Source organism: Zingiber officinale, chromosome 9A, assembly GCF_018446385.1.
Source record: "Zingiber officinale cultivar Zhangliang chromosome 9A, Zo_v1.1, whole genome shotgun sequence".
In the NCBI taxonomy this organism is placed as follows: Eukaryota; Viridiplantae; Streptophyta; class Magnoliopsida; order Zingiberales; family Zingiberaceae; genus Zingiber; species Zingiber officinale.
Window position 1 is genome coordinate 118,412,661 of NC_056002.1, and position 144,179 is coordinate 118,556,839.

Consider the following 144,179-nt stretch of genomic DNA (forward strand, 5'->3'; position numbering starts at 1 on the left):
ATGGAAGCGCGAATGAGCCATATCTCTTATGGAAGAGTTGGATCATATTTGGTTTAATCATGAATTAGTCATGAACCAACTTGGTTTAGTTGTGAACCAAATCAAGGGGTTAATGGGCTAATTTTTGGTTAAGAGATAATGGGTTAGATTTGGGCTTTCTAATCCAACTCATTAATAAGGGCTATATAAATTGATATGGTTAAGAGAAAATATATACATGAGATCATTAATTGGCTTATAAGGTTTTTGGAAAACCTTAACCCAATTTCTCTTCTCCTCTCCCTCTCCCTCTCCCCTCTCTCTTTGCCGCTGCCAACAAGGGGATGCCCTTCCCCTTGTTGCCGTGACCACCACAAGGAAGAAATATTTTCCTTATGTACTTTTCTTCCTCTTCCTCTTGATCCCTCTTCTTCGCTCGTGGCTAGTAACTTCCGAAGGAGAGGCTTGCACTCAAGGAGTTGTCTTAAGGAGCTCAGCGTGGATATGAATAGAGGCGAGTTTTGACAATGTCGCTACGGTTGATGTCCTTCTCATTACAGGTTATCCGTAAGGTATACATAGCGTAAATTTACTTTAGGTAAAAAAAAAATTATGTGATCATGTTTGGCATGTTGTATCCTTGTATGCGTGTGGTGCGTCTGATGTAATAATTTAAAAATTATAATTATTTTATTTTCCACTACACATGTTTACGAAACGTGTTTTAGCACACACCACATCGGGTATATCCCAACGCAACGATCATGTCAATATCCCCTCGAGGCACATTATTACGGTTTTCCTCCTGTCACGTTGGGAGATTATCCTATTGCACTCGGGCGGGGGCCTAGGTCCAGTTTTCTTGCTGTCGAGGTGTTCTTTGACGCTATATATATATATATATATATATATATATATATATATATATATATATATATATATATATATATATATATATTGTTCACGGACCTTGCAGTACTAACATTAGAAATATTCAAATTAAATAAAACAACTTCAAATGATAATGTATTACAAATTGGTTCAACTTGAAACCAAAATAAATTTGAGTTTGAAGATCATAATAGTAAATAAAATCTTCAAAAGAATAGAGAGTGCAACTAATTATTGAAATGAACTCAATTGACTATCAAAAAAAATAACTCAACTTCGACTAGAGGACTCAACATCCTACTATAAGTAGAAAAGTAGACTAATAAAAGAAGCCCTTGGGTGTGCATTGACAAGTATAAGGAGGCTCATCCATCAAGTTCTTCCGTCTCCTCATTACCTGCACCATATGGATCTAGTGTGTCTAAAGACATAACAAGTTCAACCTTTATATAAATAGCATCTATTCACATTTAAGAGAAATATTTTGATAAATTACCATGTTAACTATCAATGGAGTATAACCTCTAACTTTAGTTTCATAAACCTCCAAACTACCCTAAATTAACATTTAATTTTTAACCTTCGTTATCTTTTATTTTACTTGTAAGATTTGTAAATTTCAAGAATTTAGATCATCAGGTGGAGCTAATTTAGACCTTAACTTCTGATCGTTTGGCCAAATCGTTTATCCTAGTACTATATTGGTAAGGTTCATCGGACCCTTCTTAAGCCAGATTCACAAACCCCTTTGATTTTTAATAATGTTCACCAGACCCTTCTTAAACCAAATTCCAGAACTCCTCTACTTTGGTAAGGTTCACCAGATCATTTTTAAGCTAGATTCTCAAACCTATACTTTGGTAAGGTTCACCGGACTCTTCTTAAGTCGGATTCCCCTACCGTTACAATGTCATATATGGATCACATTATTAAATAAAATATTATTACTTTTCATGCCTATCAAGCATTGTTACATAAGTTACTAGTTCACTTTGCATATCAAAACGTCATTAGCTTGAATGCATTCACATCTTACTAACAATTATGGTAATAGAGTTCAAGGTACTAATACATGTAGGAAGTAAATAATAGCTTAGGACTGACGTGTTAGGACTCCAACCTTTTCCTACCTTACTCGACCAGCTCTAAACAAAATTCCTAGTTGAACCTCCCTACCCACCAAAACCGCCAAAAACAAAAATCCCCAAACATGACCTTCTCCTTCACCTGAACAGCCATGACAACATGCCCCAAACCGGACCTCCTTACTCACTAAAACAACCCGGTAAAACTCCCCTAATAGAACCTTCTCCCTCACCCAAATAGCCATGAGATCATCTTCTTAGCTGGACCTCCTTACTCACTAAAAAACTCCCTAAAAAGGACCTTCTCCATCACCCAAACAACTATGTGATTCCCTTCCCAACCGGACCTTCCTTACTCACTAAAACAACTAAAAAAAACTCCCCAAACAACAGCAAAATCCTCCCTTCCAACTGAACATCCTCCCTCACCAAAACAGCCTTGAAAGCTCCCAAAATGTACCTTCTTCCTCACCCAACAACACCGAAATCAACCTAGAAATCAGAAGAAAAAAACTATCACATCTTCATCGAAACGAATCCAATATTAAACACATTATCCACATATCCCACAACAATCACAAAGACCTTTTTACTATGGTTCGTATACATCAGAAAACCATGTTAAAAAAATGTACGATATACATCAAAATATCATACTAAAATCCATAGGGTGCATAAATTCAAAATCAATAAAAGAGAACTTGCCTTGGTGTTTTACATATAGGAGATCACCCATGAGACGAAGGAAAAGGTGACCTTAAGCGTTTTGACAAAGTTCTTCCTCTATCTCTTCCAAAGTCACTAGGATTTGGATGGGGGAGTGGGGAGGCCAATGACTTCAAGGGTGAGGGGAGGAGAAAAAATAAAACTTGTATTTAAAAGGATAAGCCGGGTCGGGTTCGTTAACCTATTAATACATTAATTACTTAAACTCTTTAGTATTGAACTATAACATAAATCTTGGTTTGTTTAAGTGAAACAATTTTTTTAAAATGCTACAGTGTTATTCTCTTCAAGGCAGCTCGTCTGGCCTCCGATAGTGATGATAGTTGGGAGACGACGACCAATGGAAGAACGCTTGGTTGGTCGCCCGACGCACCTCCCGATTGTAATGATAATAATTCTGAGTGTTATGTGTCCCGGATTGATGATATGTATAGAATTTTGGTAGAGTCCATCTAGGAGGCTTAGAAAATCTTCTCCGCTCAACCTCCATGTGTTGTACAGCTTGAGACCGCAACTCTTGGTGACGAGGCTGAGGACCTTCTCAGGGCCTTTATGAGGAAGAGGCGGAGGAGGAGCTCGGCGCTCTACAATAGGCGATGGAGCGGGTATAGTGACCTCCTTCTGAGCGGATTAGGCTTCCTCTACATCAATATACTTGGTTGTCTAGCTAAGTAGCTGATTGAAGTTCCTTGGGACTTCCTAATCAGGGAGCGAAAAAACTCATTATTTGCAAGACCTTGAGAAAAGGTGCTCATTAAAATCTCAAGGGTAGCCGAGGGAACATGTATGTCCATCTGATTGAACTTTTTTGATGTAGGCACTGAGTGTCTCCTTAGGCCCTTGCTTGAACGAAAAGAGGTTTAGGGTGATTTTGTGGTAATGTCGACTGTTGGCGAAATGGTGGAGAAAAGCTTTGCGAAAATCCTTAAACAGTAGATGGATTCAGCCGACAGTCATTTGAACTACCTTTATGCTGCATTAGAGAGTGTGGTAAGGAACATTCGATACTTCACACCATCCGTATATTGATAAAGGAGGGTGGTGTTTTCAAATATAAAGAGGTGGTCTTCTGGATCAGTTGACCCTCCATATTCCCCTCTCATCAGGAGGCGATAATGTTTTGGCAGCTTGCCTCCCAATATTTCCTAAGAGAACGACATGCTTACTCTCTCGGGAGAGCCACTGGCCCTCGGTGTCTTTCCCCTTGTGCAAATCTCGCACAAGTGCCTCTCAGTAGACAACAATTGGGGTCTTTCCTCTCAGCCCATCTCCTCGAGAGGAGTGTAGAATATTGCTGGGTGATGTGCTATCGAGGATGGTGGCACAGGTGGTAGGTTAGCTCGTTGGATGGGTGGTTGTACGAACCCAGTCGCTGGTGGGGGGACCGGTTGAAACCTAGTCGGGCCTTCTACTCAAGTCCTTTCAATACGAGGACCCGTCCTAAACATAGCCCAATCATGCGATAAGGTACTAGCGACTGCTTGCTGATGTTGCACTAACTTTTATGCTCGAGTAGCCACCAATAACTCAAAATCTTCTTGAGACAGGGTGACAGTGGTGAATCATCCAACTTCTTCCATCTTTACATTTCAGATTCAAGCAAAGTTCCCATGGATGGTGCCAAATTTGATGTTGTTTGAAACTAGAGGAGATGATGCGTTGTGCAGGTGGTGATGTTGTTGACTGGAAGAAGACTTTGCATGGGAGAAAAAGATGATGAGCTAGAGCAGAAAAAGGGCTCCGAGTGCCTTCCTCCTCTCTGCACACACTCAAACGAGCCAACATAATGTTAGGACAAAACTAGGGAAGGGGTCCCTGACATAGGCTCTCTAATACTCAAGTTAGTAGATGACCCCCACTTTTATATGGTAAAATTGAGTGAGTGTAATAGAGAGAAAATCTTGTGCTTTGGTAAGTAAAATGTGTCAAAACGTACCTCCAGCGGAGAGAACCCTCTTTTTATATCACATCTGATAACCTTGTAATAATGAGGTGACAGGAATATTTGGTGTGAGAAGATGTCAGATAATAGAAGGTGTATAATTTAACATTTATACAGTTATCCTCCAAGGATTTTTCTGTTATATGTATATGAACAGTCTTGTATAACCTCCGTAATAATGATAGAAGTTGTATAATCACCTTCGTAAGAAGGTTCTATTGAATGTATATATTGTAACTGAAGAATATTCTCTTACAAATGGTTATTATTCCCTAATAAGTTGTTGTGATTCTCTAATAATGTTGTCTCTTGAAATTATCTCGGCCGGATCTTTGGCTGACCAGATGTATGTTATACTGCAGATTGATATATGAGCACTTGGGTACCAAGTCCTGTAAGGTCGTTCGGCTCCTAAGACGTTCGATTATATATTACGTGGTGCTGAGGATTTAACATTGAAGTAACAAGGGGTCAAGGCTCCAAGGTCCGACCGACTCTATGACCGACTGAACATATGCTGGGATACTTGCTTCTGAAGAAGGGGGGGCAAGTCCCGGGAGAATCCAGTCGAATCTGTAATGAGAATTACCTGGCTTCTGTTCTTGTATTCATGTAAGAAACATGAATACTGAGATGTATAAATCTGACCTGCATTATGATCGGCCGACTATAAGGAGGACTGGTATATGAAAAGACCCACAGGTTTAACTAGCTATTGAATCGACCATCTATATACTAAGAGTCATAGTATAAGTGGAGAGTTGTTTTGTATGCTCAATCGGATATATGCCTCGTCGGTGTAGTAGTAATCCGATCATCCCTTAAACCTAATAAGCTTACGATGGATTGGATATATAATAGACATCAGTATAAGAGTGAAGCTCTAGGTCTCTCAAGTTCGACCGACTCTTGGTTTGGTTGTTCTCCTATTGAAGACTTTAGTACTGGATGAGGAGCAAAGTTCTATTGAAAGTAACACGTTGACTGTCACCTTCTCTTAACTTTGACCGCTACTTCATTTTGACTTTGACTGCCATGCTATATGTAGGTCTGCTAATAACACCCTGTATCAACGTCATAATATAATCGGCTATTAAAACGATGAGGAAGGGATGGTAGTGGCATGGAGAAAGTTAATTTAATAATGTCGCATGATCTGATATCTTTTGAAACTTATCGATGTACTTTCCTTTGAACGCATGGTATGATGATAAGTGGAAAGACAAATAACCCAGACAGCAATGAGAGGGTTTAATTCTTATGTAGTGCATTCTCGAATACACAATTATAGTTAAAAAGTGAAATTCATCATCCCAGTAATTTTATACGATTGATCAATAATCATCAATCAATAAAAAAAAATTAAGAAGCTACAGTTAACTAATACTTAAAAGGGATTGTTCGTTCGAACATCCTCGAATGCACAATGACCATTAGGCCGGAGACATTCGCTTTTCAAATTTACATAGCTAGCCAATAAAAACTGACGAGAAGGCAGAGAGCCTATCAAGAATTAATCGGATAGTAATATCAGGATCAAAATTAGGGGTGTAAACGAATCAAATAAAGTTGAATATGTAAAAAAAAATTTAAGGCTCGAATTCGGCTAGAAATAGATATATTCGAGTTCGAGCTCGATTCGAAAAATTTAAAATCTTGTATTCGAGTTCCGTTCGAATTAGGGCTCGGGTTTGAATTCGGCTCAAAAATAAATACTCAAAAGACTCGAAATTTATTTATTTAATATATATTTAACTTATATCAATAAATTATTAAGACTCATGAGTGGTTCATGAATTATCGAATAATATAATTTGGATCGAGTTCGATTTGAAAAAAAATTCCATCATTATTAAATTCAGTTTAAATTCGATAAATTTAAATATAAATTAAATATTTTTCAAACCGACATCAAAAACTGACGACCCACTCCGATTCATTTGCAGCCCTAATCAAAACCTTTTAAATAACCAAAGACGAAATGGTCACTGAACCCAGATGCGGTCCGGTGTCGCCTCATTCGCGTATAAGATGATGAGCGTTGGTAGCCGCGCACCCTCTCCCATTTCTCCTCCCCTTCGCTGCGCAGGCAAATTCCTCTTCCGGAGACTCGTTCGCTGCCATCTCAGTCACCGCGGATCCTTTTCCTCTGGCCGATAGTAGAAATCAAGAATTCTTAGGAAGTGGGCGAGATAAGTGTTCTTGCTACCAGGGTTCGTTTCTTTTCATCCTCTTTTTTTTTTTTTTTTTTCTTCCGGATTCCCAGAGCGTTTTAGGGTTTTGCGTCTGTGCTGTTTTTGAACGTCTTGCTCACTTGGGGTTCTGAGACGAACTGTGTTTCCTTTGAAAAATTTGCATCTTCGGCGATTGATTATGGTTGGTGGGTTTTGGCAGGTAAATTGCTGGAGCTTCTGGCCTTCTTTTTTTCTTGCGGGGTTCTTTGATCGGGTGAGTTAGGCTTCCAGTGAGGGCGTTTTTTCTAGGTGAATTTTCTTAGAGAAGACGGAAGAATCTGGTCTCATGAGAATTGTCAGGGGAACTCAGAGATTGGTTTACGGCAAGGGGGAAACCGTGCTGGGACAAGACGAATCAATTGGTTGGGATTTCGCGATCGGTTCTGCTAAGGTCAAAACTCGTGATAAAGGGATCATTTGGGCTGTGGATCTCTAAGTAGGGAAGCGTTTGAAGGAAATCAAGAGCAGCAGACGAGATACTTTATACAGAGAACAATGACTAGAATCTTTGTTCAGCGTGGTTCTTCTTCCTCAAATTCTAATCGATCTCAATCAAATTCGGGATCACACTCTTCCCAGGATTCCTCTAGTTCTAGGGAGGACTCAGAAAAACAGATTGTTGAAGATCGGAATGCAATAGAAGATTCTGGAGATCGCTTAGAGAATGTCGAGGATAAAATCTTGAACTCTGATGGATCTTCTCAAGGAATTAATGTTGAGGGTGGGACTAATATATGTGCTGAAGAAGTCAAGTTTTCAACTAATGATGTCCTGGATTCTGCTGTTTGTAAGGGAGAAACTAGTGAGCATCATTTGGGCCAAGAAGCTGCTGTTCGATCCAGCATAGCTACATTAGTAATTGGTTCATCTCAGATTGCTACAAGTGCTTCCTACCCTCCACCGCCTCCAGCCCCACCATTGAATCCTTTTTCAACTAATCAGAGTTCTAGGAGAATGGGATTAGGATTGTCAAACTCTGTGAGGATTGGTTCTTCAAGAAGGCAATCAGCTTGGCCAGTTGTTGGAACACGTTCACCTTCAAACTCTCATCCTTCTTCCCCCAGGTTATATGGTGAAGGGGACGGTTACAACAGTGCTGATGAGCAAGGCCCTGGCTATGTGGCCTCATATGGTGATCCGGTATGATACCTTCTAATAGTGATTTTTTAATGAAATTTCATTTCACGCTAAAAAAAATCTTATATGTGCCTTTATAACATGTAAATGTAATTGAAGTCTGCATTTGAATAAGGTGCACTTCACTAGTATATGAGAATTCTTGCATTCAATAACTTAAGCACATCATAATAGTAAATAATTACTGGTATAATTTTCTACTTTGCATGTTGTGTTAGGGGAATGTAGTATGGTCACTGAAAAACATTCCACCCATTTGATAATTTATAAATATTTCTGTAGAGAATTAGGCAATTCGCCAACCAAAAATAACTTAGGACTCATTTTTTCTATTTATATACTAAATAATGTTCATTTGTTCCATTCAGTGAATATTTAATAGTAGTGACTGCTTGTTTATATCAACTTTAATTCTTTTTCTTTCACTCTCCCATGTTTGATGTCAAATTCTAAATCGTTTTGCTTGTCAGGAGAGAGAAAGACTGTTTGAACTTGAGATACGACGGACAAAAGGTTTTGAAGTGAAAAAGATGTTGGAGGATGGAAATTGCCTTTTTCGAGCTGTTGCGGACCAAGTTTATGGTGATGTAGAAGCATATGATATGACACGGCAAATGTGTGTTGATTACATGGTATATATTGTGATTATAGCAAAAAAAAACATTTTAGAATAGTAGCAATTCTTATATATATATGTCTACATGATATTTAGTTTGCAATATGATGCAATATGATGGAACAAATTATATACTACAATTGTTACAAAAGATAAAGAATCAAACAAATTTTGTTGCAAATGTCGGCAGTCAAATAGTTAAGGTTGATGATCATGAAATTCCTAGAAATTGTAGTTTAGTTAAGGTTGACGATCATGAAATTCCTAGAAATTGTAGTTTGCATATATTGAGTATATATTATTCAACAATAAGGTTGATAAAAATGAGTAATCAAGATGGAATGGAGCATTTTTTGTTGTGCGTCTTAAGCTCAAAGGAAAGTTTTATAAACTATTGTCAGTGTACTATTCTCCATATTTTATAGAGTTAAGAGTGTTGGACTTTAAAGAAGCAACAAATTTAAAAAGTTGATGTACCTGTGATATGAATGCTAAGATAAATGTGTGGAGATTTAGAAAGAGTAAAACAAAAGTACTAACATCCAAGAGCAATTAGGTCTAACTCTAATATGTTGTAAAATGAGAGCAGATAGGTTGAGAAGGGATGAACATGTTCAAAAGTATTCATTAGACTTTATAGTTGAAAGAGTTGAATCTATTAGACATGAAGATGAAAACAGTGGAGGGAGAGTAAACAAAACAAACATCAAGCAATATAATTAAAAATGCCTTAATTGATTTGAATATTAATAATCATATAGCCTTGCATAGAGTTCAATAGACAGATAAGATTCACTTAGACGGCTCCAACTAATTGGGACCAATATGACTTGATGACAATGCTGGCAATTTGAGTATTAATAGTCATATAGCTTTGCATGGAGTTCTATTGATGGATAAGATTCATGTAGACATCTCCAAATAGTCGGGACCAACATGTCTTGATGACGATGTCATGACTTGATGACGATGATGACACTAGGGTTATCCCCCACCCTTGTATTTTTTCAATTCATCTATATTCTATGTGTTGTATATAATAATTTCTATCAAACTGTTAGCAAACTCTTATTTTGTTATCATTATTATGAATCCACTAAATGCATTATAGTTCATGACCATGAAGTTATTATTTAAGTCATGTGAAAATTTTGGTGCAAACCAAATTATTCCAATATTGTTTCAAGTAGTGCTTTGGCAATATCTTTAACGTTACATCATATTTTCCTACTTTCCCTTGGCAACATGGTGCTTTCTATGCCCTGGTGATTCTCTATCTAGTTGATACTTTACATTAATAGGATTTAATTCACACAATTTGACTTGTTGTGGAAAGATAGATGTTCCATTAAGCAGGATTATGTTTATACTATTTGGTTTGGTGTGGAAGTGTGATAATGGAAGTTCACATTGAGCTTTTTATCAAAACAAGATACTTCATCTATTAGGCAGTCTTTTCTTGTTTGGGCAGCTCGAATTAATTAGGACAATAGAATCTTGGTAGCAGACCTCATTGTTCATGGAATCTTGTGGTTATTTCAATTTATGCTGTGATCCCTGACATTTGATTAGGCTATTGAAATTCTGAATACATGCACCAATGGTTTTAGAAAGTGATTAATGTAGCTGCCTATGCAATTTAGTCTTTTTTGGTTCATCTGTGAGCTAGTTTGGTTCAGACTGAACTAAATTGGCTTAAACTCTAAGCTAATTTATTTGTCACCTTATAACCTGGAGCCTTAGTTTTGTATAAATATATTTCATGTGATATGAAATTGTATAATTGGCACATGTTTCTTTTTAGAACCATAAACTAGATGTGTTTTTAAGATGATTTATTATATATATACTACTATAATTCACTATGTTTTAATATGATTCGCATGCTCGTCCATACTATTATGAACTATGCAATGAGTTTACTTCAAGCATCCTGCATCTACTGTTTGGAACCTTGCATGCACCTCTATGTTGATGATATGGCATGAGTTTACTGAAGTTTCTTTTGTATCTAGGATTATTTTTATTCAGGCTATTGGTAGAATTTCTCTAATATATTTGTTTTTTCAAAAGTGAAGTTAACTTTTGAAAAACTTGCGAGTACAAAATTTCACCCAGGATGAGCATAAAGTTATAGGAAAGCTACCATTACGAATCAAGTCATTAAGAAGTTTTGTGCATGGCAAACTCCTTTAGCTATCCAGTGCTCTTGTAATGCTCACATGAATGACCAAGTTGATCATAACCATGCATTAATCATCCTCATCTTTTTTAATTTTCTTGCATGTTCTGCACTTTTTTTACATCAGTATTGTAGATGTTTTATATCTATTTGTACCTTTCCTGGCACAATTTGATGCCATCATTTTTTTTGTTATAATGCTTCCATTTACTTAGCATTTATTACTTTTATTTGTTTGCATTCTTGCATTTATACCATTCCTTGAGATATCACAAGCATCTTTGCAATTTCTTCATTTTGGAATCCGTAAGTAGCAATTCCACATTTTTATCTGTAATTTTGGTGAAGTCACTGTGCTAGGTTGGGATTTTTCTGCTACTGTCTGAGACATACTCTCACAACCTTGGTCATGATAAAATTTGTAACTTTAAGATGTCTCTTGTGTAAAATGGATTTTGTTATTATTATTTAGTAACTATGCTACTGATCTTTCATATTTTCCATTTTATCAATTTCTTAAACAACTACAAGTTTCAATTTTTAAAACTGAGGCATATATCTACCAGAGCAGTATGTTATACCCAGATATTGCATTTCAAACAGAAACTTTTTATTAAAAATTTGGTTCTTTTAGTTGTGCAAGCCTACACTCCTGAACTTGCCTCTATTTTCTTTTCTCATCAGGAAAAGGAACGGGATCATTTTTCTCAGTTTGTAATTGAAGGCTTCACATCATACTGCAAAAGAAAAAGAAGAGACAAGGTATTTGGTGCACTGTCTCATCATTTTGATCATTGCTTATGTGATTTTCTTTGTCTTTATGCTAGCCATTCAAGCAATGCCAAATCCCTGGCTATTTTGTTACAAGCTTGTATCCAGTATTATGTTTTTGCATGTGGTCCACATTCTGCAATGCAGTCCATGTTTTTCTGTAAAACAATGAACTAGTTTCATGATTTTATACCTTTTGTGCTCCAGCCGTTTGTGGGCTTTAGCTGTTCATCTAGATTTAGAGCTTATAGCATTTCACCAGTCACACCAGAAAAGTAAAGTAGAAGCTATTTCATAAATTAAAAGGATTTTGTGCTAATATTTTGAAAGGGAGCCTTGGCGCAACGGTAAAGTTGTTGCTATGTGACTAAAAGGTCACGGGTTCGAATCCTGGAAACAGTCTCTTGCAAAAAGCAGGGTAAGGCTGCGTACAATGGATCCTTCCTTGGGACCCCGTATGGCGGGAGGTTGCACCGGGCTGCCCTTTTTTTTTTTTTGTGCTAATATTTTGTTGTCTATCCAATTATGTTCATATTCATGAATGTTACTCAATCGTCATGAGAGCCATGTTCAAGAATGATCTTTGGTTATGAAGAAACTTTGAGATCATAGACTTGTATTCATTTACACACTAAGGAAATAGACTTGTATTATTAGGATACTAAATTTGTGTATAGGTATCATTGTATAGAAACACTTCTTAAATATCAACGTTTCTTTTTCCTTGTTGCTATTTTTACCATAGTTATTAGAGCTGGACAATTTGCTAATCATATCTTTACACGTACATGGATCAGATGTTTGTACTATATATATGAAACAGAATTTGTTAGGACAGCATCAATTCCATCTGGGTTAATAAAACTTGTTGTATTACTGGCTTATTTTAGGTCTATGGAAACAACATTGAGATCCAGGCATTTGCAGAAATGTACAACCGCCCTATACATATCTACTCCTATAGCCCTGGTATGATCTGATTTGTTGTTTTTTCCAATTGATAGTGAATTTCTTGTAATTTCCACCTTTTATTTCTATATGCAGAACCTATTAACATCTTTCAAGGGAGTTATGTCACTGATGTTCCTCCTATTCGGTTAAGTTATCATCATGGCAACCATTACAACTCACTTGTTGATCCACGTAGGACGACAGTGGGTGCAGGTCTTGGATTCAGTAGTCTTCGAGGAGTAAGTTACTTTTTTTGCATCATTTGCAGTTTTTCAACAATTTATTCTCTGTAAGTCTGTATCCTCTTGCATTTTTGCAATTATAAAGAGAAGTGGGGAGTACAAGGTCATGCTCTGAGTTATTTTCAGCTTTATCATACTTTTGTTTGCTCCCATCATGCCCCAATAGTCATATTCTAACTAGCTTTGCTCTTATTCTAACTAGCTTTGCTCTTACATTCTTCCCAATTGATCTTCCTTTCTTTTTAGAGAAACATAGACACGGATCAGGTGAAGGCTGCCATTAAAGCACAGCAAGACCAGCAAATTGATAATGTGTGTATAGTTTCTTCTAAATTTGTTTTTCTGGTAGATCCTTTGTTTATCATCTTGTTGAACTTAATTGTAGTTGTATATTTTTCATAAGCTGTTCTGACTTGCAAACTAGAAGTTTGCCTTTTCAAATGATAAGAACCATAATTATTTCTAACCATCATTTTTTTTGCTTAATATCTAAATCTTTTGATGTTGATGTAATGCCATTTCACAGTAGTCCTCACTTGCTCACTAGTTGGTATTAATATAAATATCATGGTTGCTTATGATGTCTTTTTTATTTTTATTTTCTGTTTCAATCAAATTTTTACATGTACCTTAGTAAACACCTTTCAGTTGTAAAGGATTTGATTACATGTGCTTCGAATGCAAAAAAACATCCTAGACAGTTAATTGATGCATATTAAACTTTTCTTGCCAGGTACTTGTGTAGGAATTGACATCCTAGACAGTTAATTGATGCATATTAAACTTTTCTTGCCAGGTACTTGTGTAGGAATTAAATTTGTAGACGTAATTTGAACCCTTAAATTTTTATCAAATATCGGATGAATTTCTAATTTAAACCAGTGTATTCAAGAACTTTGCAACTTCTTAGGCTATAGCAAACAGTTTCTCCCCATATCAAAGAACTTCGATATTTTGATAATCTTGAGCCCCCTTTAATATATTGCAAAAAAATTGATGTACTACATAAATACACTGGAATCTCATTAAATCTCAAATGCCTTCCAAAACTCATCTTTAGGGTAATTACAATGCAGATTATTAAAATTCGTTTAATTTGTCAATTAAATGTCCTAAAGCTGTAATTAATGCATAAATATTGCTTCCTTCCTACTCATGAACCAAACACCGTAAATCTTGATAAAAATCTGTTTACTAAATCCACTAAGTCAACTTTGCAGTTTCAGTATAATGTGGTTAGACTCAGGCTCTTTTACTTTCAGGCACTTGTGGCTGAGGGGCGCTTCTACTCTGATCTGGAACTAACCGAGAAGGAAATTGAGAGGATGGTGATGGAGGCTTCACGAGCTGAGTATTTGGCTAAGAAGGTGAAGCAGTATCCATCCTTTATTGAGTCATCGACATCCAGGGCAGAACCATCATCTTCTGTGGCAAGTATGCCCCTTTCTGTTCCTGCCAACTATGCTGGTTCATTTTTCATCTACTGATGGTGGAAACTCATCTTTGTGCAGAAACAGGGTCGTCACAATCTTTATTAGAGGGCGAGGATGAGGTCTTGTTGCCAGAGATGATGCTGACCAGCAGCATGCAGGCGGTTCTGTCCATGGGTTTCGGCTACATGCAGGCAAGGGAAGCCTATAGCATCTTTGGCGACGATGTGGATTCAATGATCTGCTACCTGCTGGAGATGGGCAACAGTGGCACTTCTCTGGCCGAGGGGAAGAATGGACACAAGGGGAAAGCAGCGGAGTGAGCCGAGTTAAAGCTGGGATTTTGTAGTCGGTGGGAGTCATACGGATACATGATAAGTGTTTTTCCTACAAAGAAACAGAGATATGGGCAAGACAAGTCTCTTATGTTTCATGTGTTTTTCAGTTTTTGTGGTAGTAGCCAGAACCAGTCCAGTAAAATGCTTTAGGGGACTTTAAATGCATCAACTCCGTGAGCGCGTTTGTGAAAATCCTACTAAGTCGTGTATATAGTGCAGTCGCAAGAAGTTATGGATTTTCCAGGCTTACCAAGTCAAAGATAGTAAGTTGTGGTAGTCCGTCATCAGAAATAACTTCGGTTTGGTCAAGTAGTAATACGAAGTCACCACTGTTTAAATGCAATGCCCAGAAAGATTAACAGCAACGAAGCCCGAACTAAGAGCTGGAAGCCAACTCAGGCACCATAGCATCCATCTATGGCCGTCGTATTTGTCATGGTAACTGACTCGTGCCACAACATCCGTTGCCTGGCGTCGTCGTACGGTTCAGTTGTTCACCCATGGGCCGTGGATAAGGTAAGTGGTGGTGATTTGACAATTATACCCAGACATTTCCTTGAATTTGTATAATCGTCCTCGCCAAATCTTTGTAAATTAATATTTAATACTAAACACTAGTCGAAACCATTTGAGCCCTTCTCTCATCATTTTGGCCTCGAGATCACGATCATGGCGGCCTCTAGCATTCGCCTCTCACCTGCGATGACGAAGAAACCCCGATTGCCTTCAGCCCTGACATCTTGTTCGCTCAGATTCAGTACGGTCGATCTTTGCTTTTTGAGGTCGCGGCGTAGCGTCCTCGTCATCAAGGCGCGCGGCCTTCCGGAGCACAACGGCGAGCAGTCGGCGCCCATATTGAACCCGATGCAGTCTCCGGTTTCCCCCAAATCGTAATGCTTTCTCCTTTCTAGCTTTTTGGCGGGCTTTGTTCTCGTGGCGTGTCTAAATTCAGTTGTTTTGTTGAATTTTCCGTTTACTCTTACCAACAGGTACTTGTGTCGTTCTTCCTTTTTTTGATCAGTTTCTATGCCATCATCATATGTTTTCTCGATCATATATTTTCTACGCACGACAATTAGTAAAATATACAAATAGGGTATGCTCCTCAATTGGGTGCTTCTGCATTTTAAATGTTTTCGATTCCGTTAGTTTATGAGTTAAAAGCTGAAATAGAAATTGCCTTATCTTCTGAATGCAAAATCGGTTTGAGATCTTATAGCGGAGCTACAAGATTTCTGTTCTGTTGGCGAAAATTTTAGCAGCATTCGTTAACTCAAGTTTGCTCCATTTGTTAGAGAATAGTTATCATGGAGAAACAAAAATTGTACTAGGAACAAACGGGGAAATCGTGCTAAAAGTAACTTTCAATATTGAAATGCTTAGAAACGTGGTTCTGAATTCCTTACTCCGATCCTTGTTTTGAACTTCATTTTTGTTTAATCCAATCTTGAGGAGTTCAAGTCGAATCAAACTATTGTGGTTATGAATAGATTACGGAAATAATGAATAGGGGATGATTTTATCAGAAACACCCAAAATCTTAATATAAACAGATAACGAACTGAAAACCATAAATTATAAACAAAGCAATAAAAAGAAAACGAAAACAAAAACAAAAACAAAAACAAAAACAAAAACAAAAGTGTTAGAAAATAGTAATCTTGTTGAAGTGCTGACAAACTGATTCTCTTTAGACATAATATTACCTCCCATCAGTGCTTGAAATCCACAAACTTCTCTGAATATCAAAAATCCAATTTTGCTATTTGTTGGTGCACTTCAAGACACAGATGAAGATGAATTTCACAATTGCAAAAGCCTTAAGGAAGGAGGAAAACACTAGGTTTTTGGTGACACTAGTACAATTTAGAGATAAATCAACAACGAAGACCTTAACTCATTTTATAATCATGAAATGGTTTTAATTTGGGTGACACCCATTCAATAAAACTAGTTCTACAGAAGAAATCTACTCAAAATATGATCTTGAAAAAAGATTCAAAGATAAGTTATAACTTTTCCAAATATAAATAATTAAAATTATGTTCCAGAAGTTCCTTGTCGCACAGGTGAGGAACCAACTCCGCTATTTGGCCTAAGCAACATGCCCTGTCCCACCTAGAATTGTAATACATGATACATCTTACCAGGCAACAGGGAGCAAATAATATATGATAATGACATAGATAATCTCTATATTTGAATTTTTCATGTGCCCTAGTTTGGCTAGGTTCTAATTCATTAGAGAGATCAATCATAGTTTCAGTAACAAAAATAACCCTATATGGACATGATTCGGGTGGGTCAAATAAAACTGCATCTGTTGTTGCCAATATTTAAAGTTATGGTCTAGCTGATAACTTTTTTGAGGTTGACATCAACCTCTTATATGGACATGATTTGGGTGGACAACATGGTTAAAACACTCAATAATATTGTAAAATTGTTATTTACAACGTAAGAAAATAACTACAAAAATACAACAACAACAACAACAACCAAGCCTTTTTCCACTAGGTGGGGTCTGCTGTATGAATCCTTTTACGTCATTGAGCTCTTTCTCCTATTATATCATCATCTATATTTAAATAAATTTTATCTTGTTTTATTGTTGGTAACCAAGTCTTTTTTGGTCTTCCTCTTCCTCGTTTGATATGCATGTTTATCATAGTTTCACATCGCCTAACTGGAGCATTTATTGGTCGTCTAAGTACATGTCCGTACCATCTTAAACGTGTCTCTCGGAGTTTTTCCTCAATAGATGCAACTCCGACTTTCTCTCTAATGCTCTCATTTCTTATTTTGTCCATCTTCGTATGTCCACACATCCATTTTAATATCTTCATCTCTGCAACTCTCATCTTCTGCTCACGTGCTCGAGTCATAGCCCAACATTCAGCTCCATATAACCAAGGTTCTAAAATTCGCTAGGCGCTAATCGGGCGGCAAACCAGCGCTTAGCGCCTAGGCCGCCTAGGCGGGGACTAGGCGCCGCTAGGCGGATTCCTCGGTATCCTTTGTTTCATGTGGACTGTGGACAATGTCATATGCAAATCTAAATGTTGTCTTAAACAATTTCATAGCAATGAAGATCTAACTATGTATGCTGAAATAAATACATACTTTTCAATACCAAAAAATGAAAAACTATAAAAGAAAACTAATAGTTTTGTGCAAAGGAAATATACTAGACTCAGTAAATATGAGTAAAAGAAACAGTTAAACAATAGAACATGCAGTAAGTTATCATAATCATATAGTAAACAGTAGAAGTAGAACATTGGAAAATAGAAGCAATAGTTCAATTCAAGATTACAATGCATTGTGAACTAGTAACCACTAAGCAAAATATAATTATTAAATAACATAAATCATGTCTTAACAAAATGAGTTCAAAATTACACAACTAATAATATCTCATAGACTCATATTTATTCTGCTTCTTCTTCTCCATAATTTTCAATAACTTGTTCTTCATCGGACACAAACTCAATATCATTATTGTGATCCTCCTCTTCTTCGGATGCAAAATTATCCTTGTGAACTTCTTTCACTTTAGAGCTTCTTCGAGGTTTGTAGATTTTCATTTACTCCATTTGCTTCATCAACCATTTGCCATATGAACCGAGAACCTAGTTCAACTTCATCATCTTCCCCACCATCCACAATCCAACATTGTGCATTTGAAGCACTTTTGCAAGGGCATCGACATTTCTTTCTTTTTCTCTTTTTTTGTTTGTTCAATAATCTAACATTAAATTGGACAAATATTAAATTGTTCAACCTATTAATATCCAACCTATTTCTTTTCTTTGTATGAATCTAAAAAAAAGTAAATATTATAGTTAGTGACATGAATATAAACTTTAAAAATTAATACTTTACTTTAATTAAAACTTAAAAAATTTAAAGCTTACTCCTTCAAATGTACTCCAATTTCTTTTACACCTAGATGAACTTGTAGTTAATGAAAATATCCTCAATACCACTCTTAGCAAGTTGGGTGTGTGAGTACTCCACCATACACATGGATCAAATGTATCATCATTTTTCTACATGATTTTGTTGTCAATATTTTTCCAAATAACCTAGTCTTGTCTTTGTATTTTACAAATTCATTGTTAATAATTGTATTTTGTAGATCTAATTGATTGGCATGCAAAATTTCCATGCATTCAAAAATCCCCACCGCGACCTCCTCATAACGAGCAATAAAACTATCTGTATAGTAAAAACAGGGATTCAACAAAAAAAAAGCAGTGGTATGCAACGATGTATCAAGTCTATCTTTCATTTTTGACTCAATAATCACTATAATAGATTGATAATAGGATTCCACGTTGTTCAAGACCACCTTAATATCTTCAACTTAAAGAAGCTCCACATATAGAAACCTCATTGATAGCTTTCTATCTCCATCTACTAATTGAAGAACTCTTACTAATGGAGCAAAATTTCAAACAAAGTGTGACACCATTCCAAAAACTCATGCTCATCACAGTAGAATAAGTCTATTTTCCTTTGTTTTTGACCATTTACATTTCTCCCACATATCGTAAACATGACCCTTAAACTAGATTTTTTCAATCAAACTTTGCAATATGAGAAAATTTGATGCAAACCTAGTAAGTCTTGGTCGGACTATGTCTCTCTTCTTCGTGAAACTTCTTATCAATGATAAAGTCTTATGGTGAACATAGATGAAAATGGTAAAATTTTTATATCGTGAAGTTTGCCAATACTTTCAAGCATGAGATTATTGCACATGAACTCCAAAAGATCCAGGTCTCTTTTCTCTCATCAATTTAGCTGCAACCGTATTGTTGGTGGCATTGTCCGTAACAATCCGAACAATATTTCGAGCTCCTACTTGTCAACATACTCAAAAATAAGTTCAATTGTATGCCTTCTGAAGACTCCTTAGACTCTAAAAATGTAGTACCCTCCTTGCAATTAACACAAATTTAAGATGCTTCTTCTTTTTCTATCACTCCATGCATCTGTCATGATCGAGCATCCATTCTTTGCCCATTCTTCTTCATGTTTCTTCAGCAATTGTTTTGTTCTTTCAACTTCGGCTTTCAATAGTGGCTCCCTAAGTTGATATTGAGTTGGAGGCTTGAATCCTGGTCCAAATTGACCCACTGCCTCCATTAGTTGCTTGAAGCTATCATTATCAACAGCATTGAATGAGATTCCATTTTCATAAACCCATCTCCTAACATATTGTTGAACTTGTTGAGTTCTCTCTTTGAAAAGAGCTTCATTTATATTTTTTTGACGAAGCACTTTACTTCCACTGGAGCCTGCATTTTCTGGATTAATTGTCGATGCATATCTATCCATGGGGCCAAGTGGAAGAGGTTTTTTAATTTCATCCATCTCTTCAATTTCAAGACCTTCTTCATCTAGAGAAATAGCCACCTTTGCTCTACAGCTTTGTTCTTCCATTATTTTATTCTTCTTTCTGTTCCTCCCTTCTAAAATAGCCTGTTTGCACTTATTTTTGTCTTCTTGAGATACTTTTCGACAACCAGATACATTTCCAGGTATATTTCCAATGTGCTCCTTTATCCTATACACTCCCCCTGACATTATTTTTCCACATAACTTACATTTAATTTTGTCGAGATTCTTAGGATCAATCAATATTCCAAACTCCCATCCGATGTCATTTGACTTTCTTCTAAGAATCCCGGATTCGGGTTGAGTGACAGATGCTGTCGAAGATGGATTGCTTGCCATTGATAACATATATAATCTGAAAAAATTATATATATTAACAAGTAACAACTAACAAGACATAACATGATAATAAAATTTAATTATACCATACAGGCATACAACACAAAATATTTCAATAACATTAAGTCACTAACAAGTCTGAGAATATTTTTTTATATATCTTAATCTAATTAATAAAATTTATTAGATATTTGTTTAAATAAATTAAATTTTAAATATTTTTTTTTATATTTTTAAATCTGTTTTATTACTTTATTTTATACTTTTATATATAAATTATAAAATAATAATATTTATTATTTATTGGAATTTTTAAAATTTTAATTTTATTTTCATATTTTTAAAACTGATTTATATAAATTAATAATATTTATTAGAATTTTTAAAATTTTAATATAATTTTAATATTTATAAATTCGATTAATATAAATTAATAATATATAAAATTTATAAATATGATTTATATAAATTAATAATATGTATTATATTTTTTAAAATTTTAAATATTTTTTATATTTTAAATCTGATAAATGATAATATTTATTATAATTTTTAAATCTGTTAATATATAAATTAATATTTAATATTATTTATTTAAAAAATTAAATATATTATTTATATATTAAAATCTTATTATATAAATTATAAAATTAATAATGGAATTTTATATATTTAAATTTATTTTATATAAATTAATAACATTTATTAAAAAAATAAATTTTAAATATATTTAATTGGATCCTAATTTTATTGAGCTTTACGAACCAACCCTATTATTGAAATTATCCCCGTTAGGAATTGTTTGAATTTGTTAAATCTAAAAAAAATAAAAAAAAAACGCCGTCTTCTCTCTGTCGCGAGACTCGCGCGACGGCGGACGCCACCGACGAAGTCCGACGTAGAGAGAAGCGTCCGACGAAGTCCGACGTAGCTTCCGGCGACGCTGGAAGCGTCGCGGAACGCTTCCAGCGCCGCTGGAAGCATCACGCGATGCTGCCGGAAGCGTCGTACGCTTCCGGCGGCTGCGGACGCGTCCGACGTCGCCGGAGACGTGCCGCGACGATGAATCAACAGGAATAAAAAAACTTAACATAACGTAAGAAACAAAAAACGTAAAAACTTACCGAGCCCCGGAGCGACGAAGCCTTCAACGCAGGACGACGCAGCGACGATGAGAGAAACGAAGCGACGCTGAGAGACGAAGACGTAAACACGCAAACAGGAAATTTCGAACAAAACATTAAACCTAAATAACAGCGCGGAGGCCCGCCTAGGGCCGCCGAGAGCCGCCTAGGCGGCTGGGCCGCCTAGGTCACCCGCCTGGGGGTTTTCCGGCGCGGCTTGCTGCTGCACAGCGACTAGGCGGCCGCCTAGCCCACATTTTAGAACATTGCATATAACATAGCAGGTCTAACTGCGATTTTATAGAACTTACCTTTAAGTTTAAGAGGTACTTTACGGTCACATAAAACACTCGACGCTCCCCTCCATTTCACCCATCCTGCTTATATTCTATGTAAGACATCTCTCTCAATCCCTCCATCATTTTGTAAAAATGATCCTAAATATTTAAATCTCTCGGTTCCTGACAACTCGTCCTCTCCTATTTTAATAATTATTTCATTACTTCTAATATTACTAAACTTAAATTTCATATATTCTATCTTTAATCTACTAAGCTTAAAACCTTTTTCTTCTAGTGTTTCCCTCCAAGATTCTAGCTTAGCATTTACTCCTTCACGTGTCTCATCTACCAAAATAATATCATCTCAGAAACATACGCACTTACTAAGATTTCTGCCTCGAATGCCACAGATGAGTTCGTCCATAATTAGAATAAAGATAGACTTAGAAATGATCCTCGATGTAACCCTATCTTTATCGAAATGCTTAGTTACTCCGCTTGAAGTCTCTTTGTCATTACATTCTCATACATATCCTTAATTAGTTTAATATACGTTACGCTAACACCTCTCTTTCTAAAATTCTCCATATAATTTCTCTTGGACTCTATTAAAGGCTTTTCTAAGTCAATGAATACCATGTGTAGATTTTTTGCTCCGATATTTTTCAATTAATTGTCTAAGATGTATAGCTTCTATTGTCGACCTTCCAGCATGAACCCAAATTGATTTTCTATCAGTGGTCTCCTTCCTTAATCTTTTTCTATTACTTTTTCCAAAGTTTCATAGTATGACTCATTAGTTTAATAATTTCTATACTTTTTTACGTCTCCCTTATTCTTATATAAGGGAACTAGAGTACTTATCTTCCATTGATCATTTTTTTGTTTTTAATATCATGTTAAATAATTTTGTAAGTCATTCAATACCTTGTTTCCTAAGCACTTCATACCTCATCGAATATCATCCCGTCCAACGGTTTTCCATCACTGATCTCATTTAAAGTTTGTTTTACTTCTGAAGTTTTTACGATAAAATTAAAATTTCTATCATTCGACCTAATTAAATTATCAAGGTAAGTTGGTCACCTAAACCTTCATTAAAAAGTTGATGAAAATATCTCTTCCACCGCTTTTTTATTTCTCTATCGCTTACTAATATCCTATTACATTCATCTTTAATACATTTTATTCGCTAAGATCTCTTGTTTTTCTTTCTCACTTTAGCTATTCTATAAACGTCTCTCCCTTCTTTTGTATCCAATTTTGATATAACCGCTCAAAAGTTTCATTTTTCGCTTCACTCACTACTTTCTTGGCTCTTTCTTGCTATTATATATTTTTTTTAATTTTTCTCGTTCTTACAAATATATAATTCCTTATAAGTCATTCGTTTTTCCTTCACTTTGGACTTTCTCATTCCACCACCAAGATTCTTTACTTAGGTGCATGTCCTTTGACTCACCGAATACACCCTTAGCTACTATTTTCAACTTTGATACCATCTTATCCCACGTCATATTAGAGTCATCATATATTTCACCTAATGCTTGCACTTTTACCTTCTCCTTAAATATATTTGCTCCCATCCTTTAACTTCCACCACTTAATTCTAGGAATCAGATATATTTTCTTCTATCGATACTATGTTTGAGGCGTATATCTAACATTACTAACCTATGTTGGGTAGTTAAGCTTTTTCGAGGGATGACTTTGCATTCTTTACAAATCTTTCTATCCCTTTTCTTAACCATAAGAAAGTCAATTTGCGATTTATTATTCTCACTTTGAATGTGAACAAGTGTTCTCTTTTTTAATATAATTTTTCCTTCCTCATTCCTAGTTCCAAACCCATAACTTCCCTGCACCCTCTCATATTCCTCATTTTTTACTCCGATATGTCCATTTATATCATTTCATATTAAAATCATTTCATTTGGCAGAATATTTTGCAATACTTCATCTAGGTCGTCCTAAAACCTTTATTTGGTAGTTTCATCTAATCCTACTTGTGGTGCATATACACTAATTATGTTCATAGTTTCTTTTGCCACTATTATCTTAAGGGCTATAATTCTATCCCCTTTTCTAACTACTCCTAACAACTTCATCCTTTAACAAACTATCTACAATAATACCCACTTCATTTCTTGCTTTACTCTTTCCAGTGTACCATAACTTAAAACCCGAGTTCTCTATCATCTTTGCCTTCTCACCTATCCATTTTGTCTCTTGTACACATAAAATACTAATTTTTCTCCTAATCATCATATCTACTACCTCTATTGATTTACCAGTGAGAGTTCCTATGTTCCAAATCTTAGATTATTAGTTTTCCTATCATATTTGTTCTTATCTAACCTATGGTGTGAGAACTCTTGCTTATTTAACACTACACCCAAGTTCTCATGGAGATGTAGCGGTCCTTGCTGAGACGTTACAGTTGGACCCTGTAACGCGAACTCTTTCATATTTATCACTACACCCGAGTTCTGGAGATGTAGCGGTCCTTGCCGAGATGTTACAGTCGGACTCTGCAACGCGTTCCTTCCGGGGAACAACCTAGCATTAACACAATAGTTTAATGGATTCATTCATTGAATATTTGTCATAGTTTGACGCTGCCTGGCAACCTAACACAACCCTCCTCCTTTATCCGGGCTTGAGACTGGATAAATGTGAATATTGCCGCCCATCAATACACATGATTTAGAAAATCTCCTCCAAAATTTGATAACCAATTCACTTTGTGCAAGTGCACTCCAAAACAGATGAATACAAGCTTCCTATCGTGAAAGCTTTAAGGGGAAAGCTAGGATTTTTTTTGGTTGTTAGCAGATGATCTTGTTTGAAAGCGAAGAAGATGGTGCGCTGGTTAGGTGGCTCCGATGTTGACCGTGAGAAGACAAAGACCCTGATGAAGCGGATGAACCTGCGTGGCAAAACCAAGAACTGGGAGAAGAAAACATTAGTCACTGGGCCAGGGAGGGGTTCTTGACGCAAGCACTCTGACGCTCAAGTTAGAACAGTAGTCGGGTGAAAATGGAGAATAAGAAGATGAACAGTAGCAGGGATGCTTGCGTACGCGAAAGTGCGGATGCTTATGCGTATTTGGCTAATGGTGAGGGCCCCTTTTTATACCATCTCTCATAACCTCCGCAATAATGAGACGTCAGAGAATGTCTAGTGTCAGCATATGTTGGATAATGAAAGATGTAAGGTAGCCTTCCTCTAGGCAGAGGAAGGTTCCATTTGTCAAAGTAATGGAATATTCTATGGTGAGTAGCCGTAGAAGAAGGTTCCGTTGCGTGTGTCTATTAGATAATGGAATATTCTTTGATGAGTAGCCATTGTTTAGGTAATTACGATTCTTTGACAATGCTGTCTCCTAGAAGGAGTCCGACCGACTTTGGGACCGCTCAGATTTATACTGGGAGCCATGCCTCTGAGAGGTGGGGAGTTGAGTCCCGTGGGTCAGACTGGCTCTGGGGCGCTCGGGTTTATGCTAAGAGCCTTGCTATGAACCCCAAGGTCTGACTGACTCTAGGGCCGCTTGGGTTTATTTTGGGAACCTTGCTTCTGAGAAGTGGGAAACAGAGTCTGTAAGTTCGACCGACTCTGGGGCGACTGGGGTTTAGACTGGGAGTCCTGCTTCTGAGAAGTGGGAAATTGAGCCCGTCAGTCCGATCGACTCTGGGGCCGCTCGAGTTTAAGTTGGAAGCCCTGCCTCTTTGAAGTGGGGAACTAAACCCTAAAGTCTGGCCGGCTCTGGAATCACTCAGGTTTGGTTGGGAGCCCGTAAGTCCAACCGGCTTTGGGGCTACTCGGGTTTAGGTTGGAAGCCCTGCTTTTGAGAAGTGAGGAACTGAGTCCCGTAAGTCCGACCGGTTTTGGGGCCGCTCGGGTTTAGGTTGGAAGCCCAACTTTTGAGAAGTGAGGAACTGTGTCCCATAAGTCCTACCGACTTTGGGACCAATCAGGTTTATGCTGGGAGCCGTGTCCATGAGGAGCGGGGAGCTGAGCCCCATGTAAAGCGGTCCGTTTGACTATGTACACCCTAATGCTGACTGCCATCTCACCTTGACTTTACCGGCCATATCACCTTGACTAACCCCACATTACCTTTGGATCCACTCACAACACGCCGTATCAGCAGAATTTAGATATAAAATGACAATGGATACCTAAAATCCTTTCATAAACACCAAATGACTTCAAATTTCATATTACAGCCATCAATAAAAACAGTTCAGTGGAAAAAAAAAAATAATTCCAAAGCTCTAGATGACTCAAACGGGACAATGAACTTCTATAACCTGGTCTGGTGCCTGTGCTTTTGATCCAATTCCTTTAGTCAGTTCAGGACAGGGATGCTGATTAAGAAAGTGATTAGTCCTTGCTTTCTTCTTTTTTCTCCTAGGCTGCTTTCTGTTGCAGATACTGCTTCCTGTGTTTGGCTGTATAAGCTCTTGTTTTCCTCTTGCTAGAGGTAGGGTTCAAGTTAAAAAGATCAGATTCAAGGCATACAACAGACTAAGACAACACTTAAGACTTGAAAAAGAAAGCTGGTTCCAGTTGCTAAGTAGCTTAAATAGTTGTTTATCCCATTGCAGTGTTGAGAAAGACTCTTTCAAAGAAAAAGACCTTTCCAAATTAAAATCATTGGAAATTGTTTTGCAAAAATAAATCCTTGTTGCACTTGTAACCAACTACTTGGTTGCACACGCTCCTCGTCTAGCTTGGTTTGGTGGGATGGTGCGTGCACACGCCATGTTCATGCTTACATCTCATGTATCGTGTGCAAGAGTGACACACAAGGGGTTGCTTATAAACCTTTTAATGTCTTTTTCACTTGAGGATGTGAGACTAAAGGGAAATAAAGAATATGCACTTAGTTGGGATCTTCAATACCAACAACTGTGACATGAAATATTCTATATTGTTCAGAATGTCATGTTAATTTTTTACGTACTACTTTTAAATGAATGTTTTTTCTATCTATTTTGTTTATGATTTATTTACAAATATAGGGTGAGACGCCATACGGTCTCAGTATTTGTTGGGGATGAAAGTGGAATGATAAATCGTATAGCTGGTGTCTTTGCTAGAAGAGGATACAATATTGAATCACTTGCAGTTGGCTTGAATAAAGATAAGGCTTTGTTCACCATTGTGGTCTCTGGCACTGAGAAAGTCTTGCAACAGGTTGTAGAGCAGCTTCATAAGCTTGCAAATGTTATAAAGGTATTGTTTTCCTTATCTAATTTGTTATTTATAATACCTGCATTTGCTCATTTGTTTTATTTTTATTTTTTAGGTCTTAAAATTAGGCTGTTTTGCTAAATGGAGATTACAAATTACATTTACAATATCTATCCAAATCAGTATTCATTCAGAGGCAAATTGAGAGAACTAAATCTCATGTGGATCAATCTTTGGTCAATATTCTCTTGCTTTATATAGTTCCATACTAATTATGAATGAACAGGCAATAGATGGTTGCTTGGTCAATCATGTACACAAGGTATTCCATATACGTGTTTACTGTAAAGAAAATTCGTGTATCAGTACTAGTTAATATTTCTTCCATACATTTCTATCAGTAGCTTAGGCTTCTTATTTATGTTCTTATCTAAACACTTGAGTTCAACAAACTAATTCTGTCATCATCTACATTTTTTCCTCTGGAGATTACAAATTACATATATAATATCTATCAACATGTGGATCGATCTGTAAAATTCTCTTGCTTTATATAGTTCCATATTAATTATGAATGATCTTTTACTGGCTAGGTGATAGCTGGTTAGTTAATCATGTGCTTGAGGTATTCCGTATAAGTTATTGCTGTAAAAAAAATCATGCGTTGATACTGGTTAACATTTCTTCCATAACATTTTTATCAGTAGCTGTCATGATCTTCTTTTTTTCCCACTATAAGCTACTCAACAAATATTCCATTGTCAATGCTTGTCAACTTTATGACTCTCTTGTGACTACCACCTGCTAGGTGGAAAATTTGTCAAGAGAGCCGCAAATTGAAAGGGAATTGATGCTTATAAAACTCAGTGTTGACCCTCTTAAGCGCCAAGAGGTACATCTTTGTCAAGCTCATTTTTTTTTTTTTTGTATTTGCAATTTTTGGTTTCAAATAATCCTGTCAACTATTTAATGAAGATTGAGTTTGTTATAACTGAAAAACATATTATTTCAGAAGTGCGTTAGTTATTATCTTCTCCAAAATTCTGTTCAAAATTTTCACTTATAGTAAAAACTGCATTGGAAGGCTGAAATACAAAAGCTGCTACCCATTGTTGAGCTATTTTTTTTAATAGTAATATATTTTGGATGTTTTAACCTAATATATTCAAGATATAATATCTTATTTGAAGCTATGTTTTCTATCTACTTTTTCCATCCTCCTCTCTTGCACTCACCATCTCATATTATAGATGGAATTAAACAAGTATGTTTTACATGATTTTTTGTCATAATATTGCTATATAATTAAAGACTACTAATGATTTATCACTTAATTTTGTGTTCTTTCATGCCGCTCTACTGAACTTTTGTTACTAATTTACCCAAGGCTTTAACTAAGAAATCCTTATTCCCTTACATGTTTCCAGATGCATTATCAGGGTTTCCCACTGCTGTTTTCTCATAGTTTCTTCATTACTGATTTCACACAGCTTCACCTGATTTCACACAGCTTCACATATTTTTTCCATTTTAGGCCTAAATTGAAGAGAATAGATGCTGTATGAGTTTGACATGCTAACCAAGTTTTTCTATCAGGTTTCCATCCTAATTAGAACTCTAATAATTGTAGTTATGTGGAATAGATTAAGTCAAATTGAAACTAAATGTAAAAATTCATTTTTATTTAGGCTTTATCAAACAAAATACAATAATGTTTAATAGTCAAAATTATTATCAGATGCTAATGAATACAATTATTACTAATAAAAAATATACATTCATTTTAAACAAAATTACATTCTCAATAATGAAAGTCTCTCAAGCCAATGTTGTTGAATTTGAAAACAAAACATGCTTCAGGTTATAGAAGATTAGAAAAAAGTCTTTTCTTATTGTTTATTCTAACATTATACCTTCAAAAGTTGAATAAATTATAACTTATATAAGTAAAATTAATAATGTATGTCACAATCATATGGTCACTAGTGGATAAAGGTGGCTAGGATAGTGGAGGGACGATAGGGGACTACAATAGCGACTTTAGATTGGTGAGAAGGGACAGTAGGGGTGACTTAAGTGCACGGTTCAAAATTTCGTTTCGTGCTGGGCAGAATGGGCGAAACTTACCGTTCCGTCTGCGCACTGAAACCAACACTAGACTAGCGACAATTTCATCGCGTCATTGCGTGTGTCACACGACAGAAGGAATTGTGCGCTGAAGGAATCGCGCGCGCTTGTTGTCGCATGACAGAAGGAATCACGATAGTCTGGACCATAGTTTGTAGAATCGCGATCCTACGCAGAATCGATTTAGGGTCAGGATCAGATCGGTCAGGATCGGATCGTAGAATCGTATGATCCTACCATAAACCCTCAAAATCTTATCATACATGATTAATAATTAGAAAAAATACCTAAAAAACTCATTTACATATAAATAAATAACTAGTTTTGTATATATATGCAATCATTTACACTCAACACCTTAAATTACATTACTACATGTACAAATTTAAATTAACTTGTAATTCAACTATCATTCTCTTATAGTAATAATATTTATATTTTCATATCATAAAATGAAAAAATATAAAATTTCTATTAATACAATAATAATAACATATTCAATGTCACAAATATTTCCTTGGTTTATAAGATAATTCAATTTACAGGCCAACAAAGCACCTAACGTGTATAACAGAAGCTATTGAATTCTTTGATTCAAATATGAATGTCGGAAATAATCTTCTAAAGACTGGTTGATGCCACACAATACTAGATAATAGACATCCAAAAACTCATTATTTTGGGGAAAAGAAATGACAGAATATTATTGATAAAAAACTAACTCAAAAATAGTTAAACATATGTTTAAATAATTTAAAACCCTAATAAGATGAAAGAAAGATAATAAAAAAAAGATAAAATCTTCTAGACATCTGAAAAGGATTTAAATGATATTTTTTGGGTTTGAAATAGGGTGGTTAAGGATAAACTTTGAAATTTATTAAAGATCTTTGAACGAGCTTTGATTTGATATATTATAGGCCCCGTGATTCAATCCGAGTCAAAAGTTATGACCTCTTAAAGCTTCCATCTATCCTACTCCGATCCTATCGATTTTGTTCCGATCCTACTGATCCTGCTGCGATCCTATTGCAAAACTCGATTCTGCACGATCCTGGATCGATTTTGGGTTTCCGGATCGTAGAATCGTACGATCCTACGATCCGGATCGCGATTTTGCAAACTATGTTGCGGACAACGTGTCTCTATTCCATCGCGATCGAAGGAATCGATTCCTTTTGTCGATTAATCGATCCCTTCAGTCAATTAATAAAAAAAGAGGTTATATAATGTAGGGGAGGGGCAGCGACGAAGGCATCCAACGGGCTATTAGTGGCGAAGACATCCAGCGAGTGATTAGCAGCAAAGGCGATTAGGGCCGAAGGCATCCAGCAACCATCCGGACATCTATGATTTCAATTCGAGCAAAATGCAAGTGGAGGCACCCCGGAAGCATACCGGAGGTGTCGTGGGACGCCTCCGACACATCGGAAGCATTGGGGACCAAGGCGTCCCGGAGGTGCCTCCAACTGTCCAACCACACTTCGCTGATGTCCCGAGGCATCCCGGACGCCTCGACGTAAGTCCTGCAGTTCCTCCGGTGGCGTTGGAGGCATCTCGTGACTCTCCGGTGCCGCCGGAAGAGCGTACCGTGAAGATCGTGAAAACATTAATGTTAAAAATTAAATATTTTGATTTAATTAATTCAAACATTTCCTAACTTAAGTGTGATATCTTTTATAAAAGCTAATTAAATTATCCTAATAAAATATAAATATATTTAACATTTAAAAAAGTTAATAATTTTTATTAATTAATATTCTGAAAATTAATTTTACTGATTTAAATTTTATTTAAAAATTCTAAAAAAAAAATCTAAAAAAAGTTTTAAAAGATTCTAATAAATCAGATTAATATTCTGATATTTTTTAAAATTATTTTACAGTTTTTTTTACAATTTTACTATTTAATTAATATTCTGATTTTTTAAATCATTTTAAATATATATTATTTAAAATAATAATTAATTTAAATAATTAAATAAATAGTTAATTTATATAATTATTATACATAACGTAGTATTTTTTAATTAATTTATATGTTTATTATAGATAATTTTTTTTTTGTCTTAGAATCAATTTAAAATTTAGATCCGTGAATATTAAGATATTTAGGGTGCGTTTGGTTTGCACCGTTTTCATTTTCATTTTCTGGAAAATGCGCGTTTTCTAGAAAACAGAAAACGACTTTTTGTCATTCTCTGTTTTTCTAGAAAACGATAACCAATTTTTTAGAAAACGCGCGCGAAAAACGCAAACCAAACACCATTTTTCAGAAAACGCGCGTTTTCCAGAAAATGCGCGTTTTTCAGAAAATGAAAATGAAAAACGCGCGTACCAAACGCCCCCTTAGTTTTTTACTTTTAGAATTTTTGCTTCCTGAACATATGAAACATATATTTTTATCTTAGAATGTCTCTACTGTTTTGCCTAGGAAATATTATGTCCTTTATTTAAGAAATTTTGATAAAGGTCTGTCAAGTATATGATTCCTAATAAAATACTTATAATCTTGCGTACCTCTGATCATTCTAAATTGAGATAGTTGAATTATTATTATTAGAAGATTGTTGCAAGTTTACCTTATGAAAATGTGTTATAGAAGATTGCTTGTAGGAAGTTGCTCTTTATATACTTAATTTGTAAACTTACAATGATAAAAATATTTTTGATATTATAAAATGATGATCATTATTTGGAAATGTGTATTATTTTTAATTTTTTATAATGCATATGTGATGACACGAAAACAACAATCGCATGATCTAGCTTGGAGATCTACATGTTGATTAGAAAATCGATTTCAGTCCCGTGCTAAGGTTTCGGTCCAGACCGGAACGATACGATTTCGGTATCGTATCGTGCCATGCCGATATGATTTCGATATTTTTTTATTTATATATAATAATTATTAGATAAATATATTTATTGTGTATAATTTAAAAATAAGTTGTATATTGATTTTATATAAATTTTTAATTATTGGACAACTTAATATAGTTAGAAAAAATAATTAAATATAGTTTTCTTTAAAGAAAATTAATCTATCAATAACTTGAATTAAAATTGATGTATCATAAGATATTATCTTATTAATACCAAAAGGAGTAATGTGAATTAGATGGAATGTCACGCCCCTAGTGGAGTTCCTGCCAGACAAAAATCCGGCAGCATCTCCCCTGTACCGGTGACAATCTGAGGCATATATACATACAAAATACATCAACCACATACGGCTGGAATATATACACAACCACGCAGTTATATAATCAACCCACTCGGCTGGAATAAGAATAAACATAACCACGCAGTTATATATATATGAAATAGCCCACACGGCTGAAAGTAAAACCACAGCGGAAATTACAAATAACGATCACAAAACCACAACACAACTAACTGCGAGCCGGCTCGGCTTGACACGACAACCACCACATCAAACCAAATACAAGATACTGCAAAGTCAAACTCCATATAAAAGATACAAATACACGAATAAGTACAAAACCAAAATAAAGCGTATAGAAGCACTAACGGTACGGGAAGCTCGGTGTGACATGGTCCAGGCGACTCCATAAATCCTTTACCTGCTACCTGGTGAAATAACCAGTTTACGGGGTGGTGAGTATAAAGACTCAGCGGGTAATAGACAGATAGTGCATGAGTATAGTAAAGAACTAGAGATACAAAGGTATACAGCCTCATAGGGAAAATAGCAGATACTACCGTAATATCAAGATAAATGTCCATACCTGAAACCATATCCTAGGCTAGTAATAGGAGGTCAGGTGTAGCAAAGACCTGCTACAATATTGCTCATAACTACATGGATAACATGTGAGATATATACTTATTAACAATAAGTAAGCCAGTGTCTAAACACATACCACAGGTATATAACTCAACATAAGTAAGCATATCTAACATATGGATATACTCATGCCACTGGATAAGTAAGCAACAACAATATAAATAATCAACAGCAGAATAAGTATGCAACAATAGCATAAGTAAGCAACAACAGCATAAGTATAATAACAACAAGGTATGCACGGATGGTCACCCCGCCCACCTCTCTGCACCACGACCCCTGTATGGTCGAGAGGCCGGATCAATGACAACTGTACGACACTCCTGCCGCCACTACTCTCGAGTGATCAAGTGGACAGTTTGCATAGTAGCTATCTAGCTACGTAGCAATAGGGTCCCTGCTGCTCGCAACTCCAGCCGCCACTACCCATGAGTGACCGAGTGCGGCACGATAGGACAAGCGACATGCTCCAGCTACCACTACCCATGAGTGGCTGAGCGTGCGGCCTTGACCAACGACCCTTTCAACCACAAGGGAGATCTGGTCGTCGGCATACATGCAATGACATGATGCGTAAAATACAGCAGTCATCATATATATATAAACAGAAACAGGTATGTTACATGAAGCCAGCATGCTCAATAAGAAACATGAATAAATAGCAGTCAAAGCAAGTAAACATGGTATCTGATATCTATATATCTAGTATCTAGTATCTAGTGTCTGGTATCTGCTAAATATCATGGATAGCAACGAGAGACTGTATAGATAAAGAAACGAGTAGCTCAAAGGTTGAGTGGAAGTATCAAACGCAAGAAAAATAAGAGTAGAGTCAAGGTTAAAACAATTTCTATCCAAAGATAGCTCATGCACTAAGATCGATATATACTAAAGAGATAAAGCAAGAAGTACCCGCCTTTATACGTAGATCGAGTCAAACCATCCCATGCCGAGACGCTCGTCTCGACTCAAAGTCCTGCAAATCCATGATATACAGATTTAGCTAATTTCATATAAATTAAATAGCTAAATCAAATCTCCTAATCTATTAAGGGTAATTATAAATCGAATACGATCCTCGATTAACCACCTAACTAGAGTTAAGTCAGCTTAACTCTAATTAATCCACCATCCTCCTTAGATTAGGTTTAATCTCTCTAATTAACCCTAACCATTCCACCACCCAATTAAATTAAGTTTATACATGTATATCTCCAAAACTCACCCAATTTCATACTCATTCAAATGATCACTCATATCTAATTATTTAATCCCTTGATCTAACTACTAGCCATCATGAATCAAACCAAACTCACCCAAATCCGGAAGATCAGTCGGTGATCCACAGCCGAAGATGTGCTTGCTGCCGGAACCAAAGCTGGAGCTACAATAGTTGATCCAGCACTGCACACATTTCAAATCAATTAACATAATCTTAATCACTTCATAACCATCACAACTTATCCTAATTTTACTCCACAGCCACCTGGTGAAAGGCTTCCGTTGCAACAACGTAGATAAAGGAGTTCTCCACTCGGAACCAGTAGCGATCGAGGCAACCTGCGAGTGCAAGGAAGTAACGACGAGGTTGAACTGTTTCGGCGGCGCTGAAACAACATTTCTTGCACTCGTGTGGCCGGAGGTGGGAGAGGATTGTCCTGCCGGCAGTGGCTCGGCTCTCCTCCGGTCATCTAGTACCCTAGTAGAGAAGGTGATGAACCTCCCTGGTATGAAGAAGAGGTAGTGTACCTTTCTGATGCAAGAACTGCTGCTCTTTCCGATTCCACAAGCAAGGGAACGGAATTGCCCTAATACCCTTGTTGATTCTCCTTCTCCCGAAGTCGGTGACGTGATCAAGCGAGGCAGTTGGAAGTGTAGGGCATCGACGTTCTTCGGTCGATTCTCACGGATGTCGGCTGTGGTGGTCGACGACGACACAGAGAAGAGGGGATAGAGAGTTGCGGCGTCGGGTGAGGCGGAATGCAATGTCGCGATGGAGAGGAGGCGACGTCGACGGTCAGGTGAGGGGAAATCGCGAGGGGCACGGGAAAGAAGGGAGATCGGGAGAGGGGTTCGACGGCACAACCCTCATGGCGGCTATGGCAGTGGCACTGGGCCATCGACAAGGCGAAAATGCTCAGGCGGTGATGTCACGGGGCTTGAGCGAAGGGAAAAGGGAAACAGCGACGGAATGAGCATGGGGAAACTTAGGTTAGGATTTTTAAACCTAAGTTTTAATACTTATACATTAATTTAATTAATCAACTCCCAACTAAATGGGTATTTCAAATAGGCATTCCCCTAGCCCCACCGATTCATCCCCTCGAAACGAGTCATATGGACTCCGTTTAAATTCTGAAAAATTCCTAAAAAATTCTTGAAAAATCCAATAAGATTATTTGTCAGATAACCTTATTATTTTGTTATTATTTGGGCATCGTATTTTACATGGAAACATTGATTCTTGCAACATTCTACTTAGGTCAATTCCATACGTCTCCATCGCCCAAATTATATAATCATCTCATGGCATGCAATATTGATATTGATTTCTCCACATGTCCATCAACGCGTCTCGATTCATCACTAGAAGTTGAATTTGAACTGGCCCCACTTAAATCAGAATGGGTACAGGTACAAGCATGGGTTAAGGATAAGCATATGTCCTCGAGTTCTGGTATGATGGATTGCCATATGATGCATTAGAGTTATAATAAGATGGTTGCGAGTATGATAGACTTCAGCCAGAATCAATCTCAGCTAAACTCTCCCGCATATCTTGATAATTATGAGTTTTCTTTTGTTTGCCACTCTTGTATCGACGTTGATATTAAATACTGCTACTTCTAGTTCTATGATCATAATCTTGAGTTGCATGTGCGTATTCTGTCTCACATGTCCATGGCTTCGGTATTAGAGTAGAGGGAACATAATTTTTACCACCAGATGGATCAGCACTGTCATTACTTCCATGAATACTTGCACTGCTATCAACGTCACTATCCTCATTTCGAACTTCTTGTCGGATGACAGTGTCAGAAGGCGATGATGTTTCATCAGTGTCATCATGTTCTTGCTCATCAATTGCATCAAGTGGATTTTTTCTAATTCTCAATTGATTCCTTCCTGTAAAAGCAGGAAGTTTGACTTTTTCTTTCTTTTTAGTAAAAATTGCATGAGTTTTGCCTTTACTTTTTTCCTTTATCTATGGGCATTGGTTGGGTTTGGAGTTAGGATGTTTGAGAATGTCTAGACCGAGATCCAGAAAATCGAAAATCTTGATCAAAAGCTTCATCATCTTCTTCCTCGCAGATATCTCCTTTAGCTTGTATTTTCAATCTGTTGAGTAAGAAATTGAGATGGTCGTAGTGGGTCTCCTGCTTCATCAAATAATGGATTCTCAGTCTCAACATCGCTTCACCAATCCATCATTAGATTATTCTCAGTTTGGACAAATCCAATATTAAATGGGGTTACATTACCATACTCTTGTTCTTCATTCTCTTCTGTTATTGCTCTTAGTTGAAGATACATATTATAATGAATGTAGACCATCTTCTCCAAGCGACGATAAGAAAGACGATTTCGTACTTTTGTATGAATGAGGGAGAAAGTTGACCAATTTCTTTTACAACCACTTGAAGATATTGTAGAGAATTCGTACAGCAATCTTTTTCAAATTTGGAGCTGATCCTCCATATTGTAACCACCACAAGATGAATAAGAACAAAATTAAAATAGTATTTATATTTGTTGACAATAATTAGGAATAATTTTTACTGTATTTTCCTACATCCATTTTATATCTGCATGACACTGCAATAGGAACACTAAAAGATCCATATGCCTCTCGAAATAATAGACTTTTCATTAATGGTCTCAGCAATTGATTCTCTAGTTGTATGTAGTCTTGATATTACATGTCGGAGGGCCACTAATAAATCATTGTTTGTGCCAAGATTATAACGGTATTGATATGCCGGATTCAGATAATAACCTACAATAATTAAACATATATAATTATTAATAACAATATTAAAAATTCTTTATCATTAAAAAATACGTACCAACTAAATGAATATATTTTCCCATTTGATCATTCCATCTAGTAGTGATTATATTAATGTAATGTTGATACTTGGTGGGTGATTGTAGATGTCTCTTAATTTTCTCGTTTGCTTCATGAATTAGGTAGTAAACACTGTCCATTTGTGACTTCTTGTCCATATCGATTTTATATAGAACAACGTATAATGGTTATACTGCTATAAAAATATTTGCGATATAATCCCAAAATCTAACCGATGTAATAATTTTTTGCATCTCTTTATCTTCAATCGTGTTAGAATATCGAGAGACTTCCCAATCTTTAAAAGAGAACATGACCTTCAATCCGACTTTTTTTCGATTCAACGATTTCAATAGGAAAAAGTGAGTGACAAACCTAGTCGTTCCTGGTTGTAGAATCTCTCCATCAATAAATTTCTTCATTAATCCATGAACTTAATATGATTATAGAGAAATTTGGTTAAAGATTGATCTTTTTTCACTACCTTCTTCACTGTATCGAGCTTATCGATACTTGCCATCATCAAATCGATATAGTGTGTTGCACATAGTGTCCAAAATAATATTTGATACTTTTGCTCCAATAACTCTCCAGTCCTTTTAAAGTTGGCACTATTATCTGTAAATCACCTGCACTATATGTTTTTCACCTATCTCTTGAACTACATTATCCATTAAACGATATATATAGGGTGAATCATGATAGTTTGTAGTTTCTTCAATAGATTTATGAAATATCACCTTTTTATTGTAATATAGTAGAAAGTCGATAATGCTCATCCATGTAGGTCCTGTCCAGCCATTACGCATCAATCCTATATAAGCTTCATTGATTCTTACATCATAGGATCCAAGTCTTGATCTCCTCTACTTGTTCATCTAAATATGGATTGACAATTTCATATGCAGTCAGAGGTTGAATACCAGTATCAGATTTTTGGATGTTGGATACCATGCTACGGTAATATGTGTTGTTTGCTGCATTAGGGGGAATATAATTAAAATGAAAAAATTTAGCAATACTTTGACCGATTGATTTTTTCTTCTCGTTTGTATATGCATCATCAATCCTAGTATGTTTGCTAGTTTGGTCCGGGAATGCAATGGATCAATATCAGCAATATCAATTGCACGTCTTCATCTCATAGAAGGAAAACAATGACCAATACCACCTTATGTTGAAGGAATACAAGCACTCGCACTCCTTCCCAATGTTGCTGCAGTTGAGCCACTTCCACGGGCACCAGTTGAGCCACTTCTATGTTGCATATTTTGCTCATATTCATATGAGTTCAAGAGGCATTGAAAGCTGCTAACAAATCTTCGTCATTTAAAACTTCCCCGTGACCTTCAAATTCATCATAGATTGGTTCTTTAGAGCTTTGGCTTATCAACAAGTTCACGTTGTCGTTGTTGTTTATACTTTAATGTTTTTTTATCATCAAGTTCCTCTTTCATTGCATAATGAACTTCTTGAGAAACTTTTGGACAATTAAAAACATTCGGATATTTACTAGCAAGATGTTATTTTAGGCATGTGACCCTACCGCCACGTCCAATCATATCACAATGCAAACATTGCTAATGAAATCGATTTTCTAATCGACGTGCGTGTATCCAAGCTGGATTATAAGATTGTTGTTTTGGTACTATTACTTATGCATTGTAAAAAATTAAGAATAATATATATTTCCAGATAATGATCATCATTTTATAATGTCAAAAATGTCTTTATCATTATAAATTTACAAATTAAATATATAAAGAGCAACTTTCTGTCAGCAATCTTCTAAACACATTTTTATAAACTTGAAACAATCTTCTAATAATAATAATTCAACTATCTCAATTTAGAATGATCAAAGATGCATAAGATTATAAGTGTTTTATTAGAAATCATAAACTTGATAGACCTTTATCAAAATTTCTTAAATAAAGAACATATAATATTTCCTAGGCGGATAGATATTCTAAGATAAAAATATATGTTTCATATGGAAGCAAGAATTCTAAAAGTAAAAAGCTAAATATCTTAATATTCATGAATCTAAATTTTAAATTGATTCCAAGAAAAAAAAATATTATCTATAATAAGTATATAAAATTAATTAAAAAACGCTACGTTATGTATAATAATTATATAAATTAACTATTTATTTATTTAAATTAAATTTTATTTTAAATAATATATATTTAAAATAATAAAAAATATCAGAATATTAATTATATAGTAAAACAGTAAAAAAATAAGATAATAAAAAAAATCAGAAAATTAATCTGATTTGTTAGAATTTTTTAGATTTTTTTATAATTTTTAAATAAAATTTAAATCAATAAAATTAATTTTCAAAATATTAATTAATAAAATTTACTATATTTTTAAATTTTAAATATATTTATAGTATTGGGATAATTTAATTAGCTTTTATAAAAGTCTCTTCGAGATATCACACTTAAGTTAGGAAATGTTTGAATTAATTACATCGAAATATTTAATTTTTAACAGTAATGTCTTCGCGATCTTAACGGTACGCTTGTCTGGCGACGTCGGAGAGTCACAGGACACCTCTGGTGCTATCAGAGAAGTCACAGGACTCCTTTGGTGCCGTTGGAGGTGTCGTACGATTCCTCCGGTGTCACCAAAGGTGTCCTGCAACTCCTCCGGCAGTGCATGCGAGGCGCCCGGGACCGTCTAGTTGTGTCGGAGGCGTCCCATGACTCTTCCGGTAGCGTCGGAGGATTCTTGTGACTCCGGCGCCGCCTACGAGGTGTCCGGGATGCCTTGGGACATCAGCGAAGCATGGTTGGACTGTTGGAGGCCCCTTCCGGATGCCTTGGTTCCCAACGCCTCTAGTGGTGCCAGAGGCGTCCCGCGACGTCTCCGGTACGCTTCCGGGGTGCCTCCACTTGCGTTTTGCTCGAATTGAAATCATACCTATCCAGATGGTCGTTAGATGCCTTTGTCGTTGATCGCTCGTTGGATGCCTTCGCTGCTGAAGGAATTGATTCCTTCGGTCGCGATGGAATTGCGACACGTTGTCCACGCTGTTGTGATTCCTTCGATCACGTGACGATGAGCGCGCGTGATTCCTCTTGTTGCGTGACGCATGGGATGATGTGATGAAATCGTCGCTAGTCTGGTGCCGGTTTTGGTGCGCAGGTTGAATGGTATGTTTCACCCTTTCCGCTCAGCATGGAACGAAATTTTGAACCGTGCCTATGATCTCTTGTCAGGAATATTACTCATAAGTCTTTGGCCAAAGTAAACATGTTAAGAAGATGGTCTTTTTGGACGTGTTTTTCTTTTTGAGTAATTTGAATTTACAGGACAAGGAACTACAACTTGGGCTAGGTGTGACATAGTTAGCCTAGTGGGGACTGACACATAGACCATATCCTAAACTAAGTGAGTATAAAATGTGTGAAAGGAATAGAAGCATTGATAATTGTAGCTGTTGAAGGGTTTAGAATATATTCTGAAGTCAATTGTGATTTTCCAATCACTTGGGGTCTACTAGGTGCCACTCATAATCTATTCATAATTAATGATTAATTATGAATAACCAACATAACCGGGAACCTATTGGCTACACACACTACGAGTATTTCTTGAAGACATAAAAACAATTTAGAGAATATGATTCTTAAAGAGAGAGATTAAGTCTTGTTGGACCAGGCAAAGGGCAAATATGGAAAGTATTTGTCATGCCGAAAGAGGTTGTGGTCACGCCTGTTGTAGGCCAGTCGGGCCTACTCATGCGATATAGGCTTGGATTTTTGGCCACACCTCTTGCAGGCGAGTCGGACCTACACATGTGGTATGGGCTTGTTGCTCAAGCTATAATGAAGAGGTATAAAATACCTCTCCATGAAATAAAAAAAAAAAGAGAGTTTTTTTTTTTCTGAATGCCGCCCAACCCTTGGCCAGTCAACCCTAGTGCCACCGCCCCTTGTTTTCTTCCCTCTCTCGGATTGTCCACAAAGGGAAGATCTCTTGGTGCCACCAGCCTCTCTCTTCGATTGTGCTATCTCCTTCATTCGGCTAGTACCAAACAAAAACGCGACTTGTGGCTTACGAAGTTGTCTTGAAGATATCTCGATGTGGATACTAATAATAGAGGCAAGTCTTGTGAAGTTTGCTAGGTGATTTCTTTTCATGTAAATATCGTCAAAAGGTATTACTTCTAAATAACCTTTTGATCTATGTTTATGTCTTGCACACGTGTGATCTTGTTTATTTGGGATGCGTGAAAACCTTCTTAAAAATCGTCTTGCTTCTACTGCATGTTTTTGTATAAAACACATGTATTTTATCCCGACAACTCCTCATGTGTCATGGAAGGGTGGGCGACACCTACCTTCAACGCTCAAACGGGCAAGGTGATGCCCCCTTCACATGTGACACTTGCTTACTCACAATGCTCCTTCATGAGTGGGCGAGGTGTTGCTCATGAGGGGTATCCTCACCTTTAATATTTTAACAAGTTCAGTCGCTAATCAAATTTTCTTCCAACTAACTCATCCTAACTCTAGCTTTGTTTTTGTCTTTTATTTTTGAAATTATATTGGAAGCTACAAGTTCAATTTGATACTTCAAATTTAAAATTCAAAAATAATAGAAGGGGAGCCTTGGCGCAACGGTAAAGTTGTTGCCATGTGACCAAAAAGGTCACGGGTTCGAATCCTGGAAACAGCCTCTTGCAAAAAACAGGGTAAGACTGCGTACAATGGATCCTTTCCCGGGACCCCACATGGCGGGAGCTTTGTGCACCGGGCTACCCTTTTAATAGAAAACTAGATAAAATGGGAATCAGTAGACCAATGAACCTTTTTTTTTTTTTTTACAGAAAACTACTTTTAAATGGAGATATTAAGTTCGATAAAATTTATCTTTATTTGTTTCACTCAATTCTTCTCTTAATGGTGATTTAGTGACAAAGTTCCCAAGCATATTATGATATTTCACATTTAATTCTTTTATCTCCCTTTGTAAAGGAAAATTTTCTATTTGCCATTAATCATCATAGTTATTACTGGTAATATTCTATGATGGCTATAATGCACTAGTAATATTCTATTAATTAGATCACTATATATATATTGTTTCCTAGTTTTCTGAAACTATAGTCCATAAAACATGAAACAATAGAAACATTCTGTAAATTTGATATCTGCCGAACTTCAAAGTCCTTCTGAGGTCTCTACTACCAAATTAGGGTTCATGATTATTGGATGTCTGATTTTGATTTACTTGGCATCAATTTTGGACTTAATACTGCCACAGTATAAATTATTCCCTTTTGTGCATTTGTTTTTTATAAATATGCAGGTTCTGGGTTTGGTTGATGTTTTTAGAGCAAAAGTAGTTGATATTTCTGAAAGCTCCATCACAATTGAGGTCATCACCTTTTGAACAACTTGTACATAAACTGTAGCATCATTTAAGACGCTTCTGTATCATTTCGTTAGTGTATTAGTCTTAATTACTAAACACTCATGAATATAGGTAACTGGAGATCCTGGGAAAATCGTTGCAGTGCAGAGGAGCTTAACCAAGTTCGGAATCAAAGAAATTGCTCGGACTGGCAAGGTTACAGCCATAGATTTATTTAATTTGGACAATTAACTCTTTTGTTCCTTCTGAGAGATAAATCCCTTAGTTCTAGATTTTGAAGTTTGCTTTTCTGTAGATTGCTTTGAAAAGGGAGAAAATGGGAGACACTGCCCCTTTCTGGAGATTCTCTGCTGCTTCTTACCCAGATCTTGAGAGCATTAACCATATAACTACACTTATTCAGTCTACTAATACACCAATGCAAGGAAATCTGGAACAATCATCAGGAGTGAGTGATATTTTCATATCATTCTCAGCACTGAATGATTTAAATAATCTTATGTTTCATGATATATGATCAACTGTTTCATAAAGAAATTTATATGGAAACTTGTGTTACGGACATTCCTATGGGTGATGCTGAATAGAAAAGCTTTTTTTTGTGAGTACCTTATGGTTGATTTTAAATCTACTTTATGAAGTAGATAATTACCGAAGATGACAGGTCTACAGGTATAATATCTGCATTCAACATATTTTAGTGTTCACAAGTGGTTTTCCTTTTTAGCCTAGTTTAGGAATTCCCTAATTGGAGGATAAAGACTGCTTCAATTCTGGTTCTAAATCCAACTCTGGACCAGGTTGGGATTCAAGTCTAGGTTTAGATTCAAGATACGATTGATGTGGTTTGATTGTGGTGGGTAGCTCAAGAAGAAAATGCTTATCTTCCATTGTTGTTCTCTATTTGAAGATAAATTTCTGTGAAGTATAATATCATCCAACAAACGATACATTAACAGAGATGAGGAATTTTTTGTTGGTTGATGATAACATTTGCACCCCTTGTGTTGAAGAATATCCCACTGATGGTTTTGGGAGCTCTTAGATCCAGTTCCTCTTGAGTTTTGGTTATGAACATAAATGATTAGGTGTATGTGGCATAGATATTTATACTCTAGGTTTAGAAACATTAGGAATTGTGGATGATCTTCATATTTCACTCTGAATCAATTCAAAGGGAACAGATTTTTTTAATTGGTAATGGGAAAGATGCATGGTTGTGTTTGCGACCTCACATACATCACAAACACAAGATTTATTCTCTATTTCTTTAAACAAAAGAGGAACATGATTTCATGAGTTTTAAAGGAGGGAAAGTCCAGCCTATGGTGATAAAGTGAGATCAAATTTTCTTTATTGGAGTGGTGTTGCTTGGATATGAGGATTGGAGACCGAACTATAACAAATCATCCTTGTACAATAATTCTCATGGGACCAAATGTAACATTTAGTCCTGCCGCAGAATCATAGGTTTATTACTTTTCACTAAATTCCTTTAACACGGATGGGCTCTATACTATTTTTTGGTATCACCTGGTATTGGTTCATCTCCAGCCACAACCACTTTAGCAGATTAACCTACTTTGTGAGGTTGACATTGTTTGGATCCACAACCCATAGATTGAGTATCATCTTTTACTTTGGAACAGCTTTGTTGAATTGATTCCTAATCTTCTCTTGTGGTTGGTAGAAACCTGCACGTGTCACTGATTTCCCATGACATAGAATTCTAGAGTCACTGCCATAATCAGTGAATCTTGTTCATCTCATGATATGAATTAGGGTTTCCTTCTTTGGTCTTGGTTCTTATTATGTGAGGGGACTTTGCCTTTTTCCTGTAAGATGTTCTTGATTGATTGGCCGTTTTAAATATATGGCAGCATTGATCTGTTGTAATTCTCCAGATAATGGAGTTGCTAGTGCCCCTTCAGTGCTGCAGATGATGACTTTATTAGGACTTGAGGTGGTTGACATCTTAATGGTGATGAATGCCTCAACAGATGTCAGTGGTGATAAAGGATGGCCGGAGTAGATCCAACAATGAGGACTGATGGAAGTTTCTGCTTCATCTACAATGAAGGAAATGCTTCCCATAGTCGATAATCCTAGGACTTTTGATACCATAAAGAAATTGAGCAAGAAACTTCTATATATTTCTTTTATATCATAAGGCTACTGTATGGCTACACATACATTGCCTATACAAATTTTAGGAGAAAAAAATATCCTTCAATTAGGGAATTCCTATAATGATGGAGAATCAGGGATTCCCATAATTGGATTACTGAATACTAAAAACAAAATAAAAGAATTCCCAAACAGATAACCACAAATTAATCTCTAAACAATCCTTTTTTTTTTATAGTCAAATACTATTTTGGCTTAAAGATGCAAAAACAAATTAAGCAACTTCCCCTTTGTGTAGATAATTGAATGTTTGAATAAGATTCAAATTGCATTTCTTTCTTACAGTGATGCAGGTAATTTCCCTTTTCTGTTCTTATTAGTAAAAGATAGTTCAACTACTAAAATACTATGCTGTTGTTCCTCCAAATGCACATACATAAATGTTAAATGTTAATTAGTATGGCAGCTTAAGTGGAACTTGGGATAATAACTAAAGCATTTAATTACCTGAAGGGAGATGTCTATCCAGTGGATACTTCTGATAGTAGTGAAGTCACTCAAATTCTAGATGCACATTGGGGTGTCCTTGATGATGAAGATGTAAGTTCACTCTCTCTTGCCTTATTATTAACTTTTGGAAAGTTTAGTGCATCCTTGGACCAAGATGTTAGAGATGCATGTATGTGTTTGGTGTCCGAAGTAATAACATATTTCCATTTTTAAAACACTGTTATCTTCAAGAAGTTTGATTTCTATTATTTTTGTTTATCTATTGGTGTTAGCTGATAAAGTCAGTTATATATATATATATATATATAAAGGGCAGCCCGGTACACGAAGCTCCCGCTATGCGGGATCCCGGGGAAGGATCCATTGTACGCAGCCTTAGCCTGCTCTTTGCAAGAGGCTGTTTCCAGTAAGGCTGTTTTTTTTTTAAAGTAAAAAACAACCGAATTTTAAATTTCGAGTAAAATTTGATCTATCTTTGTAACAAATAAGAACCTTTTGGTTTATTGTGTGATTTTGCTGGCAGGTTTATTGCATTTAAAATTTGGAAGTTCTTGAGTTTATTATGTTCATGCATTCATCATTGTTAATTATTTTTTATCTGAAATTTGATATCTACCCATGTGAAGCATACTAAGATGTCCGAATTAAATTACTACAGTCAAGAGGGCTTCGTTCACATACTCTATCCATCCTTGTAAATGATGTTCCTGGAGTCCTAAACATTGTAACAGGGGTGTTTTCTCGAAGGGGCTACAATATTCAGGTTCTTTTTAGCAAAGAGTTTCATTTTCTCCTCTATGTACTGTTGTTAATGTGATGTGCTTATCACTACTCTTGACAGAGTCTTGCTGTTGGTTCAGCTGAAAAAGAAGGTACCTCTCGCATTACTACTGTGGTCCCTGCTACTGATGAGTCTATTGGCAAACTACTACAACAGATCTACAAGCTTATTGATGTTCATGAGGTAAAACAAATTTGAATATTGCTGATAAGTCTTAACGACTTAACCCTCTTTTTGGTCTCTTAAACGGAGAACATTCAGGTTCATGACATCACTCATATTCCTTTTGCTGAAAGAGAGTTGATGCTTATAAAGGTTGCTGTGAACACTGCAGCGCGAAGAGATATCCTAGACATTGCTGAGATTTTTAGAGCCAAAACTGTAGATGTTTCTGATCATACAATCACACTTCAGGTAGCATCAATACTGCTCGTTGGTGTCTGAATCTGCATTATTTGGTTATCATATGAGCTATCTGATTCACAAATATTTAACTAGAATTATTTTTCATTGTGAAAACTATTTCTATCAATATAAGGACAGTTATTCTATGTCTATTTTCTAAACCAAACTAATGAATACTTGTTCGCATTTTCAGTGACCCAAGCACAGTATGACTTTGAATTTTATCATAAGTCATATGTATAGTGTATACTATGGAAAATGATTCTTGGGGAATCTAAATAACACAATACTTTCATCCAAATTCTATAGTTCCATCTTCTAGTCCTTCCTGTCCGTGGTCTCAGTAGTTAGGAATTGATATAACTCTGTTTCTCTGCCAATTCGAATACCTTGCCTTCTGCACAACTATTTTAGTTGGTGAGAAAAAACTATATAAATATTTCTTTAAAATTTACCCTGGAAATGCCTACATAGATAGAGATTGTTACTTGGAAGCACTTTGTGGAATGCAGAAAAGAAAAAAAATATTGCAAATTCTTTTGACACCAACATTTGTTACTTAATGTAGATCAGTGGAGATTTTAACAAGATGGTGGCAGTGCAAAGATTACTGGAGCCATATGGAATCTGTGAGGTATGGTTCCAGCCATTCAGTTATTTCTTTCTTCAAAGTGTAGCATTAAACTTTGATGCAATATTTCTATTTCCATCTAGAAATTTCACAACCTTGCAGTTGAAAGCAGTAAATTTTAATTGACTGGATTCAATTTGTTTGGGCCTGCAATTTTTTGAGTACGCTCGGTTCACAGGAAAAAAAAATTTGCATTCTAAATGCCTATAAGTATTGTTTTATTTGATTGCAAAAATAAACTCAGATAATTTCCATAAAATTTTGATTCCAAATCATCCTTGTTAGTTGCTTCTTTTGAGGAATATTTATTTCTTTTCTATTCCACTCTTAGGAATGTCTATTTTTACTCTATTTAATTCTTCAAGAAATATATATTTGAATGAGTTAGACCATCTAGGCCAATCGGGTTGGTCCAACCAATTAGGCAAATGGGTAGTCATGCAGACATAGCTGTGGAGTATTCTCGAACTGATTTAAAGTAGGAACAATTCTTGCTGTTGAAACACAAATGAAATTATTATTATTATTTTGCTGTTGTGTCTTAATATTTCTTTTGGCATCCTTTTCAGGTAGCTCGAACTGGACGAGTTGCTCTAGTTAGAGAATCCGGAGTAAATTCTAAATATTTACGTGGTTATTCTCTTCCCATATAGCTCTTTTTCATGAAACCAACGTCACCCAAAGCAACCAAAATTTTGCATGATCAATGGCGTCTGTTCTTGCTGAAAGAATTTCTGGCCTGTTAACGGCCTCTCATATGTGCATGTTAAGTCCTTTTTCTTAGGGAAATCATCAAGATAAAGTGGCTGAAATTTTGGCATTTGGAGGTAAAATTAAGTTTTGTTTGTGAGGAATCTATCGTGCTCAATGTATCCCCTTTCTTATTTATTTATTTATTTTTTTTTGTGTTCACTCTTCTAATTCATCAAGATTTGTGTTTGAGTCAAACTAATCGAGCATTTTCTTCAGATTCATCCTTGGCAAAGGGTATAAAGGCATAAGTAAGAAGGTAGAGTGTTTTCTTTAGTTATTTCTAAGTTTTCTCTAGCGAAATATCTTCGCGGAAGAGCATTGCTTAATTGGCTCCAATCCTCTTTTAAACTGAAGATGAATCAGAAACCAATTTAACTAAAATTTAATATATATTTCACTTGAAACTATAATCACATTTATATACTTATCCCAGATACACAACACATAAAAGGTAAATGTTTCGAATGGATTCGTCTATCAAACAATAGGAATTGATTTCAAGTAGTTTACTCAGTTTAACAGTGTAGCGAAAAGCCTATACTTCAGAAATCTCATTTCCTCTACTTCCTATAGTTCATCAGGCTTCTTGTGTCCTTTCACTGTCGTACCTTTAGCGTTCTTCTTCACCCCTTCAGCCCAGCGGAGAAGACTTGTTTGCACATTTTCGTTGAATATGACCTTATTGAATGAGTTCCCCATCTAAATTACAAAAGAAATTTTGATATTGAAAGACTAAATTTTGCAAAAATGAAGCCAAAGCTCACCTGAGTAACAATGGCATAGAGGGGAAGAGTGCTATAGCCGCAGAGGAGCTGGATCAACACACTGGAAGGCAGCAGATGATGAATTAAAAGATGTGGTTTTTATGAACTGAACATGTTTCGGACCCACCTGATCACAATTCGGGGGATTATAAAGCCTATCTTCCCCATGATGCATGAATCGAAGCCCAATGTTATCTGAATGACCAAAAGAATCGTTAATGAGTATCCTAATCGATCGATCAATACTAGTGTTTTTTGCTCGCTAGAGTAGCAATATCAAATGTCTTGGAAGAAACTTGGGACATGGATCGACGCAAACACAAGGAATTAAGAGTTGAGAACTTCTTGCAGAAAGAAAGAAGTTCTATGCATGAGAATGAGCATAAAACTATATAGTCTGATTTTTAAAGAATCTCTACAAAACTGAAGCATATGTAGGAGCAAATTGAACCTCAAGCCTTGATGTATAATTATCGACTCGTATTGCTTACCAATATCCAAAAGAAAACTGAAATCTCGAAGGCATTTTGGAAAAGGATAAAATGAATCAAGGAGATGACAATTTTCGGTCTGTGAAACCAGAAGAGATGGTTCGAAGGAGTAACCACCAAGTCACCTTCTATTGCAGAATGTTTCTCAGCAACCTCAAGGGCCAACTGAGTAATGATATATTCTAATTTGGTGCCAACAGCAAGCAGAAGCTGTAACATGACAAACAAAATCTATATTTCAACAATTAATCAAATTAATGAACGATGAACTGAAGATGCAAACATTGATGAGAATTTCTCTCGAAAAGTATCATGGGGATCTTTTGTGGTTATACTTACAATTAGAGGTATAAATGATATCCAAAAATATGCATTCCAACCTGCACAAAAAAGAAGCAATCTAAGATGGAACGAAGTACATGAGACTAGATAAGAGATGAACTTGCTGAAGAACAGTTTAATCCAACTGACAAAGAATTGAGTAATTATGTGAAAACACACAAGTACATAAGTGTCTTTGTTTTAAACAAGTTCTATACTAATAAAATTCTCCTTTACTTCCCTTCTCTGGTTCTCTCCTCTGCGAGATCACTGCCTACGGTCTTTCTATGACACCCAAAAGAAATATCTAGATCGAGTTCAACTTACCAGCAATATTCAATGCTAAGAATATCACGACGAAAATCCACAAGTTCCAACTGCACAACAAAGAGAGGAAGTAGATTTGGTCAAATATTATTAAGTGATCTTTAAACTTCAGTTTTTAAACAAGCAAGTATGCTTGTTCCATTGGCAAATACCTTATACCGACCACCTTCTTAAAATCAGATTCGAGGACTCGTATCATATATTTGTAGAAGTTGAATTTAGGACTACCCTTACAGTGAGTCTGCGATAAATAGATTCAGATTAAAAGAAGACATGTGTAAAGAAAAGGAAGCTGTTTAAACCTGTAAATACACCTAATAGTTCATTTTCTTACCATGATAAATCCTAGTCTCATAGTAGTATAATCTGTCTTGGTGATCGATCCATAGAATTGCTTAAAAAAAGAATGCTGAAATGAACACATTCATATCAGAAGTTAGAGACCTAGTACATGACAACAAAACCTTCTTCCTAGAAGCAGATAATGCTTCAATTTTTTCCTAGTTCAACAAAAACATGTGTATTCGGAGTTTCTCAAACAAGTACAAAGGATTGTAGTCAATTATATGAATAATGAAATTGAAAAATTTTTCAATCTTGTTTTTAGTCTTTAACAATATTCTTAAAGTGAGGCCTAACTGTTTTCCTTGCTGACCAGTTCTGAGTATCAAAAAGATCTTACATACCAACCAACTTGATATGAATGAATCCCTTCCAAAGCCCTTGAAACGCTTTCTAATAAATTCAAATTGCAGCACATTATTGATCTTTAAGGGAGCTACACAAAACCAAAAAGTGATGTTGGGTCAGCAAATCTTGTTCCCTTTCTTTTCACATATACAGACAAAAAAAATCCTTTTGGAGCTGAAATCCCAAACTCATGAAGTTATGACTCAGTGTTACACTCATACCACTCCCTTGAGAATTCTGAGCCAAATCCTCCCAGTTTCTCCATGTGCGCATCTAAAATATCAAAATGGAGTTGAATTCTTAAAGATAACAAATAAGTATTTGAGAAGAACCATAGCAAAATTTAAAACGGACATCACTCTTTACCTTTGCAAGTCCTAGAACAACAGTGATAGCACTGAGTACTACATGATTGAATGCCAAAACAAAGATAAAAAGATGTAGCTCATGGATTGCCTCAATTGATAGTAATGGAACTTTTCCCTGAATAGAAAAAGAGGTGAAAGAAATAAAGGTACAGGCTTGCATTCAAGGAATAAATTCTATAGAATTAATGTTTCTTTAGACAATTGAAACTACATAGGAGAAGCTATATCGAACGACTAGAGGAATTTGTGCACTAGTATCAAGCAGATTATACCATCTCAGGAATAACAACTGTTGACAGCATCTGAAAGGTAAATATTTACTTCATTCTACCTTAATAAATTCAACATTAGCAGAATTGTATCTAAGAAAGATTCCAGATTATGATTAGAATAAGGATCATAAAACAACTCTGCAAAGCAAGACAGCGTTAGTCATCACCATCTCGTGATTGGTATAAAGCGATTGGGGTTTCATGAAAATTAAAGGAGAATAAACCTGCAATTAAAGTAATAAATTATATATGCAACACAAATGATCTCGACAACTAAAACAAGAGGAGTGGTACATACATTATTTAGATATATGACCAACTAGTAGTGGTATAAGAATTTCCCCACTTAAATCAATTCATTTTAACTTAAACAATCATATTATCTAACTATTTCTACGAATTCCAAGAAAATTATATTATATTGCAGGAATTAAGAGAGATCTTCACCTTCTTCTGACAGTGAGTCGAATCTCCTCCACCGGCCAACAGGCGACGACCATCCCCGACTATTCCACCAGAGGAGGTCACGGAATAGGGGGCAGTCGAAGTTGCAGCATTATGCCTCTTGCATGGACGTAAATGGTGCGTGAGGCTCTCGGAGATGCATATTTGTTCTATCAACCCCTGGAACACCACCAGCAGCAGAGAGATAAACCCCAACAGCATCAACTCTGCGAAGATACTCTTTCCCTCTCGTAACTACGTCAAAGAAGAGTATAAACATCTAGAGGAAGGGAAGGATAATAGAACTGACCTTCTTTGATTTTCTGGAGGGCGTTGAACAAAGGCATTTTGTTCTTCTTCTTGAGGACCTGCAAGATCAAATTTTTATCAGCATGCTCAGAGCAGAATGGGCAAAGTAAAAGTTGCACCTTTCCGAGGTGATGGAGCAGGCGCTCGAAGACTACGGAGATGAAGACAATAACAGTGAAGACTAGAGCAACAATCCATGTGGGAGTGTACTCCAACGTTGGCGCCGACTCGCCGCCACCTCCTGCCATTGCTGCCCCGGCCCGTAGGTGTTCTTGGTGACTGCATATAGAGTGCAGAGGAAGATGATCAATTGGAACGCGATGCAGGAGTGGAAAAGTCTTGGTCGAGAGGGGAAGGTGGACTTCCATGGGAGCTCCAGTCCACTAGGAATAAAATTGCTGTAAAGAGAAACCAAATTAAACCAGAGTGGCGCGACGTGCATACGAAAATGCATGTGATGATATCATGAAACTGACGTTCATTTGATGATCAAAAGTTTTTTTTGCAAGAAGTTAATTGGTCTGAATATAATTGGCGTGTGAATTAGAGTGTAAACCGGATCATGTCAGCCACATAATTTAATGTAGTTCCAACTGGTCGTGCCTAGCCTAGTAGCCTATCAATGAGTTCAATTAGTTGGGTGCATGAATGGATCGTTGCCTTGAAATTGAATTGAGCTAGACGTATCAAATGAGTTGGGTGGAATCAAGTATTATGTCCACCCCAAGTATTATCTATATATTGACCCCAAACATAATTTTGAGAGTGCGTTTGGTTAAAGTTATCATGTATAATCTTAGTTATGTGATTACCAGATAATCACATAACCAAAGTTATGGAGAATAAAACATAACCAAATGTTGTTTGGTTCAACCTAGGTAATGCAACAAAAACTTGTTTGTTTGAAGGTTTTAATGAATACCTTAGTTTAATATTTTACCGTATTACCCTCAATTACAAAATCAACTATACATATTATTATTATTATTATTATTATTATTATTATTATTTATTTTTTAATGTTTTTTTTACTTTTCTTTTTCTAGTATATTTTTTTACTTTTTTATGTGTTTTTTTATTTTTTTAATGTTTTTAATTTTTATATTATTTATATTTATATTTTTTATATTTTTTTACATTTTTTAAATTTTAAGTTTTATTTATTTTTTTTAAAATTTTTTTATTTTTTATTTTTAAATTTTTAAAAAAAATTTAAATTTTTTAAAAATTTTACAATTTTTTAAAATTTAAAAAAAAAAAATTTTAAAAAAAATTTAAAATTTTTTAAATTTATTTTTTTTATTTTTTATTTTTAAAATTTATATTTTTTTAAAAAAATTATTTTTTAAAATTATTTATTTTTAAAAAAATTTTAAACATTTTTTTTTACATTTTAAATTTTTTTTACATTTTTCCATGTTTTTTCTTACCTGAGGGTATTTTTGGTAAAAAAAATTCGTTAACCCCGAAATCAAGAAAAACCTTAGTTTTATGAGGTTTTCCGATTCCGGGTTGCATGACCCTTTTGTTGACGTGTCGGGCATGGACCATTACTCGGGAATCATCGAATACCTAAACCAAACAAGGTTTTTGTTGATAACCTTGGATGGATAACCAAGATTATCAAGAATAACCCTAAACCAAACGCACCCTTAAACACTTTTTAAGATGATTGATGTATCTCTTGACCTTGACCTAGAGTATGATGTTACTTTCAAAAATGGAGACAAGTCTATTTTTCTAAATAATGCTAAACATAATTCTTGTTTTGAATGGAAATTGGGAGGTGGAAGAAAAAAAAATAATAAAACAAATATTTATATTTGTTCTTATTTCACTTTTTCTTATTTATTTGATTGTCACACATTTGACCATTTCTATGTAATGATGCCTAAAAGAATAGATCTTTGGCAAGTGACATACACTTTCTTTTTCTTCGTGTTATTCTTATTTTTTGGAAAAGAATAAAATATAAGATACACATTAGGTTTTATTTGGTTCACAACCCCTAGGTTTCTATGTCAAAGGTTATGTTTTAACGTGAACATTATTACTTTTTCCTTTTTAGACACTTTTCCATAGTAGAGAAACCTCTTGCAAATTATAGGCAAACAAACAATTGATCAAATAATAGACAAGAGTGATAGAACAATCAAACTTTTCTATACAACAACATTCTTCTTAGCACTTCCTGTATCTCAGGACTAAAACTTGTGAGCATAAAGTCGCATGAGAGTTTGGGATGAATTGATGATGATAATGAAGAACCTTGAACGTCTACCTCTATTTATAACATTTTGTTGATCTATTGACGTGACACTTGTCCGATCACCTGGAGGCCTTTGAGCACTTGGACTTCTGATGACTCAACTCTTAATCTAATCCACTTCAACTTCAGATCTGATGACTTGGCAACTTTTGGTCGTCTGGAACACCTCCTTTCACGTGGACTTAGTCAAACATGATCCATTAACCACCTCACTCAGATCTGATCTCGCCTAGTCATTTCGGCTGCTCAAAACTTTGAGTCAATCGAGTTACCTCCAATCGCCCGAGAGAAGTCTGCCATCAACTTCTTACAAGACAAAGTTAAACAAACATATAAAATATATTAAGTCTAGTATATTGTCTACCTGACCTACTGGGTTTCTTACTTAATTTAAGTTCACTTTTTCAAAACTTCTCATAATTACTTAGGGTTCACTCCTCTAAAATTTTCCCTTTGTCAAATATCAAGTCATTCTTAACCTCTTTGAACTTTTTCCTTGATAGAAATTCACTCGCCCTTGACATATCCAGACTTTCTCTTTTGCCTAATCAAGACATTTAACATTTTTACCAAGTATTTGGTCACCCTTGATCTACTTAGATCTTGCCATTTATTTCTAAGCATCTGGTCAACTTTGACATACTTAGATCAACCCTTACAGAGGCGGATCCAAGATTTTAGGTTTGATGGATGGACATACTAAGTGACGAAAATAATTATTATGCATTATATATAACTTTCAATAACAAAAATGTAATAATTAAAAAATAAATAGAATATTCAAAGTTAATATTAGTATATTTCTAAAAGAGGAAAGCTAAAAGTTCCTTAAAAGATATATTCAATTAATTATCAAATATAATTCTCTAACTACAAGGAATTCGATACTCTTTTTAATTTTTGAAGTATTCAATGATAGCTTCTATGCTCACTTTTTTAGAGATTTCTCTCATAATATATACCATTAATGTGTCTGATAGAAAAACATCCTCCATTTTACTTTGAAGTTTTGTTTTCACGATATTCATTATTTCAAAAAATGATCGTTCTATAGTAGCAGTTGAAATCGGAAGAGTAAGCACAAGTACAATCACTCTAAAAATGAGGCTATATGTAACAGACTTGTTAGTCTTCATCAATTATTGACATAACTCTGAAATGGTTAAAGATTTTTATAGTCAGGCCCTTTGACTACATTATACTAGTAATGCTTCAATTGCATCACCAATTACTTTTTTTCATCTCTTGAAAAAGCTAGGGCATAAAACTTTTATAGTAATTTACATATATCCACAAATTTGAAAGACTCCATTGCATTTTGAGGATCTAAGACATTAATAAGAATGAGCAATTATATAGCATCATCACTAAAGCACCCCATTAATTTCTTGCAACTGTGAATTTATCGAATGATAAAAGAGGTCTACTTGATAATGATACTCAATGTTGAAATTGTATTGATGAGAATAGACTCAACCTCATTCATTAATATACAGAGTACTGAAATTAAGAATGCCAATGTTTCAAAGTGCACAAAAATATTCACTTTTACAAGCAAATCACCACCCCCCAACAAAAAAAAAAAATTGCTATCCCTCATATGTTGAAGTAAATTTTTGATAGATAAAACAAGCTCCATTGCATTTTAATATCTTGTCACTTACTTTGTAAATCCCGACAAAGGATATTTGTGATCTCCATAATCTCTTTCATAGGATGCAAGATGAATACAAAATCAAAAGAAGTCATTTCATCATAAATATATGTTACATCTGTTGTTGAGAATGATGCTCATCCTCCATAGCCTTGAGCAATACCGTACACGATGCACTAATCATCTTAATTAGGTCTGTCAATTATCTCAAATGAGAACTTCAACACATATTAGCAGCTCGCTACAAAGTACCTATCTGATTAAGTTCATTCCCCGTCTTGAGTTTATTAATAACAATCAAATGTGCAATGTCATCCACATGAGCATTCTTCAATTCATAATTATGCTTACATGAAACCAACAATATTAACTATAAAGGTTAATCTATCAAAAAAATTGATGAATAGGTGTGACATTTTTTAATGTTGTAACTAAAGTCAATTGTAATCGATGAGCAAAACAATGAACATTATAAGCACTTCTACAATCTTTTATAACCAAATATTGCAATCCATTAAACTAGCCCCTCATATTACTAGCACCATCGTAGCCTTTGTAAATAAAGCAAACAACGAAAACAAAATGCAAAAGACGATGCAAAGAGAAGGAGAAAGAGATGAGAGAAAAAAAAACCAATGGAGACTAGCAAATTGTGTTCCAAAAATTAGGGTTTACAAAGGAAAAGTAGATATAAATAGACAATAACAATAATAATAAAAGACTAATCTACCCTTACATAATAATTTAACATATATTAGCATCCCCCTCAAACTCATGATACACTAATAAAAAATATCGAGAGTTTGTTAATCATAAATTGAAAATGCGTGGTAGAATGCATTTTGGTGAGCAAGTCTCCAATTTGCATGGAAGATGAGATAAATGTCAAGGTGATGGTGTCATTTTGATAGTGATGGAGAGTAATATGACAAACAATCTCGATATGCTTGGTGCACTCATAAAAGATAGAATTGCAAGTAATTTGAATGACACTGGAGTTGCCATAATGCATAAGGATAGGGTTCGAGAGAAAGACACTCATATCAGTAAGTAACCAATACAACCAAACAATTTCAACAGTAGTAGAGTCTATCACATGATATTTTGCTTCAGTAGAAGAACAAAAGACAATACTTTACTTTTTACTCTTCCAAGAGATATGAGAATCTCCTAAGAAAACACAAAATCCTGTGGTATACTTACAATCTATAGAATCACTACTCTAATATGCATCTGAATAGGTGTGCAACTGTAAGGTAGAAATGGAAGGATAAAAAAGATTGAAACTAGGTACCTTAAAGATATTGAAGGATGCAAAGTACAACTCTCCAATGTACTAAAGTGGGAGAAACAACAAACTGATTGATAATGTTGACAACATAAGCAAGTCTAGTCATGGTGAGATTCACTAGACTGACAACTAGAGTGCAATATAAAGAAAGATCTAGCAAGGCAACATCATCAATAGAAGAGTACCAAGCATTAATCTTAAGCGGAGTATTAATAGTGTGAGTGTCAGATAGATGAGCTTGCTCTAGAATGTCACCAATATATTTGGTTTATGAGAGAAGATAGCCACGAGGAGAATAAGCTACTTCAAGTTCCAAAATTTAACGCAAAGGATCTAATTCATTTCAAATTCATGAGCCAAATGCAGTTTCAACTCTTCTATTCAACTTATATCATTCCTTGTAATAACCATATCATCAACATAACGAGAGAGTAACATACGACCTAATGAAGTAACACAAATAAAAAGGGTGGAGTCATGCTAGTTAGGAAGAAATCAATAGATCCAATCACAATGGAGAACTTATCAAAACAAACTCAAGGAGATTGTTTAAGGCTGTAAAGAGCCTTCTTTAGTTTACAAACTTCACTAGCGTTATGAGTGACACTTGGTGGGGGAACCATGTAAACTTCTTGCAGATCTCCATTTAAAAAGTTATTTTTAACATCCATCTGGAAAATAGACCACTAATGAATTGATGCAACTGCAATGAGAATATGGATAGTAACAAGCTTGGAAATTGGTGTAAAAGTTTCCTCATAATCCATACCATATTGTTGGAAAAATCCTTTAGCAACCAAACCATCCTTATACCACTCAAATGTCCATGATGCATATCAGCTCGCAACCGGAAGTTGAGTCCACCACTTGGTCGATGCAGGGTAAGGGATAATAATCCTTCATACATGCCTTGTTTAGATCCATAAAGTCCACACAAACGCACCACTTGTTCTTGAGTTTAGCCACCAGGATTACATTGGCCAACCAGTTCTGGAACTGCACTTCCCGAATGTGCCTGACCTCAAGCAATGTATCGACTTTCGCTCAGATGATCTTGTTTTGCTCGGCTCAAAAGTTTCTCTTTCGCTATTTGATAGGTCGAGCATCTAGGAGGACATGAAGCATGTACTCTATAACACTTGGAGAGATACCAGTGATCTCCTGAGGCATTCAAGCGAACATATCATTGTTATGCGTTAGACACGTGACTAAATCAGTCTTAAACTCTAGGGTCAGATCGGCAGCTATTTGGGTGGTGGCCTCCGATAGACCCTAATGGATCTGCACTTCCACCTTATCTTCATAAATAAGCGTTGGGGGTACTGTTGGGACCAATTATGTAGCTAGAGGGGGGTGAATAGCTCGGCGCGATCTCGTGCTCGTCGTTGCTTGCTTCTTGTGATGAAATGCAGCGGAAAATATAAAGAAACAACCACACAACGATAACTCGTAGATTTACTTGGTATCCACCTCAAGAAGAGGTGACTAGTCCAAGGATCCACACACTCACGCACCCCTCCACTAATAAAACACTCCTTTACGGTAACTACCGAAGGCGGAGAAGCCCTACAATACTCTCAATACAACAAGAAAGCAAGGGAAGACAAATACAAGAAATATCTTACAAGATATACAGTGAAAACCCTAACCCTAACTTCTTCCTCTTGTTGTAGTCACGCCTCTTGACTTGGATGTCTCTCCAAGATCCTTCAAGAACTGGAAGTGAGAGTGGAAAACGCTGTGGAGAAGCTGCTGTGAAGATCGGAGCTGAACCGTGCGAGCGTTGGCGGAGAAAGAGCTCGACAACGGCTTTAATCGACACCAACGGTCGAATCCCAATCGATTAGATTGCTCCCAATTGATTGGGGAGGCTTTGGATCGATCGGTTGATTGATCCAGAGCGCCTCTGTGCTCTTGGGAATCGCCTGGATCGATCGGCTGATTGATCCAGGGCTTATTGCGCAGAATCGCACCTCCCAATCGATCACCCGATCGATTGGGAGCTCTGGATCGATCGGCTGATCGATCCAACGTTGTTCTGTGTGATTTCGAGCCTCTCCCAATTGATCCACCGATCTATTGGGAGGAAGCTTGTCGCGGGGACTCACCCAATCGATCGGCTGATCGATTGGGCATGAGCCAATCGATCGGCTGATCGATCCAGCTCATGATTTCGCCTAAAATCAAGTCCAAAGCCCCCTAAACCAACATTCGGTCATCCATGACTTGTTGGTCCATCATGCCTAGCATCCGGTCACCCTTGACCTGCTAAGACTCCCTTACCAAGTGTCCGGACAATCCCTTTGACCCACTTGGACTTTTCTCCCCATGCCAAGTGTCCCGTCATCCTTGACCCACTTGGACTCATCTCCACCAGGTGTCCGATCAACCTTGATCCACTTAGATTTCCCGTGCCAAGTATCTAGTCAATTCCTTTGACATACTTGGACTTCCTAACACCAGATGTCTGATCAAACTTGATCTATCTGGATTTCCTGTGCCTGGCTTCACTCACCAGGACTTTCACCTAGCTTCACTCACTAGAATTTTCCTTCTGCCTAACTTCACTCACTAGGACTTTCCTTCTGCCTAGCTTCACTCACTAGGACTTTCCTTCTTGTTTGCCTGGTTTCACTCACCAGGACTTTCACCTAGCTTCACTCACTAGGATTTTTCTTCTGCCTGGTTTCACTCACCAGGACTTGTCATTTGTCTGGCTTCACTCACCAGAACTTTCACCTAGCTTCACTCACCAGGATTTTCCAGTCAAGTATCCAGTCAACCTTGACCTACTTGACTCTCCTTCACAATCTCACCACATGAACAATTGCACCTGCAATCTCCATGTCTTGTCTCCATGTATTGTCAAACATCGAATCCCAAACATCAAGACTAGAGCTTGAACCAATTCAAGCTCAGTCAACCAGGTCAACCTTGACCTAGGGAATATTACACCAATAATCTCCCCCTTTTTGATGTTTGTCAATACCACCTGTAAGTTAGGCTAATCCCATAGCCTCAACTCCTTTCATGCCAATATGAGAATGATGGTTTCCTTCATTCTCCTCCTTTTCTAGAGGGCAAACTTCCTCTTAGGTAATGAAGGCCTAACTTAACCCTACATTCTCCCTCTATTGGCACACATCAAAAACTCTCCCACTGAAGAGTTACCCAACGTTGTTGACAACTGCACTCGTTGTTCACAACATAATAATGAAGGCCCCATACCCTTCATTATTCTAAATGCTCATCCTTGAGCATATACCATTTGGTATATTCACACACGATTCAAATGAAGGTCGCATACCCTTCATTGTCATCAAATGCTCACGTGTGAGCAAACACCACATAAATAATGAAGATATCCACTCTTCATTTCATTCAAATGCCCAACCTTGAGCATTTTCGCTAAAGAAGGTTAACCACCTTCCAAAGTGTATGAAAAATAAATTTTCATGTCCTTAAAGAGTAACTCCCCCTAAAGACATGCACGTAACTTTTGTCATTGCACCAACAATGACTTGGATGTAACACCCATGAAATTATAAGATAAGTATATAGGTGTTATTTTCTTTAGAGCATAAAAATAAAAAGAATAAGAGAAAAGGAAAAAAAAATAGAAACCAAAATAGAATAAAAAGAGGTGAGGTCAAGGATTGAACCTTGAACCTCCCACAAGTAATAGAGTTAAATTAGTGGATGGAACCACTAGAGTAATGACTAATAAGTGAATAAAAGAGAATGAAAATGATGGTTAAAGGAGAGAAGATGGTTAAGTAAAAGAACAAGAGAAAACCAAGTTGCTTACCTTCTCTTCCTCTTGGTTAAGAGAAGAAGCAAGCAAAAGATAAATTGTCTACTTCCCTCCCTCTCTCTATTTTCGTGGGATTAAAGGAATGAGGGAAAAGAGGAGTTGGGGGAATGAATGAAGACATGCTTCATTTACAAAGGAATAAATAGGATTGGAAGAAGAAAAGCAAGAGATTTAATTCTTCTTCTTCCTCCTTCCTTCTCCTTCTTCATTCTCCACCGAAACCAAGAGCCCCTCCCTCTCCTTATTCCAAAAGCTAGGCTAAGTTTCCTCTCCAAGAAAACTAATTTACAAGAAGAAGCCTTCAAGATCTACCTCTTCCAAGCAAGAGAAACAAAAGGAGGTGCAAGAAGAAGAAGCTCTCTCCTTCCTTTGCACCTAGGGTACCTTTTTCCTTAAGAAAAATCACAAGCGAAAGGAAGTAAATATCCCCTCACCTGTGGTACAAGTAGTTCATAGGTGCTTTCCTTTATGAAAATAGATTTCTAAAAACTTAAGGTGTGATCCATGGTAAATTCGGCCAACAAGAATAAGACCCTTAGGAAAAATTAAGTCCTAAATATGCTCACCATGATTTTCATGATATGTACTTTTTTTTAAAGAGATTTGTTTAGTATTCTCATACTTGTATGTTGCTTAGAATTAAGATTTCTCTCCTTAAAACTCTCGGCCAAGACAAAATCAAGGACCTAGGAGAACTTAAACCTAAACCAAGCATGCCATGATTCTCCTTATGACAAGATATGAAGTTAACATGATATTTCCCATGCTTGTATGTTGATTTGAAACTGTATTTCATGCTCATGAGGTTTCAGCCATAACAAGTTTAAGGGCCTAGGAAACTTAGAACCTAACCTAATTATGCTCATGATGTTCCTTGTAATAATTGCTATGAAATTGATTTAGGGTTCACATGCTTTTATGACACTTGAAACCTAGTTCCAAGCTTTACAAGTTTTGGCCATAACAAGTTTAAGGGCCTAGGAAACTTAGAACCTAACCTAACTATGCTCATGATGTTCCTTGTAATAATTGCTATGAAATTGGTTTAGGGTTCCCATGCTTTTATGACACTTGAAACCTAGTTCCAAGCTTTATAAGTTTTGGCCATAACAAGTTTAAGGGCCTAGGAAACTTAGAACCTAACCTAACTACGCTCATGATGTTCCTTGTGATAATTGCTATGAAATTGGTTTAGGGTTCCCATGGTTTTATGCCACTTGAAAACCTAGTGCATACTTAACAAGTTTCGGCCACATTAGGTTTAAAGACTTAGGAAGCTTAGAACCCAAACTAAAATTGCTCAAGATGTTCCTTGTGATAAATGTTATGATATTGGTTTAGGGTTCACATGCTTTCATGCTACTTGTAACCTAGAATGGTGCTTACTAGGATTTCGGTCATGACAAGTTTACAAGCTTAGGAAACCTAGAACCTAAACTAACCATGCTCATGATGTTCCTTATGGTATATGATATGATATTAGTTTAGGGTTCACATGCTTGTATGATTGATTGTAACCAAATGTGATGCTTGATAAGTTTCGGCCATGACATGTTTAAAGACTTAGGAAGCTTGGAACCCAAACTAAACATGCTCAAGATGTTCCTTGTGATATATGTTATGATATTTATTTAGGGTCCCCATGCTTTCATGCTACTTGTAACCTAGAAACATGCTTGCTAGGTTTCGGCCATGACAAGAATAAAGGCTTAACTTAGAACCCATGTTAAACATGCTTATGATGTTCCTTATGATATATGATATGATAATGATTTAGGGTTCATATGCTTTTATGGTGCTTGTTAACTTAGTCAACAACTACATGTTTCGGCCACTTTATGATATTTGGGTTAGAGACCCAATTATGAAATTCTATGTGTCTCACATGCAATGCTTCATGATATGATAAGAACATGCTATGCTTCTATGCTCATTTATGTATGCTTATGACCTATGCATGATGATGATCCTTATGATGTGTTATGTGCCCAAATTCATGATGTGCTGTGTGCCCAATTATGCATGCGTTTATGATGTGCTATGTGCCCAATTTCATGATGTGCTGTGTGCCCAATTATGCATGCGATCATGATGTGTTGTGTGCCCAAATTCATGATGTGTTGTGTGCCCAATTATGCATGCTTTATGTTATTCCTAAGAGTTGTTTCCCTATTAGTTGGGACTAAGAGCACTCTTCATGATATGAAAGGAAATATAATATTGATGATATGATAAGAATTATGATATGTATGACATGCTACTTTATTTTTATGGCTTGTACCAAGGGTGGGCTCCATAAGCGCCCCGGGGTCGATGGACTAAGAAACGGGCCTCGTTAGGGATGGGCTCCTAAGTGCCCCTAGGTCGATGGACTAAGAAACGGGCCTAGTATGTATGCCTTGTAGGGTTCAAGACTTGCTACCTTGGACCTACATAGGACGCGCGCATTTATGTATGTGGTACAAGCCGGGACCCTAATCATGTTGAGATTATGTTTAAGTATGTATGTAATAAGTTTTCAAAAGACATGTCACATATATTTTTCATGATACATGTTTTCGAAAGTCATCTCGCATGATACTTATGACTATGTTATGTTATGCTAGGATGTACTTTATGATTATGCCATGATATGCCATGTTACTACGATTATGTTATATTATGCTAGGATGCACTTTATGATTATGTTATGACATGCCATGTTACTACGATTATGTTATGTTATGCTAGGATGCACTTTATGATTATGTTATGACATGCCATGTTACTACGATTATGTTATGTTATGCTAGGATGCACTTTATGATTATGTTATGGCATGCCATGATACTACGATTATGTTATGTTATGCTAGGATGCACTTTATGATTATGTTATGACATGCCATGATATTACGATTATGTTATGTTATGCTAGGATGCACTTTATGATATGCCATGATACTTTACGATTATGTTACGATATGATGTTTCTATACATGATATGATGAGTTGTCTTTATGCTTTATGCCTTATGAATATGCTATGCTTTACGGTTTTTGTGAGTAGGAAGGATCTTACTGAACCTCGTGTGCTCATAGCTTACTTTCCTTGAACCACAGATAAAGGCAAGGAATGGATGTACTAAGGGAGCAGCAGGAGGGGCAAGATGGATATGTGTAGTAGTGGCTCGGCTAAAAGAGAAAGACCTGCTTTTATTTAATAAGAATTATGCCTATGTCGTTATTTCATGACTCCATAACATTTCACCATGCTTATTAGTATTATGGTTTAAATTCATGATAAACATGTCATGTGACCTTATGTGATAGGTAGTTAGTAATGATGATTTGAAAAGTAGAAGAAGAGTTTTCAAAAAAAAAATATATACTATAAACAAGACTTCCGCTGTGTTAAGAAGAAAAAAAAAAGATAAGTAACCCCCGTCAGCTTAAGCAGGAAGGGGCGGGGCATTACATTGGAATCCCTAAACCTTTAGGAAATCCAAATTTAGAAGTTTTGAGGTTCAAAAATTCAATATTGAAACCAAACCTCAACCTAAACCTCTACTTAGTCTTCCTTAACCAATCCATCCTTATTTTCATCACGAAAACTCCCCCTAAATGTATACAAATGTGTTTTGAGGGGTTAGGAGTGGTTACCTAGACTAAAGGTGGTTCAAAATGCTGAAATCAGGCTTTTCCAGCCAAAATCAGCATCCCCAATCGATTGGAGTTGGGTTCCAATCAATTGAACCCTACTGAATCGATCCACTGATCGATTCAGACTGCGTGGATCGATTAGTTGATCGATCCAGCGAGCTTCTGCTCACGAGAAAACTCCTCTCAATCGATCACCCGATCGATTGAGGCACTTCAATCGATCAGGTGATCGATTGAAGCAATGAAAAACTGAAATTCAATTTCAGTGAATTTCATAAACCCCTAGAAAATTCTATAAAATTCTATAAAATTTGAAAAATTATGAAAATTCATGTAGAAATTTCTTAGGGCATATACCATCAAGGAAAAATAGTTTTATAAGAAAATACTTCATATTTTCCAATATTGACACAAACTAGAAAACTTGTAAAAACTTTAGTATTTTCTTCTAGTTTGTGTCTAACTTTTCAATGATGAGTACTATCAAAAGATAGTCTTCACCAATGTTTTCCAAAACATATTTGAAATCATTTTCAAAACCAATTTCCAACCATGTTCTTTGGGCTCAATGCACATAACTTGTACATTAGCTTTCCCAATGATTGGAAAACACATAACTATGTGTTCGATGAACTTAAAACTCACAAAATGCACTAAATCAACATCTTGAGTTTTGTTTATCATCCTAACATCTCACTTGTATTTAATGTGTACTAAACCACATACAAGTCACCTTATAGTTCATAGTAAGATGTAAAGTTAGGTTTTGCCCTAATCTATGGATCATGCATATCTACCTAAGCATTTTGAGGTTATGAACATCCACCAAGGATGTTATTTATTAATAAATGTCATTTATCCTTAAATTGCAAGGAATTAAAATAATGCATGATATGTTATGACATACATCAAAAAGAAATAATTTTCAAAAGAAAATTTCCTATAACTATATGATGTATGTATGACATGACATGATATTTTTGTGTTTTTCATAACAAGACATGAGTGCAAAAATAAATATGATGTCATGGCATATAATGGCAAATAAAGCATGGCAAATTAGCATAAAAGAAATACCTAGATTATCTATCTAAGTATCATTAATCCTTAGCTAAATTAAAATTTAACCCTAGATTGCCCACTATTTCCCAAAAAAATGCAAAAATTCAATTTTGACATTTTTTTATTTTCCTAATTTTGTGCCAATTTAAATTAAGCATATTCCTCAAATTTTGACACAAATTACTTTTTTAAAGAGTAACAAATTAAAATAAGGCTTAGACTTGCCTTTAACTTCCCAATAAAATGCCAACATCCCAACTTGGCATTTCTTTAGACTTGATTTCTTGTGCCAATTAAAATTATATCCAAAAACTCAAATTTTTGGCACATCTTACTCTTTCCAAGAGTAAGCCATTAATCCTTATCATTTTCAAAGGTTAACAATAACCTTGAAAATGCTCTTAGAGTGCCAACTTTATCATGATTGGGTTAACTACCCTTTCAATTAGAGTTGACACTCTTTAACCCATCTAAGGGGTAGAGAAAATGCTCCTAGGAACCCAAAACCTATTGGTGCTCCTTGGATGCTCTAGGTATTCACTAGGGATAACTTCCTAGTGACCTTGTTAGGCTTCTTAGAAACCTTGGTCACATTTTCTAGATCAACTCTAGGGATTTCTTCCCTTGTGACCTTCTTTTTGACTTTCTTGGACTTCTTATAAGTCTTAGTCACATTTGTTGCAAAAATACTCTTAGAGATGACTTCCCTAGTATTTTTGACTTGACCATTTGACCTAGGGTTGGTTCCATAACTATATGGAACCCTATGGTAAGAAATTACATCCTTCTTAGCCTTAGGTTTGTATCCCAAACCTGTATGACCATTGGATGACTTTTGTACTCCTAGACCTAGGTTATGCTCATTTTATCCTTTTAGGATATTTTCCATCCTTTTTAGGGTCTTTTCTAATTTATCAAGTCTTGACCTCAAGACATGATTTTCCACCATTAAGTCCTTAGTTTTTGGCTTTTCATTAAATCCATGAGCATTTTTGTTTCTAGACACATACCTAAAATTCTTTGTTTTCTTGCCTAGATTTTCATCTACCTTCCTAACCCTAGATGTGGTAGTTTTAGCATGAAAAGATACATGTTTCTCCTTAATGCTATCATGCTTCCTATTTCTATGGTAAATAACATTAAAATCATACAAATTAGAACTAGCATACTTTTTACCATTATTCAAAGGAGTAGGCTCAATAAATGATACCTTTCTTTTTACCTTGGAGGCTCCCCCTTGAGTTGTGCTTCCTCCATGAGCCTTGACCGCTTTCTTCCCCTTGAGACATTGACTCCAATAATGTCTCTTTTGATTGCAAGAGAAGCACACAATGTGCTCCTTGCTCTTCTTTGTTCCGAGGGCAGTCTCCTTAGGCTTCACCTTGCCCTTTAGTGCCACTTGGCCCTTCTTCTTGGCCAATTTGGGGCACTTGCTCTTGTAGTGCCCATGTTCCCTACACTCAAAACATATGATATGATTTTTATTTTTATTTGAAACATTTATAACTTCATGTGTAGGGATGACATCTTCTCCTTTTGATCCGGAGGTAGAGGCTTCCACTTGATCCGATAATGATGCTCCTCCAATAGATTCGACTCGACTTGTGGAGATGGAAGCTTCTTCATCCTCTTCTTCTCTTGACCCGGATGTGGAGACTTCTCATTCTTCTTGATCCGGTGTCATCGAAAATTGCTCCCCCTCAATCCTAGAGGTGGAGGCTTCTTCATCTTCATCTTCTATGGAAGTTGAGCATCTCTCAACTTCAGAGTCCTCCTTCTCTTGGTCATGCTCCAATGAGTCACCCTCTTTGGATTTATCTTGATTTGGTACAATGGAGGGTTCTTCATGAAGTTTGGCCAACTTGCTCCACAATTCCTTTGCATCTTCAAATTCTCCAATTTTGTAAAGAATGGTGCTTGGCAATAAATTAACCAATAATTTGGTTACCTTGTTATTCGCCTCACACCTTTGAATTTGTTCTTGGCTCCATTTGCTCTTCTTGAGGATTTTGCCCTTGGAATTTGTTGGAGCTTCAAATCCTTCCATTAGAGCAAACTATTGCTCTATCTCCATCATCAAGAAATTCTCAATCCTTGATTTCCAAAGATCGAAGCTTGTTGAAATAAATGATGGAGGCAAAGTATGAAATAAATAAATGACGTTTGACGAAGCCAAAGTATGCAACTCCTTATGTAGGGAACCATGGTGACTTCAGGTCCAAGGACTGATAGTCATACTAATAGTCACATGAGAAAGTATATGACATTTATATAACAATCCATGATACTTTCTCATAGCGGGTCATTCAGTATACATTCTCCAATGCATACCCATGTGTCAACTTGATATCTAATATCCATGACTTGTGAGATCAAGTCATCGAGTTGACCTACATGCTAGTCTCATCGCATTAACATTGCCTCTGAATGTTAATACTTGACTAGGAATGATTAAGAGTAGTGTTCTCTATATCATCTCACTATCAATTCAACCAATCGATTGATATAGATAAGAACCTTCCACTCAAGGACGCTATTATACTTAGTTATTTGGCATAATGACCATAAGAAATGCCTTTATAAATATAGGAATATGATACATCGAGTTCATACAACAATCATCACATGATCGGCTCTAGGGCTCTCACTAACAATCTCCCATTAGCACTAGTGTCAATCAGTGTAGGCTCTAAGGCTTAATGACCTAGTGTGACCATCATGCTTTCTCTATGCCAAAGCCTTGGTCAAGGGATCAGCGACGTTCACCTTTGTGGGTACTCTGTAAATTTTCACATCTCCTCTATCGATGATCTCTCGAATGAGATGCAAACACTGTAGTATGTGTTTGGTCCGCTGGTGTGAGCGAGGTTCCTTAGCCTGCGCAATTGCTCCATTGTTATCACAATAGAGCTCTATAGGATCGGCTATGCTAGGAACCACCCCAAGCTCAATAATGAACTTGCGGATCTAAACTGCCTCCTTGCTGCTTCTGATGCAGCAATATACTCGGCCTCTGTTGTAGAATCAGCAACTGTGTCCTGCTTCGAACTCTTCCTGCTCACAACACCACCATTCAAGCAAAACACGAACCCAGACTGCGATCTATAATCATCCTGGTCAGTTTGGAAGCTGGCATCACTGTAACCCTTTATAGCTAGCTTGACATCGCCTCCATATATCAAAAAATATTCTTTAGTCCTTTTCAAGTACTTAAGAATATTCTTGACCACTATCTAGTGGCGTTAGGGGTGTCAAAAATGAACCCGACCCGACGACCCAACCCGAATCGACCCGAAAAAAATCAGGTTCGGGTTGGCCATTTTCGGGTTCGGGTCGGGTTCGGGTTGGAGGGTTGAAGAGTAAAAAATTTTCGGGTTGGGTCGGATCGGGTTCGGGTTGACCCGGGTTGACTTAAATATAGGATTTTGTGGGTTTTTTTGGGGTTAAATCAAATTTTATTTTAAAAATTTAGATGTTTTTATGTATATTTGTATGATAATGATGAAGTATTGAGATAAAAGTGAAGAATTATAGGGAAAATAGCCCAAAAAAGTCGTTTTGAATTGGATTTTCGGGTTATATGGGTCGGGTTCGGGTTGATCGGGTTGGTCGGGTTCGGGTTCGGGTTTAGGTGATTTGGGTTGAACTCGGGTTCGGGTCAGGTTCGGGTTGGGTTAAAAAAAAAAACTCGACCCGACCCAACCCGACCCGACCCACCCGAATTGACACCCCTAAGTGGCGTTCACCTGGATCTGACTGGTATCTGCTCGTCATGCTCAAATCATACGAAACATTTGGACGAGTACATAGCATGACGTACATGATAGATCCTATGGCTGAAGCATAAGGGATCTTATCCATGCGGTCTCTCTCCTCTCTGGAAGAGGGACTTTGAGTCTTCGAAAGACTCACACCATGTGACATCGGCAGAAATCCTTTATTGGAATTCTGCATGGCAAACCGTAGTAATACCGTGTCAATATATGTACTTTGACTTAGGCCAAACAATCTCTTAGATCTATCTCTATAGATCTTTATGCCTAGAATACAGGCTGCTTCACCTAAGTCCTTCATTGAGAAACAATTCCCTAACCAAGTCTTTACAGACTGCAGCAAAGGGATGTCATTTTCAATGCGTAGTATGTCATCCATATACAATACAAGGAAGATAACTGTGTTCCCAAAAACCTTCTTACAGACACAGAGTTCATCTTCATTCTTGATGAAACCAAACTATTTGATCGCATCATCGAATCGAAGATTCCAGCTCCGAGAAGCTTGCTTTAGTCCATAAATGGACTTATGCAGCTTGTATAATCTGCCAATATGCAGTGGATCTTCAAAACCCTCATGTTGTGTCATGTACACATCCTCGAGCAAGTTTCCATTCAGAAACGTGGTTTTGATATCCATCTGCCAGATCTCATAATCGTGGTATGCTGCAATAGCAAGAAAGATTCGAATGGACTTAAACATCGCTACTGGAGAAAAAGTTTCATCATAGTCAATACCATGAATTTGCTTGAAACCTTTTGCTACCAAACGACCCTTATAGGTAATAAGTCCATCCATGTCAGTCTTTCTCTTAAAGACCCACTTACACCCAATGGGTTTGACGCCTTCAGGTGGATCAACCAAAGTCCATATTTGGTTGGTGTACATGGATTCCATCTCAGATCTCATGACCTCTAGCCATTTCTCAGAATCTGGTCTCATTACAGCTTCCTGATAAGAGGTAGGCTCATTCTTAATGAGCATAACATCGTCATTGTCAGACAAGAGAAATGAGTATCTCTCAGGCTGACGACGTACCTTGTCAGACCTGCGAAGAGGTAGGTCTACTTGAACTGGTTGTTGTTCCTCAACTCCTTATGCAACAATCTCATTATCCACAATATTTTACGGTTCCAGTTCAACTTCCATCAAAGCTTTAGTGCTATGGTCCATGCCCCTAGGGCGTAGCGCAGACGGTGGGCGCATAGTATCTCTGGCGTAATGGTCAGGGGTCGATTCTCAGGAACTGATGACCTGGGGTTTATCCCGCCATGCGCCTATGTAACGACCCACCTTCTACTGCTAGGCTGTAAGGCGGACAAACTGGGTAAATAAAATTTTACTAAACTATTGTAGTTGCCTCTGTTAACTCGTGAGAGTGAGATTTCATGTCCACTACCTTCAGATAATCATAGCTGAGGAGGTGAAATTGGAGCTTTGGATCGGTCCGTGGAACGATCCATTGACCCCACGCGAACACTGGCTGGATCGGTCGGAGCTGCGGTCATTCTGTTCCCAACTGGATCGGTCGGCAGACCGATCCAGGTATGTCTGGATCGGTCGGCTGACCGATCCAGGCACCTGGAATACCTGGGATCGCTACTGTATCACGCTGGATCGGTCGGCTGATCGATCCAAGAGGATACAGTAGCCAGTGTTCGCGTGGGGGGTCAATGGATCGTTCCACGGACCGATCCAAAGCTCCAATTTTGCCTCCTCAGCCTAGCTATGATTATCTGGAAGGTAGTGGGACATGAAATCTCACTCTCACAGAGTTAACAGAGGCAACTACAATAGTTTAGTAAAATTTTTATTCAGCCCAGTTTTCCGCATTAGTAATTTAGCTGCAGTTAGCAAAGAAACTGTAGCGGTCCGCCTTACAGCCTAGCAGTAGAAGGTGGGTCGTTACAGCCTATGGCCTGTGTACCTGCATGAACCTCCCTCCATATCCGTGGGGCCGGCACTAGGGGGGCCGCTAAGGTAGCGGATCTACCTTTAGTGCTATGGTCCATATCTTGAACTTCTTCAAGATCGAACGTACTCCCACTAGTTTTTCTAGAAACAAAGTCCTTTTCTATAAATAACTCAGTCTTAGCCACAAACACTTTGTGTTGACTGGGAATGTAGAAGTAATATCTCTTCGTTTCCTTGGGATATCCTATAAAATAGCACTTATCGGATTTGGGTCCCAGTTTATCCAAGACTTGACGTTGAACGTAAGCCTCACAACCCCAAATCCTCAGAAAAGATATCTGGGCATCTCTCCTAGTCCATATCCTATATGGTGTCTTTATCACAGCTTTGGATGGAACACGGTTAAGTGTAAAGGCTGCTGTGTCTAGAGCATATCCCCAAAAAGATATAGGAAGATCTGTGTGACTCATCATAGATCGTACCATATCTAATAGGGTACGATTTCTCCTTTCGGATACACCATTCCACTGTGGTGTTCTAGGAGGAGTGAGTTGGGATAGAATCTCACACTCAACTAGATAGTCACGAAACTCATGGCTAAGGTATTCACCACCTCGATCTAATCGAAGTATTTTAATACTCTTACCTAGCAGGTTTTGTACTTCATTCTTGAATTCTTTGAACTTTTCAAAGGATTGTGACTTATGTATCATCAGATACACATAACCATATCTACTGAAGTCATCAGTAAATGTAATGAAGTACCTATAACCACCTCTGGCAGTGACATTGAAAGGACCACATACATCACTATGTATAAGTCCTAACAAGTCAGTTGCTCTTTCACTGTGTCCACTAAAGGGAGTCTTGGTCATCTTGCCCAGTAGGCATGACTCACATGTCTCATATGATTCAAAATCAAATGAATCCAGCAAACCATCTTTTTGGAGCTGGGATAAGCGATTCTCATTTATATGACCTAAGCGACAATGTCAGAGATAGATTCAGTTTATTTCATTTGACTTGAACCTTTTGGTACTTATGTTATAGATGGGGTTCTCTAAGTCTAGAATGTAGAGTCTGTTCATCAGAGGTACACTACAATAGAACATATCGTTTAAATAAACGGAACAACATTTGTTCTTTATTATAAAAGAAAAGCCTTTCTTGTCTAAACAAGAGACTGAAATGATGTTCTTTGTGAGAGCAGGCACATAACAACATTCATCTAATTCTAGTACAAACCCAGAGGACAGAGATAAAAAATAAGTTCCTATAGCAACAGCAGCAACCCGTGCTCCATTGCCTACTCATAGGTCCACCTCGCCCTTCGTCAATATCCTGCTATTTCTCAGTGCATGTACATTAGTACAAATGTGACCGAATTTAGAAATTCGGTTCGGTTAATTCGGTTTTCGGTTTTTTTTTAAAAATTCGGTTCGATTTTTGATTAATTCGGTTCGGTTTCGATTTTGAATTTTGTAATTCGGTTAAACCGAATAAACCGAATAAACAGAATAAGAATATTATTTTAATTAAATTTTATTTTAAAATATAATTAATTAAATAAAATCTTTATTTTTAAAGGAAAAACTGAATAGGGTTTTAAAATTCGGTTAATTCGGTCAATTCGGTCGAAAACCGAATTAACCGATATTTTATCGGTTCGGTCGGTTCGGTTTCATAGGGAAATTCGGTCAGTTCGATTGGTTGAAAAGAAATTCGGTTTATTCGGTTTTCGGTTTATTCGGTTCAGTCGGTTCGGTTTTGACCGAATACTCACCCCTAGCCGGTATCTAATACCCACGATGAAAAAATAGAGAGACTAACTTTTATAACATATATACCTGAAGTAGAAACCTCATTTCTCTTCTTCTTAAGATCTTCCAGGTATACTTTGCAGTTCCTCTTCCAGTGCCCGGTTTGACCGCAGTGGAAGCAGGTAGCATCCATGGTAACCCCTCCTTTAGGTTTCATTACCTTGCCTTTGCCCTTAGCTTGGAACTTTCCCTTGCTTTTAGGCTTGCCCTTGCCTTTATACTTTTGCACCATCAGAATGGAGTTGGGCTTTACCTTTTTAAGATTGAGCTCAGCAGTTCGCAACATGCTTAGCAGCTCAGGCAGTGGCTTATCAATTTCGTTCATGTTGTAATTCATGACAAATTGACTGTAACTTTCTGGCAAGGATTGCAAGATCAAGTCAGTGGCCAATTCTTGGCCAAGTGGGAATCCCAACCTCTATAGGTTCTCTATGTACCCAATCATCTTGAGTACATATGGACCTACGGGAGTCCCATCTTGCTCTTGCACTGAAACAGTGCCTTAGAGATCTCGAAGCTCTCATGCCTTGCTTGTCCTTGATATAGTTGACGAACATGTTCAACCATATCATAAGCAGTCATCAACTCGTGTTGCTTCTGAAGCTCAGAATTCATGGTTGCGAGCATGAGGCATGACACATCTAATGCATCATCTTGATGTTTCTTATAAGCATCTCGGTCAACTCGCATGGCAGTGGCAGGAGGTGCCTCCGAAATGGGCTGCTCCAGGACGTACAGTTTTCTTTCTTGTGTGAGAATGATTCTCAGATTCTTGTACCAGTCTAGGAAATTAGCTCCATTGAGCTTGTCCTTGTCAAGGATAGAACGCAGGGAGAAAGTGTTCGTGTTTGTCGACATGGCAATCTACAACATAAATAAAGCAGAGAGTAAATATCATATTCCACTGATCATTTAATTAGGGTTTTAACTAAATGATGCTCCCACTGAATTATAGGACTTTGTAGAATCAAGTCATGGATGTGGTCAAACCACACTACTAGATTCATACCAATTAGCTATAATTCTCGTGGGACAAGATCCACATCATACTGCGCCTTGAGTTAGCTTTGGCTAAAACACCTGAGACTTAGTATGATCGGTAGATAACTAATTATCAATTACATCTCTATGCAACTCTTGTTTATCCAACCGTTGGAAAATGCCTATAGTTTTACTCGATCCAATTGAGTTAACTGGTTATACTCAATCTAATTGAGTTTGTACTCACCCAAGCTTTGATAGGCGGGACCAAGATTGTCCCTCCGCACCCTACCAAGATAATATGTGTTGCTCTGCTTTGGTAGATTCAACAACAACAAATGATCGAGGTAGTGATGGGTATCAAAACTTGGTAGGCATTTCGAGTTGACTTGATTAAGATCGAATCTAATCATGAATGTGTATCGTATACGCATTAAGGCACTAATTACCCTACATTAGCATGCATCACATACACATAAGCAAATTAAATTGTGATGAGGTCATGACCCTACTACGATCTTCTCAAGCCAATGAGAAGATCGGACGGTCAACCTAGGGATAACGGCTTCTTCAAGCGTCTCCTTTGACCACCATGTGTTGACAACATCCTCCTCGTAACTCCTTCTTGAGTGGACCTTCCACCACCTCATTTTGTACGTTACAAATATGAAACTCAAGTTACATTCGAGTCTAAAATCTATTTATAACAGGAACATAAATAAAGGAGGCACAACACGCAGGTCGCATATCATATACAACACGCATAACACTAAAATGGTGTGCAGGCCATATTATGAATTACAACACAATTTTAAACCAATCAAATTGGGGTTTTGGGTCATGACTATCACAATATCATACATAATTCTAAATTATGTATTTTACATAAATTTCTATAATTTTACTACTGTTTTTATCAATTTTATGAGTCACAACTCCGCGGTGATCCCGTTTAGCGATTTTCGGGCGCGATCGCGAGACAATGCCGCTTGCGGGGTTAGGGGCAGCGCCCCTTCTCGCGAAATGAATATCGCGAGTGTCCCATCATAATCTAATAGCACCTTAAGTCACTGTCCCAAAACAAAATAATTTTGTTTGGGCGAGACCTTGCCGTTTCGGAAGATTTTTCTCGGTATTTGAAGCCTACAAGTGTCCAAGCACTTGTTGCTTCGCCTCTACGAGAAAAATACTCACAAAATACATAAAAATAGAAAAACTACATAAACTTACATATCTAAATCCTTTATCGTAAAATAAATACAAACATGTACATGCTTCGCACGTGGCTCTGATACCACTGTTAGCAATTTGAGCCGCAAAACTTGATTTTTACGTTGCAGAAACCTCGAAGCTTGCCACGGATCCGTGCGAAGATAAATAATAAAATTCATGTACATATTTGTCTACACTAGATCTACCTTAGATCTACATGAAAAAGAAGTTTACCCTTATAGCGATACCCTTCGCTTATCCCGCTCGTCCAAACGGTTGTCGGATCTCGTAGAGTGTCAAGTGTACACTCCTCTACACGTATCCACATGGAAAAAAGGTGGAGAGAACCACTTAGAGTGTGCTAGCACCCTTGAGTGGAGAATTCACTCACCACTAATGTGGTCGGCCACTAAATGAGAGGTTTTAAACCTCCATGTAATACCAAGAGTCATGGCTCTTGGTCTCCCTCATGAGGTGGCACACATTGATGTAGCCTTGATGATGTGGAACACCATCATTGGCTAGCCCATGCCAAGTCACCATGACGTGCCATTTGGTCAAGTCAAACTTGACCCTTCATCTTCCCTCTCAAGTCAAGTCAAACTTGACCTCTTTTCTCTCATGGTTGATCAAATCTAACCTTTGACTCAAATCAATTTAATTTAATGAATCTATATTCATTGGTTTAAATTGACTCAATGAATCATAGTCTAAACTAGACTCATTTGACACATGAATCAAATTGAGTCCAACTCAATTAGTCTAATTTGAATTATTCTTAATCCAACTTGGTTCATTACATGAATTTAATCCTCTTGGTCCATCATATGAACCTAATCTCCATCCAATTGCCCTTTGTGTGTGACCCTATAGGTTCTTGTAACATTGGCAATGCTCCTAACCCCATTTAGAAACATAACTAATGAACAGTATCTAGCAACACATCATTACTACCCAAGTTACAAGAATGTTGAAATCCAACATCACTATTGTGACTACTAATTGTGACTCTCACAATATGTGACAATATACTTCTATCCTAGACATCTAGATTGATCAATTGAGGTATAGACCATGTCATCCTCTAATCAATCTATGTCTTGAACTCCAAGTAGACTCACTGTAATCAAATGAGCTCAATTGTTGGATGCTACTCGGAAAACCTAATAGTTCCACTGTACAAAAATTTTGTACAAAGGTCTGAACCTTTTCCTAGCTACCATGTGTTCTTTTAAATTAAACTTGGATCGCCTGCGGAACTTAACACGTTTGATCCAAAGTTTAATCTATTTGTTCTTTTAGGTTTAGACTTGGATCTCCTGCGGAACTTAACACTTTCGATCCAAATCACCTAGGTTATTAATTCTATTAAATATTAATTTCCAAATTTAGCTTCCAGTACTGACGTGGCGAGGCACATGACCTTCTTGGATATGGGAGCAACCACCACCGACTAGACAAAGCCTTTTAAGGAAAGCTAATATTTAATTTCCTTAAATAACTTTAGGTCAACCGAAAAGAGCAATCAAATCACAAGGAAAAATAAAAATAAAAGAACACAAAATCGAAAATAAATTCGAAATACTAGAATCGCATGCCTCTTGTATTTGGTATTATTTCCAAAAATAACTAGTATGATGCGGAAAAGGAAAAATACTAGTTATACCTTTTAGAAAGACCTCTTAATCTTCTACCGTATCCCTCTTCTAACCTCGGACGTTGTGTGGGCAACGACCTTCCGAGATGAGAACCACCAAGCAACTTCTTCTTCCTTGCAAGTTTCGGCCATCAAAACTTCTCCTAGGATGAAGAGGTTCGGCCACCACCACCATGCTCCAAGGGATGCTAGAAACAAAGCTTTCTTTCTCTCCTTCTTCTTCTTCTCTAAACTTAATTGATCCGGCCACCATATGAATCTCCACAAGAAGGATGAGGTTCGGCCATCAAAGAGAAGAGAGGAGGAGAGGATGGCCGGCCACACCAAGGAAGAAAAAGAGGGAGAAAAATAGAATAGAGTTCTTGTCATGAAGGCACCTCTACCCCCTCTTTTATAATCCTTGGTCTTGGCAAATAAGGAAATTTTAATAAAAACTTCCTTAATTCCTTTGCCATGAAAAATAAATTTAATTGATATAAAATCAATTTCTCTTTTATTAATCAACATGGCCGGCCACAATAATCTAAGCAAAGGAAATTTAATTCAATCAAGAATTAAATCCTTCCTAATTGGTTTCCAGAAATTTTAAAATAAAATTTCTCTAATAATTTTTATCTCTTCATGATTGGTTTATAAAAAGGAAATTTAATAAATTAAAATCTTTCTTTTAAACATGTGGATAAAAAGAAAGTTATCTCTAAAAATTAAAATCTCTTTTAATCTACAAATAAGGAAAGATATCAAATCTTTTCTTAATCTTTTGTAGAAACTTATAAAAAAGAATATTTAATTTTAAACTCTCTTTTAAATTATGAACATGGTTAAAAAGGAAAGTTTTCTTAAAATTTAAAATCCACCTTTTAATCAACAAATAAGGAAAGATTTCAAATTTTAAACTCTCTTTTAAACATGTAGATGATTTACAAATAAGGAAAGTTTTTACCAAAAATTAAAACCATCCTTTTAATCTACAAATAAGGAAAGAGATTAATCTCTTCTCTTAATCTTTTGTAGAAAGCTATAAAAGGAAATTTTTAATTTTTAAACTCTCTTTTAAAAACCTTGATATCTACATAAGAAATAATTTTAATAAAAATCCTTTTTAATACTTTAGTGGGACCCAAGCTTTGGCCGGCCACCAACTTGGCTCATCCACTTGGTCTTGGTCGGCCCTAGCTTGGGTTCCAAGCTAGCTTGGCCGACCCCATTGGATGGGTAAGAAGGTGGGTATGTGGTGGGTATAAATCTCTATATACAAGAGGCTACGATAGGGACCGAGAGGAGGAATTGGTTTTGGTCTTCCGATGAAATTAAGCATCCCGTGTTCGCCCCGAACACACAACTTCATTTCATCAATAATAATTCATTCCACTAAAGAACTATTATTGAACTACCGCACCAATCCCAAATTACATTTTGGGCTCCTTCTTATTATGAGTGTGTTAGTCTCCCTGTATTTAAGATAACAAATGTCTACTAATTAAGTAAGTTACTGACAACTCACTTAATTAATATCTAACTCCAAGAGTAGTACCACTCAACTTCATCGTCATGTCGGACTAAGTCCACCTGCAGGGTTTAACATGACAATCCTTATGAGCTCCTCTTGGGGACATTCTCAACCTAGATTACTAGGACACAGTTTCCTTCTATAATCAACAACACACACACTATAAGTGATATCATTTCCCAACTTATCGGGCTTATTGATTTATCGAACTAAATCTCACCCATTGATAAATTAAAAAAATAAATATCAAATATATGTGTTTGTTATTATATTAGGATTAAGAGCACACACTTCCATAATAACTGAGGTCTTTGTTCCTTTATAAAGTCAGTATAAAAAGAAACGACCTCTAATGGTCCTACTCAATACACTCTAAGTGTACTAGTGTAATTATATAGTTAAGATAAACTAATACCTAATTACACTACGACCTTCCAATGGTTTGTTCCTTTCCATCTTGGTCGTGAGCTACTGTTTATAATTTATAAGGTACTGATAACATGATCCTCTGTGTATGACACCACACACCATGTTATCTACAATAAAAATTAATTGAACAACTACATTTATCATAAATGTAGACATTTGACCAATGTGATTCTTATTTCCAGATAAATGTTTATACCAAAAGCTAGACTTTTAGTATACATCCTAACAATCTCCCACTTATACTAAAAGACTAAGTTGCTATATCTGCTGTCATACATCTGATTCCCAACCTTTCAACATGCCCATCAAAATCTCTTTCCTTAAGGGCCTTAGTGAAAAGATCTATAGGCCATCATCTAGGCAGCAACAACTTGTCCTCGTTTATATGATTTCTCGTATTGGGTGGTACTTGCGCTCTATTGTGTTTACTTGCCTTATAGACTCATGGTTTCTTCGAGTTTGCTAATGCACCACTATTATTACAATAAATTGTAATAATCTTTGGACAAACCAGAAATCATATCTAAGTCTATCTTGAGGTTATTGAGTCATTCAGCTTTTATGACTACCTCAAAAGTTTGCTATATACTCAGCTTCTATGGTGGAGTCCGAAAAGCACCTATGCTTATCACTCTTCCATAGTTATGACTTTACCTCTTAAAGTAAACACAAAACCCCGAGGTTGACTTACTATTGTCCCTATCCGATTGGAAGTCAAAATATGTGCAACCCACAGGGACCAAATTAACTGCCTTGTAAGCTAGCATATAATCTCTAGTGCCTCTAAGGTACTTCAATATATGTTTTACTGCAGTCCAATGTCCTTGTCTAGGGTTACTTTAATATCTGCTAACTATGCCCTTGGCAAAACAGATTTCTGATCTTGTGCATAGCATACATTAGGCTTCCGACAGCTGAAGCATAAAGAACTGCCTTTATATCCTCTATCTCCTTTGATGTCTATGGAGACATTTCTTTAGATAAAGTTACTCCATGCTAAAAAGGTAAGAAACTTTTCTTGGAGTTTTGCATGCTTAAAACGAGCAAGGATATTTTCGATATATGAAACTTGGGATAAGTAAAATATTCTTTTCTTGCGATCCCTTATTACTTTGATCCCAAGAATATATACATTCTCCCAAGTCCTTCATATCGAATTGTTTGGACAACCATACCCTTACTTCTGACAACATTTTGATATTGTTTCCAACTACCAAGAATGTTATCTACGTATAGTACAAGAAATACCACCACGTTTCCATCACACTTTTTGTATACACAAGACTTATCCGGTTACTAAATAAATCCATAGGTCTGGATTATTTTGATAAACCGGATGTTCCAAGACCTTGAAGCTTTACCTCAGTCCATAGACTGATTGAGCTTACACACAAGATGCTCTTTGCCCTTTGCAATGAACCCTTCTGGTTGCTTTGTATGGATGCTTTTTTCAAGACTTCCATTAAGGAATGTTGTCTTGACATCCTCTTACCAAATAGATAAAAGAATCCGGATAGACTTAAGCATGACTACCAGTGAAAAAGTTTTCTTTTTCATCAAGCCTTGCTTTGAAAGTTTCCACCTTCCTGTCTATCCATCTTTTCCTATTGTAGACATATTTTCACCCAATGGCTTTTACACCATCTGGTGGTTCTATAAGCTTCCAGATTTGATTAGAATACATATATTCTAATTCTGTATTCATTGCTCTTTACCAAGATGCTGCATCTTTATCTTGGAGCGCTTCATCATATTTCCGGGATTAGACTCATGTTCATTTGGGATCAAGTCCAAAAACTCTCCCAAAACATGAATCCTTTTGGTTGTTTGACAACCCTCCCACTACGATGATGCACTGTATATAATTGTGTATCAATTGTGATACGTGTTGCAGTTTCTTGTGATATTTCATCTTGTACAGTTGGTACTAGATTAGACATGTCCTTTATAATTTCTTTAAGAACAAATTTACTTATGGGCTTGTGGTTTATTACATAGTCCTTTTCTAAAAATCGGTCATTGATGCTAACAATAATTTTCTGATTTTTAAGATTATAAACCTACTTTCATTTCTCTAGGATAACTTACAAACAAGTGAATTCCTGTCCAACTTATCATTGTCTCTCTTCAGCATATGTGCTAGACTACCTGAATCCGAATATGCTTCAAAATAGGCTTATGCCTATTTAACAATTCTATATGAGTAGAAAGTTATGACTTTGGAAGGTACTATGTTCACTTCCGTTTCCAGAGTATATCCTTAAAATGAATTTGGTAATTTTCCAAATAACTCATCATCAATCTACTTATTTCCATAAGAGTCCTATACCTTCCTTTTTCTACACCATTCTGTAGGGGTGTACCAGGTGCAGTTAGTTGGGATTGAATCCCTACTTCTGATAAGTGACTCCTAAATTCTCCCAAGAGGTACTTGCCACTACGATCTCACCGTAGTGTCTTGATACTTTTACTTTGACGTTTCTCCACATCAGCCTCGTACTCTTTGAACTAATCAAAGCACTTAGACTTGCGACACATCAAGTAAATGTATCCGTATCTTGAATAGTTGTCTATAAAATATGTTAGAGTGTATACTAAAAGCCTAGCTTTTGGTATAAACATTTATCTAGAAATAAGAATCACATTGGTCAAATGTCTACATTTATGATAAATGTAGTTGCTCAATTAATTTATATTATAGATAACATGGTGAGTGGTGTCACATACAGAAGATCATGTTATCGGTTCCTTATAAATTATAAACAGTAGCTCACGACCAAGATGGAAAGGAACAAACCATTGGAAGGTCGTAGTGTAATTAGGTATTAGTTTATCTTAACTATATAATTACACTAGTACACTTAGAGTGTATTGAGTAGGACCATTTGAGGTCATTCCTTTTATACTGACTTTATAAAGGAACAAAAACCTCAGTTATTATGGAAGTGTGTGCTCTTAATCCTAATATAATAACAAGCACATATATTTGATATTTATTTCTTTAATTTATCAATGAGTGAGATTTAGTTCGATAAATCAATAAGCCCGATAAGTTGGGAAATGATATCACTTATAGTGTGTGTTGTTGATTATAGAAGGAAACGTCCTAGTGATCTAGGTTGAGAATGTCCCCAAGAGGAGCTCATAAGGATTGTCATGTTAAACCCTGCAGGTGGACTTAGTCCGACATGACGATGAAGTTGAGTGGTACTACTCTTGGAGCTAGATATTAATTAAGCGAGTTGTCAGTAACTTACTTAATTAGTGGACATTTGTTATCTTAAACACAGGGAGACTAACACACTCATAATAAGAAGGAGCCCAAAATGTAATTTGGGATTGGTGCGGTAGTTCAATAATAGTTCTTTAGTGGAATGAATTATTATTGATGAAATTAAGTTGTGTGTTCGGGGCGAACACGGGATGCTTAATTTCATCGGGAGACCAAAACCAATTCCTCCTCTCGGTCCCTATCGTAGCCTCTAGTATATAGAGATTTATACCCACCGCATACCCACCTTCTTACCCATCCAATGGGGCCGGCCAAGCTAGCTTGGAACCCAAGCTAGGGCCGGCCAAGACCAAGTGGATGAGCCATGTAGGTGGCCGGCCAAAGTTTGGGTCCCAAGCTTAGGTGGCCGGCCACTAGAATATTAAAAAGGATTTTTATTAAAATTATTTCTTATGTGGATATCATGATTTTAAAAGAGAGTTTAAAAATTAAAAATTTACTTTTATAGTTTTCTACAAAAGATTAAGAGAAGAGATTAATCTCTTTCCTTATTTGTAGTTTAAAAGGATGATTTTAATTTTTGGTAAAAACTTTCCTTATTTGTAAATCATCTACATGTTTAAAAGAGAGTTTAAAATTTGAAATCTTTCCTTATTTGTTGATTAAAGGAGGATTTTAAATTTTAAGAAAACTTTCCTTTTTAACTATGTTCATGATTTAAAAGAAAGTTTAAAAATTAATAATTCTCTTTTATTAGTTTCTACAAAAGATTGAGAAAAGATTTGATATCTTTCCTTATTTGTATATTAAAAGAGATTTTAATTTTTAGAGATAACTTTCTTTTTATCCACATGTTTAAAAGAAAGATTTTAATTTATTAAATTTCCTTTTTATAAACCAATCATGAATGGATAAAAATTATTGAGAAATTTTTATAAATTTCCGGAAGCAAATAAGGAAGTTTTAATTGGTGTTTAAAATTTTATTTGCTTGGAGATTTGTATAATGGCCGGCCATTGTAAATTGAGAAGAGAAAAATTATTTTTAATTAAATAAATTTTCCTTTTCATGGCAAAAGAATTAAGGAAGTTTTTATTTAAATTTCCTTATTTGCCAAGACCAAGGATTATAAAAGAGGGGGTAGAGGTGCCTTCATGGTAAGAGAACTCTATTATTTTTCTCCCTCTTTTCTTCTTTGGGTGTGGCCGGCCCTTTCTTTCCTCTCCTCTCCTTTGTGTGGCCGAAACCTACTCATGGTGGAGATAGCTTTGGTGGCCGGATCTAAGAAGGAGAAGAAGGAGAGAAAAGAAGCCTCTTTTCTAGCATCCCTTGGAGCATGGTGGTGGGCCGAACCTCTTCATCCTAGGAGAAGTTTTGATGGCCGAAACTTGTAAGGAAGAAGAAGGTGCTTGGTGGTTCTCATCTCGGAAGATCGTTGCCCACACAATGTCCGAGGTTAGAAGAGGAATACGGTAGAAGATCAAGAGGTCTTTCTAAAAGGTATAACTAGTAATTTTTCTTTCCGCATCATACTAGTTATTTTTGGAAATAATACCAAATACAAGAGGCATGCGATTCTAGTATTTCGAATATGTTTTTCGATGTTGTGTTCTTTTATTTTTTTTGCCTTGTGATTTGATTGTTCTTTTCGGTTAACCTAAAGTTATTTTAGGAAATTAAATATTAGCTTTCCATAAAAGGTTTTGTCTAGTCGGTGGTGGTTGCTCCCATATCCAAGAAGGCCATGTGCCTCGCCACGTCAGTACTGGGAACCAATTATGGAAATTAATATTTAATGGAATTAATAACTTAAGGTGATTTGGGTCGAACGTGTTAAGTTCCGCAGGAGACTCAAGTCAAAACCTAAAAGAACAAATAGATTAAGTTTTGGATCAAACGTGTTAAGTTCCGCAGGCGATCCAAAATTTAATTTAAAAGAACACATGGTAGCTAGGAAAAGGTTCAAACCTTTGTACAAAATTTTTGTACAGTGGAACCTCTAGGTTTTCCGAATAGCAACCATCAATTGGTATCAGAGCTAGGGTTTTGCCTCTGTGTATTTGGTATTAGTTTAATTATGCACATGTCATACATAATTTAGGCAGGTTAATAGTAGGATGTGCTAACTTTGTGGATGCAGGATCCAACTATATGGCTTATAGTTATTATGTGTGTGATTGGACCCTTGGACATGTCAAGGGCATTTTATTGTGTGTGCATGATTGTATTATAAAATACAGCAGGAGCTGTATTTAGTTTTATTAGGATTTTATTTTTGATCTAGATACATGTACATTCCTTTTATGGAATATAGGATCAAAATGTAAAATTCTATTTATGTCGCGGATCGAATCTTGCAAAGCGTGGAACCTTCTACGGACCAGAGGCGCAGCGGAACTAGGAGCAAGATGGATGCGACAGCTAGACCCGATGGCAGTGGCCAAATATGGCAGCAGCTTGGGATGACAACATACGGAGGACAACTAGAGATAAAAGCCATAATAATTGAAAATTAGATTTTCTATTTATTGCTTTTATATTGTGCTGTGTGTGCATGTTAGTTTACATATTTAGTCGGCTAGCATAGTTAAAATTCCTCATTTATAAATAACTAAGTGGGAGAGGGATTTTTAAGTAAATCCCATGGTCTCCATTACTGGTTTGTAAGTGATGCAAACAAGCTTGCGCGTTGGCTCTGAGTGCCTTCCTCCATAACGGATGAGCTTGTTTGTGGATCACTAGAACAGACTTCCATTTTTGGATGACTATAGGAAGTTAATTAAGAGCGTGTGATCTTCCCCAACGGAAGGGGCATAATCTTATTAATGGACTTAGTGTCAAGTAATGGTATACACTTAGACACATCTAATAGTATCCTCCCCATCGGAGTCACTGCTATTATTTGTGTAACCATATGATACCAACTATTAATTTTATTTGTCAAAAAGTTAGGTTGATAAGATAAAAAAATTAATGGGTTAAAACCCTCCTTTTACAAATGTTGAATTTGTATACGTCCACACTAACGTGGCATGCAAAATTCACGGTGTTTGAGGTGTTGGTGAATTTAAATAATATTGTTTGAGGAATCAATATTTTTTTTAAATTCAAAAGTTTTTGACCAAATATTTGATCAAAGACAGATCAACTATTAATTTTATTCGTCATAAAGAAAAGTTGACGAGATAATAAAATTAATGAATAAAATCTCCTCTTCGATTTTGTATACGTCCACACTATCGTGGCATACAAAATTCATGGGGATTTTTAAGGAGTTGATCTTGACCAAATATTTTTGTGATTCTTAGGATTTAAATATTTGTCAATCCCCTAGTAGTCATACTATAGAAAAGGCTTAGTAGTCCCAATTGTAATAATTGGAAATAGGACTTGGATATTAAGGTAGACTGTCTTCTTAAAACTAAGAACAACATAGGTGTATTTAATTCATTAGTTGAAACATGTTTAGTGGTGTTATCTACCAGAACCTGGAGTATAGATACAGATGTCATTAATCATGTCCGTAATTCATTGCAGGGTTCCAGGAAACCCGGCAACTAAATGAAAATTAAAACACCGTCCACATGGGCACTACTGTAAAAATGGTAGCTGTTGCAGTGGGAGATGTTTATCTTTTGATAAGAATAAAACATGGATTTTTGAGTAATTGTCTTTACGCGCCAAGTTTAGAAAGAACTAGTTTTCAGTTTCTAAACTATTCAAAGAACTTGATATTCTGCCTCTTTTAATAACAAAGTTGTTATTAAGAAAAAGAGGGAAGTTATCTGTTCTGGTACGTTGGTTGGCAATTTATAAATCCAATAACTCTCACGATGCAACAAATGGAAATTAGTAACACATCTTCTAACTTTAAGAGAAAGTAACCTTCGGAAATGAACCAATTATATCTTTGGCATCTAAGGCTAGGTTATATTAACTTGAGTATGATTCATTAGTAGCTGATGAACTTTTGGGTTCATTAGTAGTGGAAATCTTTCCAACCTGCGAGTCTTACTTGGAAGGAAAAATAACCAAGAAGCTTTCAAGCCTAAGGGGTATAGAGTCAAAGATATGTTGAAATTGGTTCATTCTGATTTGTGTGATCCTATGACTATCCAGACAAGAGGTAGTATTGAATATTTCGTCTATTTTATAGGCAACTATTCAAGATACAAATAAATTTACTTAATGTACTGCAAGACTAAGTACTTTGATTAGTTCAAAGAGTACTAGGTTGATGTGGAGAAACGACAAAGTAAAAAGACACTATGGTGAAATCATAGTGGCAAGTACCTCTTGGGAGAATTTAGGAGTCACTTATCAGAAGTAGGGATTCAATCCAAACTAACTGCACCTGGTACACCTCTACAGAATGGTGTAGTAGAAAGAAGGTATAGGACTCTTATGGAAATAAGTAGATTGATGAGTTATTAAGAATATTATCAAAATCATTTTAAGGATATACTCTAGAAACGGGAGTGAATATAGTACCTTCTAAAGTCAGAACTCTCTACTCATATAGAATTGCTAAATAGGCGTAAGCCTATTTCGAAGCATATTCGGATTCGGGTAGTCCAGCACATATGCAGAAGAGAGACAATGATAAGTTGGACAGGAATTCACTTGTTTGTGGGTTATCCTAGTGAAATGAAAGTAGGTTTATAGTCTTAAAAATCAGAAGGTCATTGTTAGCATCAATAACTGATTTTTAGAAAAGGACTATGTAATAGACCATGTGCCCATAAAAAAATTTGTTCTTAAGGAAATAATAAAAGACATGTCTAATCTAGTACCAACTGTACAAGATGAGATACCACAAGGAAACTGCAACACGTATCACAAATGATACACAATTGCAGAAAGTGTCTTGTCGTAGTGGGAGGGTTGTTAGGCAACCTAAAAAGATTCATGTTTTGGGAGAGTTTTTGGACTCGATCCCTGGAGGACATGAACCTGATCTCCGGACATATGACGAAACACTCCAAGATAAAGATGCAACATCTTGGCAAAGAGTAATGAATAACAGAATTAGAATATATGTATTCTAATAAAATCTGGAAGCTTGTAGAACCACCAAATGGTGTAAAAGCCTTTGGGTGTAAAAAGGTCTATAATAGGAAAAGAGGGATAGAAAGGAAGGTAGTAACTTTCAAAGCAAGGCTTGATGAAAAAGGAAACTTTTTCACTGGTAGCCATGCTTAAGTCTATCCAGATTCTTTTATCTATTTGGCAAGTGGATGTCAAGATGACATTCCTTAATAGAAGTCTTGATGAAAGCATCCATATAAAGCAACCAGAAGGGTTCATTGCAAAGGGCTAAGAGCATCTTGTGTGCAAGCTCAGTCAGTCTATGGACTGAGGCAAAGCTTCAAGGTCTTGGAATATCCGGTTTATCAAAGTAATCCAGACCTATGGATTTATTGAGTAAACGGATAAGTCTTGTGTATACAAAAGGTGTGATGGAAACGTGGTGGTATTTCTTGTACTATACGTAGATAACATTTTTGGTAGTTGGAAACAATATCAAAATGTTGTCAGAAGTAAGGGTATGGTTGTCCAAATAATTCGATATAAAGGACTTGGGAGAATGTATATATTTTTGAGATCAAAGTAATAAGGGATCGAAAGAAAAATATATTTTACTTATCCCAAGCTTGATACATCGGAAAATCCTTGCTCGTTTTAAGCATGCAAAACTCCTCGAAAGGTTTCTTACCTTTTAAGCATGGAGTGTCTTTATCTAAAGAGATGTCTCCGATGACATCAAAGGAGATTGAGGACATGTAGGCAGTTCTTTATGCTTCGGCAGTTAGACAACCTAATGTATGCTATGCACGAGATCAGAAATCTGTTTTGCCAAGGGCATAGTTAGCAGATATCAAAGTAACCCTAGACAAGGACATTGGACTGCAGTAAAGCATATATTAAAGTACCTTAGAGGCGCTAGAGATTATATGCTAGCTTACAAGGCAGTTAATTAGGTCCCTGTGGGTTACATGGATTTTGACTTCCAATCGGATAGGGACAATAATAAGTCAACCTCGGAGTTTTGTGTTTACTTTAGGAGGAAAAGTCATAACTATGGAAGAGTGATAAGCATAGGTGTTTTTCTGGACTCCACCATAGAAGCTTAGTATATGGCAAGCCTCTGAGGTAGCCATAAAAGCTGAATGACTCAATAACCTCAAGATAGACTTAGATATAATTTCTGGTTTGTCCAAAGATTGTTACAATTTATTGTAATAATGTTGGTGCAGTAGCAAACTCGAAGAAACCATAAGTCTATAAGGCAAGTAAACACAATAGAGCGCAAGTACCACCCAATACGAGAAATCGTATAAACGAGAAGAAGTTGTTGCTGCCTAGATTGCATCAGGTGATGACCTATAGATCCTTTCACTAAGGTCCTTAAGGCAAGAGCTTTTGATGGGCATGTTGAAGGGTTGGGAATCAGATGTATGGCAGCAGATATGGCAGCTTAGTCTTTTAGCATAAGTGGAAGATTGTTAGAGTGTATACTAAAAGCCTAGCTTTTGGTATAAACATTTATCTAGAAATAAGAATCACATTGGTCAAATGTCTACATTTATGATAAATGTAGTTGCTCAATTAATTTATATTGTAGATAACATGGTGTGTGGTGTCACATACAGAAGATAATGTTATCGGTTCCTTATAAATTATAAACAGTAGCTCACGACCAAGATGGAAAGGAACAAACCATTGGAAGGTCGTAGTGTAATTAGGTATTAGTTTATCTTAACTATATAATTACACTAGTACACTTAGAGTGTATTGAGTAGGACCATTTGAGGTCATTCCTTTTATACTGACTTTATAAAGGAACAAAAACCTCAGTTATTATGGAAGTGTGTGCTCTTAATCCTAATATAATAACAAGCACATATATTTGATATTTATTTCTTTAATTTATCAATGGGTGAGATTTAGTTTGATAAATTAATAAGCCCGATAAGTTGGGAAATGATATCACTTATAGTGTGTGTTGTTGATTATAGAAGGAAACTGTGTCCTAGTGATCTAGGTTGAGAATGTCCCCAAGAGGAGCTCATAAGGATTGTCATGTTAAACCCTGCAGGTGGACTTAGTCCGACATGACGATGAAGTTGAGTGGTACTACTCTTGGAGCTAAATATTGTTAGGATGTATACTAAAAGTCTAACTTTTGGTATAAACATTTATCTAGAAATAAGAATCACATTGGTCAAATGACTACATTTATGATAAATGTAGTTGTTCAATTAATTTATATTGTAGATAATATGGTGTGTGGTGTAACACACAGATGATCATGTTATCAGTACCTTATAAATTATAAATAGTAGCTCACGACCATGATGGAAAGGAATAAACCATTGGAAGGTCGTAGTGTAATTAGGTGTTAGTTTATCTTAACTATATAATTACACTAGCACACTAAGAGTGTATTGAGTAGGACCATTAGAGGTCGTTTCTTTTATACTGACTTTATAAAAGAACAAAGACCTCAGTTATTATGGAAGTGTGCGCTCTTAATCCTAATATAATAACAAACACATATATTTGATATTTATTTCTTTAATTTATCAATGGGTGAGATTTAGTTCGATGAATCAATAAGCCCGATAAGTTGGGAAATGATATCACTTATAGTGTGTGTTGTTGATTATAGAAGGAAACTGTGTCCTAGTAATCTAGGTTGAGAATGTCCCCAAGAGGAGCTCATAAGGATTGTCATGTTAAACCCTGCAGGTGGACTTAGTCCGACATGACGATGAAGTTGAGTGGTACTACTCTTGGAGCTAGATATTAATTAAGTGAGTTGTCAGTAACTTACTAAATTAGTGGACATTTGTTATCTTAAACACAGGGAGACTAACACACTCATAATAAAAAGGAGCCCAAAATGTAATTTGGGATTGGTGCGGTAGTTCAATAATAGTTCTTTAGTGGAATGAATTATTATTGATAAAATTAAGTTGTGTGTTCAGGGCGAACACGGGATGCTTAATTTTATCGGGAGACCAAAACCAATTCCTCCTCTCGGTCCCTATCGTAGCCTCTTAATTATAGAGTACTATACCCATCTATACCCACCTTCTTACCCATCCCATAAGGGGTCGGCCAAGCTAGCTTGGAGACCAAGCTAGGGTCGGCCAAAGTTTGGTTCATGGGTGCTTCAAGGTGGCCGGCCCTAGCTTGGGTTCAAGCTTGGTGTGGCCGGCCCAAATTAAAATAAAAAGGATTTTTATTTTTTAAAATTGTTCTTATGTGGATAACATGTTTTAAAAGAGAGTTTAAAAATTTAAATCTTTCCTTTTATAAGATTCTACAAAAGATTAAGAGAAGAGCTAAATCTCTTTCCTTATTTGTAGATTAAAATGTTGATTTTAATTTTGGTAAAAACTTTCCTTTTTAACCATGTTCATGATTTAAAAGAAAGTTTAAAAAATTAATAATTCTCTTTTATTAGTTTCTACAAAAGATTAAGAAAAGATTTGATATCTTTCCTTATTTGTAGATTAAAAGAGATTTTAATTTTTAGAGATAATTTTCTTTTTATCCACATGTTTAAAAGAAAGATTTTAATTTATTAAATTTCCTTTTTATAAACCAATCATGAAGGGATTAAATTATTGGAGAAATTTTTATAAATTTCTGGAAACAAATTAGGAAGGTTTTAATTCTTGATTGAATTAAATTTCCTTTGATTGGAGGTTTGTTGTGTGGTCGGCCATGTTGATTAAGAAGAGGAATTTGATTTTAATTAATTAAATTTTCTTTTTCATGGCAAAGGAATTAAGGAAGCTTTTATTAAAGTTTCCTTATTTGCCAAAACCAAGGATTATAAAAGAGGAGGTAGAGGAGCCTTCATGAGATGAACTTCTATTCTTTTTCTTTCCTCTCCTCTTTGGTTTTGGTGGCCGGCCCTATTTCTCTCCTCTCCTCTTGTTGGCCGAAACTCATCTCTTGGTGGAGCTTTTGTTTGTGGCCGGATCAAGGAAGGAGAAGAAGGATAGAAAGCAAGCCTCGTCTCTAGCATCCCTAGGAGTATTGGTGGTGGCCGAAATTCTTCATCCTTGGAGGAGTTTATTGTGGCCGAAATCTAGAAGAAAGAAGGAAGGTGGAAAGGTGGTTCTCATCTCGGAAGATCGTTGCCCACACAACGTCCGAGGTTAGAAGAGGAATACGGTAGAAGATCAAGAGGTCTTTCTAAAAGGTATAACTAGTATTTTTCCTTTCCGCATCATACTAGTTATTTTTGGAAATAATACCAAATACAAGAGGCATATGATTTTAGTGTTTCGAATATGTTTTTCGATGTTGTGTTCTTTTGTTTTATTTTTCCTTGTGATTTGATTGTTCTTTTCGGTTAACCTAAAGTTATTTTAGGAAATTAAATATTAGCTTTCCATAAAAGGTTTTGTCTAGTCGGTGGTGGTTGCTCCCATATCCAAGAAGGTCGTGTGCCTCGCCACGTCAGTACTGGGAACCAATTATGAAAAATAATATTTAATGGAATTAATAACTTAAGGTGATTTGGGTCGAACGTGTTAAGTTCCGCAGGAGACCCAAGTCAAAACCTAAAAGAACAAATAGATTAAGTTTTGGATCAAACGTGTTAAGTTCCGCAGGCGATCCAAAATTTAATTTAAAAGAACACATGGTAGCTAGGAAAAGGTTCAGACCTTTGTACAAAATTTTTGTACAGTGGCACCTCTAGGCTTTCCGAGTAGCAACCAACAGATATTAATTAAGCGAGTTGTCAGTAACTTACTTAATTAGTGGACATTTGTTATCTTAAACACAGGGAGACTAACACACTCATAATAAGAAGGAGCCCAAAATGTAATTTGGGATTGGTGCGGTAGTTCAATAATAGTTCTTTAGTGGAATGAATTATTATTGATGAAATTAAGTTGTGTGTTCGGGGCGAACACGGGATGCTTAATTTCATCGGGAGACCAAAACCAATTCCTCCTCTCGGTCCCTATCGTAGCCTCTAGTATATAGAGATTTATACCCACCGCATACCCACCTTCTTACCCATCCAATGGGGCCGGCCAAGCTAGCTTGGAACCTAAGCTAGGGCCGGCCAAGACCAAGTGGATGAGCCAAGTTGGTCGGCCAAAGCTTGGGTCCCAAGCTTAGGTGGCCGGCCACTAGAATATTAAAAAGGATTTTTATTAAAATTATTTCTTATGTGGATATCATGATTTTAAAAGAGAGTTTAAAAATTAAAAATTTCCTTTTATAGTTTTCTACAAAAGATTAAGAGAAGAGATTAATCTCTTTCATTATTTGTAGTTTAAAAAGATGATTTTAATTTTTGGTAAAAACTTTCCTTATTTGTAAATCATCTACATGTTTAAAAGAGAGTTTAAAATTTGAAATCTTTCCTTATTTGTTGATTAAAGGAGGATTTTAAATTTTAAGAAAACTTTCCTTTTTAACTATGTTCATGATTTAAAAGAAAGTTTAAAAATTAATAATTCTCTTTTATTAGTTTCTACAAAAGATTGAGAAAAGATTTGATATCTTTCCTTATTTGTATATTAAAAGAGATTTTAATTTTTAGAGATAACTTTCTTTTTATCCACATGTTTAAAAAGAAAGATTTTAATTTATTAAATTTCCTTTTTATAAACCAATCATGAAGGGATAAAAATTATTGAGAAATTTTTATAAATTTCTGGAAGCAAATAAGGAAGTTTTAATTGGTGTTTAAAATTTTATTTGCTTGGAGATTTGTATAATGGCCGGCCATTGTAAATTGAGAAGAGAAAAATTATTTTTAATTAAATAAATTTTCCTTTTCATGGCAAAAGAATTAAGGAAGTTTTTATTTAAATTTCCTTATTTGCCAAGACCAAGGATTATAAAAGAGGGGGTAGAGGTGCCTTCATGGTAAGAGAACTCTATTATTTTTCTCCCTCTTTTCTTCTTTGGGTGTGGTCAGCCCTTTCTTTCCTCTCCTCTCCTTTGTGTGGCCGAAACCTACTCATGGTGGAGATAGCTTTGGTGGCCGGATCTAAGAAGGAGAAGAAGGAGAGAAAAGAAGCCTCTTTTCTAGCATCCCTTGGAGCATGGTGGTGGTGGCCGAACCTCTTCATCCTAGGAGAAGTTTTGATGGCCGAAACTTGTAAGGAAGAAGAAGGTGCTTGGTGGTTCTCATCTCGGAAGATCGTTGCCCACACAACGTCCGAGGTTAGAAGAGGAATACGGTAGAAGATCAAGAGGTCTTTCTAAAAGGTATAACTAGTAATTTTTCTTTCCGCATCATACTAGTTATTTTTGGAAATAATACCAAATACAAGAGGCATGCGATTCTAGTATTTCGAATATGTTTTTCGATGTTGTGTTCTTTTATTTTTTTTTTCCTTGTGATTTGATTGTTCTTTTCGGTTAACCTAAAGTTATTTTAGGAAATTAAATATTAGCTTTCCATAAAAGGTTTTGTCTAGTCGGTGGTGGTTGCTCCCATATCCAAGAAGGCCATGTGCCTCGCCACGTCAGTACTGGGAACCAATTATGGAAATTAATATTTAATGGAATTAATAACTTAAGGTGATTTGGGTCGAACGTGTTAAGTTCCGCAGGAGACCCAAGTCAAAACCTAAAAGAACAAATAGATTAAGTTTTGGATCAAACGTGTTAAGTTCCGCAGGCGATCCAAAATTTAATTTAAAAGAACACATGGTAGCTAGGAAAAGGTTCAGACCTTTGTACAAAATTTTTGTATAGTGGAACCTCTAGGTTTTCCGAGTAGCAACCATCAAAATAGACGAAATATTCGATACTAACTCTTGTCATAGGATCACACAAATCAGAATGAACCTATTCCAATGTATCTATGGCTCCATACCCCTTATACTTAAAAGCTTCTTGGTTATTTTTCCTTCTAAGTAAGACTCGCAGGTTGGAAAGATTTTCACTACCAATGAACCCAAAAGTTCATCAGCTACAAATGAATCCTACTCAAGTTAATATAACTTAGCCCTAGATGCCAAAGATATAATTGGTTCATTTCTGAAGGTTGCTTTCTCTTAAAGTTAGAAGATGTGTTACTAATTTCCATTTGTTGCATCGTGGGAGTTATTGGATTTATAAATTGCCAACCAACGTACCAGAACAGATAACTTCCATCTTTTTCTTAATAACAACTTTGTTATTAAAAGAGGCAGAATATCAAGTTCTTTGAATAGTTTAGAAACTGAAAACTAGTTCTTTCTAAACTTGGTACGTAAAGACAATTACTTAAAATCCATATTTTATCAAAGGATAAACATCTCCCACTACAACAGCTGCCATTTTATAGCAGTGCCCATGTGGACGGTGTTTTTATTTTCATTTAGTTGTCGGGTTTCCTGGAACCCTGCAATGAATTACGGACATGATTAATGGCATCTGTATCTACACTCCAGGTTCTGATAGATAACACCACTAAACATGTTTCAACTAATGAATTAAATACACATATATTGTTCTTTAGTTCTAAAAAGACAGACTACCTTAATATCCAAGTCCTATTTCCAATCATTACAATCGGGACTACTAAGTCTTTTCTATAGTATAACAACTAGGGAATTGACAAACATTTTAAATCCTAAGAATCACAAAAATATTTGGTCAAGATCAATTCCTTAATACAAAATCAAAGAAGAGATTTTATCCATTAATTTTATTGTCTCGTCAACTTTACTTTATGACGAATAAAATTAATAGTTGATCTTTCTTTGATCAAATATTTGGTCAAAACTTTTGAATTTAAAATAATATTGATTCCTCAAACAATATTATTTAAATTCACCAACACCTCAAACACCGTGAATTTTGCATGCCACGATAGTGTGGACGTATACAAAATTAAACATTTGTAAGAGGAGGGGTTTACCCATTAATTATCTTGTCAATAAATCTTTATGACAAATAAAATTACCTCAAACACCGTGAATTTTGTATGCCACGATAGTGTGGACGTATACAAAATCAAACATTTGTAAGAGGGGTTTTTAATTTTATTATCTTGTCAACTTATTTATTTGACAAATTAATAGTTGGTTTTCTTCAGTCGCACAAATAATAGCAGTGACTCTGATGGGGAGGATACTATTAGACGTGCCTAAGTGTATACCATTACTTGACACTAAGTCCATTAATAAGATTGTGCCCCTTCCGATGGGGAAGATCACACGCTCTTAATTAATTTCCTATAGTCATCCAAAATGGAAGTTTAATCTAGTGATCCGCAAACAAGCTCATCCGATATGGAGAAAGGCACTCAGAGCCAACGCGCAAACTTGTTGCATCACTTATAAACCAATAATGGAGACCGTGGAATTTATTTTAAAAAAAAAACTCTCTCCCACTTAGTTATTTAAAGTGATGAATTTTGACTATGCTAGCCTACTTAACATGCATACTAACAAGCACACACAGCACAACATAAAAAGCAATAAATAGAAAAACTAATTTTCAACTATTATGGCTTTTATCTATTGTTGTCCTCCGTGTGTCACCAACCCTAGCTGCTGCCATCTTTGGCCACCGCCACCGGGTCTAGTTGTCACATCCATCTTGCTCCTTGTTCCGCTGCACCTCTGATCCTCAAAAGGTTCCACGCCTTGCAAGATTCGATCCGCGACATAAATAGAATTTTACATTTTTCGATCCTATATTCCTCGAAGGAATGTACATGTATCTAGATCAAAAAATAAAATCCTAATAAAACTAAATACAGCTCCTGCTGTATTTTATAATACAATCATGCACACACAATAAAATGCCCTTGACATGTCCAAGGGTCCAATCACACACACAATATCTATAAGCCATAATAGTTGGATCCTGCATCCACAAAGTTAACACATCCTACTATTATCCTGCCTAAATTATGTATGACATGTGCATAATTAAACTAATACCAAATACACAGAGGCAAAACCCTAGCTCTGATATCAATTGTTGGATGCTACTCGAAAAACCTAATGGTTCCACTGTACAAAAATTTTGTACAAAGGTCTGAACCTTTTCCTAGCTATCATGTGTTCTTTTAAATTAAACTTGGATCTCCTGCGGAACTTAACACGTTTGATCCAAAGTTTAATCTATTTGTTCTTTTAGGTTTAGACTTGGATCTCCTGCGGAACTTAACACTTTCAATCCAAATCACCTAGGTTATTAATTCTATTAAATATTAATTTACAAAATTGGCTTCCAGTACTGACGTGGTGAGGCACATGGTCTTCTTGGATATGAGAGCAACCACCACCGACTAGACAAAGCCTTTTAAGGAAAGCTAATATTTAATTTCCTTAAATAACTTTAGGTCAACCGAAAAGAACAATCAAATCACAAGGAAAAAGAAAAACAAAAGAACACAACATCGAAAATAAATTCGAAATACTAGAATCGCATGCCTCTTGTATTTGGTATTATTTCCAAAAATAACTAGTATGATGCGGAAAAGGAAAAATACTAGTTATACCTTTTAGAAAGACCTCTTGATCTTCTACCGTATTCCTCTTCTAACCTCGGACGTTGTGTGGGCAACGACCTTCCGAGATGAGAACCACCAAGCACCTTCTTCTTCCTTGCAAGTTTCGGCCATCAAAACTTCTCCTAGGATGAAGAGGTTCGGCCACCACCACCATGCTCCAAGGGATGCTAGAAACAAAACTTTCTTTCTCTCCTTCTTCTTCTTCTTCTCTAAACTTAATTGATCCGGCCACCATATGAATCTCCACAAGAAGGATGAGGTTCGGCCATCAAAGAGAAGAGAGGAGGAGAGGATGGCCGGCCACACCAAGGAAGAAAAAGAGGGAGAAAAATAGAATAGAGTTCTTGTCATGAAGGCACCTCTACCCCCTCTTTTATAATCCTTGGTCTTGACAAATAAGGAAATTTTAATAAAAACTTCCTTAATTCCTTTGCCATGAAAAATAAATTTAATTGATATAAAATCAATTTCTCTTTTATTAATCAACATGGCCGGCCACAATAATCTAAGCAAAGGAAATTTAATTCAATCAAGAATTAAAACCTTCCTAATTTGTTTCCGAAAATTTTAAAATAAAATTTCTCTAATAATTTTTATCCCTTCATGATTGGTTTATAAAAAGAAATTTAATAAATTAAAATCTTTCTTTTAAACATGTGGATAAAAAGAAAGTTATCTCTAAAAATTAAAATCTCTTTTAATCTACAAATAAGGAAAGATATCAAATCTTTTCTTAATCTTTTGTAGAAACTTATAAAAGAGAATATTTAATTTTTAAACTCTCTTTTAAATCATGAACATGGTTAAAAAGGAAAGTTTTCTTAAAATTTAAAATCCACCTTTTAATCAACAAATAAGGAAAGATTTCAAATTTTAAACTCTCTTTTAAACATGTAGATGATTTACAAATAAGGAAAGTTTTTACCAAAAATTAAAATCATCCTTTTAATCTACAAATAAGGAAAGAGATTAATCTCTTCTCTTAATCTTTTGTAGAAAGCTATAAAAGGAAATTTTTAATTTTTAAACTCTCTTTTAAAAAACCTTGATATCCACATAAGAAATAATTTTAATAAAAATCCTTTTAATACTCTAGTGGCCGGCCACCTAAGCTTGGGACCCAAGCTTTGGCCGGCCACCAACTTGGCTCATCCACTTGGTCTTAGCCGGCCCTAGCTTGGGTTCCAAGCTAGCTTGGCGGGCCCCATTGGATGGGTAAGAAGGTGGGTATGTGGTGGGTATAAATGTCTATATACAAGAGGCTACGATAGGGACCAAGAGGAGGAATTGGTTTTGGTCTTCCGATGAAATTAAGCATCCCGTGTTCGCCCTGAACACACAACTTAATTTCATCAATAATAATTCATTCCACTAAAGAACTATTATTGAACTACCGCACCAATCCCAAATTACATTTTGGGCTCCTTCTTATTATGAGTGTGTTAGTCTCCTTGTATTTAAGATAACAAATGTCTACTAATTAAGTAAGTTACTGACAACTCACTTAATTAATATCTAGCTCCAAGAGTAGTACCACTCAACTTCATCGTCATGTCGAACTAAGTCCACCTGCAGGGTTTAACATGACAATCCTTATGAGCTCCTCTTGGGGACATTCTCAACCTAGATTACTAGGACACAGTTTCCTTCTATAATCAACAACACACACACTATAAGTGATATCATTTCCCAATTTATCGGGCTTATTGATTTATCGAACTAAATCTCACCCATTGATAAATTAAAAAAATAAATATCAAATATATGTGCTTGTTATATTAAGATTAAGAGCACACACTTCCATAATAATTGAGGTCTTTGTTCCTTTATAAAGTCAGTATAAAAAGAAACGACCTCTAATGGGCCTACTCAATACACTCTAAGTGTACTAGTGTAATTATATAGTTAAGATAAACTAATATCTAATTACACTACGACCTTCCAATGGTTTGTTCCTTTCCATCTTGGTCGTGAGCTACTGTTTATAATTTATAAGGTACTAATAACATGATCCTCTGTGTATGACACCACACACCATGTTATCTACAATATAAATTAATTGAACAACTACATTTATCATAAATGTAGACATTTGACCAATGTGATTCTTATTTCTAGATAAATGTTTATACCAAAAGCTAGACTTTTAGTATACATCCTAACATCAATATCTCATATTGACTCATTTGGGCATGACCATGCACTTAGTGGTCTCACTCTATCAAGAATCATGATGTTACTCCCGTCATATAGGAGGGATAGATCCCATCTACATCACTCACATCCCTCCGCATAATTTGTTACATACCTAGTAATCACATTTATAGTCCACTCATTTACGGGTGACGTTTGACGAAGCCAAAGTATGCAACTCCTTATGTAGGGAACCATGGTGACTTCAGGTCCAAGGACTGGTAGTCATACTAATAGTCACATGAGAAAGTATATGACATTTATATAACGATCCATGATACTTTCTCATAGCGGGTCATTCAGTATACATCTCCAATGCATACCCATGTATCAACTTGATATCTAATATCCATGATTTGTGAGATCAAGTCATCGAGTTGACCTACATGCTAGTCTCATCGCATTAACATTGTCCCTGAATGTTAATACTTGACTAGGAATGATTAAGAGTAGTGTTCTCTATATCATCTCACTATCAATTCAACCAATCGATTGATATAGATAAGAACCTTCCACTCAAGGACGCTATTATACTTAGTTATTTGGCACCAATACAAGTAAGTATAATAACCATAAGAAATGTCTTTATAAATATAGGAATATGATACATCGAGTCCATACAACAATCATCACATGATCGGCTCTAGGGCTCTCATTAACAGCCTCGCCATGTTTAACCTGGAAGTCGATTTCTGAAATTAATATTTAATTGAATGTGTAACATGGGTGGATTTGGATCAATAATATTAAGTATCGTTTGTGATCCAAGTCTAAACCTCTAAGAACGAATCAATAATGTTAAGTTCCGTTTGCGATTCCTAATTTAATTTCTAAAGAACACAATAGGTTGTTAGGAATGGTTCAGGACTTTACAAAATTTTTGTACAGGGAAACCGGTATGATATTCCGAATATCAACCAACATAGATGACATCGTGATTTTTAAAAATTGAACACGTTTCGCGTCGGACCGACCTGATCACAGTTCGGGGGATTACAAAGCCTACTTTCCCCATGATGCATGAATCGAAGCCATATGTTGCCTGAATGACCGTGAGAATCATTAATGAGTATCCTTATCGATCGACCAATACTAGTGTTTTTAAATAGTTGTGACAGGGATCGACGCAAACACAAGGAATTAAGAATAAAGAAAGAAGTTCTATGCATGAAAATGAGCATAAAATTGCATAGTCATGATTTTTAAAGAATCTCTACAAAACTGAAGCATAATTATCCACTGGTGTTGCTTATCAATATCCAGAGGCATTTTGGAAAAAGGATAAAGTGAACCAAGGAGATGACAATTTTCGGTCTGTGAAACCAGAAGAGATGGTCGGAAGGAGTAACTACTAATTCGCCTGCAACCACATGGGTCATTGAGTATTGATATGTTCTAATTTGGTGCCACAGCAAGCAGAATCTGTAACATGGCAAACAAAGTCAATATTTACAACAATTAATCAAATTATAGATGAACGATGAACTCGAGATGCAAACATCGATGAGAATTTTTCTCTCGATAAGTATCATGTGTATCTATTGTGGTTATACTTACAATTAGAGGTATAAATGATATCCAAAAATATGCATTCCAACCTGCACAGAAAAGAAGCAATCTTAGATGGATCGAAGTACATGAGACTAGATAAGAGATGAACTTGCTAAAGAACGGTTGTTTCAAACAAGTTCTATACTAATAAAATTCTCCTTTAGTTCCCTTCTCTAGTTCTCTTCTCCTCTGCAAATCATCGGCTACGGTATTTCTACGACACTCATATGAAATATCTAGATTAAACTCAATTCACCAGCAATATTCAATGCTTGGAATATCATGACAAAAATCCACAAGTGCCAACTGCACAACAAAGAACGAAAACAGATTTGATGGAATATTATTATGTGATCTTTAAACTAATTCAGTTTTTAAACAAGCAAGTATGTTCATTCCATTGGCAAATACCTTATATCGGCAACCTTCTTGAAATCAAATTCGAGGACTCGTATCATATATTTGTAGAAGTTGAATTTAGGAATTGACTATTGGAAAAACTTGAATAGAAATACGACGTGTGGGTTTCAGTCCCACAAAGAAAGTGAAGTCTTCCGGCTGATTCGGAACAAAGGGCGTGAGAATCCAGGGCCCGGATGACATCAACCCGAGAGGTCTTTTTTGTGAACCCATTACTTGTAAAATCAGTCAGGACATGATATGTCCGCGTAAGACAACTTGTTGGCCAGCATACAAGACAAGGAAGATCGTCAGCTTGTCTGCACGCCACGTGGCAAGCTTGCCTGCTCGCCACATGGCAAGCTTGCAAGCAAGCCACAACACGTGGCAAGCTTGCATGCAAGCCACGTTGTGGCTTGCTGGCAAGCATGCAAGCCAGAACATGGCTTGCTCGTTGTGCTTGCAAGCAGAACAGAGGCTTGCAACAGAGGTCTATATAAGACCATTGAGAGGATTGAAGCAAAAGCAGAGGAAAAAAAAAACTCAAGTGATCTGTGAGCTTTGTATGAGTGCTTCTCTTCCTCCTTGAATCCCCATGTTTCCTTCCTTTCTGTTGTGCACTTCTTTTGCCCAACAAAAATAGCGATAGTTTTCGGATCTAGTTCAGATCGTCACGACAACCAATGCTCGGTTGTGCTCGTGATCTTGCCGTTTTATCCTGGGAAACAGACGTCCACCTAATCCTCTAAGCACCGCGAAAGGGCCGAATCTGTTTTAAGGAGACAGCGCTCTGCTGGACTCGGCATCCACTCTGAGTTCGTGTTGCAGCTCTTGACATCCTGTCAGCAACTCTCAGCACAACGTGGTGCCGCTCGACAACTCACGGTGTCCGTAACTCATCTACTCGGCGCGTGGCTCGGCTCGCTTGAGTCGACAGTTTGAGATTATCTGCTCAAACCTACTTGATTGTAAGTTCTTGTGACTCTGGTACGCACTCAGAAGCGTGGAAAAGAGCTTCTGAGAAGATCACACAGATTGTAACGGGTTTACTCCCAACATTGACTTGATGCAGATAGAAAAATAAATCGAGAAAGTAATTTTAATGATTTAGACATAAGAGTAAATCGTGAAAGTAATTTTAATTTTTTTTATTGTTTTTGTTGGAGTTAGGTCTTTAGGTACTTTTGATAATTTCATCTTTTTTATATTTTTTTAGGGTTTGATTCTGTATTTCTTTCCTTTGCATCTTAAGTTTTATGGTCTATCTAATCTTGTTTAATCTTTAAACATAGTTTTGATTAATGCTATTTTTAGCGATGGTCTCCCCCTTCGAACGATGAAAATTTTCTTTTTCCTAGTATTCTTGTGTGAATCAACAGGGATTAGAAAATTGCTTCCAGTATTAATGTGTGAATCAGTGGATTTGATAGTTGTTTCTATTATTCATGTGTAAATCAACGAAACCAATAGTTATCTACTGCATCAGCTTAGTATCAGAGTCGAGATGTTCTTGTATCAGAGCCGAGAAGACAACAACATGTTGATGGTATCAACAAAGTGTACAAATGCTATATTGAGTAATAGGTTCGAGCTATTAGTGAACTGATGAACAGACTGTAGGGTTTATGGAACAAGTTGCTGAAGATGGTAACAATTATTGAAAAGCAAAATGGACAAAGTCCAATCCAATGCAAAAATAATCACTGGACAACTCGGATCCAATTTACGACGAAGAGGAGGAGATATTGGTGCCACACCAAGAGTTTATGGAGCGATCTTGGGCGGCCATGGCGATCTGTTTGAGCTGGGGGAAGACACACCGTGGTGGATCCGAACTCAGGCGCCACTGTCTGTTTCTCCTGAGGTTGCGAAGTCTCTACCTACGAGTTTTGCCACCAGGCCTTTACCTCTGACGGCCAGGCCACTGGCTTCCTCCACAACATCACCAATTTTGACTACCGCCAGTGAAAGCTCCACCGCGCTCGATCCCAAATAGAGGACCTTAGCCTCGGCCTCTCCTCCCTTCGAGCGACCGATGTTTCGGACCTGATCTCCGACGCCACTGACGGCTCCTTTGGCAACGGCCAGTGGTGACCTCATCGCTGCCTACGCCTACATCGTTGCGTGACGCCACCGCATCCCTAAGTATTATATATATATATATATATATATATATATATATATATAAAAGATAAATGAGTCACTTAACGAACATCTTTATAAACTTCTTAACGAACATGTTCGCAAGCTTCTAAACGAATATATTCATGAGCTAACGAACCAAATACTATTAAGTTCAAGCTCGACTTGATAATATTTTTGAACTCGAAATCAAGCTCGAGCTCAGCTCGTTAATTTAATCGAATGAACTTTTTTTCGAGCCAAAATCCGAATAACTCATGAGCGGTTTAACTCGTTTACACACTTACTTAATTCATTACCAATTGACCAAACTCATCCACAAACAATCACCACTACATTAAATTTAATATCCCTAAGTATTCCACCATCAAAAATCAGAATATGTATAATTCACCTTCCAAAACTCACCTACATCTAGGACTCATCTAGGACACAACAATTTATTAACGAGAAAGAAGAAGAGAGCTAGCAAGTCGTGAACAACTCTAAATCCTAATTTGTCGAGCTGAGCGACGACCGGAGGCGCCGCCTTTCTGGCTCTGGAGAAGCTTCTCCCGCACTGCGTCCCCATGCCGGTGGCCTTGTTGGCACAGAATCGACAGATAGCACAGGTTGCAAAAGAAAAATAACACAAGGAGAGAAGATGGGCTGAGAAACGATTAAAAACACCGTGCACAATAGTTATAGAAAACTAAATGCACAGTATCCAGAAACGAACGCACAGTACCAAGGAAAAGAAATTGTGCGCAGAGATAATAAAGATGCACTGTAGCATTCCAAACAAAGAAACTGCGCAGGGAAAAATTAGACACCGACGCACAGTTGCAAGGGAAAAAACGGGAACTGAGGGAAGAAAATAAAAACTGGAGAAGAATATTATTACTGTGATCCACATTACAACCGAGAGACTCGACCCCTTTAAATACACCTCAACTGATAAAATTTGAAGCTAAAAATAGGGATGACTCATACCCTAAAAATAGGAAACGATAAAACCGATTAATGAAGAAAAAACCATTGTGCGAGAGACGGAAGGAGAAAAATATGGTGAGTGCTCCAGGTGCAGCAGAACGTGGCGATTCTATCCGTCCATGTCTGAATTATTTGCTTCATTACTCCTCCTAATTCTGACATGGCTCTAAGTCACGTATGCCGAGTAATTGTCGCATGGCAGCTAACTTCACTCCTGACAAAGCTTTAGTTAATACATCGGCTCGCTGTTCTCCAGTATTAATGAATTCAACCATAATCTGTCCCTTCTCAACACATTCTCTGATAAAATGAAACTTTGTATCTATATGCTTGCTTCGACCATGGAAGACAGGATTCTTCATGAGAGCTATAGCAGATCTGTTGTCAACAAACAAAGTCACCGGTTTTGGCTCTTCACCGGTTAATTCACTGACAAGGCTTCTTAACCACAAAGCTTGACAGGCTGCAGTTGTGGCTGCCATGAATTCTGCCTCACAAGATGAAAGCGCCACTGTCTTCTGCTTCTGTGAGTTCCAGGACACCAGACTTTCATTAAAATAGAAAGCCATTCCACTTGTGCTTTTCCTCCCGTCGAGATCGCCGGCTAAATCGCTGTCCGAGTAGCCGAATATACTAATTTCCTGGGGTCCCTTTGTGTAAGCAAGTCCAAAATAGATTGTACCTTTCAAATACCTGAGGATCTGTTTGACCACCTTATGATGCATGCTTGTAGGCTTTTCCATGTATCTGCTCGCCATGCCGACAGAATATGATAGGTCTGGCCGTGTGTGTAATAGATATCTTAGACAGCCAATGACGCGCCTGTACTCCGTGACATCAATTGGAGTCCCTTCTAGGTCTTTATGCAGTTGTGTCTTGGGTTCCATCGGCTGCTTTGTGGCATTACAGTCTGCTATCTGGAATTGAGATGGAATTTTCATAGCATAGGCTGATTGTCTAAGTAAAATTCGGCTCTTCTGTTGTTCCACTTCAATTCCTAAGTAGTAGGAGAGAAGACCCAAATCACTCATCTCAAATTCTGTCATCATTTGTTGTTTGAACTTGTTTATTCCTTCTGTGCTCCTTCCTGTCACGATGAGATCGTCAACATACACTCCAACAAGTATACTAGCTTCTCTTTTACCTCTTGTATATACTGCATGTTCTTGATTGCATTTTTTGAAGCCGAGCTCTTTCAGACTCCTGTTCAGCCGCATGTTCCAAGCTCGTGGAGCCTGCCGCAGTCCATAGAGGGCCTTGGATAACCTGTACACCTTGTGTTTCTGATTTTGTATTTCAAACCCTTCTGGTTGAGTAACATATATTTCTTCTTCCAGCTCTCCGTTCAGAAATGCCGACTTCACGTCTAGATGGTGTACCTCCCAGCCTTGATTTGCTGCAAGTGCAAGAATGACTCGAATAGTATCAAGTCTAGCGACAGGTGCGAATACCTCTTCAAAGTCGATGCCTTGTTTTTGCACATAGCCTTTAGCAACTAATCTTGCTTTATGCTTGACCACTTTTCCAGCTGAATCTTTCTTCAGTTTGAACACCCATTTTAGGCCGATAGGTTTGTGGCCTAATGGGAGCTCAGTTAGGGTCCAGGTCTTGTTCATCTCAATAGTCTTCAGTTCTTCCTCCATTGCTTTGTACCAGCAAGCCTCGGTTGCAGCTTCTTGGTAACAGGTTGGCTCTTCTGACATCATCAGCATTACCTCATTCTCCTCTTCATCAATACCAATTATTTCCTCAGTGTTGGCATAGATATCGGCAATGGACCTATAACGGACTGGCCCTTCATGAGACTCGGGTGAGGTAGTTGCTTGGGTGCTCGATGATGGTGTAGACGGACTTGATGCTCTTGTCGAAGATGGGTTAGCTAGACTTGATGATGGTGTGACATCTTTCGCCGCTGCCTCAATGTCTGCAGTAACAATCACCTCGTCGGTGTTGAATGCATTCACCACCACAAACTCAGGTAAGTCTTCTTTATCAGCACCTGCGTTCCATGTCCATTCACTATTTTCTTGAAATATTACATCTCTACTTACTTGTAGCTTGTTATGCCTTGGATCAAATAGACGATGAACTTTGCAGCCTTCTTCGACTCCTAAGTATACCATAGGTGAGCTTCTGTCGTCAAGTTTCTTAAGGTGAGGGGTTGTATTTTTTGCATAGGCAATACAACCAAACACCTTCAAGTGGGCAAGATGTGGCTTTCTCCCCATCCAAGCTTCAAATGGAGTACGTTCTCCTAGCGCTTTAGTTGGGAGACGGTTTAGCAGATAGACAGCATGCCTAACCGCCTCTCCCCAGAACCTTGCCGGCATATGTGTACCCTTGAGGAGAGATCTTGCCATAGCCATCACTGTGCGGTTACGACGCTCCACAACGCCATTCTGTTGGGGTGTGTAGGGAGCCGAAAGGTGCCTCTCAATTCCTTCATTTTCACAGAATCGAGTGAACTCCGTGGATAGAAACTCACCGCCACGGTCTGTCCGAAGTGTCTTGATCTTGTACTCAGTTGTGTTCTCCGTCACGGACTTGAACTTCTTGAATGCTTGGAATGCATCTTTCTTTGCTGTCAAGACAAATACCCACATCCACCTTGTGCAATCATCAACAATCAAAAAGAAATACTTGTTACCAGCAAGTGTACTTGGTGAAATTGGCCCGCAGATATCAGCATGGAGAAGTTCCAACGGCTTCGTCGCTCTAAAGTTTGCTTGGTGCGGGAATGCCGATCTTGCATGTTTGGAGATCACACACACCTCGCAAAGCTTGTTCGTCTGGGGCAATAGTGGCACACCAACCGCCAATTTCTTCTCCCCCAACAGCTTCAAGTCATGAAAGTTTACATGTCCGAGCCTTGCATGCCATAACCAGGTGGGGTCTTCTAGGCTTGCTTGGAGGCAGACTTGCTTGAATGTCTTCAAGGTTATCTTGTACAAGCGATTTTGCGTTCGCTTTACCAGCATCAAGAGCTTCCCACTCCTATCAATCACCTTCATGGTATCTCCTTCCATGTGCACCTCGTTCCCAGCTTCTGTCAACTGACCAAGGCTTATGATATTACTACAAAGTTTCGGAATGTAGTATACCTCGTGGAGGGTCTTCTGATCGTCGTTCTTGCATTCGAACACAGCCGCCCCCCTGCCCATGATCTCAATGGTTGATCCATCGCCAAACCTCACCCTCCCGGTGATAGTTTCATCTAGTTCTTGAAACTTCTCGCGATGTCCAGTCATGTGATTGCTGGCACCATTGTCAAGGTACCAAACGTCTTTGTCTTCACCTTTCTTGACGCCCCGGTACACCTCCGGTAGCAACCTCTCTTCACTGAGCAGAATGGTATCCTGCCGCTGAGATTCTTCGTGGAACATGGTCATCATTAGTGTTGGCTCTTCATCGGTGGCGCAAGTGAGGTGAGCCTCATCTCCACGACGCTTGCTGTAGCATTCAGACGCATAATGCCCCATTTTCTCACAATTGAAGCATTTTATGTGTCTCTTGTCACGAGTGCCACTGTTGTTGCCGCTAGTGCCTCCTGCACTATCTTGGCGCTGTGTACCACGACCACGACCGCGCCCTCGGCCACGCCCACGCCCACGCCCTTTGCCACGATTAGAGCTGTTGGACCCACGTTCCTTGCCTCCTGACGAAGTGTCCACGCTACTCCCCTTTTGTCGCATTTGCCATTCGGCATGAGTAAGTAGGAGCTCTCCTTCAGTGCCGTTAGTGTTGCTGCGTAATCGAAGCGTTCGTTCCTCGTACGCCTTCAGTCGCCCTATAGCCTCCTCAAATGGTATAGACTCAAGGTCGTAGAACTGCTCAATGCCGGCAACAATAGGGAAGAATTTATCAGGGACAGAATCGAGCAATTTTTTTACCAACGAGGAATCTTCAAGTGTGGCTCCAAGGGTGGAGAATTTGCTGCTTAGGGCGCTGAGTTTGCCAGCAAACTCATCAATCGTCTCGGTCTCTTTCATCCGGAGGGCGTCAAACTCGCTCTTCAACGTTTGTACACGTGCCTTCTTCACCCGATCACTACCAAGATATCTCGTCTTCAGGCTGTCCCAGACATCTTTCGCCGTCTTCTTTGTTGCAATTTGGAGAAGGATGTCTTCGGGGACACACTGCAAGATGTATGCGCGTGCCTTTTTGTCCTTCTTTGCATCCACCTGGGCTCCTTCCACTGGCTCCACCGTCTCCCAGACTCCCTGGGCATCAAGGATCGCCTCTGTCTTTATCGCCCACACAGTGTAATTGTCAGGACTTAGCATCGGATAGGGAAATGACACTCCGCCGTTCTCCTTTACTGGGATGCTCGACATTTTATAGAATCGTAGATTCTTGGATGTCTTATACTACCAACGCTCTGATACCAAATGTTGGCACAGAATCGACAGATAGCACAGGTTGCAAAAGAAAAATAACACAAGGAGAGAAGATGGGCTGAGAAACGATTAAAAACACCGTGCACAATAGTTATAGAAAACTAAATGCACAGTATCCAGAAACGAACGCACAGTACCAAGGAAAAGAAATTGTGCGCAGAGATAATAAAGATGCACTGTAGCATTCCAAACAAAGAAACTGCGCAGGGAAAAATTAGACACCGACGCACAGTTGCAAGGGAAAAAACGGGAACTGAGGGAAGAAAATAAAAACTGGAGAAGAATATTATTACTGTGATCCACATTACAACCGAGAGACTCGACCCCTTTAAATACACCTCAACTGATAAAATTTGAAGCTAAAAATAGGGATGACTCATACCCTAAAAATAGGAAACGATAAAACCGATTAATGAAGAAAAAACCATTGTGCGAGAGACGGAAGGAGAAAAATATGGTGAGTGCTCCAGGTGCAGCAGAACGTGGCGATTCTATCCGTCCATGTCTGAATTATTTGCTTCAGGCCTGCGTCAGAAGCCTCTTCGCCCCGGCGTAGTCCCTCGCCCGGATGCAGTCGTCGGCCTTGGCGCACGCCATCACCATGTTGCCGTAGTTGGTCGAGCACGCCTCGAGGAGCACCTTCACTGCCGAGTCCCGCTCGGACTGAGCCAGCTCGTTCATCTTGCTCCTCCCGATCCCCGTGGTGTTTATCCCGAGCTCGGCGGCGATCTGCGCCAGCAGCCACGTGTCTGCCTCCGTCGCCCGAGGGCTCTTGTACAGGCGGTCGACACAGAAGTCGTAGTTCACCCTCCGGTCGCTGTTCGACGCGTCCCTGCAGGTCTGCTCGACGTAGGCGGAGGCGGACTGGCCATGGAGAAGAAGCAGCAGCAGAACCATGGAGAGGGAAGTGAAGGAGAAAGAAGAAGCCATTTTAGGATTTTTTAATTTTCGATTGTATATATAGCAATGGGGGAAATGAACAGATATTGTTTTCCTAAAAAAGATAAATATCCATTCATTTTTTGTACGTTTCAAAAATAATAAATTATTTTAGAGAAATTAAATTGGTAATATTAAAATAAAATTTTGTATTTTTATTTAATTCTAACCAAAGAATTTATTTTCAAAAATATAATATTTATCCACTATATATATGGTAATTGTTTCAATTTAACTAAAACTTTCGTATAAAATATTTTGTTTACTAATTTAATTAAAATTAATGAAATTGAATTAAAATACTATTATAATAATTGCATTCTATTATAAAACGTAGTGAAGACAAAAATGCTAAATTGTTTTACAGAAATTAAATTGGTGTTTATTAAAATGAATAATAATTGTTTCAATTTAATTGAAATTTACTCTAATAAAATTTTATATTAAAATATTTTTTTACTAATTAAATTAAAATTAATTAAATTTACTTAAAATACTATTATAATAATTACAATCTATTATTGCAATTATTAAAGATAAAATAATAAATTGTTTTACAGAAATTAAATTTGTATTAATTAAATGAATAGTAATTGTTTTTAATTTAATTAAAATTTTAACCAATAATTTATTTTATATTAAAATATTTTTATCACTAATTTAATTAAAATTAATTAAATAGCTATGGGTGGTTTAATTTGGTATCGTATATATATACCCTATCAAAAAGATTGGTATAAGAAAATTTATACTATATTTGTACCGAAATTTCGATATGATATAAATTTTATATCGTTTTTCTTAAAACTTCGGTATTGATATTTATCATACTGAAAAATTTGATGTTATATAAAACTACCGTTATAATAATTGTTATAATTATATTTAAATAATTTTAATTAAATTAGAAGTTGATAAATTATTATTATTTTTATACATTATAGTACTTGTACCATTACTAATTTATATGGGTTATGATAGGCGAGTTCTTTTCAATGATGTGAAAGCTAAGGTGATGAGGGGATTCTTGTATTGGGTCGAATATACGATAAGATAAAGGATGATCAAATAGAAATTTCGATGAACATGCTTAGACGGTAAAAATTGACCGAGCATGAGTGTGCCTATATACACTCAGGCGGGCAATGCCCGATCGAGCTTAAAGACATTCAGCCTTATGAAGCTTCTCGTATATGATCGACCGAGCAAAGGACGACCAAGCATAAGTGTGCCTATATACGCTCGATGGACAAAGCCCGACCAAGTTTAAAAGTACTCAGTCTTATGAAGCTTCTCATATACGATTGGCCTAGCGAAGCTCGACCGAGCACAAGTGTGCCCATATACGCTTGATGGGCAAAGCCCAATCGAGTTTAAAGGCATTCAGTCTTATGAAGCTTCTCGTATATGATCGGCTAAGCGAAGGTTGACCGAGCACAAACGTGCCTATATACACTCGGATGGGTAAAACCCGACCGAGCCTAAAGGCACTCAGCCTTATGAAGCTTCTCGTATATGATCGGCCAAGCAAAGGTCGGTCGAGCACAAGTGTGCCTATATACACTCGATGAGCAAAACCTGACCAAGTCTAAAGGTACTCAGCTTTATGAAGCTTCTCATATATGATCAGCCAAGTGAAGACCGACCGAGCACAAGTGTGCCTATATACGCTCGACAGGCAAAGTCCGACCGAGCTTAAAGGCACTCAGCCTTACGAACCTTCCAATGTGCGATCGACCGAGCGAAGGTCGACAGATCACAAGTGTGCGCGCCTATATACGCTCGGACGGACAAAACCTGATCAAGCCTAAAGGCACTCAGCCTTATGAAGCTTCTCATATATAATCAGCCGAGCGAAGGCCGACCGAGCATAAGTGTGCCTATATACGCTCGACGGGAAAAACCCGACTGAGCTTAAAGAAACTCAGCTAGCCTTACGAAGCTTCTAGTATACGATTGGTCAAGCGAAGGCCGACCGGGCACAAGTGTGCTTATATACGCTCGGACGAGCAAAACCTGACCAAGCCTAAAGGTACTCAGCCTTATGAAGCTTCTAGTATATGATCGGCCAAGCGAAGGCCGACCGAGCATAAGTGTGCCTATATACGCTTGACGGGAAAACCCAACCATGCTTAAGGGCATTCAGCCTTATGAAACTTCTAGTATATGTGGTCGGCTTTAACGATCAGTCGAGATTGGCTTAATAGAAGGTATTCTCAGTGCATATATGACCGACTTTAATGACTGGCCGAGATTGGTTTAACAGAAGGTACTCTTAGTACATATATGATCGGCTTGAATGATCGGTTAAGATACAGACAACATATATGCAACATGTAACTCTATGCTAGCCTGACCAATTTGGTTGGAAATAGTTTCTTAAAGCTTCTTCAGGTATACTAAACGACAAAGAGGGTACATCTGGGGTACAAAAAAGATTTTTTAAACAATTATTGCAGGAAGTCCAGGTGGTACTTTTCTCCATCTCCAAACAAACTCTAACGAACCGGGAACCACCTCATGATCGCAAAGGTTACGTGAGGTGGTATAAAAAGGAAAATCATTTCCGCTAGCGAGGTACACAAGATCCAGTTCTGACACAAACACTTGCATCTGAAACTCTACTTCCATTACTGTACTTCTTCTTCTTCTTCCACCTTCGAACAAGAGAACTAACTTGAGTGTCGGAGGGCCTAGCCAAGGATTCCCACCCCGGTCCTAGGTCACTAACATTTTGTTGGCTCGTCCCGTGGTGCACATGAGCATTGAGAAGTTTTTCCAGATCTCCTAAAGTTCTTCTTCCTCGAGGCCATCGCCCACTGGAGCCAGTACGCCATCTCGCAGCTTTCAAATAGGATCAAATTGTAGGATTGAAAGAGTGCGATAGAGGGGGGTGGGGGTGAATATCGTGCTTTTTAAAAAAATTTCTTTTACTGGTTTAAATCAAAGTCATGCAGCGGAAAATAAAGAACAAGTTCGGTTACTTGGTTTGAAGCCTAGGTCAACTCCTACTCCAAGGTCCATGATCATTGATCGCACCGATGGGCAATCCACTAAAGCTCTTTTCTCTGAAAACCTCAGAGAGAAGTAGATTGTACAATGAAGTGAGTAAGATAACAACAGCCTACTATCTTACTTTAGATTAAGTACAAAAACAAGCTAAATAAATATACCAATTACTTAAATAGAAAATGCAGCATGATCGGTACTTCTTGGATGATACAACAACTTGCTTGATGGAGGTAAAGAAGAGTAGCACGAACAACAGCAGCTAACACAGAGATGAACTTCGGACCAAACAGATTTCGTTGCTTTGTTGCTTCCTTGCTGAGCCTCGGACCTCGATCTCTTTTTATAAGATTGGCCAACGTTCGATCGATCGATCCACGAGTTCGGTCGATTGAACCCACTCCCTTCCTTCTTTGCTAAGATCCGATCCTCAAATATTAATGATGTTTAATGGTCCCGTCGACCGATCCCCTTATTCGGTCGATCGAACGATGAGCTTTCCCTATTCATAGAGATTCTTCATTAATGAGCCTTTAATGCGATATCGTTCGGTTGACCGATCCTCTGGTTTGATCAACTGATTATGCCTTGATCAGACTTTGCTCTACTTTTATCTGAATTGGTGTCTGTTCTGAGTTAGCCTTGTTCAATCGACCGATCATCGAGTTCGGTCGATCGATCAGGCCGAACCTACAAAACAGGAGAACTACCTGCAAAGTGTCTTCTTCCTGAATTTTCTTCTTCAACTATATTTGCAGGCTTCACCGAATTACATTTGTTCTTTGCAACATGTTTCTTTATCTCAGAACAATCTCTTTATATGATCTTTTTCTCTACACTTGTAGCAAGTGATCACCTTCTTCCTTCTTCACTTAGAACGAGCTCGATCCATGTCGAGATTTGCTTCTACTACGCTCTTGGTTGCTATTTATCACAAGTCATTCTCCCTGATAAACCTCATTGTTTATTTTCTTCTTCTGGTGAAAACATAGAAACGTACCTGTGATCTCCTTTAATTTAAGAGTTTCTTTAACTTACATCAAAGTAATAACCAAATTCTCATACGTAGGAGATGAAGGTAGAGAATTCAGCAACATCAGTGTCTTGTCTTCATCCTCGATCTTTACATCAACTCTCTTTAAATTGCTCATGTTCTGGTTGAATAAGTTGATGTGTTGGCTTAGATCAGTTCCATTTCTCCTCTTCAGTCCGTATAACTTTTGCTTGCGATACAATTTGTTTGTTAATAACTGTGACATGTATCGACTTTCTAACTTTTGTCAAACTATCATTGGTGACTCATCGTCAATGATATTGTACATCACATCATCTGTAAAACAAAGCCTGATTGTTGCGCCTTTGCCTGAAGTTCTTCCCAATCCTATCTCTCCATGCTTTCCGTTTTTTTTTCTCCTAGCGCCTTTACCATGCCTTGTTGTACCAATAAGTCCTTAACTTTTCTCTGCCATAATCCAAAGTTCCTGGTTCAGTCAAACTTCACCATATCAAACTTGGCAAAAGGCGTCCCCAACATGTTGAAGAAATCCGCCAAAACTTTGCTCTGATATCAATTGTTGCGCAAAAAGGGGGCAACACCTCTCAACCTCTAACGTAGAAGAAGAGAGGAAGAGAGAAAGAGATCTTGCGGAGCAATGAGACAGAAGCATAAGAAAGAGCAAACACGAGGAAGAGGAAGAAGAAGAAGAGGGAGAAGAGTTACCGTGATTCAACGGGGTACCTACTCCACAAAACGGCTAAAACTTTATTAGAATTATCTTTACACAAAAGAATCTACACCATAATGATGATACTTCAATTAGATTCACAATGATCCCTATAAATAGTGTCCAAACTCCAACATGCCAAAACAAACCCGAAAAATCATAATAGAATTCTGTTATGAAAAAACTTTACAAAATTGTTACGAAAAACTATAAAAGAATTTTTTCCATTGTTTTTTATTTTCATTTGTGACATCCCTCGTATTGGCCTTTACTCAGATATGAGTCACCCGTCAACAGAAAGACGTGTTATAGTGTTCTAATCCAAATGTGGAGAGAAGAGGTGGTATGGAGTCAGCGGGGAGGTTACTCGGCATATTAAACTAGTGGCCCTACTTTGGCATATCTCATAGTAGCAACAAATTTTCTCTTGATAATTATTCCATTTTCACGTCACAAGGCTAGACACTGAAACCCAATATATCTATCTCATTTCTTCTATAAACCACTCCATGTAGACACTATTCACGGCGACAAGCTAGTAGTAGGGAAATTTCTTGTAGTTGCTCCTTTCATGGTACTTAGCTAGTCTTGGCAACTGAGAATTACATGGTAAGCACTATTTTTTTCTGCAAGTCTGTAGCTGCCATAATATGTTATTTTATCTTCACAGACTGATGTCTTATGTATCTTTAGTTGTGAGAGTTGAGAAAGTTTATACTAAGAAGACTTTACTCCTTTGAAGATTAGATTAACATAGTCAAAGTATCTTTTCAAGCTCGTTGCCAACTTGAGTCCAAAGCGCACCCGCGGATACTGGAAGCGGAGGCGCACCCGCAAATGTTGGAAGCGGAGGCGCTACTGGTGGAGGTGGAGATGAAGCCCGCCGACATCGCGGCGGTGTTCACGAGATGCGACACTGCAATGAACAAGGTGGTGGAGGAGATGCAGCGGCGAAAGGAGCAGACCGCCGCTTGACGGTGACAGAAGTAGAATGCGTGGAAAAATTAAAGGCCGGAGGTTTTTTTATAAATTACATTTAAGAAAGAGGAATATGATCAAGACTAGGGTTGTAAACGAGCCGAGCCGAGTTTTGGGATGTTCAAGCTTGTTTGATAAGATAATCGAGTCAAGCTGAGCCGAGCCGAGCTTAAAATGAACCAAGTCTTTGAAATGGTTGTTTAAGCTTGGTATGGTTTATTTTTTTTATAAGTCTGAGCTTATTTGAAGCTTGGCTCGAGCTTGGTTCGTTTAGATATTATCGAACTCTCAATTCAAACTTGTTTGATTGTTTAAAATTTTTAGTTATTTGATTGATTATTGTGCTTGATAATTCAAATTTATTTATTTATTTATTTATTTATTTATTTATTATTTAGCATATTGATAAAAGTTTTATTAATGAATATGGCTTGTGAATATTGTTCGCGAACGTTGTTCAAGAACATTATTCACGAATGTTGTTCACGAACGTTAACGAGCTAAACACATATTATAAGTACTCCGTGGTAGTTTTGATATGGCCAACCAATTAAGTTAAGTCCTGTGTATTTGATCCTTGTGTCTTAAGTGTGCAAGAGTTTAGGAACACAAGAAGTCGAACGGAAGACGTACCTAGCGAGAAGGATGACACGAAAAAAGAGTCGACAAGCTTGGTACATCCGAGGAATGAGATGCTGCGGAAGAGTACACCGGTGGACGAGACGGGCGTGCACAACATTCAAGGGACAAGAAGTGGGAGAGGAAGCCTGGTTGAGAAGAAGGTTGGAGTTGGGTTCAAGTGAGCTCAACTTCGATTAGCCGAAGAATCACCCATGCGAAGAGATCAGCTATTGAATTGATTTATCTTGTGAAAGGCGTCTTCCATAGGCTGGAAGGCACCTTCCCTAGCCGTTACTCGAGGATAAAGTTTTATCCTCAGGGGATAAAATTTGTCCGATGGAAGACGCCTTGGACCACTTTAAAGGCATCTTCAAGCTGCGAATAATATTTTCTAGAAGATATAAAAAGACCCTTGGACTTAAAAAATATTCAACAACTCTTGTATTGATTTCTTAGTTTATTTCTGAGTGTCCAATGAGTGTAAGAGACCTCTCCGCCTTCAAAGAAAAAAATTTTCTAGTGCTTTTCATCTGCCTTAGATTAACAATCATCTAGATTGTAATCAAGTAATTATGGCTTTCTTACTTACATTTTTATAGTTATTTAGTTTATTTCAGTTTTAATTTAATTGTACTTTTTAACGAAGTTGAAAGATCTAAAAAGGATTAGTTTTATTTTTTACAGGGCAATTCACCCCTCACTTCTTGCCAGTCTACCTACACCAACACATATATGTTTAAGCTTGTTTATTTAATTTAACGAGATGTTCCAGATTGTTTATTTAATTGATTTTATGTATATTAAACAAACATAAACAAGCTCTTACCAAGTCGAACACCAAGCTCGTTCACCAACACTTGGTTCATTTACAAACCTAATCCAAACCACAAAATTGAGATATAAAATTATTATAGCATCCTTATATTTCTAAAAATTTAAACATAAATTGTAATTAATAAAAAATTTACACATAAATGTTGTTATTATATTTAAATTTTTGATGATTTTTTTATATAGGTATTTATGATCCGCCCCCCATTATTGTCATTAATATTATTTTTGGCATTCTTTTCAGGTGGCTCGAACGGGATGGGTTGCTCTAGTCAGAGAATACTGAGTAACTTCCAAATATTTACGTGGTTATTCTCTTCCCATATAGCTCTTTTCATGAAACCAGTCACCCAAAGAAACCAAAATTTTGCATGATCAATGGAACTATATGTGCAGAACAAATCCTTTTTCTTCAGGAAATAAACAAGATAAAGTAGCTAAAATTTGGGCATTTGGAGGTAAAATTAAGTTTTGTTTGTGAGGAATCGATCGTGCTCAATGTATCCCCTTATCTTTTTTGTGTTCACTCTTCTCATTAATCAAAATTTTGTGGTTAAGTCAAATTAATGGATCAGTATAATCTATCCGTTCGAATCAACTAATTTTAGAGGTAATTCCAATCCGGCCCTTTAAAATTTTCCACCGAACACCACTATAAATCAAGAAATGCTCAAAAAGACTCATCCAAATGACCAGCGTTTTTAAATTGTCGTCTCACTAGAGAGAAATTCTTACATTGCGCCACAGCTAAGATTCGACCATTAAATACATGATTAATCGTGCCTAAATACTACATCATTGTCCGGGGCATTTTCTTCTTATTCATTCTTGGTAAAAGGGCATTAATGTAATTCCGAAGGCACAAGGTTTTCTTTAGTTATTTCTAAGTTTTCTCTAGCTAATTATCTTGGAGGAATGCCGAAGGGCATTGCTTAAGTGGCTTCAATCCTCTTTTAAACTGAAGATGAATCACAAACCAATTTAACTAAAATTTAATATATTTCACTTGAAACTATAATCACAATTGTATACTTATCCCAGATACACAACACAGAAAAGGTAAATGTTTCGTATGGATTCATCTATTGAACAATAGGAATTGATTTCAAGCAGTTCACTCAGTTTACAGTGTAGCTAAAAGCCTATACTTCAGAAATCTCATTTCCTCTCCTTCCTGGAGTAGTTTCATGGCCAGCTACATTCTGCAACAGAACACCTTCAGATTCATCAGGCTTCTTGTGTCCTTTCACTGTCGTACCTTTGGCGTTCTTCTTCACCCCCTCAACCCAACCGAATAGCTTTGTTTGCACATTTTCATCAAATATGACCTTATTGAATGAGTTCCCCATCTGAATTTCAAAAGAAAGTTAGATATCGAACGACTAAATTTTGTAAAAGAGAAGTATGAAGGAGAAGATGAGGCCAAAGATCACCTGAGTAACAATGGCATAGAGTGGAAGGGTGCTGTAGCCGCAGAGGAGCTGGATCAACACACTGGAAGGCAGCAGATGATGAATTAGAAGACGTCGTGGTTTTTATGAACTGAACACGGTTCAGACTGACCTGATCACAATTCGGGGGATTACAAAGCCTATTTTCCCCATGATGCATGAATCGAAGCTATATGTTGTCTGAATGACCAAGAGAATCGTTAATGAGTATCCTATCGATCGACCAATACTAGTGTTTTTAAAGAGTTGTGACATGGATCAATGCAAACACAAGGAATTAAGAGTTGAGAACTTGTTGCAGAAAGAAAGAAGTTCTATGCATGAGAATGAGCATAAAATTGTATAGTCATAATTTTTAAAGAATCTCTACAAAACTGAAGCATAATTATCCACTCGTGTTGCTTACCAATATCCAGAAGAAAAATGCAATCTCGAAGGCATTTTGGAAAAGGATAAAGTGAATCAAGGAGATGACGATTTTAGGTCTGTGAAACCAGAAGAGATGGTCTGAAGGAGTAACCACCAAGTCACCTGCTATTGCAGAATGTTTCTCAGCAACCTCATGAGCCAACTGAGTAATGATATGTTCTAATTTGGTGCCAACAGCAAGCAGAAGCTGTAATAAAATTTCAACAATTGATCAAATTATAGATGAAGGATGAACTCAAGACGAAAACATTGATGATAATATTTCTCTCAAAAAGTATCATGTGGATCTATTGTGGTTACACTTACAATTAGAGGTATAAATGATATCCAAAAATATGCATTCCAACCTGCACAGAAAAAAAGCAAGCTAAGATGGATCGAAGTGCACGAGACTATGAGATGAACTTGTTAAAGAACAGTTGGTTCAAACAAGTTCTATACTAATAAAATTCTCCTTTAGTATGAGATCACCGTCTATGGTATTTCTACGACACCCATATGAAATATCTAGATTAAGTTCAACTCACCAGCAATATTCAATGCTAAGAATATCATGACAAAAATCCACAAATACCAACTGCACAACAAAGAGAGAAAAGCAGATTTGGTCAAATAATATTAATTGATCTTTAAACTTCAGTTTTTAAACAAGCAAGTATGCTCATTCCATTGGTAAATAATTGGCAAATACCTTATACCGACCACCTTCTTAAAATCAGATTCGAGGACTCGTATCATATATTTGTAGAAGTTGAATTTAGGATTACCTTTACAGTGAGTCTGTGATAAATAGATTCAGATTAAACAAAGACATAGGTAAAGAGAAGGAAGATGTTTAGACCTGTAAATACACCTAATAGTTTACTTTCTTACCATGATAAATCCTAGTCTCATAGTAGTATAATCTGTCTTGGTGATCGATCCATAGAATTGCTTAAAAAAAGAACGCTGAAATGAACACATTCATACCAGAAAAATTAGAGAATCTTCTTCCTAGAAGCAGATAATACTTCATTTTTTCCTAGTTCAACAGATAATTAATCTTGTTTTTGGTTTTTAACAATATTCTTAAAGTGAGGCCTACTATGTTTTCCTTGCTGACCAGTTTTGAGTATCAAAGAGATCTTACATACCAACCAACTTGATATGAATGAATCCTTTCCAAAGCCCGAGAAACGCTTTCTAATAAATTCAAATTGCTGCACTTGATTGATCTTTAAGGGAGCTACATAAAACCAAAAAGTGATGTTGGTTCAGCAAATCTGTTCCCTTTCTTTTCGCATATATCAACAAAAAATCCTCATCATATGACTCAGTGTTACATTCATACCATTCCCTTGAGAATTCTGAGCCAAATCCTCCCAGTTTCTCCATGTGCGCATCTAAAATATCAAAATGGAGTTGAATTCTTAAAGATAACATATAAGCATTCAAGAAGAAACATAGCAAGATTTAAAATGGATATCACTCTTTACCTGTGCAAGTCCTAGAACAACAGTGATGGCACTGAGTACTACATGACTGACGGCCAAAACAAAGATAAAAATATGTAGCTCATGGATTGCCTCAAGTGATAGTAATGGAACTTTTCCCTGAATAGACAATGATGTGAAAGAAATAAAGGTGCAGTCTTGCATTCAAGGAATAAAAGTGTTTCTTTCGGCAATTGAAACTATAGGAGAAGCTGTATCGAACGACTAGAGGAATTTGTGCACTGGTATCAAGCAGATTATACTAGCTCAGGAATAACAACTGTTGACAGCATCTAAAAGGTAAATATTTACTTCATTCTACCACAATAAGTTGAAAAATGGATTCAGTCAACATTAGGAGAATTGCATCTAAGCAAGATTCCAGATTATGATTAGTTCGTAGAGCAGTATCTTCACATGTGAATAAGGATCACAAAACAACTCTGCAAAGCAAGACACCATTAATCATCATCATCTCGTAATTGGTATAAAGGGATTTGTTTCTCGAAATGGAGAATAAAACTGCAATTAAAGTAACAAATTACACAGATGATCAACTACTAAGTGATGAACAACTAGGAGTATAAGAATCTCCCAGTCCACAGATGAAGAGAATTATATTGCAGGAAGAGAGAAATTCACCTTCTTCTGACAGTAATTCGAATCTCCTCCACCGGCCAACAGACGACGACCACCCCCGACTATCCCACCGGAAGAGCTCACGGAATAGTGGGCCGTCAAAGTTGCATCATCATCCCTCTTGCATGGACGTAAATGGTGCGTGAGGCTCTCGGAGACGCATATCCGTTGAATCGACCCCTGGAACACCACCAGCAGCAGCGAGATGAACCCCAACAGCATCAACTCTGCAAAGAAAACCTTTCCCTCTTGTAACTACGTCGAGGGACAGTATAAACATCTCGCGAAAGGGAAGGAAGAGAACTGACCTTCTTTGATTTTCTGAAGGGCGTCGAACAAATGCTTCTGGTTCTTCTTCTTGAGGACCTGCAAGATCAATTTTTTTTTATCAGCATGCTCAGCGCAGACGGGGCAAAGAGGGGAGGAGGGTGCAAAAGTTGCACCTTTCCGAGGCGATGGAGCAGGCGCTCGAAGATTAAGGAGATGAGGACAATAACACTGCAGACGAGAGCAACAATCCATGTGGGAGTGTACTCCAACGTTGGCGCCGACTCGTCGCCACCTCCTGCCATTGCTGCCCCGTGTCCTTCCCCTCTCTCTTGGCGACTGTATATAGAGCGCAGAGGAAGCACAGGGGAAGATGAATAGGAACGCGCGATGTTGGAGTGGAACAGGCCTGGTCAAGAGGGGAAGGTGGAAATAAGCGAACTTTCATTGGAGCTTCAATAGGGAACAACATCGTCGCTGTCAACGGCGTGGTTAAGAGGAAACCAAACCAGAGTGGCGACGTACATACAACTGACGTTCGTTTGAGTAATAGCTCCTTTCTTTTTTTTTCCGCCCTCTTCAGGGTAGCTGAGCCCGAATTAGGGATCATAATTTCACCTGATATCGGACCGAATAGAAGAGGATACGGACTATCGATACATCTAATATCTGACATGAATTTAATATGATATTAATTTTAATATATATTTTTAATGATAATAATTGAATAGAAAATAAAATATAAGTATAAAAGATATTTAATATTTTAATGGGTATTAATATATCTATTAGATATCCTATACCCAATGGATATGAAAATAAGGGATATAGAATTTGATGACCTATTGTCATATCTAGCAAGGTCTGGTGTTTGAATTTTGATAAAGTCGAGATAATGTCTCATTTATGTGTTAGTTACTATTCCAAAGACTAGTAGTTGTCCGTGATTTACCTTCTTCGTGTTGGTCCTGAGACGGATTGATGTGGGCGCTGAGAACGAACGTATTTTTTTTTATTATATTGAATGATAGTCGCAGGGAGAGAAGATAGAGATGAAAGGATGGGTAAACAATGGGGAGGAGTGCTTTAAACCTTATTGGGAAAGAAACGAGTTAAATGAAAAACTTTGTTGGGAAAGAAACGAGTTAAATGAAAGGAAAAGTATAAATTGGAAAGTTTTTACCTCTCATATCCATGAAAAAACAAAAAACAAAGGGAAAATTTTTACATCCCAATTTGAGATCTAAGAAAGGGGAAGGGACCTAAAATATTTATTTTCCAATCTTATCCTTTAAAAAAAATTCAAATCAAAATCTAATTTAAGAATTGAGAATATTTTATATATGTAATCTTTGTTCTCCTCCTCCCATAGAGTAGTATTCTCAATTAATTTAGGCATCTAAAGTTTGAGATTGGTGTATTATTATTTGAACCCATGATCTTTTGGTCACATGGCAATAATTTTATCATTGCGCTAAGGCTCGTCTTCAAGAATTTTTATCATTAATCAATTAGAAATCTATAGTTCGATTTGCAGCATATTATTAAAAAATTTTGTCATTAATCAATCAGAAATCTAGAGTTCGAGATTCAGTTACAGCGTATTATTAAAACTTTTCTCATTAATCAATTAAGAAATATACACTATTATGATTCTCTTTAATCCTACATCTTAAGATTGGCAACACCACGAGCAGGGAAGTTGTTGGGATCTTGATATCCGGCTAAAGGGGGTGAATAGCCGATCACCCAAATCGTCGCTTTCTACACTCGTTAGTACGCAGTTGAAATACAAAACAAAATACTAACAGAAAGCTAAACCCTAGAAGACAAGAAACACCAAGCAAACCTTAATGTGGAACCGCCACATCAACGACCCCCCTAGAGCCGGTCCCACGGATATGGAGGGAGGTAAATACAGGTACACAACTGAAAGCGCATAGCCGGGATGCTAACCCCAAACAATGACACCCCGAGGATCGAACCCTGGACCTCACGGCCACGAAACCATGCGTCCCCAGCTGTGCTACGCCCTGGGGACACCAAGCAAACCTTAATACGTTTATGTAACGTGGTTCGGAGATAGCTTACTCCTACTCCACGGTTGTCCGTAAGGTAGACGATCTCGATCCGTCGGTGGATGACTCCCCGAAAAATCTCCGGCTAGATTAAGCTCATTGTTAGTGGAGAAACCTCGCCATAAACACTTGAATACAAGCACACCAATCATACGAGGGCTTGGGAGACTATAATAGAGGTTAACTACCTCTATTTTGTCAACCTTAGCCAAACACCTAGAGCTCTCTTAAATAGAGCTTGGAAGGAAACTCCTAGCTGCGTTTCCCGCCACCAGTCAACTATAATATTCTGTGCCCTGACCCAATCGACTAGTCTAGTTGCCACTCGATTGGTAAAACCCTAACCCTAGGGTTTTGACCCCCGAGAACATTCACTCAGCACTCGTCCTTACCCGACCAACCTAGACGCACACGGGTTTATAAGCCTGGGGGTCGGTCGACCGGAGCCGTCTGATCTAGGTCACAGAAACCCAGGCCGAGATCTGACCATCGAATTTGAACTGTCAAACGTCACATCACCAGCGGATATCTGCCTGTCACAGTAGGCGTGCGGTGGCAGTGGGCAGGACACGTGGAGCATCGTCACGGGTCGGTATTTAATGAGGGCATGGGGCATGCTTAGCCTTAATACGAAGAGATTTACACGATTTCCTAGAAATATGGATTACGTAAGCATGGTTCATGCTCGCCCAAGACAGTCCAAGAAAAGATTTCACAATTATAAATCTTCGTTGTGTCGATCAAATTGAGGGAGCATACCTACAGCCGATCGACAAGCTTCAACAGGCCGACCGACAAGGAGCGGTCGCATCCTAATCAGAAACCAAATAGTGTCGCAGGCTGATCAGGCGGAAAACTGCTAAGATAATTGTCTAATCAGTCAGACTTGCAACCTCCTTCGACTAGACTTGAGCGGGAGACATGTGATGCGGTGATGATGAGGGGCCCCACCCTGCGTCCACGGTGGAGGTCAAAGTCATGGAGGTCAACGCGTAGATAGTATCGGTCAGTCGGGTGAAGCATGCCTCGACTGAGGGAAAAGGCCCCGATCCGCCGCCGCCTTCGACATGGGGGTTAAACCACCGACGCTCAATGGATTATTGGATGCCGAACGGAGGAGGCGACGAGGTGCAGAAGTCGGGCCGAGCGACTACCCCGCTCGGCCAGACAGGAGAGCTCGACATTGGCATAATTCAACTTCGGTCGAGTGGCTACCCCGCTCGACCTGACAACATGTCTCGACAGTGGCAAAGTGGACCTTCGGTTGAGTTGACACACGTGCAGGAATAGCGAAGGTTCTGGCCGACTGGACCACCCATCAGAGAGACCAAATTCCGACCGAGCGGCCAACCCGCTCAACCTAGCAGTACACTCCCTCTGATATCCAGCGACATCCTTTTGGGAGTTGGTGCCGCCGACACCGGACATGGATAGTCAGCAGATCATATGACGGAAGCTTCCACTGTCACGTCAAAGATATGCTCGACCCATTAAGGTACTATGTCAGGGACACTTTACTGACAAGTCTTTTCAGGAAAAACTTTGAGAAGCGTGCTCACTTAGGAAAGTGTGCACGCGTGCTACAAGAGCTCTATATAAAGGGGGTCCAAGCATCGACTGAGGTATGCGATATTCACTGTTTGCACTACAGTCTTCTTGTTGCTCCGCTTTATACTTCATCGTCGGCGACTGACTTGAGCATCAGAGGGCCAACGTCGGGAACCCCTTCCCTGACTCAGCACTGACGTAATTTGTGTTACAGGTTCGAGCAGAGTCTACAGGCAGTCAACGAGAGCGTCACATCCCCGGCTTCCTATCTCTTCGACTTTCAAAGAGGATCACTTACTATTTTATTAGGAATAAATATACTTTAAGAACTAACTCTCAATTAATTTAGTGAAGCATAAAATTAAATTAAATAAATATTTTTTCATATTGAAAATAATTTTAATGTTTATTAGTAATTTCAGACGCATCAATTAGGCATCTAAAGTTTGAGACTCAGCTGCAGTGTATTATTAGAAATTTTTATTATTAATCAATCAGAAATCTAGAGTTTGAGCTGCAACATATTATTGGAAATTTTTGTCATTAATCAATCAGAAATCTAGAGTTCAGTTGCAGCGTATTATTAAAAATTTTCTCATTAATCAATTAAGGAATATACACTATTATGATTCTCTTTAGTCCTACATCTTAGGATTAGCAACACCACGAGCAGGGAAGCTGTTGGGATCTTGATGTCCGACTAAAGGGGGTGAATAGTCGATCACCCAAATCGTCGCTTTCTACACTCGTTAGTACGCAGTTGAAATACAAAACAAAATACTAACAGAAAGCTAAACCCTAGAAGACAAGAAACACCAAGCAAACCTTAATACGTTTATGTAACGTGGTTCAAAGATAGCTTACTACTACTCCATGATTGTCCGTAAGGTGGACGATCTCGATCCGTCGGTGGATGAGTCCCCGGAAATACAACCTCACGTCCCTCGGATGTCTCCCCATCATTCACGTCTTACCTTCTGAAGCTTCCTTCGACATTGTTCTAATTGTCGGGTCTTCCTTTGCCAAGAGGCTCCTCACCTCCGAGATTTCAATCATTGTCAAATCACACTTGGACTTACGTTGTCAAGACTACATACTTGGACTTACGCCGTCAAGACCCCTTTTGAACTTTTCTCCTTTGCCAAAATCACACTTAGACTTTCCTTATTGTACCTGTATCCTGCATACTTACAATGCATATCAAATATAACAATAAATCTAACTTAAACTTTCATCTAAATATCAAAACTTAGTACACCTAGATTGTTCCAATAAAAGCTTCTATAAATACCTTGGACTGACCACATTAGAAAACATACTTTTTCAGCTTTTTAACTAAGAACAAGTGTGATATTAAATTAATTTTTTTATGAGAGAAAGTCCTAGTACTCTTATCAAGTTAAATTTCTGAATACTAATTTACGTATATTTATATATTATATTATACATGTAATACGTGTGTACGATGATTAATTACTTTAATAAATCTTTCTTCTCTCAAATAAGGGGAAGATAATAATCCTCCGCTCATTCCATCCACTTAAAAGGCATCATGATTTACTCCCTTTCACCGGACCTAAGAAGGAAAGTAGAGGAACGTTGGGAGCGTTATCACCTTTTGTATAAGTGGATAAAAATTTTTATGAGCATTTAAAAAAATAAAATTGGTTGTTTGTTTTTTATGAAGTTAATTGGTCTGAATTGGTGTCTGACTCAGAAGAGTAGAATGTATCGGGCCAGCCACATAATTTGTTGGATATTGGGGCCTTAAATGGACCAAAACGATTTAGAGGAAGGAAGTCATCAATTGTTGAAAGTCGTAATTGACTTCAAAATTGAAATCTACGATTCGCGTAGATAGATTTAGACTATTAATTTGCTCAAAACCGATTAAGGGTGAATGAGAAAGTAATGTTTAAAGTTAGCACAAAATAACATTTATTATTCATTAATAAAGTGCATGGGAGAATAGTCCCACATCGGAAATTCTCGATGTATATTCTCTACTTATTAATGAAGATGTGTTAATGGAGTTAACACAAAAATAAAAGGACAGGTTACCCCTTAGCCCAGGGCGAGCAGGTGCTCGCACCTGTGAGCCCGCCACCCGCCACGTGCGCACGTGCGCACGTGCGCAATGGGCGCTTTGTAGGCGCACTTTGCACTTCGCGTGGCAGCACCTATGCGGCATCCTCGTGGGCAAAGGGAGATGACTGGACTGTTGACTTAGGGAATGGATGGCTACCGTTGATCAACGTTGATCAAATAGGTATGATGGATCGCTTGTGATGCGATCTAGAGCGTTGGATCGCAAAGAGTAACGATCTGACGGCCTGGGATGAGACTTGATCTGAAGCATCGAATCAATGGATCCAGATCCGATGGCCGATGATAATAGGCGGGATCTGAGGGTCACAACTCCTCAGATCTGATGGATGAGATTGAAGTGGGCTTGGTGAAGGGTTACAACCCTTCAGAATGGATGATCTAGATCGATCCAGCCCAAGGAACACATCCACTCACCCAAAGGACAATCAACCTCTTCTTTCAGTATAAATAGAACCCTCCAGATGATGGAAAATTCACTCAATTCACTCAATCCTCTCTTCTCTTCCTCAAGCATTCATCTCATCTTGTGCATTCAAGAGTCCAAGAAGTCTACTAGAAGGTTCGCTGGTCTCGAAAGTCGGAGTGCTACGATTCCGAGACGTTCGTCGTCGTTGTATCTTGGGAACGAATTGCAACAATCCGTTAAGTACCGTAGCGGAGCAATATCGTTTACGGAGATAGTGTCGATCACTAACCTCGACGATCAGTTTGCATACTCCAGAAGCTACCCGGGGAACAACAGACGTAAACGATATTCCTGCAAACTGATATGGCTACCAACGACATTCCGACGGCCGTTCCGACCGCCATTCCGACAACCATTCCGCACGAAGAAAAGCCGGAGAAATTCACCGGAACCGACTTCAAAAGATGGCAGCAGAAGATGCTGTTTTATTTAACAACGCTAAACCTTGTACGGTTTTTGCACGAAGACACGCCAGCCGCTACGAAAGGTAGTAAGGCTGCTAGCGATGCGTGGTCTCACGGAGATTTTCCGTGCCGCAATTATATACTCAACGCCTTGGACAACACGTTATATAACGTATATTGTTCTCTGGAGACAGCAAAATCTTTGTGGGAATCCCTTGAGAAGAAATACAAGACCGAAAATGCTGGATTGAAGAAATTCATCGTCGGTCGGTTTTTGGATTTCAAGATGGTGGACTCAAAAAGCGTCTCATCTCAAGTCCAAGATATGCAATTAATACTGCATGATCTGGACGCCGAAGGCATGAAGCTGAACGAGACATTCGCAGTTGCTGCGGTAATTGAGAAGCTCCCTCCGTCATGGAAGGATTTCAATAATTACCTAAAGCACAAGCAAAAGGAAATAGGGCTGCAAGACCTGATCCTGAGGCTACGAATAGAGGAGGATAATCGAAAATTATCCGACTCCAGAGGAACCAAGCGGACTATAGACGAAATGTCCAACCTGGTCGAGCCGAACGCCAAAAAGCAGAAGCAGTTCAAAAAGAAGGCTCAAGCAAAGAAGTTCAAAGGCTCCTGCTACAACTGTGGAAAGGCAGGACACCTATCCAAGGACTGCAGACGCCCAAAGAAGCCAACCAAGGGGCCAAAGGATGTTGCGAATCATGTCGCTACCTCTCTTGAGGACTTGGATCTCACTGCGGTTGTATTTGAAGCCAACTTGGTAGATACCAACCCGAAGCAGTGGTTCATTGATACTGGAGCAACTCGTCATATCTGTTCCGATAAAGCGATGTTCTCCAAGTATACTCCAATAAATGGCAGGAAGCTCTATATGGGTAATTCCACGACGTCGCCAATTATTGGACTCGGAAAGGTTGTTCTGAAGATGACGTCCGGAAAGGAGCTAACACTCATTGATGTACTCCATGTTCCCGACATCAGTAAGAACCTAGTTTCTGGAGCGGCATTGGTCAAGGCCGGATTTAGGCTAGTGTTCCAGTCAGACAACTTTGTACTTACGAAGAATGGTGTCTTCGTAGGAAAGGGGTACCTAGAAAAGGGTCTATTCAAAATGGTTGTAATGCATGTACTCCGAAATTTTGATGGTAATAAAATAAATGCTTCCAGCTATGTTGTTGAGTGTTTTAATTTATGGCATGATCGACTTGGGCATGTTAATAATAATACTCTGAAACATCTCGTCAAGTTAAATTTATTACCAAATGTCAATGTGGACGAAACACACAAATGTGAAGTGTGTGTGGAAGCAAAAGTGATGAGACTACCTTTTCATTTGGTGGAAAGGACAAAGACTCCTCTAGAGTTAATACATAGCTAGTGATCTATGTGAGTTAAAATTCGTGCAAACTAGAGGAGGTAAAAAAAATATTTTATTACTTTTATCGATGACTGCGAGAGGTTCTGTTATGTTTTTCTTTTAAGAAGTAAAGACGAAGCCTTAGAAGCTTTCAGAACCTATAAAACAGAAGTTGAGAATTAACTTGATAAATGAATTAAAATAATTCATAACGATAGAGGTGGAGAATATGTTGCACCGTTTGATGAGTTTTATTCAGAATCTGTCATTATCCATTAGAAAACGACATCTTACTCGCCTCAATCAAATGGTGTTGCCGAACATAAAAATCGGACACTAAAGAAAATGATGAATGCCTTGTTGATAAATTCAGGCTTACCTCAACACTTGTGGGGGGAAGCAATATTATCGGCAAATCACATTCTCAACAGAATCCCTCATAAGAAAAATGATAAAACTCCATATGAACTATGGAAAGGCCACGAGCCATCGTACAAATACCTGAAAGTGTGGGGGTGCTTGGCAAAGGTCGAAGTACCTAAACCAAAGCAAGTAAAGATCGGACCTAAAACGTTCGATGCGATATTTGTCGGATATGCCCATAATAGTAGTGCATATCGTTTCCTAGTTCACAAATCAGACATTCCTGATATACATGTGGGAACAACCATAGAATCTCGGAATGCGATATTCTTTGAAAACGTATTCCCAAATAAAAAGGGAAACTTTGAAAGTGATAACAACGGAAGTTCAAACAAAAATGATGTTACCGAACTTAGTTGTTATAAAAGGGCTATTGACGATCAAAGTGAAGAGCCACGTCGTAGCAAACGGGCTAGAGTTGAGAAATCGTTCGGGCCAGATTTCATGACTTTCATGTCAGATATGGAACCAAGAACATTAAGTGAAGCTCTCTCTAGACCCGATGCTCCAATGTGGAAAGAAGCTGTCAATAGTGAAATTGAGTCTATCATGAATAATCATACTTGGGAATTAGTAGACCTTCCTTCTGGTAATAAACCATTAGGTTGTAAGTGGATACTAAAACGTAAGTATAAAGCTGATGGATCAATTGACAAGTATAAGGCCAGACTTGTAGCCAAGGGGTACAAGCAAGAGGAAGACCTTAATTACTTCGATACATACTCACCGGTGACAAGGATTACGTCCATACGAGTGATAATAGCCATTGCAGCACTGTATGACCTTGAAATACATCAAATGGATGTTAAGACTGCGTTCTTAAATGGTGAGTTGGAAGAAGAAATTTATATGGAGCAACCCGAAGGGTTCATGGCTCCTGGAAATGAGAAAAAGGTGTGTCGACTTGTTAAGTCGTTGTACGGACTTAAGCAAGCGCCTAAACAATGGCACGAAAAATTTGACAAAGTAATGTTGTCAAACGAATTCAGAATAAATGAATGTGACAAATGCATTTATGTCAAAAACACACCTAAAGGTTATGTAATTGTCTGTCTATACGTAGACGACATGCTAATAATTGGCAGTAATCATGATGTAATCATGACTACAAAGAAAATGTTGACCAGAAATTTTGATATGAAAGATATGGGTCAAGAAGATGTTATATTGGGAATTAAAATTCTCAGGACATCAGAAGGGATAGTTTTAACACAATCCCATTATGTAGAATCTGTATTGAAAAAATTCAATGCGTACGATCTCTCTACAGTGAAAACACCTATGGATCTAAGTCAACACTTAGCGAAAAACCATGGTGAGACCATATCGCAGTTGGAATATTCTCGGATAATAGGCAGTTTGATGTATCTCACAAACTGCACACGTCCGGATATTGCATGTACGGTCAACAAACTGAGTCGTTTTACGAGTAATTCAAACGACACCCATTGGAAAGCATTGATGCGAGTTCTCAGATATTTGAAATATACTATGAACTATGGATTACATTATGGAAAATATCCCGCTGTGTTGGAAGGATATTGTGATGCTAATTGGATATCAAATACAAAAGACTCCAAATCCACTAGTGGATATGTATTCACGATCGGTGGGGGAGCAGTATCTTGGAAATCCACTAAGCAGACTTGCATTGCTCGGTCAACTATGGAATCCGAGTTTATAGCACTAGACAAAGCAGCTGAGGAAGCTGAATGGCTGCGGAATTTCTTGGAAGATATTCCTAGCTGGGTGAAACCTGTGCCTGCCGTACTAATCCACTGTGATAGTCAATCGGCGATTGGAAGGACACAGAGTAATATGTATAATGGGAAGTCACGACATATACGTCGTAGACATAATACCATTAGGTAGTTGATCTCGAATGGAGTGATTGCAATCGACTATGTTAAGTCCAAAGATAATTTGGCAGATCCTCTAACGAAGGGGTTGAGTCGAGATCAAGTATACTGCTCATCAAGAGGAATGAGATTAAAAATCTACAACTAAAAACGACTGTAGCGGTAACCCAACCTTGTTGACTGGAGATCCCAAGATCTTGGTTCAATGGGACAACGAAGTTACAGAAGTTGTGGTCCAGCACATTAGATAGTTTATCTCTATCCCAATCCTAGGATGAATTTGTGTTGTCCTACCTCATGTAGTGAGGTTAAGCTTATGCTTTTAGTGACTTCTATACCTGATAAGGTGGAGTATGGTAGGATACTCTTGATAGAAGTGTCACCTATGTGAGTGTGAAGGCAGCCGCTTCAATGAAACACTCATGAATCCAAGATGGTATCCATGGCCGAAACGGAACCAACCATGAGAACCTAAAGTAGGTGAGATAGATCTCTGTGTGGGTGTTATTGTCTCAGTATACACAAACAGCTGAGCAGTTCAAGACATCACGTTCACTGCGCAGCCTAGTATACTCGATAGCATTTCACTACGGAAGGTTCAAAGCCACAAGCTACCTCTCCCGATGCAGTGACTTATCGATTAGACTCTTGTAAAATGTCAGCATGCATACACGCATTGCATTAATTTCCATTCATGTGGGGGATTGTTGGATATTGGGGCCTTAAATGGACCAAAACGATTTAGAGGAAGGAAGCCATCAATTGTTGAAAGTCGTAATTGACTTCAAAATTGAAATCTACGATTCGCGTAGATAGATTTAGACTATTAATTTGCTCAAAACCGATTAAGAGTGAATGAGAAATTAATGTTTAAAATCAGCACAAAATAACATTTATTATTCATTAATAAAGTGCATGGGAGAATAGTCCCACATCGGAAATTCTCGATGTGTATTCTCTACTTATTAATGAAGATGTGTTAATGGAGTTAACACAAAAATAAAAGGACAGGTTACCCCTTAGCCCAGGGCGAGCAGGTGCTCGCACCTGTGAGCCCGCCACCCGCCACGTGCGCACGTGCGCAATGGGCGCTTTGTAGGCGCACTTTGCACTTCGCGTGGCAGCACCTATGCGGCATCCTCGTGGGCAAAGGGAGATGACTGGACTGTTGACTTAGGGAATGGATGGCTACCGTTGATCAACATTGATCAAATAGGTATGATGGATCGCTTGTGATGCGATCTAGAGCGTTGGATCGCAAAGAGTAACGATCTGACGGCTTGGGATGAGACTTAATCTGAAGCATCGAATCAATGGATCCAGATGACAATAGGCGGGATCTGAGGGTCACAACTCCTCAGATCTGATGGATGAGATTGAAGTGGGCTTGGTGAAGGGTTACAACCCTTCAGAATGGATGATCTAGATCGATCCAGCCCAAGGAACACATCCACTCACCCAAAGGACAATCAACCTCTTCTTTCAGTATAAATAAAACCCTCCAGATGATGGAAAATTCACTCAATTCACTCAATCCTCTCTTCTCTTCTTCAAGCATTCATCTCATCTTGTGCATTCAAGAGTCCAAGAAGTCTACTAGAAGGTTCGCTGGTCTCGGAAGTCGGAGTGTTACGATTCCGAGATGTTCGTCGTCGTTGTATCTTGGGAACGAATTGCAACAATCCGTTAAGTACCGTAGCGGAGCAATATCGTTTACGGAGATAGTGTCGAACACTAGCCTCGACGATCAGTTTGCATACTCCAGAAGTTACCCGGGGAACAACATAATTTACATAGTTCCAGTGGTCGTGCCTAGTCTAGCCTATCAATGAGTCTAAGTCGAGCGATGAGATTGGAGCCATGAACCCTAACGAGTTGGGTCCGGGCATGGCTGGGGGCTGTGCTTGACCTAGTTTTTGACATGAGCATGGTGCTCACAAACAAATTGAGTGAACCGATTCAATTTCTAGCTCAGCATAGTCTGTTTGACACTTCTAGTGTGGGAATGCACAACTCTCTATTAACTTCTATAAATACCAAAGTATTATTTACTAACTTCTAGTTATGAAAATGACATAAATTATAAATAATTAATACTATAGTATTTTTATATGTCAAACTTTTAATGATTAAAATAAATTATAATTAATATTTATACTATTATTTGTATCTATTTATATTACTATTTTTGCTGTCATTAATTAATAGTTATCTGATGGTATAATATACGACTATGATTATAATTAATATAATATATTAAATAAATCATTTCAACTTAATTAAAATTATTAATATTGATATATTAAAAACAATTTATTAATTTAAATTTAAATAATTTTAATTAAATTGTTAAAAAAATTTAATAAAATAATACTTTATATATAATAAATGATTAAATTAGAATAATTTAGGTATGACTGTACCAATGCCTAATAAAAATATTTAGGGGATGAAAATTATATTAAAGTTCTATTTTAGAGATTGACAGTGATTTGCTCTTGATTGCTAAGGGATTAGAGATTTTCTCAAGTATATAATAAATTCAAATTTATCACATTATTAGATTGAAAAAATCATTATATATATGTTGATCTAAATTGTTTAAAATTATGTTCTTCTTAGACTCTGAGAATATTTTAACCGATTAAATATTTAAAAATATAGAAAATATGATCTTCCAACAAATAGATTAAAAAAATTCAACTTCCATGGTTACCTAACCCTTGTATCGTTTTCAATTATCAAATTGAGTTATTTTTTAGAGAAGCGATTTTAAGATTAAATATATATAAGTTGATTCATTCATTCACGTGGCTAAAGCTTCATATTCTCCAAATCTTGATTTACATGGATCATATCATTGACACTTCATATTTTAGTGTTTTCCAAAAAAAAAAAATACATACAAAGTTGAATTATTCAGAAGAAAGTCAACTGTTAAGATTAGGTCAATGGTTAAAGGTTAGATTTCTTCAAATCTTAATTGTGGCATGGGTTCACATACAGATCATACCTTTGTCATAGTTCATACTATAGAGTCGACTAAACTGATTAAATAGTATTTTTTGGAGGTTAACAAAGAAAATTATAAAATATGTATATGAATTTTTCCTTGCACTGAAGTTAATAATAAAATAAAGATAAAAAAATATAGATGTTAGTCTTGCCACCACCAATCACCAAGAAGATCAAATCTAGATTTAAATTATGGGAAAATGCAAATTAATATAAATAAATAAATAAGAAAATGCAAAAAAGGTAGTGTGTAATTTATGTAACTGTGTAGTGTACCAACATCAACTAGTTTGACATAGAACTGTGTATTGTATAGAACCCAATTTTCTATCAAATAGGAGTAAAATTTAGCCTTATTTGCAAATACATAAAAGTGCAAGAAGCATACCTAAAGGATGCTAAATTGAAAATCGCAAAGAGCATTCTGCGAATAAAAGAACTCCAAGGGCTGTTTTGCCAATGATAAAATTGTAGAAAACAGTTTGATGGTGATGAAACAGTTGGACACAAGGTTATGCTTGGTGATAATCCTGAAGTTTTTGACAGATTAATGCTCAACTCATCTACAATTGTACAGGGAGAGTAAATTATCAAATACTTGAAACAATCGCATCCAAAACCTCAAACTCGTGAAACAGTAAGAAAGATCTCCTGGATTTGTTTTAAAGACCTTATTTTCGGGATTTGTGTTCTGCAGAATTCAGCTTCGCGCACTGTCCTAGCAATGAAAGATGTCCAGCCTTTTTCAATCTAACTTGAACTCCTTGTTTTGACTGAAAAGCACAAGAAGTTGGCCAAGCTTGAAGTTTGGATTTAAAATCAGTCAAGTTTGAAAGAGTTGTAGCTGCTAGTTCTAATTACTACCTTTTGCCTGTTGCTTTTTTGAGTTCTCCAACAGAGGAGTCGGTTGCATCCGGGTCCTGATTCACGATCCCTGAAACACAATCAAATAATTTCAGAGCTGTAGCCAAGGGAAATTGAAGCCTTAATCTGCTAAATAATGTAACTATAGCAGAGTGCGAAAATAAGGAATACAGTTGATCATGATACAAGCTATTCCACAGTCAGACAAAAGTTTTGGGCCATAATAGAGAAAGGTGTAGAATGAAAGTTTTAGATCAGGTGGTTATAATCGATAGTAAATAACTCAAACTGTGTTTGGGAAGCGAGGAACAGCAGATAAGTGACCTAAAAGATTGCAACGGCTTCCTCGGACTGCACGAGAGATTAACTTACTGGTTTTCTCTGTGCAATACACTTGGTGAAAAGGCACACCGATTTGTAGCTCCAGTTTGTTCCTTGTGGCTGCTCCCAACATCACAGACTTTTAAACAATTGATTTCATGATTTAGTTCATCTATCCTAGTTTTTGAAGCTGCGTCCAGTGCGATAAGGGACTGGATGTTATTCTGACAAATCACACCATTTTGGGGGAGAACCTGGTTCTTCTCAGGCTTCGAGTGACCTATAAATTCAGGTGTATACTTCTCTGCTGCTTGAAGCCAAGCACTCTCTAACCTTTGCTCATCCGCGGTTGCTCTCTGACACAGTTGTGCCGACTCCTCTTTTCCTTCTTTAAAAGACATGGGAATCGTTGGTATTCTGCATTCTGCTATTACTTCATGTGTCTCAGATTTTTCTGCTGCTTGCAGCATGTCGGAGTAACGGCTACTATTCACTGGAAGACAAGGTTTATGCCTCTGTTTGTTGGCAAGGTCACTTGTAGTATTTAATTCTACTTTATTGCTGAGATCCTTTTGCAATGAATTGCCTGCAGGAGATTCTGAAAAAGTTTTTATTTCTTCAACATTGTTTTTTGTTAGAAGATCCAACCTGACCTCCACATTGTGTTTCAAGACCATCTCAAATGAGTTTGTGATGCTGCTCAAAAACCTCTCAGCTCTGGTCTTTATCTTATCATCCTCAAATGAAACTAGAACAACCAAGATTCCTGAAAATGGGGCAATTTTTGAAAAGAAAAACTGTTAAGAGGCTAACTTTGATTCAGAATGATAGCAACTAGTAATAGTTTCTGCCAAACAACCGAAAGTTGTTAAGAAAAAAATTGGGATAAGTGCACAATTACTACAATTATGTTAGCATGTACTTCGTTCAAATACAAAAATAACTAAACCTTTATCCCACTAAGTGGGGTTGGCTATATGAATCCTCTAATGCTATTAGGTTTGATCCCCTACCTATTCTTCTTCAAATACAATTTATTCAAAATAAATATAAGTGACCTATCAAATCTACTAGAACATTATATCAAGCAATCCACTCTAAAGTTGTTGATGCTGATAAGACCCTCTCTCTAGTTTTCTATAAACTTAGAATGTATTCCTTTTAAATCCAGCAAAATTAGAACATTTTCAGATTTGAAATACTAAGCCTTGGAAGATTTCATTGTTAATGATGTACTTTTGTTTGAAATTATTGATATTTTTATTAATTTATGTAATAGTATTTAAAATTTATCTATAAGCATTTAATAGAGCATTAAATATTTTTTTAATTATTTTTTAATAAAAACCTAAATTAAAAACCTCTTTGATAGATGCAGTGAAATAATTTAAAATTTAATTATTTAATTTGGTTTTGTTTCTTCCAGAAAACTATAATTATTAGGTGAACAAAAGATAAAGAGGCTCAAAAATTTTAAAATTTTAGGATGTAAAATAGTATATTTAAATTTCTAAAAATTAAATATATGAAACTCAATTTGAACTCAACTAAATTAAATTTAAGAATTTTGAGTTCAAGATTTTTCAAAAAAAAAAAATGGCCCTGAAATGGGCAAAAAAAAGGCCAAATCCTCACCTATAAAATAAGATACTAGAGCTTGAAACAATGTAGATATTGTTATAAACTTACGACAAGAAATGCTTCACCAAAGTAAGGACATGACAAAGTATTATTAGTTCATACGAGATGTATTTGTCAGTTTTTGCTTAGGGGGGAATGAATATACATAAGTAATACCCATTCTCTACATGTAATACTGACACATGCTAATAGTACTAACCATCCGAAAACATGTTTATGGACCACAGACATGTAGTGGATATCAACAACATAACTGCAAAATACAATCTCTATGGTGGAATACAATCCTGCAATATACAATATTGCAGTGCAAAAGGGAATATCTGTAACAAAATGATATAACAAAAATGAAACTGAGTTTTAACCAGGTCAGTTAATTTACTAGTCAATCTTTGTACAGGACGAAAATGGCTAACCTTCATTATCAGTAATTGATACTAGTTTTCCATGTCCATTTAGCAATTTCTTCAATGTTTTTGAATGGCATTGATCAATGCATCTTCTCCACGTCACATCTAGCTCATCTAAGCTTCCATATCCATATAATTTCACACTTGTTGCTTCATTTGCATGACGAGTGTCAATCATGGCACCGTCAAGAGATCTCCTGTTATTGCAGAGAGAGAATCACTTATCATTGCCATTCCATATTTGCTAAAGCTTTGAGGACCTAATAAAAAAATTATTGACTCCTTCAGGATGAATAAAAACTTACCTGTCCTTGCAGAATCTGGAGCTATAAACCATGTCAGATATCATACCATCAGAACTTCTAATGCTCTGATTGTTATTGTCGCTAAATTGAATTCTTTCTAAACTCTGTCTGTCACCAAGACGAAGCAGAGCTGCTGTGAACCATGTTGAGCGCTCATTAGAATGCTGGAGTTGCTTTTCGGCAGCAGAAAGAATTTTCAAAGCCTGTTTTAATCTGTCTAACTCAGCTTCAGTTACTACAGATTCACATGTAAAGAGCAAAACATTAGCATCAGATCCCAATGCCATTCATGAAAAAGTGAGACAAAATAAACATGGATAACTGAAATTGATTGTGATGTTAATTCATGAGGCCAAGTCCTCAGTCCCCTCTTTTTTCAACAAAAATAAAGAACTTCATCAACAAAAATTTCCAATCATCCAAACACATCTTCTATTTGATTCCAGAATCAAATTTACCTCCTGGATTTCTTAGATATAAATAGGGAAAATGTATTAAGAATCAGAAAATAATAATTTGTCTTGCGCTTAAATAAATATCCAATTAGCATGATCACAATAATCCAGAAACTCAAACTCCAAATAAGTTGGAGCAGTCTCCAATTAAAAATCTGATAAACCAAACTGTTGGCCCAATGATGAAGCACATGACAAAGCCACAAAGCTCTCTAAATTTGATGGCTGCATTTGTCCGCCAATTCTATCGTTGCATCATATAGAAAGGTGATACAAAATAAACCATGACAGTAAAACATTTTTTCTTGAACATTGAGTTTTTAAAGAATTCTTTGATTTGCATAATAGATTATAGTTAATGAAGGTTAGTATGTCAGGGTGTCAGATAATTCAATATTATTGGACTACTTTCATTTAATCACTTTTGTTAGAATTCATAGTTACATGTGAGTGTTCAAATAGATTAGTTTCATGTGGTATGCTATATTATTAGTTCTTTATATGTCAAGTTCAAAGTACTCCCCTTTAATTATAACATTTTTATATCTCTTATCTTGGTGTCATAGTAGGCAAGAAATTGTCTCGAACATGAGTTTAATAATCTATTGGAACTTTCCATTATGGATTCTCCACAAAATAGTTAACAAATATCAAAATTAAAGCCTTTTACAAGCCACTGTTTACAGTACATGTAAAAGGATAATATTTAAACCATACTTTTTTATACAAACAATTACAATTCAACAAAAAAAAATGAAAATTGTGTAAGAAATATCAACCTGAGCAGAACAATGGAAAGATGGATACATATACTCACAACTGTACTTCCCAAGCTTTGTGTCATGAATCTGCAAGTTGTTTAATTTGTATGTACCAGCAATTATGTCCATTATAAGACCAGCTAGCTGAGCCATCAAGGCAGTCGGATCAACACCAGAATCCAGCAGCTCCCTGGACCTTTTAACAGTTTCAGCATTGTCTGATGACATAGCTATCTCCAGGAGATCAAGTAACTTATCATCAGAAACAACTCCAACCTGGAAGTTTCCAAATGAGAAAGAGCTAGTGGATATAGAAACTTGTCTTTACACAGGTAAATGTTGCTTGGCCTATCTGGTTTTGTACTGATATCAAAACATGATAGCAATTTAGTTCTTAAAAAATGGAGAAAAAGAGTGCTACAAGAATAACTTAAGCTAAAAATATTTGATTCATGAGAATTTCGACTGGCTTCTTTGACTAGGAAATGTAAGAACTAACAAAATCTCTTTCATGAAAAGTTGTGATCAATAAATAATCAGATTACTGAAAATTGCAGAGCCCTGACTATGATTACTATGGAAGTTTTGATCATTTCACAACGAATATTTTAGAATCTCATATACAACTTAAGGTTTGTTTATATCTCTGTAGAAAATGTTAGTCTCATTACACACTATTGAAAGTTTTTTATTTAACAAAAAGGCAACAAAGTTCTGAATTTGCATGTGTTAGTGTGCCGTTTGAAATTTACATGGAATGGCAAATAATCCCACTAAAGAACAAAGCAAATAAGATAAGAATAGAATAAACTCATATTGTCATGAAATAGAAGACAAGATTTACCAATAATGTAGATTTAGAGCACTGAAGAACTTAATTCACATTCCAACTCATCAAATTCAAAGTTTTCAGGATGGAGAAGATAATAAGGCTGCATCTAGATTGCTGTTAATTTTATCTAAATATGTTTTGTCATCATCCATCTACTAAGTTCATTACAGCATAGCTATAACACGTCAATTGCAAAACAGCAAGTCAAATATTTAACTGTCAAACAAGTACATAATGAGATCACTTTGTTTCTACATAATATAGACAAACTAGAAGCAAACTCACAAGATCATTTACAAGAGTAGTTGTTATTGTTTTTCCCAGCAAGCTCAGTTGATCTAGCATTGATTCAGCATCTCTTGGTGAACCACCTGAATTCAAAGCGATTAAATTCATAGCCTCTGGTTCAGCATCAAGATGCTCTTGTTCACAGATGTTTCTTAATCTGCAAGTAATGCCTTCATCTTTAACCTTAGAGAAAAGGTATTTTTGACAACGTGATATAATTGAGTGGGGCATGTTCATCATGTTGGTTGTGCAAAATATGAAGACAACGCGAGGCAAAGGTTCTTCAAGATACTTCATAAATGATGACCAAATCTTTTGAAACATCATGTGGTAATCATCAAAGACAAAGATCTTATAATGGGAAGTTGATCTAGACAATGAGATATTTTCCAACAAATATCTAAGTTTATCCAACTTTTTCTTACTTGTAGAATTCACTTCATGCATAGTAGTTCTGCTTTTGCTGGAAAAGGCAGTGCACTCAGAACATAACCAACATGGTTTCTTGTCCTCGTTAGACAGACAATTCAAGGCTGCTGAAAATATTCTTGCAACAGAAGTCTTTCCTGTTCCACGAGGACCATGAAACAGATAGGCAGGAGATATTCTCCCCAATAAAATGGCATTGTTAAGAGAGTGAACAACAATGTTTTGACCTATAATTTCATTGAAGGATCTTGGCTGGTATTTATGGCTTAGACCACTCTTGTCCTTGATCTCCAAGTCAGATTCTCCAAGTCTGGTGCTTTCCAATGCATCTTGGCTTTTACAGGTAGACCATCTTGTTCCATCTAATCGGCTTACTGCCTCTAAATCAAGCTCTCCAAGGTTAGTTGATAACTCATCACTGGTTGTATCTGAGTAAGTACCGCCATCACAACTATTAGTCAATAAAGGCAAACCTTGAGAACATTTAGACGTACGCTTTGGCTCGGAATAACCAGAGGATCTCTTCCTTCCACAAAGAATTTTACTGCCTTTCCTTTTTAGTGTGTCTGACAGCGAAGGAGAATTAAGGCCTCCAATTCCTCTATATTTAGTTCTCTTTGACCAGCAGCAATTCATTCCACATCCTTGATCATTAGGTAAATTTGGATGGTCCAACTCAACGCCATCACAAGAAGCTGCTGTACTGTCACATGAATCAACAACACTGGGGTTCTGAGTCCCAAATTTGTGGTAAGAGTTTGTTGATGCAGGAGTACATGATGATGATTCTTGCCTTCTCATCATTCTGGAGATTTTTGAGGAGTATGACAAATTGCCAAATCCAGAATCACTAAATAATGGTGAAGCTGAGCGAGAACAGTGAACTGTCCATCGGGACAGTGCATGCTTCAACTGTGGTAAATCTTCAGAATTACAGTTTTCAGTATCATCAGATTGCTCAGCTGAGTTAACAAATGCCAAAGAGGTGGATCTGATATCAAGCAACTTTGAGATTGCTGCATGATTATCCACACCTTTTCTTGCTTTGGAACTTTGTCTTGAGGTTCTATTAGTTCTCCTACATAAACTATCTAAATTTGTACCGGTGACTTTATTTATACTCGCAAGACATTCTGGATATGCATTACTATTAGGATCCAGAACATGATAATTAGTTAGGTTGTCTTCAGAAGTTTCCATAACTGATAGTTGTTTGTCTTCTTCAATTAATTTCACTCCATCATCAATGGATCTAGTAGATTGGTGCTTCCAATTATGAAGATATATCTTATTGCTCTTTGCTTCACCTTTGTTAAGCATTTCAAGTGATACACCATCACTGGTTTTTCCAGATAAATCACCTATTATTCGAGTTTTGGAGTTTAGATTGGAGGTAGCAATCACAGAATTGGAACTCACTGGAGACCTCCAAGAAGAACATGTTTCAGGGTCACGTAAAAAATGAGCCTTTTGAAGAGCAGTAAGCTCCTTCTTCAAATGAAGTTCACTTGGACCAACACAAGTTTCCACCATTCTTGCACCACAAATTACTTAACTAAGCATGTACAACTCATAATCCCAATTAAGGATGCACTCTGCTTGAAGTATGAATTGTAACTTTCCTGCCAAAAAAAAAGAAAAAAAATACCACTCTTGAAACTAGAAAAGAAAGTTAACAAAAAGGGTAGTCATGGAAACAGGGAAAAAATCGTCCACCATATAATCAGCAAAAGTGGAGAACATGGCAAACAAAAGGGTGAGATAAATTGTTGACTATCATCATACTAGCCATCATCATCACAAGCCCTGTTAATCCCAACTATGCGTGGTCATCTACATGGATTTTACCCATCAACATCGGACCCCATAGAATGCTATATTACTAATAATATCATCTGATTAGTCATAGTTAGAATATTCATTAGATTCATGACTAATAAAACAACTTGCCTAACAAACTCATTCAGAAAAGGAAATAAAATTATTCAGGCAAGATAATCAACTTACTGTACCTAACTATATATATATATCAAGGAGTTGTATACAACAGAATTTGTACTAAATTCTTCTATCAGTGCACTTCTCAAAAACATTATTAAAGGGGAGGTCCGTTGTATGAATCGCCCAACAATTTAGCCCTGGATGAGAAATCATTTGCAAATCTAGTTCCACGAAACCTAAGCAAAGATTAAGTTGCAAAAATATAGCAGAGGACTAAAAACAATAATTTTATAGATCAAACTAAATTTGCATGGACAAGTCCTGAAACGCAAGTGAAAATATTACCTAACGGAGGAATAAACAAAGATAGGGAAGCGATACCAGGAACCAAAAGCCAACAACAAAACAAGTTTCGATTAAAAAAAACGTTTTTTTTTTACAAAGAACAACATAAATAAACTTCGCAAAGAATGCAAGGAGGGTACAGAAGTAAGAAGGATACATCCAAATCTCAAATCGATGGCAGAATAGAAGAGAAGACGGGATCTCAGCAATGTGATAAAGTGAGGGGTAGCTTTGAATCCAACCCAGTGCTACTGTTCTAGTAAAGGGAGTGATCGATCCCGGATTTGCGTTCTATTGGCTCGAATCTTTTAGGGTTTGAGCTGGCGGAAGTCACTTCCTAGTTGTTTCCGACACGCCGAAATTTTATATATATAAAGGCGATGATGGTAGCATTGGTCATGCGTCGGCTGAACTAGTGCCATCAACTAAGACTGTAATCGAATCGAGCTCAAGACAATTACAGAGGCTTGACTTGAGTTCAGTTCGATCGAGCTTCGAGCTTGAGCTCGAGCTTAATTTAGAAAAATAAATTAAAAACATATTCAAATGGGATTCAAATTATAAACCTTAAATATATTAAATGATATGTTTTAGTCACAAACTTCTCTTTGATTTACTCATAATTTTAAAAGTAATTGTAATTTTAATTATTAAAATATTAAATTAATCAAGTTCGATGAGCTCTCGAACCAGTATTAAATGAGCTCAAGCTCGGCTCGAATATTAAACGAGTCGATTCGAGTTCGATCAAATTTGAACTTGAGTCGAGCTTTGACTAAGCCGCTCACAAACGACTCAGTTCATTTGCACCCCTACCACCAACTGCCAAACTGGCCATCGGTGTTTCTTCCTTTTGCATTATTAATTATACTTTGTTCTTTTGAAAGATATGATAGTTAAGAAATGAGGTGTTGTCATATGAAATTTCGATGTTAACCTAGAGACAGATTACGAGGACACTAGAATAAATGAATCATCTTTTATCACATTATTAATTATATTTTATTTAATATTTTGTATTTCCTAAACTATGCTTCTTCGGACCCTACCATAGTTCTTTTGTTAGGATTTTTTCATTTTTTTTTTTTTTGAAAAAAATACTAGGATGACGAGTTTCATTAAGAAATTTCGTTGCATAAAAATAAATAAATTTAAACACTAATAAATTTAGTTTGTTAATATTTATAGATAAATTTATTTATTAACTTTATAAGATTTATTTTTAAATTTATTTTTAATTAAATATATAAAACTATTAAGTTATAAACTTTTATAATTTTAAATTATTCATAATGTATTAAAAATAGAAAATAATATAAATTTTATGAATAAATATTTTATTTAATTTATAAGTACAACCCAACATTATTAGTCTCAAATTTGACTCCAACTTAATAAAAAAAGTTCAATAAATAAGTTCAAAAAAAAGCTCAATAGTTAAATAAATAAATTTAAAGAGACGAACTGTTCACGGACATCCATTCAAACGACTAGTGTTTTTATTTTCAAACAAAACAAACAAACTATTTTTTCCATTAAAATAGACAACTATAAGAATAAAATCTAAATAAAAGTTATAATTTGATATAAATTGATCTGGATTTTGAAAATACTTTTTTCTTTTGAAAAGGAAACAGAAGTTGCATGAACTAGATAGAGCACAGTCGAATTAATGCATTGATAAGAGTTGAGGATGTAAACTGCATCACAAGAAAGTGAACAGCCATATCACTAAACATGATACTGGATAATGCAAGAGTAAAATATCGAGGCATCGTACATCTATCAAAAAGAGACATACAAAAAGACGAGAGTAAAAATAGTCTGGGAGATGGCTAGTGTTCTGCAATTTCATACAGACAGTTACACACAGATAACATGATACTGGATAATTTGACAAGTGATCAAATATTTTGCCACGTAATGTTGCTTACAGTAGTTCCTCAGAAAAATTGAAGGCCAGATCCCAGTAATGTGGAACTCCAGCATCGAGAAATATCTTCCTAGCAGCAGCTTCACTTCTGCATTGATGGACAAGAAACCTGTTGAAGCTGGGTTTAGCAGCGGT

The 144,179-nt window shown here is 36.9% G+C and overlaps 7 protein-coding genes and 1 long non-coding RNA gene across 12 annotated transcripts in view; 3 read left to right on the forward strand and 5 right to left on the reverse strand.

The window, feature by feature from the left end:
- Positions 1–6,645: 6,645 nt before the first annotated feature.
- On the forward strand, positions 6,646–14,716 carry LOC122021321 (OVARIAN TUMOR DOMAIN-containing deubiquitinating enzyme 6-like). Its single transcript, XM_042579439.1, has 9 exons — positions 6,646–6,836; positions 7,018–7,997; positions 8,465–8,626; positions 11,477–11,554; positions 12,454–12,532; positions 12,608–12,753; positions 13,003–13,068; positions 14,019–14,190; positions 14,268–14,716. The coding sequence occupies exons 2-9, from the start codon at positions 7,353–7,355 to the stop codon at positions 14,507–14,509; spliced, it is 1,590 nt and encodes a 529-aa protein (XP_042435373.1). The 5' UTR covers positions 6,646–6,836; positions 7,018–7,352; the 3' UTR covers positions 14,510–14,716.
- A 413-nt stretch (positions 14,717–15,129) lies between these two features.
- LOC122021322 (acetolactate synthase small subunit 2, chloroplastic-like) lies at positions 15,130–47,701 on the forward strand. 2 transcript variants are annotated; one of them, XM_042579440.1, is made up of 12 exons: positions 15,131–15,414; positions 26,702–26,915; positions 27,682–27,765; positions 42,208–42,276; positions 42,385–42,468; positions 42,569–42,721; positions 44,914–45,000; positions 45,569–45,673; positions 45,752–45,874; positions 45,953–46,105; positions 46,665–46,730; positions 47,297–47,701. In XM_042579440.1, the coding sequence occupies exons 1-12, from the start codon at positions 15,194–15,196 to the stop codon at positions 47,378–47,380; spliced, it is 1,443 nt and encodes a 480-aa protein (XP_042435374.1). In that variant the 5' UTR covers positions 15,131–15,193; the 3' UTR covers positions 47,381–47,701. The 2 variants fall into 2 exon arrangements, with proteins under 2 accessions (XP_042435375.1, XP_042435374.1); XM_042579441.1 differs by lacking the exon at positions 42,208–42,276 and having other exon boundaries at positions 15,130–15,414.
- Positions 47,702–47,995: 294 nt separating this feature from the next.
- Positions 47,996–51,714, reverse strand: LOC122020813 (MLO-like protein 1). Its single transcript, XM_042578844.1, has 14 exons — positions 51,586–51,714; positions 51,468–51,525; positions 51,161–51,384; positions 50,440–50,556; positions 50,295–50,346; positions 50,070–50,161; positions 49,718–49,792; positions 49,536–49,624; positions 49,384–49,433; positions 49,075–49,115; positions 48,736–48,945; positions 48,372–48,439; positions 48,245–48,305; positions 47,996–48,179 (listed from the first exon to the last, which is right to left on the reverse strand). The coding sequence occupies exons 1-14, from the start codon at positions 51,712–51,714 to the stop codon at positions 48,048–48,050; spliced, it is 1,398 nt and encodes a 465-aa protein (XP_042434778.1). The 3' UTR covers positions 47,996–48,047.
- A 52,896-nt stretch (positions 51,715–104,610) lies between these two features.
- On the forward strand, positions 104,611–105,155 carry LOC122021389. The gene is made up of 3 exons (XR_006122543.1): positions 104,611–104,750; positions 104,820–104,923; positions 105,011–105,155. It is a non-coding gene; the product is annotated as an uncharacterized LOC122021389 (long non-coding RNA).
- Positions 105,156–108,398: 3,243 nt separating this feature from the next.
- On the reverse strand, positions 108,399–108,809 carry LOC122019520 (pectinesterase inhibitor 8-like). The gene has a single exon (XM_042576977.1). It carries the CDS (start codon positions 108,807–108,809, stop codon positions 108,399–108,401), a length of 411 nt encoding a protein of 136 aa, XP_042432911.1.
- An 8,225-nt stretch (positions 108,810–117,034) lies between these two features.
- LOC122021812 (MLO-like protein 15) lies at positions 117,035–120,872 on the reverse strand. Its single transcript, XM_042579971.1, has 15 exons — positions 120,765–120,872; positions 120,416–120,648; positions 120,281–120,338; positions 119,976–120,199; positions 119,337–119,453; positions 119,192–119,243; positions 118,995–119,086; positions 118,735–118,809; positions 118,553–118,641; positions 118,389–118,438; positions 118,168–118,208; positions 117,839–118,048; positions 117,545–117,612; positions 117,415–117,475; positions 117,035–117,330 (listed from the first exon to the last, which is right to left on the reverse strand). The coding sequence occupies exons 1-15, from the start codon at positions 120,847–120,849 to the stop codon at positions 117,124–117,126; spliced, it is 1,662 nt and encodes a 553-aa protein (XP_042435905.1). The 5' UTR covers positions 120,850–120,872; the 3' UTR covers positions 117,035–117,123.
- A 13,084-nt stretch (positions 120,873–133,956) lies between these two features.
- On the reverse strand, positions 133,957–142,454 carry LOC122020002 (protein STICHEL-like). Of its 2 annotated transcripts, XM_042577687.1 has the most exons (8): positions 142,269–142,454; positions 139,394–141,447; positions 138,333–138,552; positions 137,061–137,295; positions 136,762–136,952; positions 134,756–135,470; positions 134,384–134,453; positions 133,957–134,292 (listed from the first exon to the last, which is right to left on the reverse strand). In XM_042577687.1, the coding sequence occupies exons 2-8, from the start codon at positions 141,356–141,358 to the stop codon at positions 134,191–134,193; spliced, it is 3,498 nt and encodes a 1,165-aa protein (XP_042433621.1). In that variant the 5' UTR covers positions 141,359–141,447; positions 142,269–142,454; the 3' UTR covers positions 133,957–134,190. The 2 variants fall into 2 exon arrangements, with proteins under 2 accessions (XP_042433621.1, XP_042433623.1); XM_042577689.1 differs by lacking the exons at positions 133,957–134,292; positions 134,384–134,453 and having other exon boundaries at positions 135,105–135,290; positions 135,358–135,470.
- Positions 142,455–143,843: 1,389 nt separating this feature from the next.
- The window catches only part of LOC122019934 (protein RDM16-like), a 4,453-nt gene continuing 4,117 nt past the window's right edge, over positions 143,844–144,179 (reverse strand). For all 3 annotated transcript variants that reach the window (XM_042577581.1, XM_042577583.1, XM_042577584.1), the window contains one exon: positions 143,844–144,179. This exon is cut by the window's right edge and continues 724 nt beyond it. In XM_042577581.1, the coding sequence (XP_042433515.1) occupies positions 144,042–144,179 (138 nt within the window). In that variant the 3' untranslated portion in view covers positions 143,844–144,041.

Bases quoted from the DNA above. Each gene is read 5' to 3' on its own strand.
- LOC122021321 (XM_042579439.1), top strand. From the start codon at position 7,353: ATGACTAGAATCTTTGTTCAGCGTGGTTCTTCTTCCTCAAATTCTAAT. The intron at 7,998-8,464 runs GTATGATACCTT...TTTGCTTGTCAG, and splicing joins TGGCCTCATATGGTGATCCG to GAGAGAGAAAGACTGTTTGA. The intron at 14,191-14,267 runs GTATGCCCCTTT...ATCTTTGTGCAG, and splicing joins ACCATCATCTTCTGTGGCAA to AAACAGGGTCGTCACAATCT.
- LOC122021322 (XM_042579440.1), top strand. From the start codon at position 15,194: ATGGCGGCCTCTAGCATTCGCCTCTCACCTGCGATGACGAAGAAACCC. The intron at 15,415-26,701 runs GTAATGCTTTCT...TTACAAATATAG, and splicing joins TCTCCGGTTTCCCCCAAATC to GGTGAGACGCCATACGGTCT. The intron at 42,277-42,384 runs GTCATCACCTTT...TCATGAATATAG, and splicing joins AAAGCTCCATCACAATTGAG to GTAACTGGAGATCCTGGGAA.
- LOC122020813 (XM_042578844.1), bottom strand. From the start codon at position 51,714: ATGGCAGGAGGTGGCGGCGAGTCGGCGCCAACGTTGGAGTACACTCCC. The intron at 51,385-51,467 runs GTCAGTTCTATT...GTATCTTCGCAG, and splicing joins CCTCCAGAAAATCAAAGAAG to AGTTGATGCTGTTGGGGTTT. The intron at 48,180-48,244 runs GTGAGCTTTGGC...TTTGTAATTTAG, and splicing joins TCTATGCCATTGTTACTCAG to ATGGGGAACTCATTCAATAA.
- LOC122019520 (XM_042576977.1), bottom strand. From the start codon at position 108,809: ATGGCTTCTTCTTTCTCCTTCACTTCCCTCTCCATGGTTCTGCTGCTG.
- LOC122021812 (XM_042579971.1), bottom strand. From the start codon at position 120,849: ATGATCCCTAATTCGGGCTCAGCTACCCTGAAGAGGGCGGAAAAAAAA. The intron at 118,810-118,994 runs GTATGTAAGATC...TGTTCATTTCAG, and splicing joins CATTCATATCAAGTTGGTTG to CGTTCTTTTTTTAAGCAATT. The intron at 118,209-118,388 runs GTGAGTTGAACT...TTTTCTGTGCAG, and splicing joins CTTAGCATTGAATATTGCTG to GTTGGAATGCATATTTTTGG.
- LOC122020002 (XM_042577687.1), bottom strand. From the start codon at position 141,358: ATGGTGGAAACTTGTGTTGGTCCAAGTGAACTTCATTTGAAGAAGGAG. The intron at 136,953-137,060 runs GTAAGTTTTTAT...CTGCAATAACAG, and splicing joins TCCAGATTCTGCAAGGACAG to GAGATCTCTTGACGGTGCCA. The intron at 134,293-134,383 runs GTAGTAATTAGA...TGTGCTTTTCAG, and splicing joins AAAAAAGCAACAGGCAAAAG to TCAAAACAAGGAGTTCAAGT.